Below are 144,179 nucleotides of genomic sequence, written 5' to 3'. Positions count from 1 at the left end.
GGTGTTGAAAGCTGATGGTGGTACAATCCCCACCAAAGGATATAAGCAGTATCCGAAGTGCACCAGGAACAAAATAGTGGACCAGGAGACCTGTATTACTGAAGCATGTATTTCTACCCGATGAAATAGTAGAATGTAGGCAAATAAGAACAAGAACTATACGTTGGGTAAGAGAGAGCCCAATGCAGGATCTGGAGGGAGAGACAGGAGATACAAAAGGTCATTAACAAACTTTTATTACATAGAATGCAAGTAAGTAGCCCCCCGTGACAGGTACGCTTGGGATGAGACAAGGTTTGGACGTGGTGTCGACGTATGCTTGTGGACAAGCAGTGTACCACCGTACGTGATGTCGTAACATGCGGGTAACACCTGGTCTAGGTTGTGTGATTGATAAGTGAGGGGAAGGTCGTGAGTCCCGTGTGAGAGCTTTTGGGAAGGACCCGACACCAGATAGTGCTCTGCCGCCCAGTTGGTGGGGAGTGCGGGTAGAACCAACTATTTGTTAGGTGTCAGTTGGGTTGGGCACATTGTCTTGGTGTGGGCTCTGAAGCAGATGAAGCAGATGTGCAACAATCTGCATGCGCTGTTGCTGCATGCACCTGTGTTAATGTTATTGCACACCTGTGCCTTACCCAAGAATATGATGGGTCTGTCCAGCTTGTCTCTCTGGCCGCCTTCCTGTCTTGTGAGTTGGGTGAAGGAGTGGTGGGGTGTGGAGGTGGAAGTGGAAGGGTCTGCGTCTCCAGGGCATAGGTCGGTGGAGTGTGAAGTGGAACCACATAAGGCACAAGATAGGGGCCTCAAACCAGCGAAATGATGGCAAAACAACTCGGTATCTATCTGGCACCAATCAATTCTAATATTGAACTGTGCCAGATGAGTCGCTGCCTTGGCCGAAACCGATCTGTGATAATCATAAAATGAGGACCCTCCGTACTTGATGCCCAAATCAACAACCTTGTGCATGTTTAAATCAAGCTCCTCTCTCCTATGTGGGTACACCGTGCAAATAAAATCTCGATAAGTGCCAAAAGCCATAACAAACTGTGGAATGGTGAGTTTTTTGTTCAAACGTGGATCTCTGGCTTTTAAGACCACTGAAATGTCCCCATAGTTGTAAGCTCTATTCTCCAGGATGTCTTGTGAGGCTTTGAGGAGGGACATTAAATTTACATCCTTTCCATCAAGAATATGTTTCTTGATGAAAGCCGGCACAGAGTGGGCTGGTGAGGCGTGGGCAGTGGGAGTGGTAGTGGCTGGTGGGGAGGTGGAGGGGAGATGAGGGGTATGGCAGTCTGAGCGGTCGAGGTTACCGGAGTCGGGATTGCTGGGGCTGGAAAGTCACCTGGAGTGGCTATGGCTGATTCCACCTTCAGCAACCTGCTGTTTATGGCTTGTGGATTGGCCAGTATAGCAGCCACAGTGTCCTGGGTGGAATCAGAGTAGCCAACTGGAGGCCCCTGGAAACTCGTGCTGGGCCTTGGGTGGTTGGCCTGAGCCGTCAGAAGTTTATAAAGTTCAGCCTTTCTAGCGGTGGCTGGACAGGGGATCCGACTGAGCCTGAGCTCAGCCGATATTTTGGGAATGGTCCAATATCTTAGGGATCTGGAAGTAGAAGGAGTAAGGGATTCCACTGGAGATCCAGGCCTGGCTGGCGTGCTGGGTACATCGTCTGATGAGGGATCGATGGTCGGTTCGTGAGACATTCTGAAAGGAATAATGATATGGATAAGTAGGGTACAGTAGAGGTTGGATGAGACCTCCGGAGAACTGGCCTGCTAGCTAGTGCCGAGGGAAGAATTTACATAGAACCAAGTGACAGGTGAGGCCCTGCTATTGCCAAGTGGCGGTGAGAGGCTCTACCTATGATTTGGCCCAAGGGGGTTTTGTGGCCACCAGAACGAGGTGGCAGGGTGTTAGCCTCTTGGTGACAGTAAGAGATTCAAAAACGTGTGGCTGTGACATGGGAAGCCTTAACTGTAGCCCAAAGAAGAGCGAGCGAGGTGGCTAGCTATGATTTGGCCGTAGGGCAGAACCTCCGTGTATGAGGTGGGGGTGTAGACCTCGCAGACCGCAGAATTATATGGGAAAGCTAGGGCCAGCGCCTGCCCTAAAAGCCAGTTCTCTAACCTGATGGGGGCTTGTCTCTTGAAAAAAGTATGTAACGTATGTAGATACTGACCTTGAGTGTTTGTCCTGTGTATTAAGACAATGCTCAGGGTGACTTCAATATATATGTATAAATATATAAACTGCGAAGAACAGGACCAGTCCAGGAACCTAGAGGTAAAAAAGATGCTAGTAGGCCTGAGATGTGCCACTGGCATGCCAAGTGTAAAAATTTAGAATGTATGGAAAGGAGTGCAACAGCAAAACTGTAGCGTAAGAACCAGTGTAAGCTGAGGGACTTGCACGTTGGTCCAAATATTTAGAGACAAGCCCCTGGGTTCCCACAAAATGTGCTTTACTTGTGAAAGATACTGTCAGGGTACCTGTGGTCTCTACCTCCGAAAGAGGTAGAGACTTAGCTGTTCCTCCATCCAGACGGTCTGATGGCTCCCTTCCCCGCGGTCTATCCGGTCATGCTAGGCCGGCCGCGAGGGAGTGACTGCCTTTTACAGCATCTAGGCAGGAAGTAGTCATCAGGACACTCCCCCGGAACAACCTGTCAGTCAATGGCTGCAGGACCAATCAGGACGCCTTGGAGGCGTGGTTACTGCTCTGAACAGGGTATTTAACAGAGCTTCTTTCATTAGCTCATTGCCCTGTCGTGGTTCTAGCTTGTTCTAGTCACTCAGTGCTTGTGTATTCTATTATCCCTTTTGGTTTTGACCCGGCTTGTTTACCTTACTCTGCTTATCTCTGTTACCCTTGTTTTGGCTTGTCTCTCGCTTACCTGTCTTCTGTTACCCTCGACCTCGGCTTGTCTTTGACCATTCTATACTGTACTACTTACGTTAGTCCGGCCATTCTAAGGTCCGGTATACGTATCTGGCTACTGTTTGTACTCTGCGTGTTGGATCCCTGTCCCGATCCTGACATTACGACAGGGCCAATGGATCCTGCAAGTACAAACAGTCAGCTGGCTGCTCCTGATCCTAGGTTTGAAGCCATGGATCACAGAATGGATCAGATGGCGCTTGCGCTACAGGCTCTATTAGCTTGTGCCAATAACCCACCAGAGGAGATACGTAATACCCCTGTTTCTCCTGTCGGTTCAGGTCTAGAGGTAGCCACAGTGGGTGCTTCTTCTCACATTACCCCCCCAGTACGCTATGGTGGGGCTCCTGAGAAGTGTCGTGGTTTTTTAAACCAAATTAGTATCCACTTTGAATTGCAACCTCGCTCTTATCCTACAGATAGGGCAAAAGTAGGATTTATTATCACCCTACTCATTGAGAAGGCTCTGAGATGGGCCAACCCACTATGGGAGAACGATAATCCATTAGTTTATAACTATAACGCATTTGTAGCTGCTTTTAGAAGAACATTTGACCCTCCAGGTAGAAAGGTTAATGCAGCCAGATTACTGTTGCGCCTGAGACAGGAGAACCAAACACTGGTGGATTATGCACTAGAGTTCAGGTCTCTGGCGGCAGAAATCAAGTGGAATGAGCAGGCGTATATGGATGTATTTTTGAATGGCCTATCTGATGTAATCCTTGATGAGGTTGCTACCAGAGAACTCCCTGAGAATTTAGAGGATTTAATTTCGTTCATCTCTCGTATAGATGAACGTCTAAGAGAGAGACAGAACACTCGAGAGAGGAACCAGAGACCTTCTTTTAGGTTAGCTCCCGCTGTTCCAAGTCCTGACTCCACGATATCTTTGCTTACTGAACCTATGCAGATAGGGTATACCCGCCTCTCTGAGGAGGAAAGACAGCACAGGAGAAGAGAGGGTTTGTGTATGTATTGTGGAGCCAAGGGTCATTTACTCTCGAACTGTTCTAACCGCCCGGGAAACGCTCGCACCTAAGTCTCTCTAGAGGACAGGCCTTGGGTGTTTCTATTTTGTCCTCTACTCCTGATTATAAAGATCACAGGCTTCTGCTACCAGTTTCCTTAACTTGGGGGAAGGAAGTAGTAAGGGCTATGGCATTGATAGATTCCGGTGCTGCTGAGAATTTTATCGACCAAGCCTTTGCTAGTAAGAACAATTTCCCGTCCCAGCTAAGGGAGACACCTTTGGCCGTTGAGGCCATAGATGGTAGACCACTACTAGACCCTGTTATCTTTCGTGAGACCATACCCATTAATTTAAATGTGGGTATCCTACACGTGGAGAATTTATCTCTTCTGCTCATTTCGTCTCCTTCCGTTCCCATAGTTCTGGGGTACCCATGGTTGAAAAAACATAACCCTATTATCGATTGGGAGTTAGGAGAGATACTCTCGTGGGGCCAGGGCTGCCAGGATCGGTGTTTGTGCAAGGTTTCTCCATTAGCTAATATTAACATACCGGAGAATCCTACTCAGTCCACAGAAAGACAAATACCAGACCTTTACCTAGACTTAAGGGCAGTGTTTGACAAGAAGAATGCCGATTCTTTGCCTCCACACAGGTCATTTGACTGTAAGATTAAGCTTCTACCCGGCACTATGCCTCCGAGGGGCCATGTATATCCTTTGTCTGTTCAGGAAAACTCTGTTCTAGAGGAGTATATTCGGGAGAATTTAGAAAAGGGATTCATCAGGAGGTCTTCTTCTCCGGCCGGGGCTGGGTTCTTTTTCATTAAGAAGAAGGATGGCACGCTGAGACCATGTATCGATTACCGAGGCTTGAATAAAATAACTGTCAGAAATGCCTATCCTATCCCACTGATTGCCGAGTTATTTGATCGTCTTAAGGGCTCCAAAATCTTCACCAAGTTAGATCTCAGAGGGGCTTACAATTTGGTGAGAATCCAGCAAGGTCACGAGTGGATGACGGCATTCAATACCCGGTATGGCCATTACGAATACACTGTTATGCCATTTGGACTATGCAATGCTCCTGCAGTATTTCAAGATTTGATTAATGAGGTACTTAGGGAGTTTCAGCATGATTGTGTTATTGTTTACCTGGACGACATACTAATACACTCTAAGGAGATTGAGACTCACCATAGACAGGTCAGAAAGGTATTACACAAGCTGCTGCAACATGGTCTATATTGCAAATTGGAGAAGTGCAGTTTTGATCAGTCTCAGGTAGACTTTCTTGGATACGTGATTTCTGGGGAGGGTTTTAAAATGGATCCTGTAAAACTCCAATCTATTTTAGACTGGCCCTTGCCCAAAGGACTCAAGGCTATCCAAAGGTTTATTGGTTTTTCCAACTACTATAGGCGCTTCATTAAAGGATACTCCTCTATCATTGCGCCTATTACCAATATGACCAAACAAGGGGCTGATACTAAGTTCTGGTCTAAGGAAGCTCTGGGTGCTTTCAAGACTCTCAAGGAACTTTTTGCCTCGGCTCCCATTCTAGTCCATCCTGATACGACTCTGCCTTTCTTGCTCGAGGTCGATGCTTCTGAGACAGCAGTTGGGGCTGTTCTGTCTCAAAGGTTAGGGGTGGATAAACCGTTACACCCTTGTGGTTTCTTCTCTAAGAAATTTTCTGGGCCTGAGAGCAGATATGACATCGGGGAGAGGGAACTGTTAGCAGTCATTAAAGCCTTAAAGGAGTGGAGACATTTGTTGGAGGGGACCCTACACCCTATTACGATTTTGACGGACCACAAAAACTTGTCCTATATTGGGGAGGCTAAGCGCTTATCCTCTAGACAAGCTCGTTGGTCCTTATTCCTGACTCACTTCAATTATGTACTGACTTACAGACCTGGTTCTAAAAACTCTAAAGCCGATGCATTATCTCGCCAATATGAACCTTCTACTGTACCTGAACCAGTTCTTTCTTCTATAGTTCCGAAATGCAATATCATTGCTAATACGAATCTCAGGATTCATTCTCCATTACTGGCCGAGATCATTAAGTTGCAACATTTAGCACCTAAACAGACTCCTGCGGGCCGTCATTTCGTTCCTCCTGCTCTTCAACTGGAACTTTTACAGTGTTTACATAATAGCAAGATGGCGGGACATCCTGGTATTCGCAAAACTTACGCGTTGATCTCTAAGGACTTCTGGTGGCCTGCTTTACGGAGGGATATTGAGGAGTTCATCGCTGCATGTGAAGTTTGTACTAAAACCAAACAACCCCATACGCTTCCATGTGGATTCCTGCAACCCTTGGAGGTTCCAGAAAAACCATGGTCCTGTTTGGCCATGGACTTTATTGTCGATCTACCTATCTCTAAAAGACAGACTGTTATCCTCACCGTGGTTGACAGGTTTACTAAGATGGCACACTTCATTCCCCTGCCTAAACTCCCGTCTTCTCCCGAATTGGCAGAGATATTCGCTAAGGAGATTTTTCGCCTACATGGGATACCCTCCCAAATTGTATCGGACAGAGGCTCCCAATTTGTTTCCCGCTTTTGGAGGTCCTTCTGCTCTCAACTTGGTATTAAATTAAACTTTTCTTCTGCCTATCATCCTCAGTCTAACGGAGCTGCTGAACGTACCAACCAGAAAATTGAACAATATTTACGATGCTTTGTTTCTGAACACCAGGATGATTGGGTCGGTTTGATTCCTTGGGCGGAGTTTGCACACAACAATCTCGTTTGCGATTCTACTCATTCAAGCCCCTTCTTCATGAATTATGGTTTTCATCCGTCTATTCTTCCTTCGGATTCCCCTTCCCAGGGGGTGCCGTCGGTTGATGTTCATGTTGCCAATTTGAGGAATTTGTGGGATCAAACTCGACAAATCCTTGTGCACAACTCTATGTTGGTCAAGAAACACGCTGATAAACGTAGAAGGGCGGCTCCGGTCTTTGTTCCAGGTGATAGGGTATGGCTGAGCATGAGGAACATCCGTTTAAAAGTGCCCTCCATGAAGTTCGCTCCTCGTTATATTGGACCCTACAGGGTGCTGACCCGTATCAATCCAGTTGCGTATCGTTTAGCTCTTCCTAATACCTTACGCATCCCGAACTCGTTTCACGTTTCATTACTGAAACCACTCATATGTAACAAATTTTCCTCCACAATAGCCCCTCCTCGCCCCGTTCAGGTGGAGGGTCAGGAGGAGTATGAGGTTAACTCTATTATTGATTCTCGAATCTCCCGGGGGAGAGTACAATATCTGGTTGATTGGAAGGGATATGGTCCTGAGGAGGATGTTCATGCTCCCCGTCTCCGCAGGGCGTATCACTCTCGCTTCCCATCTCGTCCCGGTTCATTCCGCCCGGTGGGCGTATCTGAGAGGGGGGGTACTGTCAGGGTACCTGTGGTCTCTACCTCCGAAAGAGGTAGAGACTTAGCTGTTCCTCCATCCAGACGGTCTGATGGCTCCCTTCCCCGCGGTCTATCCGGTCATGCTAGGCCGGCCGCGAGGGAGTGACTGCCTTTTACAGCATCTAGGCAGGAAGTAGTCATCAGGACACTCCCCCGGAACAACCTGTCAGTCAATGGCTGCAGGACCAATCAGGACGCCTTGGAGGCGTGGTTACTGCTCTGAACAGGGTATTTAACAGAGCTTCTTTCATTAGCTCATTGCCCTGTCGTGGTTCTAGCTTGTTCTAGTCACTCAGTGCTTGTGTATTCTATTATCCCTTTTGGTTTTGACCCGGCTTGTTTACCTTACTCTGCTTATCTCTGTTACCCTTGTTTTGGCTTGTCTCTCGCTTACCTGTCTTCTGTTACCCTCGACCTCGGCTTGTCTTTGACCATTCTATACTGTACTACTTACGTTAGTCCGGCCATTCTAAGGTCCGGTATACGTATCTGGCTACTGTTTGTACTCTGCGTGTTGGATCCCTGTCCCGATCCTGACAGATACAAAGGCAAAGTGAGGCCTTAGAAGGAACGTAATCGCAGTGAGTGAGATTAATGATACCTGATACTGAAACGTCTGGGACCAGGTAGCCTGCTGGTTTGTTGACGTAGTGAATCTGTGAAATGGTGCAGGTCTAAGCAATGATATGTAGAAATGCTAAACACATTTTTAACATGTTAATTCAATTGATACATGGATGGTGAGGCATCTTTAGACCTGGTGTGTTTGAAATTTGAACCCATTTTGGGAGGTGGGAGGGGAATAGTAAAAAAGGCCTTGGAGGATGAATGAGGCCTCAGGAGAAACATAAAAATGTTAACCTTTTTTACCTGATACCGTGAGACGGGATACTGGAACCACCTCCTGGAGTTTTCTTGAAGAAGAGTAGTAGAACCTAAAACACGTTCATTATTTAAAATAAGGAAACGGAGCATAGTGTTTTTAATATAAACAGAGATTTTTAGAAATAAGAGCTAATGACCAATTTGAGCGTGGAGCTGCATAAATTAAACAGGTTTGATGGCTCGGCCTATTGACATAAAAAGCGTAAAGGGGACTACTGTGCCTTTAAGATAATGCCCCTGGGAATTAATGTATAATAAATGTGACTCTGGGTGGTGAATAGTGCCAGTCTGATTTAAGGAAAACGTACGGAGAACCGTGTACATATGTGTTTTAAAAGGAACAAATTGAGGGACATACTTAAACTATACAAATAACTGCATAAACCTCCTACATTCGGTTAACGAATGTGCAAGAGGGATATAACAGAACCATATGTGATAGCTTAGGAGAACACGAGAACCTAGTAAACCAGCCGTTCGTATGTGTTTCGGCAAACGAACGTGTGTAAGAAACAGGCGAACGTAGGTGAGTATAAGCGGTCGTTATTTTATATTAACGAAAGAAAAACGAACGAGTGTGTACTCTGCTGTTGGCTAATAGCGGCACGAACGCAGAAGTATACGAACAGCGGAATTACACGAACGGGTAAGTAATATAGGGAGCCTACCCCCGCGTTTTTAGGACTGAACGTGGGAAATAGCCAAACGCTATGTCCCACGTTGATGCTTACGTGTGCGTGCCGGTCCCGTGACCGGAAGCCAGAAAAGCCGGCAAAGGTAAGTAGGGGGGTAGGGTTTATATTGGGTCATAACTCCTCCCACAAATTTAGGTCAAATGGCCTTCCAACATATATATATAAACATGGTCTTTGAAAAAGACCCGCTAGGGTCGAAACGTTGATTCCATTTGCTGCATGTTTGATGATTGAATAAACCACATTGCACTTATTAAAAGACCTGCGTGTGCATCCTGACTTTCTCCTGTTTATATATTGGACGCATTTGGATTGCACCCAGGCTATCGTACCTCAAATTCTGGTAAGGCGAGTGCCAAGCTATCTTCTATTTTATATATATATACATTTATATTATTGGTATGTTTATTTTTCTGCTTACTGGTACACACACACAATCTTAGTACAAACCCTGGCACAAGGTTACTGCAGACAAACTCATTGGTATACAAACTTATTACAGACAAGCTTACTGTCACACACACACACACACTCACTGTCACACACATGCTCCCTACAGACAAGCTCACTGACACACACACATGCTCACTACAGAAAAGCTCACTGACACACACATGATCACTACAGACAAGCTCATTGACACACATACATGTGCTTACTATAGACAAGCTCACTGACACACATGCTCACTACAGAAACGCTCACTGACACACACATGGTCACTACAAACTGACTGAAACACACATGCTCACTACAGACAAACTCACTGACACACACACACACAGGCTCACTATAGAAAAGCTCACCAACACACACAAGCTCACTACAGACACACTCACTGACACACACATGCTTACTACAGAAAAGCTAGCTGACACACACAAGCTTGCTTACACATAAGCTTACTGACACACATATGCTCACTACAGAAAAGCTCACTCACACACACACACTTTGTAGCCATCCCCCTGGTAACCTGCCGCTAATCATTTAATGTATGCAGAGACCCATTCTCCCCCCTCCCCCCCCCCCCTCAGTAACTGGACGACACACAATCCTGGAGGTACAACACAATTTTATTGTGCCACACTCAGCTTTTATGCGTAATCCCGTGCAAAGGGTTGACCACACACATACAAGGACACACCCCAAGATCGTCTCCCTCCCTGGGGTCCAAGCATGGGAAGGGACTCCGCTCCCTTTTGTCCCCAAAGCCCACTGTGATGAACTGGACCTCATCACGGGTTCTTGGTGGGGCATACTTACCAGCATCTTACCCTGTGACTATGGCCTCTGTGTTAAATCTTGATGAGAATACTGTGTGTGCCTTTTTTGGACTTATGTGGCCACACTTCGAACTCTTGAAGCGGCGCTTCGAATTACCGAACAACCTCATGAACCAGAAACCACCCTGTAGCTTGTTAACACCCATTAACAACTTGCAACGTTTCTCACCGCAGTGTTCTAATTGTTCATCTGGGTGGCCGCAATTCCTATGGACAACCATGATGTGGCGGCCATCTTGTTCGCATGAATGCAGGCTGCAGTGTTTGGGGATGAATCTCATTGAACTAAAATCGGATACAGAAACTCCCGAACACCGCTAGACTTCCATCATCGCCTTCGTTCGATTCTATTCAACTTAGAAAGGCACTGTTCGGTGAGATCATTTTTATTTTTTGCAAACTACTGAACTAGAATGACCACAAGCCCTGATTCTCTGGAACTGTTTTGTGCATGGGACCATGCCTACGGTCGGTTAAATAAATAACTTCCATAGAATTTCTGAACCCCTGAACTGATCTGGGTGGTTTTTGGATATGTTGGTCACCCAGATATGGGCTATATGGGGATATTGTGTGTTTTGGGGTACTTTTTGGATTTTTTAGAAATATGTGTTTTTTCTGCCTGGAGATAATTGAGTTGAAACAATATCTAACTCAATTATCTCCCAGGCAGAGGGGAGGGAATTTTATGTTTGTTATAGGAGTGTCATGCATTTAATCACTGTTCTTATTGGTCTGTGTCTTTGTTTTGGAGTCCCCAACAAGGTCCATGTGGGCGTACCCCTTGCATGGAGACTGTCATAAAAGGCCACTGTGGCTCCATTAAAATTGAGTCCTGCTTTACCCTCAATATAGAGCCTCGCCTCATGTTTGTAGGGACCTGCTATACAAGCTATATCACTAGCTCTTATAAGAGCTTTACAGCTATACTCTCTGGAGTAGGAGAGGTTCACCCACTGGAAGCTGGATCCTGGTCTTGGGTCCAGGGTGGTTGGAGGAAGGCAAGACCCCAGCCAAGCTACATCGGGTAAGGGGCTACAGTGCTGATGGCATCTGGTGGAGTGCTTGGAGTCTTCGGTGAACACTAGAAGCAACGTTTGGTGGAGGCATCCGGTTCGGGGGGCCAGACGGTCCGTCACACCCACCACTAAATCCTTAGGATTCCCCACACCAACCGCCAGGGGGTCTTCTTCCCAAGAGCCTCTGTGCCTGAGAGTCTAGGCGTGGGAAGAAGGGACTGTGACAAAGCTGCCATTTGCCACTGGGCATTGGAGAGGACTGATTGCTAGCCTCCTGCCCTGCGACTATGGCCCTGGGATGTATTGCCCTTTTAAGAACTGTATTTGGGCATAATGGATTTTTATAATGCTGTTCCTGGCCCTTTAAGTACTTTGGAACAGTGTTGCAACTTTTAAACTGGCACTTCGGATGCAGTCGAAGTGCCGAAGTCGTTGAAGTGCCGAAGTCGTCGAAGTGGCCGCCATTCAACAAACGAACACGTGGCGGCTGCCATTTTAACTTATTCGAAGGCGGTCAGCGGTGTGTGCAGCCAAATCTATGGAACTGTTTTCGGCTACCCAATTGCACGAACACCGCTGACCCGTACCTTCTTCGACACCGCGGCTGGAGACTAAGTCCCGTTCGAAGAATCGAACGCTCGTTCGAATGGGACTTAGTCATTTTCTCGGTGTAAAATAGACCGACCGCACTGTCCCTGTCAACTGTTTGGGGTATGAAAATGTGCTTATGGTCGGTCAAAAGTGACTTATACATATCTCCCGAACGGCTGAACGGATTCGAATGATTTTTGGGTATGTTTGTATTTGGAATGTGCTGATTAATAATATGTAATTATTAATATTGGATGTATGGTTTTAGAGTTATGAAAGTTGGGTAAAAAGTATGTTTAAACTCCGGGGGCGGGGCCCAACCATCATGGCGACCAGACGTGCATTCCGAGAGCTCCCGCTCAAATCAGGCAAAATAAGCGACATAAGGCTGCATCCAAAAAGACAAACAGCGGTACTGTTTAATCGCCATCACCTCGCAACAGAGGGCATGCAGTGGGACGATGTGAGACCCGCTCGAAACCCGCAGACACCGGGACAGACAGTGCGGCCTAGCACACAACGGGCGGGGGGGGCGGCCGCTCTCCCAACCCGGAGGCACTCTGCAACGCACAACGCGAGCAAGCCCCGTCACCCCCCCCTTTGGACCGGTGGGGGAGATCCCGGTCCACCAAGCGGAGGCTACCCCAGGCGGGTTGAAGCAACACAGACCGCCTCGGGGGTAACGAGGGAGTGCAAAGCTACAACCAAGATGGCCGACGCTGCGGAGGCAGAACGCCCCACTGAGGCTGCATATGACATCCAAGCCAGGCTGAACCAGCACTTTGAGAGGTTCTGGAGAGAGCTGGAGCGCAGGCTACATCGACAAGCCCCACTACACAAAGCTAACCCTCCAGGGCAGAAACAGCGACTACACAGCCGACCAAAGGCTCCACGCCCAGCGGGCCGACTGGCTCCACGAAGACGGAAGAGGCAAAAAACGCGGTCTATGCACCGACCAAACCAGCCACCGGGTTACCCACACACGTGGCCCAAACAAGCCATTACAAGCGAGCTACATGGAAAGACCTGCCAGCAACCTCCCGGTTCTCCACACACACGGAGACGCATCCTTGGGCACAGCCTGCAACCCACGATACCCACTACACAACAACGACGCCACCAACACGCAGCAGGGTCCCGATACTCCGTACAGACATCAGGAGGCAAAATGACCAGTGAGGCAAAAGTGCGGGACTATGCGGGAGACTGGGTCTGGTGGGGTTGCTTTGTGGAGACCCAGTTCCTTGCTAAACCTCTGGACAGGCTACGCAGACCAGTAGGCATTGGGTAATCACCCCCCTTAATGTAGGCCTTACTCTTATTAGACCGCCTGGCGGCCTAGCCCGCACAGAGTAACTTCCCCAGTACCCCTTTTCAATCATTAATGCTCCAGAGCGACATTTCATTACTGTCTCCTAAAATGTTAAGCTATATGTCAGTTCTGACAGACCAGCTCAGACTGTATATTTCTATTTCTCTTCCTGTTTATTTACGTCTCATCCATGTGTTACAGTTAGACCTAGCCAGGATGAAACAGTTCAGATGTTATTTCATGGTATTCACTATAACTTTAGCGAGGATATACTCCGTTATCACTGTTGTCGTCAGCTACCTTTTCATAAGCAGAATATGTCTGAGCATGTTTCTACTAATGTGCCTTATCTACTCACTATATCTATTATGTTACTTTAAATACTTGATGCAGTTAAGCTTGTTACCTCACTATTTTATCATATGTCAGTAAGCCAATCAACCTATACTCAAATAACCTTATTGTTTTTTCTGTTCTTTCTTTTCTTTGTGAAGCGTTTTTTCTTTCTACTACGCCTAGATTTTAGGTTTACCAAGCATGCACTCTCTAAGCAAGCTTAATCACAATGATTAGATTTGTTCTCATCTTATATGACATAAGCTAACACTATCTAAATACCGAACGCACAGTCACTTCTTGGACCCAGCTTAAACTAACCAAGCTATAGACACAAACTAATGTTCTAACTTGTTATTATATAATAAAAATGTGCCTGTTTTTTCTGTGCCCCGCATGTTGCGCGTGGGAATAGTAGGAGGACTGCTTTTGGGGCACCTCTTACCTGCATGTGTACTATTTCAGCACAACAAAAATAAAGAATTTAAAAAAAAAAAAAAAGTATGTTTAAACTGTACGGATAATTGGGTTACCTCTCAGGCTAAGGGGAGGAGATGTGTGGGATGTAACCATTGTGTGATTGGTTAATGTATAATTGTCTGTGGGCGTCTCCCTTGCAGGGGAGAATTGCATAAAAGCAGAGTGTGTGCCATTAAACCTGAGTTCTTCTTGACCCTCAACACGTAGTCTTGTCTCGTGATTGGAGGGGACAGCTATATTCACACTGGGGATTGCTATGCGCTGCATACTCCCTTGAGCTTTAATCACTTAGCTCGCTCCTGTTATGCTCTCCTTGGAGGAGAGGTCTTCCCCACGCGGTCCTGGATGCTGATGGTTCATACAGGGTGGAAGGAAGACGGCGAGCCTCCAGTTAAGCTACGGCGGTTGTGGAGTCTGCGGTGGTTGTGGTGTCTGCTGCAGTGCTTGGAGTCCTCAGGAAGCACTAGGAGCATCCGTCAATGGAAGGTGTCCGTTACAGGGACTGTCCCTTTGTCTCCCAGGCACAGAAAAGCCCGCCCGCAGGAAAAGAGCTAGTCTTTTTGTCCCTCAGGCTCGCAAACTCGCCAGTGCTCCAAAAGTGGCCACACTAACCTCAAGGACCCTCGCCTCGGTCCCTCAATCAACCAGTCTACATTCGCGAGGTCCTGGTGTGAAACCCAGACAAGGGAAGCGTCTCCTTCTATGTATGAATGCTCCCCCTGGCCGGCGTTCGTCTATACGAACGGGGCCACCGAGGGGAGGACTCATTAATTACTTCCCTTGTGGTTTCACACTTATGTTGCGAGTGTGAATGCTCTGATTAATTGGTGTGAACGTTCTAATGGGGCAACAGGAAGGCCCTCGTTTGGAAGTTAAATGAATTCCCTTCGCGGAAATACTACCGAACAGGGAGCGGGCACAACTGGCTACTGCCTCAACCTTGGCCAGCTCGGGCTTCAGTGACCCGCACACTACCTGGTGTCCTAGATACTGCACTTCTGCCATACCTAGGTGGCATTTACAGGGTTTTAGGGTTAATCCCGCCTCCTTAATCCTATCAAGGATAGCTCCTACATGTGTCAGATGCTCCTCTCAAGTGTCGCTGTATATGGCGATGTCATCCAGGTATGCGCCTGGAGGCCATCCAATAGCCAGTTCACCATTCTCTAGAAAGTGGCTGGGGCATTCTTCATCCCAAATGGCATTACCTTAAATTGATACAGACCAAATGGGGTGACGAAGACCGACTTGGGGACAGCATCTGCCACTACGGGAATCTGCCAGCACCCCTTGCACAGGTCTATTGTAGTGAGTTACTGGCCCCCGAGCCATCGTGTCCAGCAGCTCATCTATACGGGGCATGGGGTACGCATCCGATACCATCTTGTCGTTGAGCCTCCTGTTGTCTACACAGAACCTTGTGGTTTCGTCTTGCTTTGGTACCAGGACTACTGGGGAGGCCCAAGGACTCTTGGACGGCTTGATGACCCCTAGCTGGAGAGTCTCTTTGATCTCCTGATGCATACTCTCCTGCACCGCCTCGGGCATCCAGTAGGGTGTCTTCCTCAGAGGTGGCTGGTTGCGGGTCTCTACCCGGTGGGTGGTTAGGGAGGTATACCTGGGCAAGTTAGAACGTTTCCCTCCTTGCAGACAGCATCAGCTGTGTCTGTCTGTGTGATCTTCCTCGGTTAATTGGTCCCCCAAGTGGACCTCATCTATGGACTCTGCCTGAGCTCCATCCCCCAGGAGATCTGGCAGGGGAAGATTATCAAAATTTTCTGAGACTGGCGCACAGATGGTGGCTACATCCTCTGTCCATTCGTGGTAGGGCTTCAGCATTTTAACATGTAACAGGCGTCGAAACCCGGAACCCGAGCAAAGGTCGATCACATAGGTAGTGTCACACTTTTGTTCCACTACCTGGTATGGGCAATCCCAGGCAGCCTGTAGCCTGTCGTGTCGGACAGGTTTCAAGACTAAAGCCTTTTAAATTACTTGAAAGATACGGCTTCTGGCTCCCCAATCATACCAGGTGCGCTGGCGCCTCTGTGCCGCCATGGGGTCCCCACTCACCAGGTGAGTGAGTTACTTCAGCCGGTCCCGAAACTCGAGCACATGATGCGGGCTGGCTGTCGGGTCATCACCGGGTCCATTTCTTCCAGAGCCCAGGGGGGTCACGTAGGTGGAAATGAGGTGGCCCAGGTCTTTGCCGAGTAGCACTTCCACTGTTAGCTGGTTCATGAGCCAAACTTCCACTCATTGGGCTCCAGTGCCCCAGTCGAGGTGGATGTGGTCACTGGGTAGATGGTGGATGGACCCCTCTGCTACCCAGACGGTGATTGAACCCTCGGTTTTCTCCTCTTTGGTAACCAGCTGGGGTTGAACCAGGGTTAATGTGGCTCCGGTGTCTCACAGCCCTTGGACAGTGTGCCCGTTTAACCGGACCGGCTGCCTGTGGTGGTCCCGGTTGTCGGTGGCAGCCTGGATGGGGTTTACTTCATGCACGAAGGTCCTGGTATCCTCGTGTGGATTCTGACGTTTAGTGGGAGCAGCCTTGTAGCAGAGGGCTGCTGCTCGTGGGGCCGGAGGGGCGATGGAGCTCACCCACTGTGAACTGGGGACAACTTTGTTTCACGTGACTGGGTTGGTGGCAATGAAAGTATCGCTGATACACCCGGGCAGTGCCCGCTGAGGGGGGGTTTGAACCAGGGAGCCTTGGACCGGGATGGTTGTGGCGGAGGAAGGTGGTGGAAAGAGTCTTGGGGGGGTCGGTAGCTGGGAGAGGCCGTGGGACGTTGGGGCCTCTGGGTATCGGCATATTTGTCGGCCCACCAGGCTGCTTCGGTTAAGGTCTTGGGTTGCCTGTCTCTCACCCATTCCTTCACTTCGGTTGGGAGCCCATTGTAGAAGTGCTCCAGCATGAAAAGCTGGAGGATCTTTTGCGGAGACTTTGCCTGCTGCAAGTTCATCCATTTGTTGGTGGCTCGGGTGATGCAACAGGCCCACTCTGCATGGGAGTCCTTCTTGCCTTTCTTCGTCTCCCTGAACTTCCTGCGGTATGCCTCTGTGGTTATGGCATATCGAGCTAGCAGGACTTGTTTTACAAAGTCGTACTCCTGGACCCGGTCTGCAGGTAAGTCCCGGTAAGCCTCCACTGCCTTTCCTGCTAGCTTCCGGGCTAGGATGGTGGTCCAGTCTGCGGGGCCGACCTCTTGTAGTATGCACTGGCACTCGATGTCCTTTAGAAAGTCGTCAATGCCCTCCTCTGCTTCTTTGAATTCGTTGAATGGTATTTTATGTCTTGTTGCGCGGTTCGCTGTATTCCCTTGGGCCCCCATTCTTCTGAGCCAAGACATAGGCTTGGACCTCGGAGAAGATCTTGGTCATGGTTTCCTTGGAGGAGGTATCCTTGCAGTACGTCAGGCGTCGGGTCACTTCCTTGTGAATGGAATTTATTTCATCCTCTGATTGGGGTACAGCTGCCCCACTGCATTGCCGGTCGTCCTCCATGAGGGTGGCAATCAGCTCAACCTTGATAAAAGTGCCGGCTGATTGCCCTCTGGCTTCCAACAAATCTTGTAATGTTGGCCTTTTTAAATTCGTTTAGTCCATGGGTCTGTTCGGCTCACGAACACTGGTTCCGTAAGGCTGGGAAGTGTGATCCTGCCACTTGTCACCAGTTGTAGAGGACCCCCTGGTATCCCGACTAGTTACTTCCTCTAACTCCCTTCCTTTAGCCAGTCAGGAATCATTTACAGTATGCAGAGACCCATTTCCCCCCCCCAGGAACTGGACGAAACACAGTACTGGAGATACAACATGATTTTATTGTGCCACACTCGGCTTTTTTGCATAACTCCGTGCAAGGGGTTGACCACACACACAAACAGCGCGGGAAGAGACTCCTTTCCCTTTGTTACCAAAGCCCGCCACTAAATTCCCAGGGTTCCCCACACTGACTGCTAGGGGTCTTCTTCCCAAGAGCCTCTGTGCCTGGGAGTGTAGGCGTGGGAAAAAGGGACTGTCCCTTTGTCTCCCAGGCACAGAAAAGCCCCCTCCCCCATGGAAAAAGAGCTAGTCCCTTTGTTCCTCAGGCTCATGAGAGCCCGCCAAATTAGCCAGTGCCCCAAAAATGCCCACACCAACACCAGGGACCCTCTCCTTGGTCCCTCGATCATCCAGTCTCCGTTCGTGTGATCCTAGTGTGAAACCCAGACAAGGGAAGTGTCTCCTTTCAGGGTATGAATGCTTACCCTGGCCGCCGTTCGTTTATACAAATGGCAGCCACCCATGGAAGCACTCATTAATTACTTCCCTAGCGAGTTGCGGTTTGACACACGAGGTGGGAAAATTATAACCTAACATTCTAAATGAGGTATTGGGGTGGTTCCCATTCGGGAGATGAATGAATTCCCTTTGTGGAAATACTCCCGAACAGGGAGCGGGCACAATAAACGAACACATAGGGGAAATACATGTACATGAGGGGGAAAACCCACGAACAGGCAGCGGTTCTGCCACACACATGCTCACCGCAGAAAAGCTCACTGACACACATGCTCACAACAGACAAACTCATCGACACACACAAGCTCACTACAGACAAGCTCATTGATTGTCAGGGTACCTGAAGCCTCTACCTCTAAGAGAGGTAGAGACTTAGAAGTTTATCCGTCCGGACGGCATGTCTCCTCGGTTCCTCGCGGTTCACCCGGTCTTGCAAACGCCGGCCGCGAGGGATCCACTTCCTTTTATAGCAGGAAGCCCAGAGGCCGACGTCATGACGCCAACCCGGAACGCCCTGTCACTCAAATCTGTGGAGACGAATCAGGACTCGCCGGAGGCGTGTCTTCTCTCCCTAACCAGCATACTTAACAGTGGCTCTCTCATTTACTCATTGCCCTGTCGTGGTTCTAGTCTGCCTAGTCATACAGTGCTCTGATATTCTCTTGCCTTTTGGTTCTGACCCGGTTTTGGTATTTACTCTCCTGTCCTTCTGTTATCCTTGATCCGGCTTGTCTCTCGCTTACCTGTCTTCTCGTTCCCTCGACCTCGGCTTGTCTCTGACCATTCTATTGTAGTTTTACGTTAAGTCCGGCCATTCTAAGGACCGGTATACGTATCTGCTACTCTTTGTACTCTGCGTGTTGGATCCCTGACCCGATCCTGACATTACGACAGGGCCATGGATCCTGCAGGTACAAATTGTCAGCTTGGTTCTCCTGATCCTAGGTTTGACGCCATGGATCATAGGATGGATCAGATGGCTCTAGCACTACAGGCGCTGCTATCACGTCCTATTAATCCACTGTAACGAGTATATACCCCTACACGCAGGATCCAGCCTAACAGAAGACAGTACAGAGGAGAGATACGTCTACCGGACCTTAGAGTGGCCGGACTCGACGTAATAGGATAAGACAGAGTCAGGAACGATCCGAGGTCAAGGGCACAAAGAGACAGCGTAAACGAAAACTAGCCGGGGACTGGTACACAGGAATCAGCAAGCCGGCAAACAGTACAGAATAGGATAAAGCGAAAACGAAGTCAGAATACAAAGCCAAGGTCAAATACGGAGAAACACAACTGAACACAACAAGCACTAAAGGGAACTGTAGCAGAAACCACGATAGGGCAACGAACTAAGGGAAAAGGGTAAGTATAAGTAGCCTTCAAACTAATGTGATTGGCTCCTGTCACTTCCACTCCCCCAACAGGTAAGTGTATGGGGTGATTGGCATGACAGGAGCCAATGGGAGCCTTTTTGCAATTTAGGCTCCCACTGTCTCTTTAAGAGCGCGCCCGAGATTCGCGGCGCGCTCTTAGCTGCAGGCGGGACACGTGACCGCTTCTCGCGGTCACTGCCCGCCTTCCTGTCTGAACAGTCGGACGAGCCGCGCGCGGCTCGTGCAGCCGCAGGACCGCGCGCGGCTTGAAGAGAGGACCGCGTCCGGCCCCTGGATAAGGTAAGTACCGCTACAGTACCCCCCCCTGAGGACACGCCCTCCGGGCGGGCAGGACCAGGCCTGGCAGGAAAACGCGAATGGAAAGAACGTACAAGGCGGGGAGCATGAACAGCATCCGCAGAAATCCAACTGCGCTCCTCAGGCCCATAACCCTTCCAATGTACCAAGTACTGAAGCCGACCCCTAAGAAAACGAGAGTCAATAACAGCAGATACTTCGAACTCCTCATGACCCTCCACAGAGACAGGAGGGGGAGGGGGAGTATGCCGGGTATAGCGGTTGCGTACGTAAGGCTTCAACAAAGAGGTGTGAAATACATTGGGTATACGCAGATTCTTAGGCAGACCCAAGGCATAAGAAACGGGATTAACCTTATGTATAATGCGATAAGGACCAATGAAGCGGGGAGCCAATTTCATAGAAGGCACCCGGAGGCGAATATTCCGTGTGGAAAGCAAAACCCTGTCCCCCACAACATAGGAAGGAGCCGCTCTGCGATGCTTGTCAGCCTGAGCCTTCTGGCGGGCAGCAGAGTCCACCAAAGAACGCTGAACCTGCTCCCAAGTATTACGCAAACCAGCCAAATGCTCATCCAGAACTGGCATGCCCTGAGAGGAGAATGCAGCCGGAAGAACAACGGGATGCTGGCCATAGACAACGTAAAAAGGGCTTTTGCCGGAAGAATCATGAGTGGCATTATTCCGAGCAAATTCAGCCCAAGGAAGCAGGTCAGACCAATTGTCCTGATGGTGAGACACAAAACAACGGAGGTACTGCTCAAGAGACTGGTTGGCACGTTCAGCAGCTCCATTAGACTGGGGATGGTAAGCGGAAGAAAATGAGAGGGAAATACCCATCTCCGAACAAAAGGCTTTCCAGAACCTGGAAATAAATTGGCTACCCCTATCGGATACAATAGATAAGGGAATACCATGTAATCGAAACACTTATCTAGCGAAGATAAGAGCCAATTCCTTGGAAGTGGGCAACTTGCGAAGAGACACAAAGTGAGCCATTTTGGAAAACCGATCTACTATCATTAGGATGACTGTGTTACCATTCGAAGGGGGTAATTCAACAATAAAATCCATTGATAGATTAGACCAAGGTCTCTCGGGAACGGGCAACGGATGCAACAGCCCACAAGGAACTCTACGAGAGGTTTTCATACATGCACAAGTAGTACAAGCACTTATATAGTCAGTAACATCCTTACGTAAGGTATCCCACCAGAAATACCGAGAAACGGCTGACACTGTTTTGGAAATACCAGGATGTCCAGCAGTCTTAGTATCGTGATAAAGTGACAGAATATCCCGTCTCTCGGGAATGTCAACGAACAATTTATCATTAGGCCTCTCGCTGGGTGCCATGCCTTGTTTCGCTTGTATGGCCTGCAAGAGGGACGAGGAAATAGACAATATAGTAGTTGCTATTATCCTGTCTGGGGGAATGACAGGAGTGACATCAATCTCCTGTTTGTCAATAGTCTCGAATTGTCTGGACAGAGCGTCCGCTTTGGTGTTCCGGTCACCTGGCCTATAGGTGATTATATAATTAAAATGAGACAAGAACAGTGACCACCTAGCCTGCCTTGAAGACAATCTTTTAGCTTCGCTAAGGTAGGATAGGTTCTTATGATCTGTAAATATGAGAATAGGATCCTTAGTTCCTTCTAGCAAATGTCTCCATTCTTTGAGTGCTAAAATGATAGCAAGGAGTTCGCGATTACCCACATCATAATTCCTCTCTGCCTTGGCCATTTGTTTAGAAAAGAAGCCACAAGGATGCAATGGCTTGTCAGGAGACTCTCTTTGGGATAAGACAGCACCTACCCCTATATCGGAAGCATCAACCTCAAGTATATATGGCAATGAGGGGACAGGATGCTGTAAAATAGGGGCAGAGGCGAACGTAGTTTTAAGAAAGTCAAAAGCCTGAAGTGCCTCAGTAGACCAGACACGTGTATTGCCATCCTTTTTAGTCATACGAGTTATAGGCGCTACTATAGACGAAAAACCTTTGATAAAACGTCTATAATAATTAGAGAAACCCAGAAAACGTTGGATGGCTTTCAGACCTTGCGGCAGAGGCCATTCTATGACTGCAGCGAGCTTCTGGGGATCCATCCGAAAACCCTCGGCGGAAATCAAATACCCTAAAAACTGGACCTCGGACTGGTCGAATAGACATTTTTCTAATTTGCAATAAAGACCATTAGCAAGAAGGGTCTTCAGAACTGTTGTAACATGTCTGTGATGAGCGTGAATGTCAGTAGAATATATTAAAATGTCATCCAAGTACACAATAACAAATGAGTGAATAAAGTCCCTTAAGACATCATTAATAAATTCTTGGAACACTGCTGGGGCATTGCAAAGCCCAAATGGCATGACGGTATACTCATAATGACCTGACCGAGTGTTAAAGGCTGTCTTCCATTCGTGGTCCTTTTTAATACGTATCAAATTGTATGCTCCTCTAAGATCTAATTTGGTGAATACCGTAGCATGTTTGAGCCTGTCAAACAATTCTGTTATTAGAGGTATAGGGTAAGCATTTTTGATGGTGATCTTGTTAAGACCTCTATAATCAATGCAAGGTCTTAAATCACCTTCTTTCTTTGATACAAAGAAGAACCCCGCTCCAGCCGGAGAAGAGGATCTTCTAATAAATCCCTTGTCTAATGACTCTTTAATGTACTCCTCCATGACACGGTTTTCTTGAACCGATAGGGGGTACACCCTGCCCTTAGGAGGTATAGTACCAGGCAACAAATCAATAGCACAATCGTAGGGTCTGTGAGGCGGTAATTTGTCAGCCTCTCTTTTATCAAAGACAGTCTTTAAAGTTAAATACTGAGAGGGTATTGTCGTAGATAAAGGAGGAACAGTAGGAACGTTAATAGAATTCACAGGCGTGACTTCAATAGTACATGACTCATGGCAGGCTTCACTCCATGATTTTATCTGCCCTGTCTCCCAGTCAAAAATGGGATTGTGGGCACGTAACCATGGATACCCTAACACCAACTGTGAAGAGGGAGAGGTGATGACCTGGAACCGAATGGTTTCATAGTGTAGAACCCCTGTGTACATGTGTAGCGGTGCAGTCTCGTGAGTAACAACAGGAGATATCAATGGTCTACCATCTATGGCCTCAACGGCCAAGGGTATCTCCTTCTCTCTGATGGGAATATTGTTTCTCTTTACAAAACCAGAGTCTATAAAGTTCTCGGCTGCCCCAGAATCAACCAGGGCGTCTATGTTTTCAACCATACAACTCTCTCCCATATGTAAAGAAACAGGGAGAAGCAGTCGGTTAGGAGGCAATGTAGGAGACTTAGAAATCACACCCAAGACCAGTCCCCTATAAGGTCTTAGGTGCGAGAGTTTTCCGGGAGCAGAGGACACTCCTTTACCATATGGTCTCTCTTACCACAATATAGGCAGAGTCCCTCCCTTCTCCTATGTAATTTCTCAGTATCTGAGAGTTTGGCAACCCCTAATTGCATAGGTTCCTCTTCAGATACTTTAACACTCTCCGGTATATTAACTCTGGGTTGAATAGGTGTAACAAAACGTCTATTCCTGTTCTTAGTATAGAGCCTGTCACGAATCCTATTATCTATATCGATGAGGTAGTCAATAAGGTCCTCTAAGGCAATAGGAAGCTCCTTAGCTGCTACCTCATCCAATATAGAGTCTGATAAACCTTCCATGAAGGCCGTAGTTAACCCATTATTGGTCCAATCGACCTGTGAGGCAAGGGTACGAAACTGTATAGCGTAATCAGCCACAGACCTAGAACCCTGTTTAACCCTCATTAATGCTCTAGCGGCATTCTTAGACCTTTTCATAGTATCAAAAGTTCTGCGAAAAGCTGTTAGGAAACTGTGAAAGTTATGCACCATAGGTCCATTAGCCTCCCAAATAGGGTTTGCCCATTCAAGTGCTTTGTCGGTAAGTTGGTGCATAAAGAACCCAACTTTAGACCTCTCTGTGGGAAATGAACGTGGATACATTTCAAAATGAAACTCTATTTGGTTAATGAACCCTCTGCATGTCTTAGAATCCCCTCCATACCTAGGAGGAGGCGTTAAATGTGCTGTAGCGTTAGGCATAGTCGATACTTCAGGAAGCAGGGGTGCAGAAGGGTTAGGTGCGGTTGCTGGAATGGTTCTAGCTAAGAGCGTCTGGAGAGCCTGAGCTATTTGATCCATACGGTGATCCTGCTCTACAAATCTAGCCTCATGGGTCGCCATCTGTTGAGCTAAATCTGCGGGGTCCATGGCCCTATCGTAATGTAACGAGTATATACCCCTACACGCAGGATCCAGCCTAACAGAAGACAGTACAGAGGAGAGATACGTCTACCGGACCTTAGAGTGGCCGGACTCGACGTAATAGGATAAGACAGAGTCAGGAACGATCCGAGGTCAAGGGCACAAAGAGACAGCGTAAACGAAAACTAGCCGGGGACTGGTACACAGGAATCAGCAAGCCGGCAAACAGTACAGAATAGGATAAAGCGAAAACGAAGTCAGAATACAAAGCCAAGGTCAAATACGGAGAAACACAACTGAACACAACAAGCACTAAAGGGAACTGTAGCAGAAACCACGATAGGGCAACGAACTAAGGGAAAAGGGTAAGTATAAGTAGCCTTCAAACTAATGTGATTGGCTCCTGTCACTTCCACTCCCCCAACAGGTAAGTGTATGGGGTGATTGGCATGACAGGAGCCAATGGGAGCCTTTTTGCAATTTAGGCTCCCACTGTCTCTTTAAGAGCGCGCCCGAGATTCGCGGCGCGCTCTTAGCTGCAGGCGGGACACGTGACCGCTTCTCGCGGTCACTGCCCGCCTTCCTGTCTGAACAGTCGGACGAGCCGCGCGCGGCTCGTGCAGCCGCAGGACCGCGCGCGGCTTGAAGAGAGGACCGCGTCCGGCCCCTGGATAAGGTAAGTACCGCTACATCCACCTGAGGAGATGCGTAATACGTCTGCTTCTTCTGTGGGTTCAGGACTAGAGGTAGCTAATGTAGGTGCTTCTTCCCGAGTTACCCCACCTGTACGTTATGCTGGTTCTCCTGAGAGGTGTCGGGGGTTTTTGAACCAGATCAGTATCCATTTCGAGCTACAGCCCCGCTCCTACCCTACTGATAGGGCAAAAGTGGGATTTATTATTACCTTACTCATTGAGAAAGCTCTGAGATGGGCTAATCCGTTGTGGGAGAATGATAATCCATTAGTCTATAACTATAATGCCTTTGTAGCTGCTTTTAAAAGAACTTTTGATCCCCCTGGCAGGAGGGTCAATGCAGCCAGATTACTGTTGCGCCTTAGACAAGACAACCAAACACTTGTGGATTACGCACTAGAGTTCAGGTCTTTGGCGGCAGAGGTAAAATGGAATGAACAGGCTTATATAGACGTATTTTTAAATGGATTATCCGATGTAATACTTGATGAGGTAGCGACAAGAGAGCTTCCCGAGAACCTGGAGGACTTAATTTCCTTTATCTCTCGTATTGACGAACGTCTAAGGGAGAGGCAGAATACTCGAGATAGAACCGGTAAATCTTCCTTTAGACTAGCACCATCATTTCAAATTTTTGAAACCCAGACTCCTCAGGTTTCAGAACCTATGCAGTTAGGCCTTACTCGTCTGTCAGAGGAGGAGAGACAGTACAGGAGAAGGGAGGGACTATGTATGTATTGTGGAGTCAGAGGTCATGTACGTTTGAGCTGTCCCAGTCGTCCGGGAAACGCTCGCACCTAAGTTTCTCTAGAGGACAGACCTTGGGTGTTTCGATTTTGTCCTCTACTCATAACTACAAAGAACATAGACTCCTATTACCGGTCTCTTTAACTTGGGAAAAGGGAACCTTAGAGACTATGGCATTGATAGATTCCGGCGCTGCTGAGAATTTTATCGACCAAAAGTTTCTCACCAAACACGCTATCCCATCCCAGTTAAGGAAGACACCCTTGGCTGTTGAGGCCATTGATGGTAGACCTTTAGTTGAGCCTGTGATCTTCCGGGAGACCACACCTCTTAACTTAACTACTGGTATTCTACACAAGGAGGAAATATCCCTACTACTCATTTCATCTCCTTCTGTTCCCATAGTCCTGGGATACTCCTGGCTTAAGAGACATAACCCCGTTATAGATTGGAGATCAGGGGAAATAGTTTCGTGGGGTCAGGATTGTCAAGAGAATTGTTTAAAGAAAGTGTCACCTCTCTGTAGTGTCAACGCACTTAATAATGCTACCGACTCTACCAAAGTACAGATACCGTCCTTGTATCAAGATTTAAAGGCAGTATTTGACAAAGGAAAGGCTGATACCTTACCGCCACATAGGCCTTTTGATTGCAAAATTAATTTACTTTCTGGTACTATGCCCCCCAGGGGTCATGTATACCCTTTGTCTACGAATGAGAACTTAGTTCTAGAGGAGTATATTCGTGAAAACCTAGACAAGGGCTTCATTAGAAGATCCTCCTCTCCTGCTGGGGCTGGATTTTTTTTTGTTAAAAAGAAGGATGGTTCTTTAAGACCCTGCATTGACTACCGAGGGCTTAACAAGATAACCATTAGAAACGTATATCCCATTCCCTTGATCACCGAGCTTTTTGATCGATTAAAAAATTCTAAGATTTTCACTAAGTTAGACCTTAGAGGTGCTTATAATTTGGTGAGAATTCACGACGGAGACGAGTGGAAAACTGCATTCAATACTCGATATGGGCACTATGAGTATACTGTAATGCCTTTTGGTCTCTGCAATGCCCCGGCGGTATTTCAGGACCTTATTAATGAGGTTCTTAGGGAGTTTCAAGATGACTGTGTGATTGTATACCTTGATGATATACTTATACATTCCAGGGATATTGAAACTCACCACGGACAAGTCAGAAGGGTTTTACACAAACTTCTTCAGCATGGCTTGTACTGCAAATTAGAGAAATGCAGCTTTGACCAATCCCAAACTACCTTTCTTGGTTACGTGATTTCTGGAGAGGGGTTTGAAATGGATCCGGAGAAGCTCCAATCCATATTAGATTGGCCTTTACCCAAGGGTCTCAAGGCTATCCAGAGATTTATTGGTTTCTCCAATTACTACAGACGTTTCATTAAGGGATACTCCTCTATCATTGCTCCCATCACCAATATGACCAAACAAGGGGCTGATACTAAGAATTGGTCTACTGAAGCACTTCTGGCTTTTAAAACGCTCAAGGAGCTGTTTGCTTCCGCACCAATTTTAGTTCACCCTGATACTACTCTACCTTTCCTACTCGAAGTTGACGCTTCTGAGACAGGTATAGGTGCCGTCCTGTCCCAAAGGTTGGGTGTAGATAAACCATTACATCCTTGTGGATACTTTTCCAAAAAATTGTCGGGTACTGAAAGCAGATATGACATTGGTGACAGGGAACTACTAGCGGTTATAATGGCCTTAAAGGAGTGGAGACATTTATTGGAGGGTACTTTGCATCCTGTTACTATTTTGACAGATCATAAAAACTTATCCTATATTGGAGAGGCTAAACGACTATCATCTAGACAGGCGCGTTGGTCCATATTCCTCACTCACTTCAACTACGTACTCACATATAGGCCAGGTTCTAAGAATTCTAAAGCCGATGCCTTGTCTCGCCAATATGAACCTGCTGCCGTGTCTGAGCCGGTTTTGTCCTCTATAGTACCCAAGTGTAACATTATCGCTAACACTACTCTCAAAGTCCATTCTCCGCTACTTGATCAGATAAGGAGCTTGCAGCATCGGGCACCTAGACTGACTCCGGCTTCCAAACATTTCGTCCCTCCTGAACTCCAATTGGAGCTCTTACAGTGTCTTCACGAGAGTAAGGTGGCTGGTCATCCGGGGGTTCGCAAGACGTATTCTTTGATCTCCAAGGATTTCTGGTGGCCTTCGTTACGGAAGGATATTAAGGATTTTATCGGAGTTTGTGAGGTCTGTACTAGAACTAAGCTACCGCATTCGCTTCCTTGTGGTCTTCTACAACCTCTGGAAATTCCTGACAAGCCTTGGTCCTGTGTGGCAATGGACTTTATTGTGGATTTGCCTGTTTCTAAAAGGCACACTGTTATCCTCACCGTAGTCGATAGGTTTACCAAGATGGCACATTTCGTACCTTTGCCTAAACTCCCGACTTCTCCTGAATTGGCGGAGATCTTTGCTAAGGAGATTTTTCGTTTGCATGGGATCCCTTCGGAGATCACTTCTGATAGAGGCTCCCAATTTGTTTCACGTTTTTGGAGATCATTCTGTTCTCAATTAGGCATCAAATTGAATTTTTCGTCCGCCTATCATCCTCAGTCTAACGGAGCTGCCGAGCGTACCAACCAGAAGATTGAGCAATACCTACGTTGTTTTGTTTCCGAACACCAGGAAGATTGGGTTGGTTTGATTCCTTGGGCGGAGTTTGCGCACAACAATCTCGTTTGTGACTCTACGCATTCAAGCCCCTTCTTCATGAACTATGGCTTTCATCCATCTATTCTTCCCTCAGTTTCTCCTTCCCAAGGAGTGCCGTCGGTTGATGTCCATGTGGCCAATTTGAGGAAGTTGTGGGATCAGACTCGACAGATTCTTCTACACAATTCTACGCTGGTTAAGAAACATGCTGACAAACGTAGAAGGGCGGCTCCGAATTTTGTTCCAGGCGATAGAGTTTGGTTGAGTACTAGGAATATTCGCCTTAAAGTTCCTTCCATGAAATTCGCTCCTCGTTATATTGGTCCCTACAGGATCTTGACTCGAATTAATCCAGTGGCGTATCGTCTAGCTCTCCCAGCCGCTTTACGCATCCCGAACTCCTTTCACGTGTCATTGCTGAAACCTCTAATCTGTAACAGATTCTCCTCCACAATCGCCCCTCCGCGCCCTGTTCAGGTGGAGGGTCAGGAGGAGTATGAGGTTAACTCCATTATTGATTCTCGTGTCTCCCGGGGGAGAGTACAATATTTGGTTAACTGGAAGGGTTATGGTCCTGAGAAGAGGAGTTGGGTACCACAAGAGGATGTTCATGCTCCTCGCCTTCGCAGGGCATTTCACTCCCGCTTTCCATCTCGCCCCGGCTCCTTCCGCCCGGTGGGCGTATCTGAGAGGGGGGGTACTGTCAGGGTACCTGAAGCCTCTACCTCTAAGAGAGGTAGAGACTTAGAAGTTTATCCGTCCGGACGGCATGTCTCCTCGGTTCCTCGCGGTTCACCCGGTCTTGCAAACGCCGGCCGCGAGGGATCCACTTCCTTTTATAGCAGGAAGCCCAGAGGCCGACGTCATGACGCCAACCCGGAACGCCCTGTCACTCAAATCTGTGGAGACGAATCAGGACTCGCCGGAGGCGTGTCTTCTCTCCCTAACCAGCATACTTAACAGTGGCTCTCTCATTTACTCATTGCCCTGTCGTGGTTCTAGTCTGCCTAGTCATACAGTGCTCTGATATTCTCTTGCCTTTTGGTTCTGACCCGGTTTTGGTATTTACTCTCCTGTCCTTCTGTTATCCTTGATCCGGCTTGTCTCTCGCTTACCTGTCTTCTCGTTCCCTCGACCTCGGCTTGTCTCTGACCATTCTATTGTAGTTTTACGTTAAGTCCGGCCATTCTAAGGACCGGTATACGTATCTGCTACTCTTTGTACTCTGCGTGTTGGATCCCTGACCCGATCCTGACATTGATACATACACAAGCTCATTGACACACATGCACATGCTCACTACAGACAAACACACTGACATACACACATGCTGAATACACAAACACACACACAAGCTCATTGACACACATACACATGCTCACTACAGACAAGCTTACTGACACATGCTCACTGCAGACAAGCCTACTGACACACACATATGCTCACTACAGACAAACTCACTGACACACACACAAGTTCACTACAGACAAGCTCATTGTCACACACATGCTCACTGACAGACACACATGCTCACTACAGAAAAGCTTACCAACACCATAGGCGTGCGCACGTGGTGTGCCGGGTGTGCCTGGGTACACCCTAATCCCCGCGGCACGCCTATGTATTGAGACCGGCAGGGGAGATCTCAGGATCTCCCCTGCCGGCTCATGCAGAGCCGGCGCTATCCGAGCACCGGCTCTGCTCTCAGCCTCCCCTCACCGGCTCACAGGCATGGAGGGAGGCAGGAGAGGACCCGGGGAGCTATTGCCAGCAGCTCCGCCGGGTTCCTCTCGCGAGATCTGAGCGTTGCCGCGGCAACACTCAGATCTCGCGTGAGTGAACTCTAGCCCTGCGGGGACCACCAGGGAAGGATGGCGGCAGCAGCAGCAGGATCCCCCCTCCCAGGCATAAGGTAAGAAGGGAGGGGGGATAACTGATCTGCCCCCACCTCCACTGGACCACCAGGGAAAGCAGCAAGTAAGAAGGGAGGGGGGATATTAAGTAATGTACCTCCACCCCCCACAATCACCCACACACACACACATACACAGCACCAACACACATACAGCACCCACACACAGCACCCATAGACACACACAGCACCCACAGACATACACAGCACCCACAGACATACACAGCACCCACACACATACAGCACCCACACACATACAGCACCCACACACATACACAGCACCCACAGACATACAGCACCCACACACATACAGCACCCACACACATACAGCACCCACACACATACAGCACCCACACACATACACAGCACCCACAGACATACAGCACCCACAGACATACAGCACCCACACACATACAGCACCCACACACATACAGCACCCACACACATACAGCACCCACACACATACACAGCACCCACACACATACACAGCACCAACACACATTCAGCACCCACAGACATACACAGCACCTACACACATACATACACAGCACCTACACACATACAGCACCCACACACATACACAGCACCAACACACATTCAGCACCCACACACATACACAGCACCAACACACATACACAGCACCAACACACATACACAGCACCAACACACATACAGCACCCACACACACATACAGCACCCACACAAACATACAGCACCCACACACACAGCACCCTCACAAACACACAGCACTCTCACACACATTATGTGGCGAAACCAACCTCGCCACTGGGCCCTGGAGAAGCCTGTTTGCTAGCCTCCTACCTACTGACTATGGCCCCTGGGTTATTTGGGGCATATTGTACTGTATATTGCTGCTACTGGCCCTTTTAACAGCATCTATGGACATATTGGGACTTTTGGGACTACTGTCCCTTTAAGATTGTGAAGCATATTCAAGTGTAATGCCTGTAATATTATATATGTATTTATAGATGTGTTAAGTTTATCCTGGGTGATTTGTATGCAGCATTCTGATTGTTCGGTAGAATCACTCCATTCAGTATATTGAGTGAAACTACCGAACAACCAGACCACCCAGGAATGAGTGTGCCTCCAATTACCGTTTGCAACAATGTTGCAAACAGGTAATTGGCAATCAGTGCAGTGTGGTCTTTGTCCTCTGGGTGGCCGCCATTCGGGAAACAAACACGTGGCGGCGGCCATCTTAAACTACCGAACAGCGGTGTTTTGCCGTCGAGTGTCTGGAACTAAAATCGGACACTTGACTAGGCAAACACCGCTGAGACCTCCATACTTCCAGAAATTCGTATAGAAACTACCGAATGACCCGCCGTTCGGTAGAAAGAACCCCACAAACAAGGGAATTCATTCAAACCCTCTCCAGGCTCTATAACACAGGCAATTCGCCTGTTTTCATTCCCTTGTTTGTGACCGACCGCAGGGCCAAAATGCATGGAACTGTTTTCGGATACTTTACCCATGCGGTCGGTCAAATCTTTGGAACCCCATATCTCACGAACCATTCATCCGAATTACTTGAATTTTGAATATGTTGTCCCCCTGAATAAGGGCTATCCAGCGATGCTGGATTTAAAGGTGTACCCCCGGGTTTTGGGGTACATCCAGAACTTGGCTGAAAAAGTGTACCGGATAATTGAGTTTAATGTTATCTGAGGGGAGGGGATGTGTGGGCTGAACCATGTATGTGATTGGTTATTTTATGCCTCCCCCTGGGTGTGGCCTGTATGTGGATTAGTGTAATAAAAGCCAGGCTGGATGAGCCAGTCCAGAGTTCCTGTTTTACCCTCAAAGTGATGTGTCGTCTCATTATTGGGGGGAAGGATTTATTGAGTGCTGTTCCAGTTGACTGCTAGGAGTACAAGCCTATTCGTATGGTTCCTATTCAATGGTCTACAGCATTCATATGCTTGGGAGAATTTAAAAGGTTTCTCGGATTCGGTGATTGTGGTGTCTGGTGGAGTGCTTGGAGTCCTCAGGAAGCACTAGGAGCATCCATTAACGGAGGTACTCAGTCGGGGTGCCAGGTGATCCGTTACATTGGTGGCAAGCGGTGGGATGGCGTCCTAGTGCGAGGTAAAGCAGCTCGGAGACACAGTGCGTTTGGATTTACAATTGAGGGCAACGCTAGCAGTCGTGCAGCGCCCCTGGGAGCAGACAAGTATGGAAGGTTCTGGCTCTGGAGATGATTGGCTGGCCGAGGTGAGGCAGCGAGTGGCTGAGTATGGGGATGATATACCCATGGAGACACGCCGGGTGATCTGGAACCAGGTCATGGCCGAGCGAAACACAAGGCTGGACCGAGAATTCCGGTTGGCAAAAGAGAGGAAGTATGCTCAGCAGCAGGAGCGTTACAGCAGCCGGGTAGAGGCTGCATCCGAGGAGGTTAGCCGTCTTTCCCTGAGGCGGCGGGAGGAACCCGAAGTGGGGGTCCTCATAGACTGGTCCTGTGAGGAACCACAACAGGCAGGTAGAGATGGGACCAAGGTCACTCCACCGGGATGCTGGGCAGCCGGCCCAGATCCCCAGCAGCAACCAGAGTTGCCAGGTGGGGAAGCAGGTGGCCCTTACTCACAAATGTTGAGGGGCCTCACGGATTGGTCCTGGGAAGACCCACCAATGGCAGGTGGAGATGGGACTGCGGCCTCTCTACCGGCCCTACAGGGATGCTGGGCAGTCGGCCCAGATCCCCAGCGGCAGTGTGCGTTACAGGGAGCTGAAGGTGCCGTTCTGGCTCCCCAGCGGCAGTCTACGGTGCAGGGAGAGGAGCCTGTTATCCCCTCTCCCCAGCGGTTGAAGGTGTGTAAGGGAGAGGAGTTTGTTATTCCCCCTCCCCAGCGGCAGCACAGCTCACCAAGGGGAGACAGTAAGCCCCTCACCAGCGCAGATGGGACCGTGGTCTCTGCGCCCTGCCTACAGGGAGTACAGAGGGTCAGCCCTGCTCCCCAGCGGCTGAAAGTGTGTAAGGGAGAGGAGTTTGTTACCCCCTCTCCCCAGCAGCAGCTTAGCACACCAAGGGGAGACAGTAAGCCCCACACCAGCGCAGATGGGACCGTGGTCTCTGCGCCCAAGCTACAGGGAGCTGAAGGGGCTGTCCTCCCTCCCCAGCGGCAGTGTGATTTGTTGGGAATTGGGAGCCAAGTCTCCATTCCCCAGCGGCAGGCTGAGTTACAGGGGGCAGAGGTAGTTGGTCCTACCCCCCAGCAGCAGAGTGATATGCCGGGAAGGCAGTGTGAAGTGCAGGGAGAGGAGAGCAGCGTCCTCCCTCCCCAGCGGAAGGCTGAGTTACAGGGGGCAGAGGTAGTTGGTCCTACCCCCCAGCAGCAGCGTGATTTTTTGGGAATAGAGAGCCCAGTCTCTATTCCCCAGCAGCAGGACACTGAATTGGGAGGAGAGACAGTCGGTCTCCCTCCACAAAGACTGAAAGTAGGCATGGGAGAGGAGATTGTTACCTCCTCTCCCCAGCGGCAGATCATCAATGGGCAGAGTGTTCTAATGGGAGAGGAGATTGTTACCACCTCTCCCCAGCAGCAGATCATCAATGGGCAGAGTGTTCTAATGGGAGAGGAGCTGGTTACCACCTCTCCCCAGCGGCAGCTTAATGTACCAGGGGGAGACTGTAAGCCCCACACCTGTGCAGATGGGACCGTGGTCTCTGCACTTCCAGCACAGGGGGTAGGGACGGTCGGTCCTGCCCCCCCACAACAGGGCTGTTTAGCCAAAGGGGAGACAGTCGGTCTCCAGCAACCAGGCTCCAACCAGACTACTCCTGTAGTAGTGCTGGCACCAGGGCAGAGTACCGCTGGTCTCTGCCCACTCAGCAACCCACCAAAACAGCCTACCAGTCCCCCACACAGCCGGGGTGAGGCACCTGGACCTGGACAAGTTTTTCCATTACTCAGGTGTAGTAACCATTTATTGTGGGTGGGCTGTACTGCTGTTTCTGTTTTGTGGGTGGGCTGCTGGACTAACAAGGGCACTGACCGGCAAGAGGTCAGGTACCCTGTTAGTCTGTTTGGAAAAGGGGAGAAATGTGGCGAAACCAACCTCGCCACTGGGCCCTGGAGAAGCCTGTTTGCTAGCCTCCTACCTACTGACTATGGCCCCTGGGTTATTTGGGGCATATTGTACTGTATATTGCTGCTACTGGCCCTTTTAACAGCATCTATGGACATATTGGGACTTTTGGGACTACTGTCCCTTTAAGATTGTGAAGCATATTCAAGTGTAATGCCTGTAATATTATATATGTATTTATAGATGTGTTAAGTTTATCCTGGGTGATTTGTATGCAGCATTCTGATTGTTCGGTAGAATCACTCCATTCAGTATATTGAGTGAAACTACCGAACAACCAGACCACCCAGGAATGAGTGTGCCTCCAATTACCGTTTGCAACAATGTTGCAAACAGGTAATTGGCAATCAGTGCAGTGTGGTCTTTGTCCTCTGGGTGGCCGCCATTCGGGAAACAAACACGTGGCGGCGGCCATCTTAAACTACCGAACAGCGGTGTTTTGCCGTCGAGTGTCTGGAACTAAAATCGGACACTTGACTAGGCAAACACCGCTGAGACCTCCATACTTCCAGAAATTCGTATGGAAACTACCGAATGACCCGCCGTTCGGTAGAAAGAGCCCCATAAACAAGGGAATTCATTCAAACCCTCTCCAGGCTCTATAACACAGGCAATTCGCCTGTTTTCATTCCCTTGTTTGTGACCGACCGCAGGGCCAAAACGCATGGAACTGTTTTCGGATACTTTACCCATGCGGTCGGTCAAATCTTTGGAACCCCATATCTCACGAACCATTCATCCGAATTACTTGAATTTTGAATATGTTGTCCCCCTGAATAAGGGCTATCCAGCGATGCTGGATTTAAAGGTGTACCCCCGGGTTTTGGGGTACATCCAGAACTTGGCTGAAAAAGTGTACCGGATAATTGAGTTTAATGTTATCTGAGGGGAGGGGATGTGTGGGCTGAACCATGTATGTGATTGGTTATTTTATGCCTCCCCCTGGGTGTGGCCTGTATGTGGATTAGTGTAATAAAAGCCAGGCTGGATGAGCCAGTCCAGAGTTCCTGTTTTACCCTCAAAGTGATGTGTCGTCTCATTATTGGGGGGAAGGATTTATTGAGTGCTGTTCCAGTTGACTGCTAGGAGTACAAGCCTATTCGTATGGTTCCTATTCAATGGTCTACAGCATTCATATGCTTGGGAGAATTTAAAAGGTTTCTCGGATTCGGTGATTGTGGTGTCTGGTGGAGTGCTTGGAGTCCTCAGGAAGCACTAGGAGCATCCATTAACGGAGGTACTCAGTCGGGGTGCCAGGTGATCCGTTACACATTACACAAACAGCACTCTGACACACAGTACATTTACAGCACCCTCACAAGTGCACACACACACACACACACACACACACAAACAGCACCCTGACACACAGTACATTTACAGCACCCTCACAAGTGCACACACACACACAAACAGCACCCTGACACACAGTACATTCACAGCACCCTCACAAGCACGCACACACAAACACCCTCACCCACATAGTACACTACCAGCACCCTCACACACACATCACACTAACAGCACCCTCACACAGCACACACACAGCTTTGTGTCTGTGTGTGTATATATATACATATATACATACATACATATACATATATATATATATATATATATATATATATATATATATATACGCCGCGTGTGCTTGTGCTTTAGGGTGCACACCCTAATGCAATAGGCTGCGCACGCCTATGACCAACACACACAAGCTCACTTACAGACAAGCTCACTGACACATATACACATGCTCACTACAAACATGCTCACTGACAGACACATACTCACTACAAACATGCTCGCTGACAGACACATGCTCACTATAAACTCACTGACACACACACAAGTTCACTACAGACAAGCTCACTGACACACACTGTGGCGAAACCAACCTCGCCACTGGGCATTTGAGAAGCCTGTTTGCCCGCCTCCTGCCTGCTGACTATGGCCCCTGGGAGATTTGGCCCTTTAAATACAGTATTTGGGCATATTGTATTTTATTATGCTGCTGCTGGCCCTTTAAGAACATCTGGGGACATACTGTGACTTTTGGGAACAATGCCCCTTTAAGACGGTGTACCCAGACTTACTTGGGACAATGCTCCTTTAAGACTTTGTCCCCAGTGTCCCCAGACTGTTAATATACTGTGTTCCTGGCTTTCTCCCACTTGGTTCAGTAAATGGGCTTACTGAACCAAGTACCACACAGGCGGACCACCCAGAAGTGGAAGTGTGCAGGCAATTTACCTCCCAGGCTGGGAGCCTGTTGTAGGTAAATTGCCGAATGCTGGGGGCCACCATTCGACAAACGAACACGTGGCGGCGGCCATCTTTAATTCAGCTGAAGTTTTACCTTCTCCAGACTTCAATGCATTTGACAGTTCGAATGCCGTTCGACAGTTCATTTGACAGTTCATTCGACAGTTCATTCGACATTTCAACAATTTGAATGGTTGTCGTTCGTCTGTTTGAACTGACTTTAACATGGGAAATAGACCGACCGCACAGCCTGATTCTCTGGAACTGTTTTGGGCATGAAAATGTGCTTGCAGTCGGTCAAAAAGGGACCTCCATCTAACATTTTAACCCCTGGATGGAATTGGCTGAATTTTGACTATGTTTATAATTAAAGTGTGCTGAGTTCAAATATGTGATTTTTATGTTTGTGGCATGTATATTTTGGAAGTAAATAATATTTTGTAAAAAACAGTTTTCTCTGCCTGTGATAATTATATTACCCATTGTGTTCAGTAATCATATCACAGGCAGAGGGGAGGATTTTGTGTGGGAGTGTCTGTGTGTATTGTACGGATTGATTGGTTGTATTTCAAAACCCTGTGGGCCGTACTATGTTTGTGGATTGTGAATAAAAGAGGCTGTATGTGTCAGTTATGCTTGACCCTCAAAACGAAGTGTCGTCTCGTCATTGGGGAAATTGGATTGTATGCTGATTGCCAGGAGTGTAAGCTGATTGTATGCTTTTAGTGTTCAGCGGTTTACAGCATTCATATGTTTGAGAGCATTCGTATGCTTCTCCGGTTCAGTGGTTGTGGTGTATGCTGCAGTGCTTTGAGTCCTCAGGAAGTGCTAGGAGCATCCTTCAACGGAGGTACCCAGTCATGGTGCCCGTCGATCCGTTACACACACATACTCACTACAGAAAAGCTAGCTGACACACACAAGCTCACTTACACATAAGCTCACTGACACAAACACACACACACACACACAAGCTCACTTACACACATACACATGCTCACAACAGACTAGCTCACTGACAGACACATCCTCACTACAAACTCACTGACACACACACATACTCACTACAGACAAGCTCACTGATACACACACATACTCACTTACAGAAAAGCTTGCCAACACACACAAGCTCACTTACACATAAGTTCACTGACACACAAACGCATGCTCACTACAGACAAGCTCACTGCAGACACATGCTCACTACAAACTCACTGACACACACACACATTCACTACAGACAAGCTCACTGACACACACTCACTGAGACACACATGCGCACTACAAACTCAATGACACACACACATGCTCACTTACAGACAAGATCAATATCACACAAACATGCTCACTTACAGACAAGCTCACTGACAAACACACATACTCACTGACACAAACATGCGCACTACAAACTTAATGACACACACACGCTCACTTACAGACAATATCACACACATGCTCACTTCCAGACAAGCTCATTGACACACACACTTGCTCACTTCCAGAAAAGCTCACTGACACACTTGCTCACTACAGACACACTCACTGACACACACACTCACTATAGACAAGCTCACTGACACACACATGTGCACTACAAACTCACTGACACACACACATGCGCACTTCCAGACAAGCTCACTGACACACACACATGCTCAATTCCAGAAAAGCTCACTGACACACACATTCTCACAACAGACAAGCTAACTGATACACACACACATATGCTCACTTACAGACAAGCTAACTGACACACACACACACATACTCACATACAGACAAGCTCACTGACACACACACACAATCACTGTCATATGCTGAAGCCTACTGTAGCGGAGAGCTGGTATTTCACAGGTTAACTCCACTAAAGATCCCAGTGAGGCTCAGGAACAAGTAATAAAATACCATAGAATAATAATCACAGCAAGCAAGGTAATCCACGAATATCCCAATACAGATCCCAATGACTGGACGACACACAGCATCAGGAGCAGAACTAAACTTTTAATCACTCAACCTTCTTTTAAATCATTCTCCCATGCAAGGGAGGGATTCACAGTAATTATTACAGTAGCCAATAATGTACCATTTACCTCCCACACATCTCCTCCCCTCAGTGTGACACATAATCCCATTAAACATACTGTAGTTTTCCCCGAATTCTGGATGTACCCCAAAACAAGCAGCTAGAATAATACTTCGGGAACCCCCTGGTAGCCCTGGTCTGGGTGACTAACATATTCAAAATTCACCCAGATCGGACCAGGGGTTTGGGAGTTAGGTGGAAGGTGCAATTTGACCAACCGCACACGAGGTGGTATCTGAAAAAGGCTCCATGTGTTTTGGCCCTGCGGTCGGTCTCCGTTCGGTAGTTAAAACATACAGTAATCCTTGCCATCCACAGCTAAATCTTATATTCGCGTATATTCCCTTGTTCGGTACATTTACTTTACCGAACGAGGGGCTGGCTGGTCCCTCCATTCGGTAGTTATGGAGCTCTGGAGGTCTCAGCGGTGTTCGGGTGTTTGAGTGTCCGATTTGAGTTCCAGACACTCGACGACCAAACACCGCGGAGATTTTCTTGCGTAAGATGGCCGCCGCACGTGGTTCGTATGCCGAACGGCGACCACACAGGCACATACAATATATCAATTAAGCTGCGGTTTACAGAGTGTGAACGCTTAACGAGGTGCACACTTCTCACTGGGGTGGTCTGATGGTTCGGTAGTTTCATTCGTATGAAAACGACCGAACAATCATATGAAAGCTACTTACAGTTATAAAGGGAAACAATTACACGAATACATTTTTAATACGAATTCTTGAGGACAGCCTTAATGCAATCTGCTACACCTACCTGTCACAGAAGACTGTGGGAGACTGGGAGCACTGAGGTGAGGATTCCATTTCCTGTCCTTGTCCTTCTGGTGAGGTAAGCAACATGAGTGTGGGGGGGCTGGGTGGGGGGGGCCGAGCTTACATTTGGGAGGTAGGGCTTCAATGCGGGGGCGGACATAGAGGCACCAAATTGATGGGGATTCCGAAGGGAGCCACACAGTGCTCCCTCGGCCCCCTGGCAGCCTAATTGCCGCCCCAGCACTTCCCTCCAGCACCCAGCACCTCCGTCCTTCTGTTAATTATTTAAAAGGCACATTAAGTATCCTGGTGCCTGTGGGGAGGGAGGAAGTTGAAAAATCCAGGGGGGGCAAGGGGGACACTCCTGCAGCATGAGAGCAGGACCTGCCAAGAATGGGGTACATTGACCTTGTGGCAGGCTTATGCAATGTATGATCGTATAATGTAACCAAACCCCCATTATTGTTTGCCTAGGTGAGGTGTTTTTAAAGAAAACTATTACAATCTCTAAGATTTGAAATCATTGTTTAGTGAATGAGCGAGTGCGCTGGATTATGTATTTTGTATGTAGTATTAAAACTATATACAGTGCTTCTATTAATAATACTATACACAGTGCTACTGTCACGGTAATCCCGGTGCCATCCAGACGGCCAGGCGTGGCCACCCCGCAGTGAATTTGATCCTGGGCCTTTTGGGGTCCTGGGCCTGCTATCCTGCCTCTGATACAAAGCAGATCCTATTCTATTAGAGTGGTTCTTGCCCTGTTAAACCTTGCCTTGTCTCCAGGATTATGGGGCTGGACTTCACCTGTGGCTGCTCCTGTAACTCTAAGTCCACCTGAGGCAGATTGCGGATTATCCAGGTATATATACTCTGCCTCTCGCGGAGGGAAGGGTCAGTTCATTGATTCTGGTTGATGTATTTGGTTCCTGCTATTTTGTCTCTGGATTGCGTATTCTCCAGACTGACCTCGGCTTCCGATCTTGGCTCATTTCCTCGTTTATTCTGTCCTTGGCTACACCTCGACTGTCCCTCTGCTTGTACCCTTTCCTGCACTGCGTATTGGAGCTTTTTTTTCCTGTCCAGCCCCCGTGCACAGATTCACAGCCCAGGTGGCTTCTTACCTGGTTACCGTGGGTTCTGTTTATCTGCAAGGGTGAGCAAACATCTCAGCACTCTGGACTCCACCCCAGGTCCGATCCTAACTGCTACTACTAATAATAAATACAGTGCTAATTGTATGTATTTTATGTACACCACTAATATTAATTAGGATATACAGTACAACTACTAAAAATAAATACAATATGCAGTAATATTGCAATATACATTACTGGAAGTAATCCAAACTCCATATAAAGTACTATTGATAATTATAATGCTTTATACAAAGTACTAACAGTTACAATAACTGCATATAAAGTGGTGGTAGTTATTATCCCTCTGTGTATAAAGTACTGGTGGTTTATTATAGCTCTGTGTATAAAGTACTGGTAGTTATTATAGCTCTGTGTATAGGGTACTGGTAGTTATTATCGCTCTGTGTATAGGGTACTGGTAGTTATTATAGCTCTGTGTATAGGGTACTGGTAGTTATTATCGCTCTGTGTATAGGGTACTGGTAGTTATTATCACTCTGTGTATAGGGTACTGGTAGTTATTATCGCTCTGTGTATAGGGTACTGGTAGTTATCGCTCTGTGTATAGGGTACTGGTAGTTATTATCACTCTGTGTATAGGGTACTGGTAGTTATTATCGCTCTGTGTATAGGGTACTGGTAGTTATTATCGCTCTGTGTATAGGGTACTGGTAGTTATTATCGCTCTGTGTATAGGGTACTGGTAGTTATTATAGCTCTGTGTATAGGATACTGGTAGTTATTATAGCTCTGTGTATAGGGTACTGGTAGTTATTATCGCTCTGTGTATAGGGTACTGGTAGTTATTATCGCTCTGTGTATAGGGTACTGGTAGTTATTATAGCTCTGTGTATAGGGTACTGGTAGTTATTATCGCTCTGTGTATAGGGTACTGGTAGTTATTATCGCTCTGTGTATAGGGTACTGGTAGTTATTATCGCTCTGTGTATAGGATACTGGTAGTTATTATAGCTCTGTGTATAGGGTACTGGTAGTTATTATCGCTCTGTGTATAGGGTACTGGTAGTTATTATCGCTCTGTGTATAGGGTACTGGTAGTTATTATCGCTCTGTGTATAGGGTACTGGTAGTTATTATCGCTCTGTGTATAGGGTACTGGTAGTTATTATCGCTCTGTGTATAGGGTACTGGTAGTTATTATAGCTCTGTGTATAGGGTACTGGTAGTTATTATAGCTCTGTGTATAGGATACTGGTAGTTATTATAGCTCTGTGTATAGGATACTGGTAGTTATTATAGCTCTGTGTATAGGGTACTGGTAGTTATTATAGCTCTGTGTATAGGGTACTGGTAGTTATTATAGCTCTGTGTATAGGGTACTGGTAGTTATTATAGCTCTGTGTATAGGGTACTGGTAGTTATTATCGCTCTGTGTATAGGGTACTGGTAGTTATTATCGCTCTGTGTATAGGGTACTGGTAGTTATTATCGCTCTGTGTATAGGGTACTGGTAGTTATTATAGCTCTGTGTATAGGGTACTGGTAGTTATTATAGCTCTGTGTATAGGGTACTGGTAGTTATTATCGCTCTGTGTATAGGGTACTGGTAGTTATTATCGCTCTGTGTATAGGGTACTGGTAGTTATTATAGCTCTGTGTATAGGGTACTGGTAGTTATTATCGCTCTGTGTATAGGGTACTGGTAGTTATTATCGCTCTGTGTATAGGGTACTGGTAGTTATTATAGCTCTGTGTATAGGGTACTGGTAGTTATTATCGCTCTGTGTATAGGGTACTGGTAGTTATTATAGCTCTGTGTATAGGGTACTGGTAGTTATTATCGCTCTGTGTATAGGGTACTGGTAGTTATTATCGCTCTGTGTATAGGGTACTGGTAGTTATTATCGCTCTGTGTATAGGGTACTGGTAGTTATTACTGCTCTGTGTATAGGGTACTGGTAGTTATTATAGCTCTGTGTATAGGGTACTGGTAGTTATTATCGCTCTGTGTATAGGGTACTGGTAGTTATTATCGCTCTGTGTATAGGGTACTGGTAGTTATTATCGCTCTGTGTATAGGGTACTGGTAGTTATTATCGCTCTGTGTATAGGGTACTGGTAGTTATTATAGCTCTGTGTATAGGGTACTGGTAGTTATTATAGCTCTGTGTATAGGGTACCGGTAGTTATTATAGCTCTGTGTATAGGGTACTGGTAGTTATTATCGCTCTGTGTATAGGGTACTGGTAGTTATTATAGCTCAGTGTATAGGGTATTATTAGTTTATTATAATTTATGTTCACTCTGTTATTCTTTCACATTGGATTTAGATCTCTCTATCTCCCATTATAAGGACAGGACAGCCATAGAAAACCATGGGCGCAGTGCATTGTGGTAGTTGTAGTCCGTGTTCGGTCCCAGACACTCCCTCATGCAGAGGTAACACTGTGAGAAAAACCCCTTCACTACAAGTCCCGGCGGGCACCGCGAGACCATCAGACGTAACTACAACACTGTCATAAAATGGCTGTCAGAGGGAGCCGCTGGAACGCAAGCCACAGTGACCGTGACACGCAAACCGCACTTCCTGTATATGACTTCCGGTCTGGTGCCTGAAACTCCCTAGACCTGTTCGCTTCCGGTCAGTATAACCCCAGGAATGGCTGGATATTGTTATTATATAACCCCAGGAATGGCTGGATATTGTTATTATATAACCCCAGGAATGGCTGGATATTGTTATTATATAACCCCAGGAATGGCTGGATATTGTTATTATAGAACCCCAGGAATGGCTGGATATTGTTATTATAGAACCCCAGGAATGGCTGGATATTGTTATAATATAACCCCAGGAATGGCTGGATATTGTTAGAATAGAACCCCAGGGATGGCTGGATATTGTTATTATATAACCCCAGGAATGGCTGGATATTGTTATTATATAACCCCAGGAATGGCTGGATATTGTTATTATAGAACCCCAGGAATGGCTGGATATTGTTATAATATAACCCCAGGAATGGCTGGATATTGTTAGAATAGAACCCCAGGGATGGCTGGATATTGTTATTATATAACCCCAGGGATGGCTGGATATTGTTATTATATAACCCCAGGAATGGCTGGATATTGTTATTATATAACCCCAGGAATGGCTGGATATTGTTATTATATAACCCCAGGAATGGCTGGATATTGTTATTATATAACCCCAGGAATGGCTGGATATTATTATATAACCCCAGGAATGGCTGGATATTGTTATTATATAACCCCAGGAATGGCTGGATATTATTATATAGCCCCAGGAATGGCTGGATATTGTTATAATATAACCCCAGGAATGGCTGGATATTATTATATAGCCCCGGGAATGGCTGGATATTGTTATAATATAACCCCAGGAATGGCTGGATATTGTTAGAATATAACCCCAGGAATGGCTGGATATTATTATATAGCCCCAGGAATGGCTGGATATTGTTATAATATAACCCCAGGAATGGCTGCATATTGTTATAATATAACCCCAGGGATGGCTGGATATTGTTAGAATAGAACCCCAGGGATGGCTGGATATTGTTAGAATAGAACCCCAGGGATGGCTGGATATTATTATATAACCCCAGGAATGGCTGGATATTGTTATTATATAACCCCAGGGATGGCTGGATATTGTTATTATATAACCCCAGGGATGGCTGGATATTGTTATAATATAACCCCAGGAATGGCTGGATATTGTTATTATAGAACCCCAGGAATGGCTGGATATTATTATATAACCCCAGGGATGGCTGGATATTGTTATTATATAACCCCAGGAATGGCTGGATATTGTTATTATATAACCCCAGGAATGGCTGGATATTGTTATTATATAACCCCAGGAATGGCTGGATATTGTTATTATATAACCCCAGGAATGGCTGGATATTGTTATTATATAACCCCAGGAATGGCTGGATATTATTATATAACCCCAGGAATGGCTGGATATTGTTATTATATAACCCCAGGAATGGCTGGATATTATTATATAGCCCCAGGAATGGCTGGATATTGTTATAATATAACCCCAGGAATGGCTGGATATTGTTATAATATAACCCCAGGAATGGCTGGATATTATTATATAGCCCCAGGAATGGCTGGATATTGTTATAATATAACCCCAGGAATGGCTGGATATTGTTAGAATATAACCACAGGAATGGCTGGATATTATTATATAGCCCCAGGAATGGCTGGATATTGTTATAATATAACCCCAGGAATGGCTGCATATTGTTATAATATAACCCCAGGGATGGCTGGATATTGTTAGAATAGAACCCCAGGGATGGCTGGATATTGTTATTATATAACCCCAGGAATGGCTGGATATTGTTATTATATAACCCCAGGAATGGCTGGATATTGTTATTATATAACCCCAGGAATGGCTGGATATTATTATATAACCCCAGGAATGGCTGGATATTGTTATTATATAACCCCAGGAATGGCTGGATATTATTATATAGCCCCAGGAATGGCTGGATATTGTTATTATATAACCCCAGGAATGGCTGGATATTGTTATTATATAACCCCAGGAATGGCTGGATATTATTATATAGCCCCAGGAATGGCTGGATATTGTTATAATATAACCCCAGGAATGGCTGGATATTGTTAGAATATAACCCCAGGAATGGCTGGATATTATTATATAGCCCCAGGAATGGCTGGATATTGTTATAATATAACCCCAGGAATGGCTGCATATTGTTATAATATAACCCCAGGGATGGCTGGATATTGTTAGAATAGAACCCCAGGGATGGCTGGATATTGTTAGAATAGAACCCCAGGGATGGCTGGATATTATTATATAACCCCAGGAATGGCTGGATATTGTTATTATATAACCCCAGGGATGGCTGGATATTGTTATAATATAACCCCAGGAATGGCTGGATATTGTTATTATAGAACCCCAGGAATGGCTGGATATTATTATATAACCCCAGGGATGGCTGGATATTGTTATTATATAACCCCAGGAATGGCTGGATATTGTTATTATATAACCCCAGGAATGGCTGGATATTGTTATTATATAACCCCAGGAATGGCTGGATATTGTTATTATATAACCCCAGGAATGGCTGGATATTATTATATAACCCCAGGAATGGCTGGATATTGTTATTATATAACCCCAGGAATGGCTGGATATTGTTATTATATAACCCCAGGAATGGCTGGATATTATTATATAGCCCCAGGAATGGCTGGATATTGTTATAATATAACCCCAGGAATGGCTGGATATTGTTATAATATAACCCCAGGAATGGCTGGATATTATTATATAGCCCCAGGAATGGCTGGATATTGTTATAATATAACCCCAGGAATGGCTGGATATTGTTAGAATATAACCACAGGAATGGCTGGATATTATTATATAGCCCCAGGAATGGCTGGATATTGTTATAATATAACCCCAGGAATGGCTGCATATTGTTATAATATAACCCCAGGGATGGCTGGATATTGTTAGAATAGAACCCCAGGGATGGCTGGATATTGTTAGAATAGAACCCCAGGGATGGCTGGATATTATTATATAACCCCAGGGATGGCTGGATATTATTATATAACCCCAGGGATGGCTGGATATTGTTAGAATAGAACCCCAGGAATGGCTGGATATTGTTAGAATAGAACCCCAGGAATGGCTGGATATTGTTATTATATAACCCTAGGGATGGCTGGATATTGTTATTATATAACCCCAGGGATGGCTGGATATTGTTATTATATAACCCCAGGGATGGCTGGATATTGTTAGAATAGAACCCCAGGAATGGCTGGATATTATTATATAACCCCAGGAATGGCTGGATATTATTATATAACCCCAGGAATGGCTGGATATTATTATATAACCCCAGGAATGGCTGGATATTATTATATAACCCCAGGAATGGCTGGATATTGTTAGAATATAGCCCCAGGAATGGCTGGATATTGTTAGAATATAACCCCAGGAATGGCTGGATATTGTTAGAATATAACCCCAGGAATGGCTGGATATTGTTATTATATAACCCCAGGAATGGCTGGATATTGTTATTATATAACCCCAGGGATGGCTGGATATTGTTATTATATAACCCCAGGGATGGCTGGATATTGTTAGAATAGAACCCCAGGGATGGCTGGATATTGTTAGAATAGAACCCCAGGGATGGCTGGATATTGTTAGAATAGAACCCCAGGGATGGCTGGATATTGTTATTATAGAACCCCAGGGATGGCTGGATATTGTTATTATAGAACCCCAGGGATGGCTGGATATTGTTATTATAGAACCCCAGGAATGGCTGGATATTGTTAGAATAGAACCCCAGGAATGGCTGGATATTATTATATAACCCCAGGAATGGCTGGATATTATTATATAACCCCAGGAATGGCTGGATATTGTTAGAATATAACCCCAGGAATGGCTGGATATTGTTAGAATATAACCCCAGGAATGGCTGGATATTGTTAGAATATAACCCCAGGAATGGCTGGATATTGTTATTATATAACCCCAGGAATGGCTGGATATTGTTATTATATAACCCCAGGAATGGCTGGATATTGTTATTATATAACCCCAGGAATGGCTGGATATTGTTATTATATAACCCCAGGAATGGCTGGATATTGTTATTATATAACCCCAGGGATGGCTGGATATTGTTAGAATAGAACCCCAGGGATGGCTGGATATTGTTAGAATAGAACCCCAGGGATGGCTGGATATTGTTAGAATAGAACCCCAGGGATGGCTGGATATTGTTAGAATAGAACCCCAGGGATGGCTGGATATTGTTATTATATAACCCCAGGAATGGCTGGATATTGTTAGAATAGAACCCCAGGAATGGCTGGATATTATTATATAACCCCAGGAATGGCTGGATATTATTATATAACCCCAGGAATGGCTGGATATTATTATATAACCCCAGGAATGGCTGGATATTGTTAGAATATAACCCCAGGAATGGCTGGATATTGTTAGAATATAACCCCAGGAATGGCTGGATATTGTTAGAATATAACCCCAGGAATGGCTGGATATTGTTAGAATATAGCCCCAGGAATGGCTGGATATTGTTAGAATATAACCCCAGGAATGGCTGGATATTGTTATTATATAACCCCAGGAATGGCTGGATATTGTTATTATATAACCCCAGGGATGGCTGGATATTGTTATTATAGAACCCCAGGGATGGCTGGATATTGTTAGAATAGAACCCCAGGGATGGCTGGATATTGTTAGAATATAACCCCAGGGATGGCTGGATATTGTTAGAATAGAACCCCAGGGATGGCTGGATATTGTTAGAATAGAACCCCAGGGATGGCTGGATATTGTTAGAATAGAACCCCAGGGATGGCTGGATATTGTTAGAATAGAACCCCAGGGATGGCTGGATATTGTTAGAATAGAACCCCAGGGATGGCTGGATATTGTTAGAATATAACCCCAGGGATGGCTGGATATTGTTATTATAGAACCCCAGGGATGGCTGGATATTGTTAGAATAGAACCCCAGGGATGGCTGGATATTGTTAGAATATAACCCCAGGGATGGCTGGATATTGTTAGAATAGAACCCCAGGGATGGCTGGATATTGTTAGAATAGAACCCCAGGGATGGCTGGATATTGTTAGAATAGAACCCCAGGGATGGCTGGATATTGTTAGAATAGAACCCCAGGGATGGCTGGATATTGTTAGAATAGAACCCCAGGGATGGCTGGATATTGTTAGAATAGAACCCCAGGGATGGCTGGATATTGTTAGAATAGAACCCCAGGGATGGCTGGATATTGTTAGAATAGAACCCCAGGGATGGCTGGATATTGTTAGAATAGAACCCCAGGGATGGCTGGATATTGTTAGAATAGAACCCCAGGGATGGCTGGATATTGTTAGAATAGAACCCCAGGGATGGCTGGATATTGTTATTATAGAACCCCAGGAATGGCTGGATATTATTATATAACCCCAGGGATGGCTGGATATTGTTATTATATAACCCCAGGAATGGCTGGATATTGTTATTATATAACCCCAGGAATGGCTGGATATTGTTATTATATAACCCCAGGAATGGCTGGATATTGTTATTATATAACCCCAGGAATGGCTGGATATTATTATATAACCCCAGGAATGGCTGGATATTGTTATTATATAACCCCAGGAATGGCTGGATATTGTTATTATATAACCCCAGGAATGGCTGGATATTATTATATAGCCCCAGGAATGGCTGGATATTGTTATAATATAACCCCAGGAATGGCTGGATATTGTTATAATATAACCCCAGGAATGGCTGGATATTATTATATAGCCCCAGGAATGGCTGGATATTGTTATAATATAACCCCAGGAATGGCTGGATATTGTTAGAATATAACCACAGGAATGGCTGGATATTATTATATAGCCCCAGGAATGGCTGGATATTGTTATAATATAACCCCAGGAATGGCTGCATATTGTTATAATATAACCCCAGGGATGGCTGGATATTGTTAGAATAGAACCCCAGGGATGGCTGGATATTGTTAGAATAGAACCCCAGGGATGGCTGGATATTATTATATAACCCCAGGGATGGCTGGATATTATTATATAACCCCAGGGATGGCTGGATATTGTTAGAATAGAACCCCAGGAATGGCTGGATATTGTAAGAATAGAACCCCAGGAATGGCTGGATATTGTTATTATATAACCCTAGGGATGGCTGGATATTGTTATTATATAACCCCAGGGATGGCTGGATATTGTTATTATATAACCCCAGGGATGGCTGGATATTGTTAGAATAGAACCCCAGGAATGGCTGGATATTATTATATAACCCCAGGAATGGCTGGATATTATTATATAACCCCAGGAATGGCTGGATATTATTATATAACCCCAGGAATGGCTGGATATTATTATATAACCCCAGGAATGGCTGGATATTGTTAGAATATAGCCCCAGGAATGGCTGGATATTGTTAGAATATAACCCCAGGAATGGCTGGATATTGTTAGAATATAACCCCAGGAATGGCTGGATATTGTTATTATATAACCCCAGGAATGGCTGGATATTGTTATTATATAACCCCAGGGATGGCTGGATATTGTTATTATATAACCCCAGGGATGGCTGGATATTGTTAGAATAGAACCCCAGGGATGGCTGGATATTGTTAGAATAGAACCCCAGGGATGGCTGGATATTGTTAGAATAGAACCCCAGGGATGGCTGGATATTGTTATTATAGAACCCCAGGGATGGCTGGATATTGTTATTATAGAACCCCAGGGATGGCTGGATATTGTTATTATAGAACCCCAGGAATGGCTGGATATTGTTAGAATAGAACCCCAGGAATGGCTGGATATTATTATATAACCCCAGGAATGGCTGGATATTATTATATAACCCCAGGAATGGCTGGATATTATTATATAACCCCAGGAATGGCTGGATATTGTTAGAATATAACCCCAGGAATGGCTGGATATTGTTAGAATATAACCCCAGGAATGGCTGGATATTGTTAGAATATAACCCCAGGAATGGCTGGATATTGTTAGAATATAGCCCCAGGAATGGCTGGATATTGTTAGAATATAACCCCAGGAATGGCTGGATATTGTTATTATATAACCCCAGGAATGGCTGGATATTGTTATTATATAACCCCAGGGATGGCTGGATATTGTTATTATATAACCCCAGGGATGGCTGGATATTGTTAGAATAGAACCCCAGGGATGGCTGGATATTGTTAGAATATAACCCCAGGGATGGCTGGATATTGTTATTATAGAACCCCAGGGATGGCTGGATATTGTTAGAATAGAACCCCAGGGATGGCTGGATATTGTTAGAATAGAACCCCAGGGATGGCTGGATATTGTTAGAATAGAACCCCAGGGATGGCTGGATATTGTTAGAATAGAACCCCAGGGATGGCTGGATATTGTTAGAATATAACCCCAGGGATGGCTGGATATTGTTATTATAGAACCCCAGGGATGGCTGGATATTGTTAGAATAGAACCCCAGGGATGGCTGGATATTGTTAGAATATAACCCCAGGGATGGCTGGATATTGTTAGAATAGAACCCCAGGGATGGCTGGATATTGTTAGAATAGAACCCCAGGGATGGCTGGATATTGTTAGAATAGAACCCCAGGGATGGCTGGATATTGTTAGAATAGAACCCCAGGGATGGCTGGATATTGTTATTATATAACCCCAGGAATGGCTGGATATTGTTAGAATAGAACCCCAGGAATGGCTGGATATTATTATATAACCCCAGGAATGGCTGGATATTATTATATAACCCCAGGAATGGCTGGATATTATTATATAACCCCAGGAATGGCTGGATATTGTTAGAATATAACCCCAGGAATGGCTGGATATTGTTAGAATATAACCCCAGGAATGGCTGGATATTGTTAGAATATAACCCCAGGAATGGCTGGATATTGTTAGAATATAGCCCCAGGAATGGCTGGATATTGTTAGAATATAACCCCAGGAATGGCTGGATATTGTTATTATATAACCCCAGGAATGGCTGGATATTGTTATTATATAACCCCAGGGATGGCTGGATATTGTTATTATATAACCCCAGGGATGGCTGGATATTGTTAGAATAGAACCCCAGGGATGGCTGGATATTGTTAGAATATAACCCCAGGGATGGCTGGATATTGTTATTATAGAACCCCAGGGATGGCTGGATATTGTTAGAATAGAACCCCAGGGATGGCTGGATATTGTTAGAATAGAACCCCAGGGATGGCTGGATATTGTTAGAATAGAACCCCAGGGATGGCTGGATATTGTTAGAATAGAACCCCAGGGATGGCTGGATATTGTTAGAATATAACCCCAGGGATGGCTGGATATTGTTATTATAGAACCCCAGGGATGGCTGGATATTGTTAGAATAGAACCCCAGGGATGGCTGGATATTGTTAGAATATAACCCCAGGGATGGCTGGATATTGTTAGAATAGAACCCCAGGGATGGCTGGATATTGTTAGAATAGAACCCCAGGGATGGCTGGATATTGTTAGAATAGAACCCCAGGGATGGCTGGATATTGTTAGAATAGAACCCCAGGGATGGCTGGATATTGTTAGAATAGAACCCCAGGGATGGCTGGATATTGTTAGAATAGAACCCCAGGGATGGCTGGATATTGTTAGAATAGAACCCCAGGGATGGCTGGATATTGTTAGAATAGAACCCCAGGGATGGCTGGATATTGTTAGAATAGAACCCCAGGGATGGCTGGATATTGTTAGAATAGAACCCCAGGGATGGCTGGATATTGTTAGAATAGAACCCCAGGGATGGCTGGATATTGTTAGAATAGAACCCCAGGGATGGCTGGATATTGTTATTATAGAACCCCAGGAATGGCTGGATATTATTATATAACCCCAGGGATGGCTGGATATTGTTATTATATAACCCCAGGAATGGCTGGATATTGTTATTATATAACCCCAGGAATGGCTGGATATTGTTATTATATAACCCCAGGAATGGCTGGATATTGTTATTATATAACCCCAGGAATGGCTGGATATTATTATATAACCCCAGGAATGGCTGGATATTGTTATTATATAACCCCAGGAATGGCTGGATATTGTTATTATATAACCCCAGGAATGGCTGGATATTATTATATAGCCCCAGGAATGGCTGGATATTGTTATAATATAACCCCAGGAATGGCTGGATATTGTTATAATATAACCCCAGGAATGGCTGGATATTATTATATAGCCCCAGGAATGGCTGGATATTGTTATAATATAACCCCAGGAATGGCTGGATATTGTTAGAATATAACCACAGGAATGGCTGGATATTATTATATAGCCCCAGGAATGGCTGGATATTGTTATAATATAACCCCAGGAATGGCTGCATATTGTTATAATATAACCCCAGGGATGGCTGGATATTGTTAGAATAGAACCCCAGGGATGGCTGGATATTGTTAGAATAGAACCCCAGGGATGGCTGGATATTATTATATAACCCCAGGGATGGCTGGATATTATTATATAACCCCAGGGATGGCTGGATATTGTTAGAATAGAACCCCAGGAATGGCTGGATATTGTTAGAATAGAACCCCAGGAATGGCTGGATATTGTTATTATATAACCCTAGGGATGGCTGGATATTGTTATTATATAACCCCAGGGATGGCTGGATATTGTTATTATATAACCCCAGGGATGGCTGGATATTGTTAGAATAGAACCCCAGGAATGGCTGGATATTATTATATAACCCCAGGAATGGCTGGATATTATTATATAACCCCAGGAATGGCTGGATATTATTATATAACCCCAGGAATGGCTGGATATTATTATATAACCCCAGGAATGGCTGGATATTGTTAGAATATAGCCCCAGGAATGGCTGGATATTGTTAGAATATAACCCCAGGAATGGCTGGATATTGTTAGAATATAACCCCAGGAATGGCTGGATATTGTTATTATATAACCCCAGGAATGGCTGGATATTGTTATTATATAACCCCAGGGATGGCTGGATATTGTTATTATATAACCCCAGGGATGGCTGGATATTGTTAGAATAGAACCCCAGGGATGGCTGGATATTGTTAGAATAGAACCCCAGGGATGGCTGGATATTGTTAGAATAGAACCCCAGGGATGGCTGGATATTGTTATTATAGAACCCCAGGGATGGCTGGATATTGTTATTATAGAACCCCAGGGATGGCTGGATATTGTTATTATAGAACCCCAGGAATGGCTGGATATTGTTAGAATAGAACCCCAGGAATGGCTGGATATTATTATATAACCCCAGGAATGGCTGGATATTATTATATAACCCCAGGAATGGCTGGATATTATTATATAACCCCAGGAATGGCTGGATATTGTTAGAATATAACCCCAGGAATGGCTGGATATTGTTAGAATATAACCCCAGGAATGGCTGGATATTGTTAGAATATAGCCCCAGGAATGGCTGGATATTGTTAGAATATAGCCCCAGGAATGGCTGGATATTGTTAGAATATAACCCCAGGAATGGCTGGATATTGTTATTATATAACCCCAGGAATGGCTGGATATTGTTATTATATAACCCCAGGGATGGCTGGATATTGTTATTATATAACCCCAGGGATGGCTGGATATTGTTAGAATAGAACCCCAGGGATGGCTGGATATTGTTAGAATATAACCCCAGGGATGGCTGGATATTGTTATTATAGAACCCCAGGGATGGCTGGATATTGTTAGAATAGAACCCCAGGGATGGCTGGATATTGTTAGAATAGAACCCCAGGGATGGCTGGATATTGTTAGAATAGAACCCCAGGGATGGCTGGATATTGTTAGAATAGAACCCCAGGGATGGCTGGATATTGTTAGAATATAACCCCAGGGATGGCTGGATATTGTTATTATAGAACCCCAGGGATGGCTGGATATTGTTAGAATAGAACCCCAGGGATGGCTGGATATTGTTAGAATATAACCCCAGGGATGGCTGGATATTGTTAGAATAGAACCCCAGGGATGGCTGGATATTGTTAGAATAGAACCCCAGGGATGGCTGGATATTGTTAGAATAGAACCCCAGGGATGGCTGGATATTGTTAGAATAGAACCCCAGGGATGGCTGGATATTGTTAGAATAGAACCCCAGGGATGGCTGGATATTGTTAGAATAGAACCCCAGGGATGGCTGGATATTGTTAGAATAGAACCCCAGGGATGGCTGGATATTGTTAGAATAGAACCCCAGGGATGGCTGGATATTGTTAGAAACATAGAAACATAGAATGTGACGGCAGATAAGAACCATTCGGCCCATCTAGTCTGCCCAGTTTTCTAAATACTTTCATTAGTCCCTGGCCTTATCTTATAGTTAGGATAGCCTGATGCCTATCCCACGCATGCTTAAACTCCTTTACTGTGTTAACCTCTACCACTTCAGCTGGAAGGCTATTCCATGCATCCACTACCCTCTCAGTAAAGTAATACTTCCTGATATTATTTTTAAACCTTTGTCCCTCTAATTTAAGACTATGTCCTCTTGTTGTGGTAGTTTTTCTTCTTTTAAATATAGTCTCCTCCTTTACTGTGTTGATTCCCTTTATGTATTTAAATGTTTCTATCATATCCCCCATGTCTCGTCTTTCCTCCAAGCTATACATGTTAAGATCCTTTAACCTTTCCTGGTAAGTTTTATCCTGCAATCCATGAACCAGTTTAGTAGCCCTTCTTTGAACTCTCTCTAAGGTATCAATATCCTTCTGAAGATAGGGTCTCCAGTACTGTGTACAGTACTCCAAGTGAGGTCTCACCAGTGTTCTGTACAATGGCATGAGCACTTCCCTCTTTCTACTGCTAATACCTCTCCCTATACAACCAAGCATTCTGCTAGCATTTCCTGCTGCTCTATTACATTGTCTGCCTACCTTTAAGTCATCAGAAATAATCACCCCTAAATCCCTTTCCTCAGATGTTGAGGTTAGGACTCTATCAAATATTCTGTACTCTGCCCTTGGGTTTTTACGTCCAAGATGCATTATCTTGCACTTATCCACATTAAATGTCAGTTGCCACAACTCTGACCATTTTTCTAGTCTACCTAAATCATTTGCCATTTGGCTTATCCCTCCTGGAACATCAACCCTGTTACATATCTTAGTATCATCCGCAAAAAGACACACCTTACCATCAAGACCTTCTGCAATATCACTAATAAAAATATTAAAGAGAATGGGTCCAAGTACAGATCCCTGAGGTACCCCACTGGTGACAAGCCCAAGCTTCGAATATACTCCATTGACTACAACCCTCTGTTGCCTGTCACTCAGCCACTGCCTCACCCATTCAACAATATTGGAATCCAAACTCAAAGATTGTAGTTTATTGATAAGCCTTCTATGTGCAACAGTGTCAAAAGCCTTACTGAAATCTAGGTAAGCAATGTCTACTGCACCACCCTGATCTATAATTTTAGTTACCCAATCAAAAGAATCAATAAGATTAGTTTGGCATGATCTCCCTGAAGTAAACCCATGTTGTCTCTGATCTTGAAATCCGTGTGTTTTTAGATGTTCAACAATCCTATCCTTTAACATGGTTTCCATCACTTTCCCCACTACTGAAGTTAGGCTTACTGGCCTATAGTTGCCCGACTCCTCCCTATTACCTTTCTTGTGAATGGGCACAACATTCGCTAACTTCTAATCTTCTGGGACTACTCCTGTTATCAATGATTGGTTAAATAAATCTGTTAATGGTTTTGCTAGTACACCACTAAGCTATTTTAATAGCTTTGGGTGTATTCCATCAGGTCCCATTGACTTATTTGTCTTTACTTTTGACAGTTGTTATTATAGAACCCCAGGAATGGCTGGATATTGTTATTATAGAACCCCAGGAATGGCTGGATATTGTTAGAATAGAACCCCAGGAATGGCTGGATATTATTATATAATCCCAGGAATGGCTGGATATTATTATATAACCCCAGGAATGGCTGGATATTGTTAGAATATAACCCCAGGAATGGCTGGATATTGTTAGAATATAACCCCAGGAATGGCTGGATATTGTTAGAATATAACCCCAGGAATGGCTGGATATTGTTAGAATATAACCCCAGGAATGGCTGGATATTGTTAGAATATAACCCCAGGAATGGCTGGATATTGTTAGAATATAACCCCAGGAATGGCTGGATATTGTTATTATATAACCCCAGGAATGGCTGGATATTGTTATTATATAACCCCAGGGATGGCTGGATATTGTTATTATATAACCCCAGGGATGGCTGGATATTGTTAGAATAGAACCCCAGGGATGGCTGGATATTGTTAGAATAGAACCCCAGGGATGGCTGGATATTGTTAGAATAGAACCCCAGGGATGGCTGGATATTGTTAGAATAGAACCCCAGGGATGGCTGGATATTGTTAGAATAGAACCCCAGGGATGGCTGGATATTGTTAGAATAGAACCCCAGGAATGGCTGGATATTATTATATAACCCCAGGAATGGCTGGATATTGTTAGAATAGAACCCCAGGAATGGCTGGATATTGTTAGAATAGAACCCCAGGGATGGCTGGATATTGTTAGAATAGAACCCCAGGGATGGCTGGATATTGTTAGAATAGAACCCCAGGGATGGCTGGATATTGTTAGAATAGAACCCCAGGGATGGCTGGATATTGCTAGAATAGAACCCCAGGGATGGCTGGATATTGCTAGAATAGAACCCCAGGGATGGCTGGATATTGTTAGAATAGAACCCCAGGGATGGCTGGATATTGTTAGAATAGAACCCCAGGGATGGCTGGATATTGTTAGAATAGAACCCCAGGGATGGCTGGATATTGTTAGAATAGAACCCCAGGGATGGCTGGATATTGTTAGAATAGAACCCCAGGGATGGCTGGATATTGTTAGAATAGAACCCCAGGGATGGCTGGATATTGTTAGAATAGAACCCCAGGGATGGCTGGATATTGCTAGAATAGAACCCCAGGGATGGCTGGATATTGTTAGAATAGAACCCCAGGGATGGCTGGATATTGTTAGAATAGAACCCCAGGGATGGCTGGATATTGTTAGAATAGAACCCCAGGGATGGCTGGATATTGTTAGAATAGAACCCCAGGGATGGCTGGATATTGTTAGAATAGAACCCCAGGGATGGCTGGATATTGTTAGAATAGAACCCCAGGGATGGCTGGATATTGTTAGAATAGAACCCCAGGGATGGCTGGATATTGTTAGAATAGAACCCCAGGGATGGCTGGATATTGTTAGAATAGAACCCCAGGGATGGCTGGATATTGTTAGAATAGAACCCCAGGGATGGCTGGATATTGTTAGAATAGAACCCCAGGGATGGCTGGATATTGTTAGAATAGAACCCCAGGGATGGCTGGATATTGTTATTATAGAACCCCAGGGATGGCTGGATATTGTTATTATAGAACCCCAGGGATGGCTGGATATTGTTATTATAGAACCCCAGGAATGGCTGGATATTGTTATTATATAACCCCAGGAATGGCTGGATATTGTTATTATAGAACCCCAGGAATGGCTGGATATTGTTATTATAGAACCCCAGGGATGGCTGGATATTGTTATTATATAACCCCAGGGATGGCTGGATATTGTTAGAATAGAACCCCAGGGATGGCTGGATATTGAAACTCTGAAAACAAAAGGTGAAAAATTCCACCTTCATAAATCTAAAAAACACATCATGTGATAGTCCGCAATGGCATCCACTTTTCAAATGGTTTACGTTGATGGAGTGATTTAAATATGTGAGCTAAATGCTCAAAATGTGCAATAAATCAATCTTCAATTTACCATAAAAACCACACGGATTTGAAAAATGCACAGTTAATATGTAACCAAGTATTTTATATTAAAATAAAAATTGCCACAATCTTTGACATAAGCTAGTGGGGGTGGGGAAAGGCACAATATACACCATATGAGACACTTTGGGGTAGCTTTAACACCCCAAAATAAGACAGACCCATCAAATCCTTCTCTCAAATTTTAACTGTAAAAACGGAAATGGCCAGTGTCACGAACGCACCCTACTTCAAGAATGTGCGTGACGTAGTTGTGGTGGTGAAAGGGTAAAAATTCACTATGTCTGCGCTAGACCGGAAATAATGACAAAATCCCACTCAACACCACCCACACTTAAACATAATATAACTATTACTATTTTAACACTGCCACCACCAAGGCAATTTATTAATAGGGGGGGGGGGGGGGGGCTTGGTCCCCCAGGTAACTTGATAAGAAAACCCACCAAATATAACTTGGCAATATATGTAAGCAATTGTAAAACACTAATTTAATCTCTTCATGTAACATGATTCTTTACCAGACAAAGGCAGAATAAATAAAGGAATATTTATTATGAGCAAAAAATAGTCAGTGCATACAAAATATAGATAACAGCAATCAAAATTATTTACACGAACAGCAGATAAAAACAAAAGGCATGCATTAACAGAAGGCCTAATTACTTACTCAGTTTTTTGTTTTCTTTTTCTTTTTTTTCAACGTTAAACTTCTGCCCCAGGGTCTCTGGTAAGAAAGATGGTGACTCACTTAGAATTCTGTCCCCAAGCAAGTACAAAGATCTTTCAGTATCATTGGATATATATCCTGTGGATTACTATGCCAGGTCTAGAGGTGGAGTTAAGGCGTATCTATAGAGACCATAAGTAACCACCCCCTTGTGTTTAAGACCAACATCAATCCAAACGTAAACATTTGGTTCTATCTTCTCTTATGTACTTGACACAGAAAGAATAATTGCATCTACGAATCTGTTATTTTTTTTTTCCATTCCATAGATATGTAACACGCCTCGCTTGCGACCCAATATAGCGGACATCACAATCCCTTCCCCTATGGTTAAGTTATGCAAATCATGTTTGGGATTGTTTAGGAGTTGGTGCTTGTCACATTCCAAATATAACAAAATAAGCTTAATTATTAATCTGTGGATAAACTTTATTTCCTCTCTCTCTTGAGATTGACTCCTCAGTTAAAAGGTACAGGCCATATGGCTGAAGCCAGGCTTTTCCAGTGTAGAATCTCACACCTTGCAGAGCCTTTGATTAATCAGTTTCCATCCAAATGGTAACCCATCAGACCCTTTTCACATTCCTATGCCATTTTACATGACCCCTTCTGTCATATGACCCTTCCTCCCCCTCCCAAAACATGTATTACTATATTTAGCAGAGTTTGGCAGTTAACCCCTTAAGGACTGAACCAAATGTACACGTTGTGAACAGAACAAAACGTAAACAAAACCTGGCATTTGCGCTATATCTGTCCAACAGTAATTCACTTCTTTCATATTAAATGCGCCCCCTTATTATTATTTTTTTTTTTTTTTTTTTTTAAATTCTTTATTTTTGTAGTGCAGGGATACAATACAAGCTGGCAAGAGGTGCCCCAAAAGCAGTCCTCTGGCTTCTCCACGCGTAACATGCTATGTTCTGTTGTGTCAGGCAGAGTTTCAAGTGCAGGTGTGTACATATAGTGGTTTACTGACATATGGTAAACTGTTGAAATAACAAGCTCAGCTGAATCAAGCATTTGAAGCAAAGCACTATTAGTGTCCACCCCATGTTGGGCCAATGCAGTTAGTCCTGCTTCCTTGCCGGGATGCCGGACGATCCGCCTGTTGGTAGTGCGGTCTGCCATAGTGGGAAGATCGGATTGACGTCTTGGTGGCAAGTGCAGTCCCCTTAGGTGTCCGTGCAGGGAAACTATCTTCTACCCAGGGGTACGTGTTGTCCAGCCTGATGCCCGCCGTGTACAGGGGGAGAGAGTTGTCGGGCAGTATGTTCCAGCCCCTCTGCGGTGAGTGAAGCAGTTCAGTAGGGTAAATTAGGGTCTTAAACCGTTGTCCCGTGGTGTGGTCAGTACCCGCTGATGCTGTGGGTGGTAGTGCTGCTCCCCCCTGGCTTGTGGTACCTTAGAGTTCCTTCTTTGGCTCCTGTTCATTCAGGTCCTGTAGTCCGCCTGTGCAGTAAGAAGGGGATGCGTCCGGCAGAGTCGCCTGCCACGCGGTCTCCGCCATCTTGGAAGCGGACCCTCAGCAAGTTAGTGGCACTCCGGTGGGACACAGGGTGGAGGCCGGGATCACCCCCGCCGGCCCATAGGGGGGGGGAACAGGGCCGGACCCGCCTACCTTCTCGGTTCCGCCGTACCTCTGGCGGGCAGGATAGCTGGGCAGCGGCCGTCCACCCCGCTCACCGCCCGGGCGGTCTCCATCTTAGCTGACAGGGATCGCCCACCGAGGGACTAAAACCTCACGGCAAGCCTCTCCCCGGTACCAGGGTCGCCTCTAGTGATGTGGCACAGCTGCCAGTGGCTTGGGGAGAATTTTGCCGGTTTTCAAGGGCTAAAAACTAAATAGCTTGTCGGGAGCCATTCTGCTGTGCGTCCGCTCGGCATGGCGGTCCGGCCCCGCCCCCTGCACCCCCTTATTATATATCATTTTATTCAGGGGAAACAGGGCTTTCATTTAATATCAAATATTTAGCTATGAAACATAATTTAATATGAAACAAATGGGAGAAAATAAGAAATGTTGTTATTTCTTTAGTTCTACATGACATTTTAACTGTCAATGTCATAATACTGTTTGCTTTTACTGCAATAAAATACACATATTTGTATTCAGCAAAGTCTTACGTGTAAAACAGTACCCCCTATGTACAGGTTTTATGGTGTTTTGGGAAGTTACAGGGTCAAATATAGCACGTTACATTTGAAATTGAAATTCGCCAGATTGGTTACATTGCCTTTGAGGCTGTATAGTAGCCCAGGAAATAAATGTACACCCATAATGGCATACCATTTGCAATAGTAGACAACCCAAGGTATTGCAAATGGGGTATGTCCAGTCTTTTTTAGTAGCCATTTGGTCACAAACACTGGCCAAAGTTAGCGTTAGTATTTGTTTGTGTGAAAAATTTAAAAAACGCCAATTTTGGCCAGTGTTTGTGACTAAGTGGCTACTAAAAAAGTCTGGACATACCCCATTTGCAATACCTTGGGTTGTCTACTATTGCAAATGGTATGCCATCATAAGGGTAATTTTCATTCTTGGGCTACCATAGGGTCACAAAGGCAACGTAAGCAATCTGGCGAATTTTAATGTGAAAAAAATGAAACACAAGCCTTATATTTGACGCTGTAACTTTTGAAAACACCATAAAACCTGTACATGAGGGGTACTGTTGTACTCGGGAGACTTCGCTGAACACAAATATGTGTTTCAAAAAAGTAAAAAGTATCACAGCAATAATATCGTCCGTGTAAGTGCTGTTTGTGCGTGAAAAATGCCAAAAACTTCACTTTTTACTGGCGATATCATCGTTTTAATATATTTTACTGTTTTGAAACATTTATATTTGTGTTCAGCGAAGTCTCCCGAGTAAAACAGTACCCCCCATGTACAGGTTTTATGGTGTCTTGGAAAGTTATAGGGTTAAATATAGTGCTAGCAAATTAAATTCCCTATACTTTCGGCATGGGTTGTCAGGCAGGTCCCGCTAATTGTAATTAATTAGGATACCTACCGTATATACTCGAGTATAAGCCGACCCGAATATAAGCCGAGGCCCCTAATTTTATCCCAAAAAACTGGGAAAACTTATTGACTCGAGTATAAGACTAGGGTGGGAAATGCAGCAGCTACTGGTAAATTTCTAAATAAAATTAGATCCTAAAAAAAATATATTAATTGAATATTTATTTACAGTGTGTGTATAATGAATGCAGTGTGTGCGTATGTGTGTGTGTATGAGTGCAGCGTGTGTGTATGAGTGCAGTGTGTGTGTGTATGAGTGCAGTGTGTGTGTGTATGAGTGCAGTGTGTGTGTGTATGAGTGCAGTGTGTGTGTGCATGAATGCAGTGTGTGTGTGTGCATGAATGCAGTGTGTGAATGCAGTGTGTGCAGGGCCGGTGCAAGGATATTTGCCGCCGTAGGCAAAAAAAAATTGCCGCCCCTCCCCCCCCCATATGTCCTGACTTCCCCTCCTCCTCCCTCAGTGGTCCTTACCTCCCCACCCCCGTGTTCCTTCACCCCCCCCCCCCCAGTGGTCCTTACCCTCCCCTAGTGGTCCTTACTTCCCCCTCCCCTCCCATAGTGGTCCTTATCCCACCCCCTCCCTCTCATAGTGGTCCTTATCCCCCTTCTCCCTCCCATAGTGTTCCTTATCCCCCCCCATCCCTCCCATAGTGGTCCATATACCCCCCCTCCCTCCCATAGTGGTCCATATACCCCCCCCTCCCTCCCATAGTGGTCCTTATCCCACCCCCTCCCTCCCATAGTGGTCCTTATCCCACCCCCTCCCTCCCATAGTGGTCCTTATCCCACCCCCTCCCTCCCATAGTGGTCCTTATCCCACCCCCTCCCTCCCATAGTGGTCCTTATCCCACCCCCTCCCTCCCATAGTGGTCCTTATCCCACCCCCTCCCTCCCATAGTGGTCCTTATACCCCCCCTCCCTCCAATAGTGGTCCTTATCCCCCCCTCCCTCCCATAGTGGTCCTTATCCCCCCCCATCCCTCCCATAGTGGTCCTTATCCCCCCCCATCCCTCCCATAGTGGTCCTTATCCCCCCCTCCCTCCCATAGTGGTCCTTATCCCCCCCTCCCTCCCATAATAGTGGTCCTTATCCCCCCCTCCCTCCCATAATAGTGGTCCTTATCCCCCCCTCCCTCCCATAGTGGTCCTTATCCCCCCCTCCCTCCCATAGTGGTCCTTATCCCCCCTCCCTCCCATAGTGGTCCTTATCCCCCCTCCCTCCCATAGTGGTCCTTATCCCCCCTCCCTCCCATAGTGGTCCTTATCCCCCCTCCCTCCCATAGTGGTCCTTGACCCCCCCTCCCTCCCATAGTGGTCCTTGACCCCCCCTCCCTCCCATAGTGGTCCTTATACCCCCCCTCCCTCCCATAGTGGTCCTTATCCCCCCCCCTCCCTCCCATAGTGGTCCTTAACCCACCCCCTCCCTCCCATAGTGGTCCTTAACCCACCCCCACCCTCCCATAGTGGTCCTTATACCCCTTTTTTTGTTATTATTAATTTTTTTTTATTCTTATTATTTTTTTATTATTTCTTCTTATTTTATTTATATATTTATTTTTTTCGTCCCCCCTCCCTGCTTGATACATGGCAGGGAGGGGGGCTCCTTCCCTGGTGGTCCAGTGAAAGTTCAGTGGGGGGGGGAGAGGGGGGCTGGCAGAGCTGTAACTTACCTGTTCTGCAGCTCCTGTCAGCTCTCTCCTCCTCTGCGCCGTCCGTTCTGCTCTTCTGTCAGCTCCCAGTGTAAATCTCGCGAGAGCCGCGGCTCTCGCGAGATTTACAGTGGGAGCTGACCGAGGTGCTGACCGGACGGCGCAGAGGAGGAGAGAGCTGACAGGAGCTGCAGAACAGGTAAGTTACAGCTCTGCCAGCCCCCCTCTCCCCCCAGTCTGTATTATGGCAATGCAAATTGCCATAATACAGACCTTGACTCGAGTATAAGCCGAGTTGGGGTTTTTCAGCCCAAAAAATGGGCTGAAAAACTCGGCTTATACTCGAGTATATACGGTAATTATGTAAAAATATTACATAAATATATGTGTAGAATTAGTGTGTGTGTGTATATATATATATATATATATATATATGTGTGTATATATATATGTGTATATATAATTTCGTTCTACGTGTATTTTGAGATAGAGATATATATTCACAATACAGTTAGAACGAAATAACACACATCTATATATTTTTTTAATTATTTATTTTTAATTTTTTTACGTATTTACATATTTTTTATATTATATATATATATATAACAAAAATTATATATATAATCAGTATCAGTCTACGTGTAATTTGATATTAATATATATAATTATATATTAAAAGTAAAATACACCTAGACAGTGTATATATGTGTGTGTGTGTGTGTATATATATATATATATATATATATATATTAATTTTATTTTATTTTTTTACACTGATTAATTAATTGTATTTTATTTCCAGCCAGCAGGGGAACTAACTGTCATTACAGTTAGTCCCCCTGCTGGCAATGCCTGAGCCAGCTATCCCGGCCATGTGATTGTGAGGTCCTCGCAAGGACCTCACTCTCACATGGCCGGGGGGGGTCGGAAGAGGACGGAGTGAGATCGCCGGCGACCGGGTAAGTAAGAAAAGACCGGAGGGCGTACAATTACGCCCGGCGGAGTTTAGAGTAGGGATCGACCGATATTGATTTTTTAGAGCCGATACCGATACCGATATTCTGTAAACTTTCAGGCCGATAGCCGATATAATTTGCCGATATTCTGTACATTTACCATTTTGGAAAATAAAAACAATTTCTAAAGGTAAATGCACAAAATATAAATGCCACGTGTAGTGGATGCAGTGTGTTTAGACAGGAGAGCTGTGTGTGTTTGTGTAGTGTGTGTGTAGTGGATGCAGTGTGTGTTTGTGTAGTGTGTGTGTGTGTTGTGGATGCAGTGTGTGTTTTTGTAGTGTGTGTGTTGTGGATGCAGTGTGTGTTTGTGTAGTGGATGCAATGTGTATTTGTCTAGTGTGTGTAGTGGATGCAGTGTGTATTTGTCTAGTATGTATATAATGAAAGCAGAGTGTTTGTGTAGTGTGCGTAAAGTGAATGCTGTATTTACTAAATGCAAAGTGTGTGTGTGTTTGTGTAGTGTGTGCATATAACAAATGCAGAGTGTGTGTATTTGTGTAGTGTGTCTATAGTGAATGTAGTGTGTTTATATAATGCAGAGTGTGTGTGTGTTTGTATAGTGTGTGTATATAAAGCAGTGTGTTTGTGTAGTGTGTATTATATAAACACACTACACAAACACACACTGAATTATATAAACACACTACACAAACACACTGTATATAATGCAGTGTGTTTGTGTAGTGTTTATATAATGCAGTGTGTTTGTATAGTGTGTGTGTGTGTGTGTGTGTGTATATAATACAGTGTCTGTTTGTATAGTGTGTGTATATAATGCAGTGTGTGTTTGTATAGTGTGTGTATGTAATGCAGTGTGTTTGTGTAGTGTGCATTATATACACACTATACAAACACACACTGCATTATATACACACACTATACAAACACACACTGCATTATATACACACACTATACAAACACACACTGCATTATATACACACTATACAAACACACACTGCATTATATACACACTATACAAACACACACTGCATTATATACACACTATACAAACACACACTGCATTATATACACACTATACAAACACACACTGCATTATATACACACTATACAAACACACACTGCATTATATACACACACTATACAAACACACACTGCATTATATACACACACTATACAAACACACACTGCATTATATACACACACTATACAAACACACACTGCATTATATACACACACACACACACTATACAAACACACTGCATTATATAAACACTGCATTATATACACAGTGTATTTGTGTAGTGTATAATAATGGAGTGTTTGTGTAAGGGGGCATTTTTGATTAAATATTAAATTATATATTTTTTTATATATTTAATTATTATTATTATTATTATAGATTTTTTTTGTTGTCCCCCCTCCCTGCTTGTTACTTGGCCAGGGAGGGGGGATAGAGCAGTCCCTGGTGGTCCAGTGGCATGGGCTGAGCTGGGGGGGCGGGTAGCAAGCGTTTACTCACCTCCCAGCAGTTCCTGCAGCTCCCCAGTGTAACTCTTGCGGCCAGCGTGCCGCGCGGAGCGTTGCCATGGTAACCCATGGCAACGCTCTGACGGCCGCGGGTCTCGCGAGAGTTACACTGGGGAGCTGGAGGAGCTGCTGGGAGGTGAGTAAACGCTTGCTACCCGCCCCCCCAGGACCGCCGGGCTTGTAATGAGCCTCGCGGTCCTGGGAGGTATTATCGGCAATATCGGTATCTCTATTGGCCGATACCGATTATTGCCGAAAATACCGAATATCGGACGATTATATCGGTAAAACCGATAATCGGTCGATCCCTAGTTTAGAGACGCTTAAAATAGGGCGTAATTGTACGCCGTCCGGTCTTAAGGGGTTAAATGTCTTCATAATGTGTAAATAACCTGAGCTGTCTAATTTATGTAAATATATACTTTTGTGTCTACAAGAAAAACCTACTAAATTTTACAATCCCTCCACTTTGAAATTGTATTTTTTACCTTGTATTTTGTGACCTGTAACTTTCAAAAATAAACAGAAATCCTAGACTTATTATATACTCTCTAAATCAGGACAATTAAGTTACATTATTTTGAGATATATTTTAAACCTTATTGCCAAAACTCTGGGCAGAACAAACACCTAATTCCACGTTCAGTCTGGTAAAATGGTACCAAGGCTCAGTCAGTAAATTCACCCGCTTATACACGAAACTCTAAACTTGAATTCAAACCCAAATGGCAGAAATTAAAGGAACACTATATGCACCCAGACTGCTTCCACTTAATGAAGTGGTCTGGGTGCCAGGTCCATCTAGGATTAACCCTTTCTGCTGTAAACCCAGCAGTTTCAGAGAAACTGCTATGTTTACATATGGGTTCCGCCTCTAGCGGCTGTCAATGAGACAGCCACTAGAGGCTGGATTAACCCATATTGAGAATGCTTTCCTATGGACTGACTGAAATGTGCGCGCGGCACTATAGTGGCAGGCAAACAAGTTTGTTTTCCTGGCACTATAGTGGTCCTTTAAGCTAATATTGCTGAGTTAGAAAAATTCTCCACCTCACCCATAACCACTGATTAAAGCTTAAATTTACAATTTAATTTTTAATTCACTGTATCTTGGAGTTTAATCAATAAACCCATCAATTTTCATTTTACAATGTTGGCTGTGTATTTGATCAAATACTAGAAACCCTTGTAGGTGTGTGTTTCTTAATTCTCTTGACGTAGATTTTGATGTATCCTGAACATTGCATTTATATTTTACACTCCACGCACCATTATCATTTCTGGATTTCCTGTAGCTGTAGTAGACATGCGAAACGACAGTCAAGTCCTCTATCAGTGAACGATTGGGGTCATATTGTAATAAGCAGATTATTGTTCCATAGATCCGAGGAGTATTATATAGTGTGGCGAAAGTAACCTCACCACCACTTGTAATTGGAGAGGCCTGCTTGCCAGCTATGGGGACTATGGCCCCTGAGATGTATTGCCCTTTAAAAGCATTATTTGGGCATATTGGATTTTAAAACCCTGTTTCTGCCCCTTTAAATTCTATTGGAAAGGATTTGCACTTTCGAAGTGGCACTTCGGAAAACGTGGCGGCAGCTATTTTAATTCAGTCGAATGCGTTCAGCGGTGTTTGGTCGTCGAGTTCATGTAACTCAAATCGGACATGCGACTGCCTGAACACAGCTGAAACTTTAGCTTCTCTGAACTTCAACTCTTCGACTGGAGACCAAAGCTTCCCGTTCGTCTATTTGAACTGAAATTAACATTAGAAATAGAAGGGGCGCACAGCTAAACTCTCTTGAACTATTTTGGGCATGAAAGCCATGCTTGCAGTCGGTCAAAAGAGACTTCCATGGAACTTTTGAACCCCTGCTCTGATGTGGGTGAATTTTGGATATGTTGCTCACCCAGATCAGGGCCATCCAGGGATGCATAATATTTTGGGGTGTTTTCTAGACTTTGGTGAAAATGTTTTTCTGTCTGTGGATAATTAGGGTATTGTATTAGCTGCTTTAATTATATCCCAGGCAGAAGGGAGGTCCCCAAACCCCTACTAACCCAGCTCCCCCCCAAAAATTAACCCCTACCTACCCCCCTTAACCCTAAAAAATGAGGGGAGACTATTAACTAAGTACCTGTATAAAAATAAATAAATAAAACTTCCCATTTGATGTCTTCTTCTTGTTTTGTAAAATCTTCTTTTTTTTTTTTTTTTTCTCCAAAAAAGGCCAAATAAAAATCCATAATGACGGTCGCAATGGGAGAAAAAAAAATCTGAGCGGGGGAAAAAAAAAATCCATCTTAACCCATTGTTGGCTCCGCGCAGACTGCGCTCTGCAGGGCTTTCCCCCGCCCTGCAATTAGGCTCAGAGCACTGTGGTTGGTTTAAGCCATCCAATCAGTGCTATGACAGGTAAATCTCTACATTTACCTGTCACAGCACTCTGGTTAGCTTCAAATCCAGCCAATCAGAGTACTGTCATTTTACACGTGAGAAAGTTCTTTGGAATTTTCCCACGCTGTGTAATTTGACTCCTGACACTCTGGTTACTTTCAATCCACCAATCAGAGTGTTATGAGTCAAATTACTCAGCGTGGGAAAATTCCAAAGAACTTTCCCACGCTGTGTAAAATGACACAGAGCACTCTGGCTGGATTTCAAGTTAACCAATCAGAGTGCTGTGACAGGTAAATGTAGAGACTTACCTGTCAGTTCATTTACCTGTCAGAGCACTCTGATTGGATGGCTTAAACCATTATATTTATATTATGGCAAAGATTTATATTTGGCTTTTTGGGGGGCTGAAAAGATTTGTGGAAAAAATAAATCAAATGGATTTTTTTTATTTTTTTTCAGGTACTTGGTTAATGGACCCCCCTAATTATTTTTAGGGTGAGGGGGTAGGTAGGGGTTAATTTTTTTTGGGGGGGGTGGGGGTTGACTAGGGGTTTGGAAATCCCTAGTCACCTTGGGGGGGAGGGGGGGTTTACATTTTTTATTTCTAACTTAGGGCCCTACCCGCCGCTTAGGGGTGGGGGCCTGGTGGGCGCGCAATAGGTCCCCCTTCAGGTTAGTAGCCCCCACTCGCGTGGCACTGCTGGTGGCTCGGGAGGGAGTAGCTTTATATTTTTGTTTCACTGTTTACTAGACATGCCCCTACTCGCGGTATAGCGAGTAGGGGCATAATTTACTAATACTAAGTAATCTTTACTTAGTATTGGTAAATGTGTCTGTCTGAAAGACCAATTTAGGTCTTTCGCCCTTTTAGTAGATAACTCCCTATTTCCCACGGTATTAGGGAGTTATCTACTTATACATTCCTTTCCTTCCATTGACTGGCTAAGTAACTTACAACAATCAAGTAACACACATTCATATAAAATGTAAGTGTTGCAAATGGTAACAGCTGAAACCTGGCTATGTTTGTATACGTTTTATCTAAACTTGTATACAGTGTAACATTCTTCATTCTTTCACTGGGTAGGTAGGTATATTAGTAGTTAGGCAATACTTAGGAAGTATCCGAATGTCCGAATTGCCTGAAATTCGTCTGAATGCATATTCGGACCGAAACGAATTGCACATGTCTAGGGCTTGGAGTCCTCCGCAAGCATTAGGAGCATCGATTGGCGGAGGTACTCGGTCGGAGTGCCAGCGGTCCGTCACATATAGCAATAGGAACAGTTATAGGATTTGTGATTATACTTAATCAGCACCAATCCTGTCATGTATTTGGTATTACTCACTCTGTCTTCTATAAAATGTTTTCCAAATATTCTAAATTGCATGATGGAGCTAACTGGAGTTAGACATAGCTTTAATTACATCATTTCAGACCATCCTGATGAATTTATAACTACATGTTTTCCATTCTTTTCACATTAAATAATTTTAATTAAAACAAACTATATACAGTAATTGCAGAATCGATCCCTTCTCACGGCATCAGAGTAAAGTGCGATAATGAACAAGGACAGCAATCAAGTGACTAAAAAGATTTTGGATCTAACTCTAGAGATCATCTACCTGCTGACTGGAGAGGTGAGTGATTTTGGGTAATGTCACATTGACTTTCACACTAAGAACACATTAGAAAAGGGACATGGTTTGAGTTGCAGATTCAGCTTTTGAATACTCAAGAGGACAAGGACAATAGAGGTCTGAGAACCATAGAAAATGATGTGGGCACCCTCCTCCATCTAGATGATCTCCAGTCCAATCTAGTGCTGCTCATATGGAAGCATAGGGAACCTACTGGACATGACTGGCAAGTGCCATGCTCAGTCATTCCGATTTCTTCTCTACGAGAACAGTCCCAGAGCTTAGCAGCATCATGCATTTAGGAATCAGTAAATGTAAAAATATTGGCACTTTTCTAAATGTCCTAAATTGCACCCTCCGAGATGTCAGACAGCCTGGTGGGTGCTCTTACTTACTTGGATTTAGTGCTTCTCAATGGAAAAACTATCGATTTGAGATCAGTGAATGTGTGAAATTTACCATGCTGCTCTAAGAGCGGAGTAGAGATGGAGCAAGAAAAACTTCCTGTTCCTGGGTTAGAGGTAAGTAGCCCTTTTAAAAAAGTAAAAACAAAAAATATATATTTTATAGGAATAGGTGGGACCCAAAATCCGCATTGAAAATAAATGCCCTTGGTCATAAATCTGGCAGTTGTGCATGGAAAACAATAAGTCGATGAATACATGTTAGGAGAGAGAAATCCATATGCAGAGTTTCAGTATGTTAAACCATTTCCACCAGAGGCCGAAATTAAGCTTGGGATGAGTGGCAGCAGTCTGGGCTGCAAGGAAGGATGAAAACTTTCCCAAGTATTTACTGCTTATAATATAAACCGTGGTTACTCCTTCCAGTAAATGGCCATTTTCTTTATTTGCCCCACAATACTTAGGACCATGTGGTTGAGAAGAAACATGGTTCAAGTATACTGGACTGCTGCAGTCCAAGTAGATCAGAAACATTCTGCAGGACCCAGAGCCCCATCAATGTGCCTCCAGCCCCCTTCATGAGCCACGAGCAGAAGATCCTGGAACTGACCAATCAGATCATCCACCTGCTGACTGGAGAGGTGAAACTGCTGGGCATGGGTCATCATACAGTAAAACCAAGTAATGTGTCTTGATGCTGACTGTATTATTGTGTGTACCAGGTTCCTATAAGATGTGAGGATGTCACTATCTATTTCTCCATGGAGGAGTGGGACTATATAGAAGGACACAAGGATCTCAAGGATGTGATAATGGATAACCACCAGCCTCACAGCTTACTGGGTAATGAGATTTCTGATCTTCAAAACTGATCTGGTAAACCTTTTTGTCCAGTACCAAGAAGTGGCAATACATAGAATTCATAATTGGGTAAATTACAATGTCATGTTTAATATTTATCAACAAATTAATGACTGCTGGACTATTGTAATGATGGTGACACAATCACAATCCTGCTTCCTTCGGATTATCATGTTATTTATATAAGCGCCAACAAATTCCGCAACGCTTTACAGTGGGTAAACAAACATAGTTGTAACCAGACAAATTGGACACACAGTAACAGAGGGGTTGAGGGCCCTGCTCAATGAGCTTACATGCTAGAGGGAGTGGGGTAAAGTGACACAAAAGGTAAGGATAGTATTAGACTAATGACAGTTGCAAGAGTGGAATCAGTCGGGAGCTATTGACAGTTTAATTGATATGCTTTTTATGAAGTGTTTTTAAAAAAACATTTAACAAGTGGAGACTGGGTGAGTTCCACAGGAACGGAGCAACCCTCAAAGTCGTTAAGGTGAGCATCACAGGTAGGAGTACGGACAGAAGATAGACGTAAGTTTTCAGCAGAGAGTAAGGGCCTAGACGGGACATACTTGTGTATTAGAGAGGCTAGATAGGTGGGATCAGCATTTGGTAGAGATTTGAAAGCAATGACCATTTTAAATTAAGCCCTATATCTTCTAGGAAGCCAATGTAGGGACTGACAGAAGTGGGAGGCGTGGGAGGTGCGGGCGGAGAGGAAGATGAGCCTCACCTCCGTATTAATTATGGACTGTAACAGCGCAAGTTGGGAGCATGTAAGACCACTGAGATTACAGTAGTCAAGGCGAGAAAGGACTGTGGAAAGGACCAGCACCTTAGTCGCATCTGGCGTCAAGTAGGGTCTGATGCATGCAATGTTTTTGAGATGGAAACAACAGGATTTGGCGATAGACCGAACATGAGGCTTGAAGGAGAGGTCTGAGTCAAAGAGAACACCTAGGCAGCGAGCCTGTGTGGTGGAGCTGATGGTAGCACCGTTGACTTGGAGGGAGACAGACACAGGAGTAACACTTGAGGGAGGAAAGACCAGAATTTCAGTTTTGGTCAAGTTTAGTTTAAGGAAGTGGGCAGTTAGAAATAGCAGAGAGGCAGTCAGAGAAACTTATCGAGAGGACAGATTGATTTGCTTGTCATCTGCAGAGGAAATGATATTGAAAGCCAAAGGAGCTAATGAGTTTACCAAGGGAGGCAGTATAGATGGAGAACAGTAGGGGACCAAGGACTGAACCTTAGGGGACACCAATAGAGAGGAGGTGGGGAGAAGAAGCAGAGCCAGAGAAAGAAACACTGAAAGAGCGCTCGGAGAGGTAAGAAGAGCACCAGGAGAGAGCAATGTCTTGTAGATCGATATTGCGGAGGATGAGAAAAAGCTGTTGATGATCAACCGTGTCAAAAGCCGTAGAAAGGTCAAGGAGAATTTGGATAGAGTTGTGACCACAAGATTTTACAGCGAGTAGATCATTGGATACTTTGGTCAGTGCGGAAACCAGACTGAAGCGGGTCTAGCAGAGAGTTGGACTTGAGGAAGTCTGTCAGTCTCGCATACACAACTCTTTCAAGGATCTTGGATACAAAAGGCAGTAGCAAGATAGGACGGGAGTTAAGGTCAGGAAGGGTTACAGTTGCATGTTTGGAGGGTGAGAATTCTGATAATTTTTAATGCCATTTTTACCAGTCTAAGAAATTCACAAATGAGCCTTGTATATACCTTAACATTTGTTTCCCCTCATTAACTTTGCCATATCGACCTATTAAATTTAACGGGTTACTCCAACCAATTAGACTGATTTTCCTCTCCCAGTCGCTCCTCTCACACCGCTGTCAGTAATTACACTGGCTTCCTGTATCCTATAGGAGAAAATTCAAAGTACTAATCCATACCTATAAAGCACTGACCAATTCTAGCCCCTCTTATATCTCTTCACTGATCCATAGGTATGCCCCTTCTGAGTCTCTCCGCTCTGTCCGCTGCTCGCACCAGTACGGCCAACTCACGCTTGCAGGACTTCTCACGGGTGGCTCCCTTCCTTTAGAATAGCTTGCCTACCACCACCAGACTCCAACTTTGTTCGATTGCTATCTCCTGTCCTATTGCGTTTTATACCCCACCTCCTCTAGACTGTAAGCTTGTTTGAGCTTGTTTCAACCTTCTTTTCCTGTAAGTTTGTCTCATTTATTGTTAAATCTCCCTCAGAATATTGTGAAGCACTACGGAATTAGTTTGCGCTATATAAATGACAATAATGATAATGGAGCACAGTATTTTGTTAGATACTTTTCTCATACAGGTTTCCCCCCTGCAGAAAGTAGGTAAACATACCTCCCTTCCAGCGCATGTTCTGCCTGTAGCCATATTTTCATCACGCAACATTTTTGCACGGGATGTACAGTCAGCTCCATAAATATTGGGACATCGACTTTGAAATGATTTGAAATGCAGACTTTCAGCTTTAATTTGAGGGTATTTGCATCCAAATCAGGTGATTGGTGTAGAAATTGCAACAGTTTGTATATAAGCCTCCCACTTTTTAAGGGACCAAATGTAATGGGACAATTGGCTGCTCAGCTGTTCCATGGCCAGGTGTATGTTATTCCCTCATTATCCCATTTACAAGGTCCAGAGTTCATTTCAAGTGTGCTATTTCCATTTGGAATCTGTTGCTGTCAACTCTCAATATGAGATCCAAAGAGCTGTCACTATCAGTGAAGCAAGCCATCATTAGGCTGAAAAAACAAAAACAAAACCCATCAGAGAGATGGCAAAAACATAAGGTGTGGCCAAATCAACTGTTTGGAACATCCTTAAAAAGAGAGAACGCACCGGTGAGCTCAGCAACACCAAAAGACCCGGAATACCACGGAAAACAACTGTGGTGGATGACCAAAGAATTCTTTCCCTCGTGAAGAAAACACCCTTCACAACAGTTGGCCAGCTCAAGAACACTCTCCAGGAGGTAGGCGTATGTGTCTCAAAGTTAACAATCAAGAGAAGACTTCACCAGAGTGAATACAGAGGGTTCACCACAAGATGTAAACCATTGGTGAGCCTCAAAAAGAGGAAGGCCAGATTAGAGTTTGCCAAACAACATCTAAAAAAGCCTTCAAAGTTCTGGAACAACATCCTATGGACAGATGAGACCAAGAACAACTTGTACCAGAGTGATGGGAAGAGAAGAGTATGGAGAAGGAAAGGAACTACTCATGATCCGAGGCATACCACCTCATCAGTGAAGCATGGTGGTGGTAGTGTCATGGCGTGGGCATGTATGGAACTGGTTCTCCTATATTTATTGATGATGTGACTGCTGACAAAAGCAGCAGGATGAATTCTGAAGTGTTTCGGGCAATATTATCTGCTCATATTCAGCCAAATGCTTCAGAACTCATTGGACGGTGCTTCACAGTGCAGATGGACAATGACCCGAAGCATACTGCAAAAGCAATCAAAGAGTTTTTTTTTTTTTAAGGGAAAGAAGTGGAATCTTATGCAGTGGCCAAGTCAATCACCTGACCTGAATCCGATTGAGCATGCATTTCACTTGACAAAGACAAAACCGTAGGGAAAATGCCCCAAGAACAAGCAGGAACTAAAGACAGTTGCAGTAAATGCCTGGCAGAGCATCACCAGGGATGAAACCCAGCGTCTGGTGATGTCTATGCATTCCAGACTTCAGGCTGTAATTGACTGAAAAGGATTTGAAACCATGTATTAAGTGAAAGTTTGATTTTATAACTGTTAATCTGTCCCATTACTTTTGGTCCCTTAAAAAGTGTGAGGCTTATACACAAACTGTTGCAATTCCTATACCGTTCACCTTATTTGGATGTAAATACCCTCAAATTAAAGCTGAAAGTCTGCAGTTAAAGCACATCTTGTTCATTTCAAATCCATTGTGTTGGTGTATAGAGCCAAAAATATTAGAATTGTGTCAATGTCCCAATATTTATGTACCTGACTGCATGTTAGGGGAGGATATGGAGGGAAGGTGTACTGCCATTGACTCTCTCTCCAGTATCCTGGCATTATATGCCAAATTTGCTAATTGCAATGGGTAGCCAGAGTGAGAATGCAACAGTGCTTTAGGTGGGAGGGATATAGGTGGCTCCCAGGATAGGCATCTAGTGCGACAACGTTGGGGTTATACCACTGAATACAGTGCACCCCTCTAAAGCAGGGGTAGGCAACCTTCAGCACTCCAGATGTTGTGGACTACATTTACCTTGACGCTTTGCTAGCATTATGGATGTAAGATCATTATGTGAGATGTAGTTCACAACATCTGGAGTGCTAAAAATTACCTACCCCTGCCCTAAGGTAAGAGGTCATCCAAGGACTCCAGTCCCATAATTCTTTCAATGAAGTGAAGTTGTTATGAGGGTAGAGTCACCCTTCAGCAGATTTACATTGAAATCTAATATTTATTTATTTTGGGTTTGTTTGTTTTTGCTCCAGAATGGTAAATTTTTTATTGTGGTTGCTATCATAACAATCTTGTCATTATTTTCCAGCAGATAATTGTATACATGATGACTTCCGAACCCTTAAATGTATATTGCCTGATTTAGAAAACAAAATCATTGATGGAGGGACGTTTCCAAAGTTCAACAAATCTAGCAAAAGACATTTGTGTGAAGAAGTAAGTCTCCACAACATTTTTCCACCCAAAGAATATACAGAGACAGACTATCCATCTACTCATATTAAGGATGAGCGAGCCTTGTGGGAACTCATAGACCATCCACAGACAGGACATCCATCTGCTTTTATTAAGGATGAGCCAACTTCATGTAAAGGAGAACATCTCACAGACATTTCTACACCCAAAACACAGTCAGAATATCCATCTACTCATATTAAGAAAGAACCAGTCTCATTGGAAGAAGGTTATCACAAAAATGGTGACCTTTACATTTGCCCTGAAACTATAAAGGGAGAAGACACATTTACATATATTGCAGATTGTATAAATTCAAAAAATAGAACGTATAACAAGTTCCTAACTGAATCAAGAAACCTCGATACAAATCTTAATTATACATCTGGTAACGTTTCCCAGGTCACATACAAAACAGAGGAAATATTTATCTCTACTGAGAGCTTCAAAAATATTTTAAAAAACACACAGGGTATCACGGAGCCGTCAACTGACACAGAAAATAAAAACTGTTCTGAAACAGGAATGGACATTTTTTCTAAGCCGGAGTTTGTTATTCATGAGGCAAATTGTAGAAGAGAGAAGCCAATTGTGTGTTGTGAATGTGGGAAGAATGTAAGCCAGCTGTCAAGTCTTAAACAGAGGATTCGAGCAGGAGAAAAACCATTTAAATGTACTGAATGTGGAAAATGTTTTAACCGAAAGCAGGATCTTAACAGGCATCTGAAGTTCCACTCAGGGGAGAAACCATTTTCATGTACTTATTGTGGGAAATACTTTACCCTAAAACATGATCTTATTTCTCATCAGAGAATTCACACCGGTGAGAAACCATTTAAGTGCAAGGAATGTGGGAAATGTTTTAGCCGGACTGCAAATCTCGCTGCACACAGGAGAATTCACACAGGAGAAAAGCCCTTCAGTTGCACTGAATGTGGGAAATGTTTTACCTTGGCCTCACAGCTTGCTTCACATAAACTCATTCACACAGGAGAAAACCCATTTAAGTGCGCTGACTGTGGGAAATATTTCAACTTAAAGTATGATCTTTTGAGACATCAAAGGATTCACACAGGAGAGAAACCATTCTCGTGTTCTGAGTGTGGGAAATGTTTTACCCAAGCTGCACACCTTTCTAGGCATCGAAAGATCCATACAGCAGAAAAAGCTATTAAATGAAATGTTTGTGGGCATGCTTGGTTAATTTGTGTTAATCTAGGTACAGTGAGGTTTTAATTATTTTATTAGGAAACGAAAACCTAGCAGCAGGGTGTATATAAATAAATAAAGACAAACAAAAATATGTATATACTAGTAAAGGGGGGAGGGGTGGAATTGTGACACAAAGTAAATATAAATACAAACGTATGTTCTGAATAAGAGTATAACAGGATACTTAAAAACAGAAAATGCACAACAACATAGTGTGAACTGTTTAAAAACATATGGTGGAGGGATAGGGTAGGAATTCCACTCACATGGCACAGAGCCATCCCAGGCTCTGTATTATACGTTCTACGGTGCCACAAAGGGCTAAACGATCCAAATCCCCAAGTTGTCCAAAGAACTGTATGATGGGTCTTCAGTATTTTTCAAAATACGGTTTATTAAGTATTAAAAACCAGCAACAAATATATCTAAAATAATCAGATATTTTAAGTCACATTTCTTTAATAAAATGCTCTTGAAAAATCCATCTAGATATAGTTTTTGGTTTAACCCCTTAAGGACCAAACTTCTAGAATATAAGGGAATCGTGACATGTCATGTGTCCTTAAGGGGTTAAGGGGTTAAGATAGTCTGCAGGTTTTTCAGCATAAAACAGGGATTGGTTATGTGGCATGAGGCTGATTATTCATACAATATTTACATTTTCGTTAAATTGATTCCATTAATCCAAGGTAATTGGTAAAAATCTTATGAACCACTCAACGTTTGGAGAAAGGCCTCAATCCCAGTGCTATTCTGCTTATCTGTGTATACAAATACAGTTATTTTTACCTTAAAGGATTACTCCAAGCGTCGTAACTAGTGGAACAAGAGTTCCGAGCTGGTTATTGTCAGTTCTGTGCATATATGTTGCACAGTGTGTCACTCGTTGTTTGGGAGTTCTCAGCTGATGCTCTCTGCCAATGACTGGCCAGGGGTGTCGGCATACGGCATCACCCAGCAGAGACCCAGGTAAGCAGTTAAACCATTGCAAATGTAAGTGGTGTTTTTTTTTTTTTTTTTTTTTATACGCAATACAGAAAAATTGTTAGGTAGTTGATAAGATTCTCCTTAATGAGGGCTAACCCCTCAGGTATAAGTGTACAGAAAGTAAGCCAAGAGAATCAGGAGTATGTGGTAGGCACTATCTAGTATTAATCATCCTAAAGATTAAAGCCATGATAATCAGAGTGATTAATACTAGATGGTACCCTCCACACACGCCTGATTCTTTGCTTCCTTTCTGTTTTTTAAAGGTAAGTTATGTATGTTAACAACTTCTACTTAACATACATTGATTATTTAGCAAATACATCAATATGTGTGCTTTATAACCATTCAAGCTATTATTATGTTCTCAAAAATGGACCTATAAAATATTAACATATTAAACTGGAGATAGTTCACCTTGCAATAATTGCATTATCTATGGATTTGGTCTAGAGGCTGCTAATATTAAAGGTTATTATAACCAGTAGGAAGGAGTCATTATGCTTAAAAATCATGATTTAAAAGAGTCTTACTGACTAGTTGTAACAAAACCCCTCATTGTTTTGTAGTAGTTATGGTGGTTTTGTTTCTTCCTACGGGGGTTATGGTGTGGGTCTCTGTGCTAACGTTTTATTCCAACCAAGTACACGCTCCTAGACTCTGTTTGCCTTGGGACTATGGCCCCTGGGAAGTATTGCTATTTAAAAACCTCTATTTATAGCTATTGTAATTTGGAGACGGTTTCTGGCCCTTTAAATCCTATGGGAAAGGATCTGCACTTTTGAACTGGCACTTCGGATACAGCCGAAGTAGTCGAAGTGGCCACCATTCGGTATACGAACAAGTGGCGGCGGCCATTTTAATTCAGTCGAACGCATTCAGCGGTGTTTGGTCGTCGAGTTCATGGAACTCAAATCAGATACGCGACAGCATGAACACCGTTGAATTTTACCTTCTCTGGGACTTCTACACTTCGACCAGAGTTGAACGGCGTTCAACAATAGCAACGCCACATTAACATTGCCTATTTGCACGAACAGCCCACGTTAGTGCATTCGAACAGTATTTGAACTATGGAGAATGGACTGGTCGCACTGCCCAAATCTCTGGAACTGTTTTGGGCATGAAAATGTGCGTGCGGTCGGTCAAAATGGGACTTCCAGCTATCTCCCGAACCACTGAACCAATTCGTCTGATTTTTGGATATGTTTTTTATTAGAATTGCATGTATAGTTTTGAAGTTATAAAATTTTTTAAAAAGTATATTTTTTGCTTGGAGATAATTGAGTTGATACAGCTATTTATTATTATTTTATTATTTATATAGCGCCAACAAATTCCGTAGCGCTGTACAATGGGTGGACTAACAGACACATAATTGAGATCAGACCACTGGATGTACAGGAACAGAGGTGGGTTGAGGGCCCTGCTTGATGAGCAATTAACTCAATTATCTCCAAAGCAGAGGGGAGGAATTTTACAGTAATGAATGGGAGCATTTAACTGTGTGTCTGTAAATGATTGGTTGTTGAATCTGCGTTTTCGGTGCCCCACAAGGTCCACGTGGGTGGTAACCTTGTGGGGAAAACTGTATAAAAGAATTGCCCCTTGCACTCAATAAACCAGATCTCAACTCGTAGCCTTGTCTCCTGGTGTAGGGAACAACTATATCACTGCTAGCTCTTGTAAGAGCTCTCTTCAGCTATACTCTCTTGGAGGAGAGCCCCCGCTATACCCTCCTGGAGTAGGGAGCCCGCTCTCCCAGTTCCTCATGATATAGAGTTAGAGCTCTGCAGTGTTCTCCAGTACTGGGAAGAACGTCCAGACGGTCCCCACTCTATAGGGGTAACCGTCACACTAGTGATTTTAAATCAGATCTACCTTCCCTTGACCAAGATATTAAGCAGTATGATAGCTGACATCAGACATGATATGAATTATGAAGACGATAAAATTGTGATTTAATGTTTAGAACCCTGTGTGTATTTCAGTTATGTTTTCTACCTAATGTTAAGGTAAAAGATTGTCCCTTTAACAGGATCAAGGTGCTTGGTTGCTGACTTTTGATCTAGACCTCAACATATTTCTGTGTCTGCACAATCTCTGTGCCACCAGGAACCTACCCGGGGGAGCAACCGCATGAACCTTGTATCTAGCGGCTACTCACCTCATAGCCTGAGATTCTTTAATGAAATACAGTCAGCAGCCAAATAGTGAGGGATGATAAACAGCTCTCCCAACCTTATAACTGTGACAAACACCCTTGGGTCTGGTCGTTTGCCACGAGCTCCTGGAGGAACCTGCTTGCCAGCCTTATGGGCCATGCCAAATACATTGATAAAGGCTCTGTTCGTGTGATTTGGGATTATGTTGTTCAGGAACCGAACAACCACACGAACCAGAGACCAACCTGGAGCTTCTTAAGCCCAATTGACACTGTGTGTTTGTTCGTTTTTAAACTACCGAACTTGACCGATCGTTAGCACTGATTTCATGGAACTGTTTTGGGCATAGGACCATGTGCACGGTCAGTCAAAATAATGACTTCCATGGAAATTCTGAACCCCTGAACCGATCTGGGTGATTGTTGGATATGTTGGTCATCAGGAGATGTGACTTTTGTGGGGTTTTCATGTGTTGTGGGGTTTTGTTATATTGTATGTTTTGTACCTGAGAGATAATTACCCGAGCACACAAACATGTAATTAAATTATCTCTCAAGAGGGGAGGACTATGTTAGATGTTTGCTTGTAACTAGTCTCCTCTCAGGTCCAGAGGGAGAGATTATTCTGTTTTGTGTGGGGGTGTTATGGGCCTGTTTGTCTGTGTCTTAATCTGGCCAGGTGGCCTGCTTTTATACAATTTAATCATTCCAGCTTGTACTCCCAGAACTATGTGTCGTCTGGTTACTGGGAGGAGAAAGGGCTAATCACTACTCCAGCTTGTTCCATTGTGGAGGATTCAGCGGGGAAAGTCCTTGTAAGGACTAGAGTTCCGAGGACTGAGTGTCATCCAGTGCCTAGGGGGTGGATAGAGCGAGTTCCCCATTCGGCTCCATGAGCGAGCAGTTCCAGGACCCCAGTCAAGGCACTGCGACTGTGGGCAGAAGTGCTGAGGTTTGTCCCCTGTTCCAGCTAGGAAGCGGTCCTTGGTGGAGGTACCCAGCCGGGGTACAGGGAGCTCTGTTACAATAACCAAACAAGGCAAGTCTTAGAGAAGGGAAAAGACAACTAGTACATTGAACAACAGGCCAGGTATACAGTACAAGGAATAAAAAAGGTGAGATAACAAACTAAAACTGTACAGGGACCTGATGGGAGATAAAGCCAAAGTACTGGCTTCATCACTGATTCATCCCTGTTTCTAGGATGTCTGGGGCATATTGAAAACCAAAATGGCCAAGAGGCAGCGGAGGCTACTCACATGTGTATCCTTTGTGGTGTGTTAAGACATACATGAACAATTGCTGCGGACCCTGTTTTATTTAGAGCCATCATACAAGCTTTATTAGTATTTTTTGAAGCAGGCACATGGAATTGCATTACAGAGGAAACCAAAACACACCACACATCCTTACTCACAGGGCTGCCATCAGGGGAACTGCTGCCGGTGCAGTTGCACCTGGGCCCGCACAATGATTGGGCCTATCGGGTTGCCCATGCACATAGGGCCACCTGATGGGCCCCATATCTTCAGGGGCCCAGTCAGCGCTGTGGCCATGTAATAACGCAACCAGGCCCCTTTAACCCCTTAAGGACCAAACTTCTGGAATAAAAGGGAATCATGACATGTCACACGTCATGTGTCCTTAAGGGGTTAAAAAAAACGCAGCTGCAACTCAAGTGCTGCTGGGAGGAAGTGGCCATTTCCTCCCAGCTCGCTCCACGCGGGAAGAGAGCCAGCGTGGACTTGAAGAGGGAGAACCGGGCCGACTCCCATCAGCCCCAGCCACCCTCCTGCAAAGAAAAGGTAAGAAACAGGAGGGTGGCTGAAAAATGAGCTCTGTGTGTGTGTATGCGCGCGTGTGTGTGTGTGTGTGTGTGTATATATATATATATATATTTATATTATATATGTCTGAATGCCAGTATCAATGTCTGTCAGTATGAATGTATGTCTGCGTGTCAGTGTGTATGTCGGCGTCTGTATGTATGTATGTATGTATGTATGTATGTGTGTCGGTATGTATGTTAGTATGTGTCTGTCACTATGTATGTCTCAGTCTGTGTGCCTATATGCGTGAATGTCTGTTTCAGTATGTGTTTTGTATCTGTGTGTGTATTCCTGTGGGCGGGATTTGGAGGCGGACCCTGTCGGCGGGGCCCAGACCCTGAGCTGAGTTGGGGACCCTGCTTACTCATACATGTCCTCTGAGTATTATTTCCTGTGAGTAAAGATGTGTAGTAGGTTTTGGATTCCCCTGTGATGCAATTCCATGTGTACTGATCTGTGTGAGAGCCTGTGGTGTGCAACATTTCATATTTCATAAATACCCTACGATATGCCATGCTAACCGAAATAATAAACACTGTATGCAGTACTGCTAGTATTCATAACTAAGTACTGGCAGTAACAGAAAGCATTGATTAATAAGCAACATATGATTATTTTCAAATTATTTTTATTCAGCATTTATTTTTATAAAGATACAACAAACAGAATTCTGAAACAAAATTATAAATAATTAAAATATGTTGTAAAATAAGGGTGAGGGCAATATTAAAGGAAAGGGTAAAAGTGGGAATTCCATGAAACAAGATTTACTGAGTATACAATAATAAAGGTATTACAGTTACCACAATATTATAAACATGGAGTGTGTGAAATTATATACAGTATAGGGGCAGACTGCTGCAATGCGAGTTCAAACCTCTTCTGGTCAAGTACTAAAATGTATCGCCAACGTTGCCACTAAAAATGTGGCATATCACGACAATGACATCATTTTTAAGCATCCCTAAATCTGGAGTGAATGAGACAATAGATGGATCAACATTTTGTATTCATTAATGTAAACCCTTCCAATAATCTTGAAGATTTCTGCAGTGACACTGTATGTGAGACAACGTTCCAAATTCACTGCTTTTAGAAGTAATATTAAGCACTTTTATGCTTTATTTACAGTATTCGCTGTAACAACCATTACTATATACAGTGCTACCCAGGGGCAGACTAAGATCTCTGGGAAATTGGCCATGAACTCAAGCTCTGTGAGGCCTACCTGTACCAATGTGAATGGGAGTTCAGAGAGCTCCCCAAACAGCCTGTTCACAGTAAAGGGGCCGGTATGTCCATCCATGGAGTCCTATTGGTAAGCCGCTTTTATCCATTTACTGTATTATGGCTTAGCATTTAATTCATAATTAGATACCCTTTCCCTTCTGAGACTTCCAGCTCCTGTCACATATACACCCTCTCATAAAAACACACAGCCACAATACACAAATACACCCCCTCATACAAACAGCCACAATACACAAATACACCCCCTCATACAAACACAGCCACAATACACAAATACACCCCCTCATACAAACACACAGCCACAATACACAAATACACCCCCTCATACAAACAGCCACAATACACAAATACACCCCCTCATACAAACACAGCCACAATACACAAATACACCCCCTCATACAAACACACAGCCACAATACACAAATACACCCCCTCATACAAACACAGCCACAATACACAAATACACCCCCTCATACAAACACACAGCCACAATACACAAATACACCCCCTCATACAAACACACAGCCACAATACACAAATACACCCCCTCATACAAACACTGCCACATTACACAAATACACCCCCTCATACAAACACACAGCCACAATACACAAATACACCCCCTCATACAAACACACAGCCACAATACAAAAAATACACCCCTCATACAAAACAGCCACAATACACAAATACACCGCCATACAAACACAGCCACAATACACAAATACACCCCCTCATACAAACACATAGCCACAATACACAAATACACCCCCTCATACAAACACACAGCCACAATACAAAAAATACACCCCTCATACAAAACAGCCACAATACACAAATACACCGCCATACAAACACAGCCACAATACACAAATACACCCCCTCATACAAACACACTGCCACAATACACAAATACACCCCCTCATACAAACACAGCCACAATACACAAATACACCCCCTCATACAAACACTGCCACATTACACAAATACACCCCCTCATACAAACACTGCCACAATACACAAATACACCCCCTCATACAAACACATAGCCACAATACACAAATACACCCCCTCATACAAACACACAGCCACAATACACAAATACACCCCCTCATACAAACACATAGCCACAATACACAAATACACCCCCTCATACAAACACACTGCCACAATACACAAATACACCCCCTCATACAAACACAGCCACAATACACAAATACACCCCCTCATACAAACACACAGCCACAATACACAAATACACCCCCTCATACAAACACAGCCACAATACACAAATACACCCCCTCATACAAACACAGCCACAATACACAAATACACCCCCTCATACAAACACACAGCCACAATACACAAATACACCCCCTCATACAAACACACAGCCACAATACACAAATACACCCCCTCATACAAACACACAGCCACAATACAAAAAATACACCCCTCATACAAAACAGCCACAATACACAAATACACCCCCTCTGTCAGGGACCAGGAACCAGACAGAGACAGAAGTAGATGCAAACACACCTTTATTAATAAATAATAAATAAATAACAAAAGCAAAGTCCAGGAATCAAGCAGGGGTCAGTCACCAGAGCGGGTAGTCAGACAAGCCAGGATCAGGAGCACGGAGAGCAGCGGAGTCAGGAACAAGGCCGGAGTCAGGAACCAGGATCAAACAGGAAACACAGGAACAAGGAGACTTCTGGGAAACAGGAAACCACGCAAGGGCAAGGAGGTTCTGGGCTTAGCTGCTTAAATAGGCAGAACTGATTAGCAGCAGGGTTGATTACTACTCACAGGTGAGTAACCGTGGCAACAAGCAGAAGCAGCTCGTAGTAATTGCAGCTGCAAACTCAATCACTGAAACAGAAAGGGTTGCTGTTTAGAACAGCAAACAAACCCTGACAGTACCTCCCCCTCAACGACTCCCCCCATCTCTGCTGGTGGGTCCGGGCTTCATGGGGAAGCGGGCGTGATAGGAACGAAGGAGGGATGGTGCATGGACATCAGAGGCTGGAACCCAGGAGCGTTCCTCTGGACCGTATCCTTTTTCAGTGCACCAAGTATTGGATCTGTCCTCTGAAGACCCGTGAGTCAATGATGCTGCGTATTTCATATTCCTCATGATTGTCAATCAGAACAGGACGTGGACGTGGCACTGAGTTGGTGTAGCGATTACAAACCAACGGTTTCAAGAGGGAAACATGGAAAACATTTGAGATGCGCATGTTAGCAGGAAGGTCAAGTGCGTAAGCTACAGGGTTAACCCTTCGAAGTATACGAAATGGCCCAACGTATCGGGGTGCCAGTTTTTGTGAGGGAACACGGAGGCGTAGGTTGCGGGAAGACAGCCAGACCCTCTCTCCGACCTGATAGGTAGGTGCAGGAAGGCGTCTGCGGTCGGCCTGGAGTTTGTAGTTCTGCATTGCGCGTTGCAAAGAACTCTGAACCTGCACCCAAGTGGAACGGAGTTCCCTGAGATGTTCCTCCAATGCCGGTATCTCCTGTGGCAAGAACGTATCAGGCAACATGGACGGTTGAAACCCATAGTTTGCCAGGAACGGGGATAGCCGGGAGGAGGCATTAATCGCACTATTGTGGGCAAACTCCGCCCAGGGTAGCAGATCAGAACAGTTGTTCTGGTGGTCAGAAATGTAGCAACGCAGAAACTGTTCCAGTGTTTGGTTAGCTCGTTCCGCTGCACCATTGGATTGCGGGTGGTAGGCCGAGGAGAAGGAAAGCTGAATTCCCATTTGCGTACAAAAAGCTCTCCAAAATCTGGACACGAACTGGCTACCCCTATCTGAGACTATCACTTTGGGTAACCCATGCAAACGAAAGATCTCCCGACCAAAAATTGTTGCAAGTTCCTGGGAAGTTGGTAGTTTTTTCAAGGGAATGCAATGCGACATCTTCGAGAATCGGTCAACAACCATGAGAACGACTGTATTGCCACGGGAGACCGGAAGATCTACGATAAAATCCATGGACAAGTGGGTCCAGGGTCGTTCACCATTAGGTATGGTTTGCAGGAGACCCACTGGAGGGCGTCGTGGGGTTTTGTTTTGAGCGCACACAGGACAGGCAGCTACAAAAGCGGTGACATCCGAACGGAGACTAGGCCACCAAAATTGCCGAGATACGGACCAGATTAACTGGTTTTTGCCTGGATGTCCAGCTGCTTTGGGGTTGTGGTATGTACTCAATAGTTTCGTACGGAGGTTAATAGGTACAAAACAACGGCCATTAGGTTTCTCTGGAGGAGCATTACTTTGTGCAGCCAGAATCTCCTCGCCTAGGGGTGAGGTGAGATTAGTACGGATGGTTGCCAGTATATGGTCCGGAGGAATCACAGGAGTAGGGGTTATCTCCTCTCTAGATGGAGGGGAGAACTGTCGAGACAAGGCATCAGCCCGAATGTTTTTTGTACCGGGCAAGTAAGAAACCACATAATTGAATCTTGATAGGAAGAGAGCCCATCTAGCTTGCCGGGGGGAAAGTCGCTTAGCTTCAGAAAGATATGTTAGATTCTTGTGGTCTGTGAGTATGAGGATTGGTACTGAAGTACCCTCAAGAAGGTGCCTCCATTCTTTAAGAGCTAAAATTATGGCTAGAAGTTCTCTATCACCAATCTGGTAGTTGCATTCCGCCGGGTTCAATTTCCTCGAGAAATACCCGCACGGATGCCTGGAGCTCTCTGGGTTAGGACGTTGAGACAGGAGGGCGCCCACTCCTGTCTCAGACGCATCGACTTCAAGAATGAATGGTAAGGCAGGGTTAGGGTGTGCCAGTATAGGAGCAGCAGCAAAGGCGACTTTGAGAGACTCAAAGGCAGTAATGGCTTCCTGTGACCAATGCTGTGGATCAGCATCTCTCCTGGTCATGTCCGTGAGAGGTTTAACCAAGGAAGAAAAGTTACGTATGAACTTCCGATAATAATTGGCGAAGCCCAGAAAGCGTTGTATAGAGCGAAGACCCGTAGGTCGAGGCCATTTTAGTACAGCCGAAAGTTTCTCCGGATCCATAGAGAATCCAGTATCTGAGATAACAACATATCCCAAGAATGTAACCTGTTTGCAGTGAAACTCACATTTCTCCAATTTGCAGAACAGACTATTTTCTCTAAGTCTCTGTAGAACACGAGAAACGTCTGCGTGATGGTTCTCGAGAGATGTGGAATGGATCAGAATATCATCAAGATAAACCACCACACATTGCTGCAGCATATCTCGCAGGACGTCATTTATAAATTCTTGGAAAACCGCCGGAGCATTGCAAAGACCGAAGGGCATTACTAGGTATTCGTAATGGCCGCTCCTGGTGTTAAATGCGGTTTTCCATTCGTGGTCCTCTTTTATCCGGACGAGATTATATGCCCCTCTCAGATCAAGTTTGGTGAAGACCGTTGCTCCCTTGAGGCGGTCAAATAATTCCGTGATTAATGGAATGGGGTAGGCATTCTTAATAGTAATGCGATTGAGACCCCTATAGTCGATACAGGGTCTCAACTCGCCATCTTTTTTCTTTACAAAGAAAAAGCCGGCCCCGGCAGGAGAAGATGACTTCCGAATAAAACCCTTAGACAGTGCATCGGTAATATACTCCTCCATGGCTCGATTCTCTGCTACAGACAGTGGGTAAATCCGGCCCCGGGGAGGATTGGTACCCGGTTGGAGTTCGATACCACAGTCATACGGACGGTGTGGTGGCAAAACGCTGGCTTGACCCTTGTCAAATACATCTTGGAATTCTTGGTACTCAGCGGGTAAGGAAGAGGCAGAACATGCGCCTAAAACTTTGACCGGTTTCTGGAGACAGGACAATGTGCATTGCTGGGACCATGATAATATCTCAGCTTTGCGCCAATCAATTGTGGGGTTATGCTTCTGTAACCAAGGGTATCCCAAAACAACCTGGTAATATGGAGAGGAAATGACCTGGAATTGGGTCGTCTCATGATGTAGAGCCCCTACAGCCAGAGATATGGGCACGGTTTCTTGGGTCACGTGGGTTGGCTGTATTGGTCTGCCATCGATGGCTTCGAAGGCTAGTGGGGAGTTGCGAGACTGTAAGGGTATAGAGTGCTTTGCTGCAAATGCACAATCTATAAACAAGCCTGCGGCCCCAGAATCAAGTAACGCCCGGGTTTCAATGGATGAATCAGGCCAGGAGAGGATAACAGGCACCAAGGGTTTGTGCACACATATCTCTGGGTCTGCAGAAAGACCACCCAAGATCTGCCCCTGACAGTATCTTGGGTGCGGACCCTTTGCCGGACGGATCGGGCAAAACTTTAACATGTGACCGTGGTGTCCGCAGTATAGGCACAGGCCCTCCCTCCTCCTAAAGGCTCTCTCCTCGACCGAGAGGCGTGAGAAGCCTAACCGCCTTGGCTCCACACAAACAGAGGACTCAGGACCAGGAGGCATGGGAGGTGAGGGAGGTTCGGGTGGGCAAGAAAAGCTTGGTGCCAAATTTACAAGAGGCCTCCGCAGGCGCTCCTTGGATGAGGATCTCTCTCGGAGTCTGATGTCAATGAGGGTGACAAATGATATCAGTTCCTCGAGATCTTTAGGTAATTCTCTGGCTGCAATCTCATTTTTAAACACATCGGAGAGACCTTGTGCAAAGGCAGCCACGAGAGTCTCGTTGTTCCAGCCACCCTCTGCTGCCATGGTACGGAATTCACTGGCATACTCGACAATAGTTTTTGTGCCCTGAGAATTAGACATGAGTAGTTCGGCAGTAAGGGTGGAGCGAGCTGGAATATCAAAAACCCTATTGAAGGATGCAACAAATTCAGGGTAATTGTAAATAATAGGCTTCTCTGCCTCCCAGAGAGGTTTTGCCCAAGCTAGGGCCTTTTCAGACAGCAAAGAAATCATGAAGTGAACTTTGTCACTGTCTGTAGGAAATGCCTGGGGCAGGGTTTCAAGGTATCCTTTAACCTGATTTATAAATTCTCTGCACTGTGCTGGGTCGCCCCCAAAATGCTGAGGGAGCGGGACAGACCCAGTCATTTCTCTAGCCGCTACAGGTTTGGAGGCTACAACCGGTGCTAGAACAGGAAGTGAGGCAGAGGCGGCCGCAATCGCAGGCTGGCCGGGTACTGGATCCAGATGGGCATACTGGTCCAAATGGTGGTTCTGCTGGTCCCACTGGGTAAGCAGGTTAGGTATAGGTGTCTTGCCTGTACCATCTGTATTCATGGCCCTTGCGTAATGTCAGGGACCAGGAACCAGACAGAGACAGAAATAGATGCAAACACACCTTTATTAATAAATAACAAATAATAAACAAAAGCAAAGTCCAGGAATCAAGCAGGGGTCAGTCACCAGAGCGGGTAGTCAGACAAGCCAGGATCAGGAGCACGGAGAGCAGCGGAGTCAGGAACAAGGCCGGAGTCAGGAACCAGGAACAAACAGGAAACACAGGAACAAGGAGACTTCTGGGAAACAGGAAACCACGCAAGGGCAAGGAGGTTCTGGGCTTAGCTGCTTAAATAGGCAGAACTGATTAGCAGCAGGGTTGATTACTACTCACAGGTGAGTAACCGTGGCAACAAGCAGAAGCAGCTCGTAGTAATTGCAGCTGCAAACTCAATCACTGAAACAGAAAGGGTTGCTGTTTAGAACAGCAAAGAAACCCTGACAGTACCTCCCCCTCAACGACTCCCCCCATCTCTGTTGGTGGGTCCGGGCTTCATGGGGAAGCGGGCGTGATAGGAACGAAGGAGGGATGGTGCATGGACATCAGAGGCTGGAACCCAGGAGCGTTCCTCTGGACCGTATCCTTTTTCAGTGCACCAAGTATTGGATCTGTCCTCTGAAGACCCGTGAGTCAATGATGCTGCGTATTTCATATTCCTCATGATTGTCAATCAGAACAGGACGTGGACGTGGCACTGAGTTGGTGTAGCGATTACAAACCAACGGTTTCAAGAGGGAAACATGGAAAACATTTGAGATGCGCATGTTAGCAGGAAGGTCAAGTGCGTAAGCTACAGGGTTAACCCTTCGAAGTATACGAAATGGCCCAACGTATCGGGGTGCCAGTTTTTGTGAGGGAACACGGAGGCGTAGGTTGCGGGAAGACAGCCAGACCCTCTCTCCGACCTGATAGGTAGGTGCAGGAAGGCGTCTGCGGTCGGCCTGGAGTTTGTAGTTCTGCATTGCGCGTTGCAAAGAACTCTGAACCTGCACCCAAGTGGAACGGAGTTCCCTGAGATGTTCCTCCAATGCCGGTATCTCCTGTGGCAAGAACGTATCAGGCAACATGGACGGTTGAAACCCATAGTTTGCCAGGAACGGGGATAGCCGGGAGGAGGCATTAATCGCACTATTGTGGGCAAACTCCGCCCAGGGTAGCAGATCAGAACAGTTGTTCTGGTGGTCAGAAATGTAGCAACGCAGAAACTGTTCCAGTGTTTGGTTAGCTCGTTCCGCTGCACCATTGGATTGCGGGTGGTAGGCCGAGGAGAAGGAAAGCTGAATTCCCATTTGCGTACAAAAAGCTCTCCAAAATCTGGACACGAACTGGCTACCCCTATCTGAGACTATCACTTTGGGTAACCCATGCAAACGAAAGATCTCCCGACCAAAAATTGTTGCAAGTTCCTGGGAAGTTGGTAGTTTTTTCAAGGGAATGCAATGCGACATCTTCGAGAATCGGTCAACAACCATGAGAACGACTGTATTGCCACGGGAGACCGGAAGATCTACGATAAAATCCATGGACAAGTGGGTCCAGGGTCGTTCACCATTAGGTATGGTTTGCAGGAGACCCACTGGAGGGCGTCGTGGGGTTTTGTTTTGAGCGCACACAGGACAGGCAGCTACAAAAGCGGTGACATCCGAACGGAGACTAGGCCACCAAAATTGCCGAGATACGGACCAGATTAACTGGTTTTTGCCTGGATGTCCAGCTGCTTTGGGGTTGTGGTATGTACTCAATAGTTTCGTACGGAGGTTAATAGGTACAAAACAACGGCCATTAGGTTTCTCTGGAGGAGCATTACTTTGTGCAGCCAGAATCTCCTCGCCTAGGGGTGAGGTGAGATTAGTACGGATGGTTGCCAGTATATGGTCCGGAGGAATCACAGGAGTAGGGGTTATCTCCTCTCTAGATGGAGGGGAGAACTGTCGAGACAAGGCATCAGCCCGAATGTTTTTTGTACCGGGCAAGTAAGAAACCACATAATTGAATCTTGATAGGAAGAGAGCCCATCTAGCTTGCCGGGGGGAAAGTCGCTTAGCTTCAGAAAGATATGTTAGATTCTTGTGGTCTGTGAGTATGAGGATTGGTACTGAAGTACCCTCAAGAAGGTGCCTCCATTCTTTAAGAGCTAAAATTATGGCTAGAAGTTCTCTATCACCAATCTGGTAGTTGCATTCCGCCGGGTTCAATTTCCTCGAGAAATACCCGCACGGATGCCTGGAGCTCTCTGGGTTAGGACGTTGAGACAGGAGGGCGCCCACTCCTGTCTCAGACGCATCGACTTCAAGAATGAATGGTAAGGCAGGGTTAGGGTGTGCCAGTATAGGAGCAGCAGCAAAGGCGACTTTGAGAGACTCAAAGGCAGTAATGGCTTCCTGTGACCAATGCTGTGGATCAGCATCTCTCCTGGTCATGTCCGTGAGAGGTTTAACCAAGGAAGAAAAGTTACGTATGAACTTCCGATAATAATTGGCGAAGCCCAGAAAGCGTTGTATAGAGCGAAGACCCGTAGGTCGAGGCCATTTTAGTACAGCCGAAAGTTTCTCCGGATCCATAGAGAATCCAGTATCTGAGATAACAACATATCCCAAGAATGTAACCTGTTTGCAGTGAAACTCACATTTCTCCAATTTGCAGAACAGACTATTTTCTCTAAGTCTCTGTAGAACACGAGAAACGTCTGCGTGATGGTTCTCGAGAGATGTGGAATGGATCAGAATATCATCAAGATAAACCACCACACATTGCTGCAGCATATCTCGCAGGACGTCATTTATAAATTCTTGGAAAACCGCCGGAGCATTGCAAAGACCGAAGGGCATTACTAGGTATTCGTAATGGCCGCTCCTGGTGTTAAATGCGGTTTTCCATTCGTGGTCCTCTTTTATCCGGACGAGATTATATGCCCCTCTCAGATCAAGTTTGGTGAAGACCGTTGCTCCCTTGAGGCGGTCAAATAATTCCGTGATTAATGGAATGGGGTAGGCATTCTTAATAGTAATGCGATTGAGACCCCTATAGTCGATACAGGGTCTCAACTCGCCATCTTTTTTCTTTACAAAGAAAAAGCCGGCCCCGGCAGGAGAAGATGACTTCCGAATAAAACCCTTAGACAGTGCATCGGTAATATACTCCTCCATGGCTCGATTCTCTGCTACAGACAGTGGGTAAATCCGGCCCCGGGGAGGATTGGTACCCGGTTGGAGTTCGATACCACAGTCATACGGACGGTGTGGTGGCAGAACGCTGGCTTGACCCTTGTCAAATACATCTTGGAATTCTTGGTACTCAGCGGGTAAGGAAGAGGCAGAACATGCGCCTAAAACTTTGACCGGTTTCTGGAGACAGGACAATGTGCATTGCTGGGACCATGATAATATCTCAGCTTTGCGCCAATCAATTGTGGGGTTATGCTTCTGTAACCAAGGGTATCCCAAAACAACCTGGTAATATGGAGAGGAAATGACCTGGAATTGGGTCGTCTCATGATGTAGAGCCCCTACAGCCAGAGATATGGGCACGGTTTCTTGGGTCACGTGGGTTGGCTGTATTGGTCTGCCATCGATGGCTTCGAAGGCTAGTGGGGAGTTGCGAGACTGTAAGGGTATAGAGTGCTTTGCTGCAAATGCACAATCTATAAACAAGCCTGCGGCCCCAGAATCAAGTAACGCCCGGGTTTCAATGGATGAATCAGGCCAGGAGAGGATAACAGGCACCAAGGGTTTGTGCACACATATCTCTGGGTCTGCAGAAAGACCACCCAAGATCTGCCCCTGACAGTATCTTGGGTGCGGACCCTTTGCCGGACGGATCGGGCAAAACTTTAACATGTGACCGTGGTGTCCGCAGTATAGGCACAGGCCCTCCCTCCTCCTAAAGGCTCTCTCCTCGACCGAGAGGCGTGAGAAGCCTAACCGCCTTGGCTCCACACAAACAGAGGACTCAGGACCAGGAGGCATGGGAGGTGAGGGAGGTTCGGGTGGGCAAGAAAAGCTTGGTGCCAAATTTACAAGAGGCCTCCGCAGGCGCTCCTTGGATGAGGATCTCTCTCGGAGTCTGATGTCAATGAGGGTGACAAATGATATCAGTTCCTCGAGATCTTTAGGTAATTCTCTGGCTGCAATCTCATTTTTAAACACATCGGAGAGACCTTGTGCAAAGGCAGCCACGAGAGTCTCGTTGTTCCAGCCACCCTCTGCTGCCATGGTACGGAATTCACTGGCATACTCGACAATAGTTTTTGTGCCCTGAGAATTAGACATGAGTAGTTCGGCAGTAAGGGTGGAGCGAGCTGGAATATCAAAAACCCTATTGAAGGATGCAACAAATTCAGGGTAATTGTAAATAATAGGCTTCTCTGCCTCCCAGAGAGGTTTTGCCCAAGCTAGGGCCTTTTCAGACAGCAAAGAAATCATGAAGTGAACTTTGTCACTGTCTGTAGGAAATGCCTGGGGCAGGGTTTCAAGGTATCCTTTAACCTGATTTATAAATTCTCTGCACTGTGCTGGGTCGCCCCCAAAATGCTGAGGGAGCGGGACAGACCCAGTCATTTCTCTAGCCGCTACAGGTTTGGAGGCTACAACCGGTGCTAGAACAGGAAGTGAGGCAGAGGCGGCCGCAATCGCAGGCTGGCCGGGTACTGGATCCAGATGGGCATACTGGTCCAAATGGTGGTTCTGCTGGTCCCACTGGGTAAGCAGGTTAGGTATAGGTGTCTTGCCTGTACCATCTGTATTCATGGCCCTTGCGTAATGTCAGGGACCAGGAACCAGACAGAGACAGAAATAGATGCAAACACACCTTTATTAATAAATAACAAATAATAAACAAAAGCAAAGTCCAGGAATCAAGCAGGGGTCAGTCACCAGAGCGGGTAGTCAGACAAGCCAGGATCAGGAGCACGGAGAGCAGCGGAGTCAGGAACAAGGCCGGAGTCAGGAACCAGGAACAAACAGGAAACACAGGAACAAGGAGACTTCTGGGAAACAGGAAACCACGCAAGGGCAAGGAGGTTCTGGGCTTAGCTGCTTAAATAGGCAGAACTGATTAGCAGCAGGGTTGATTACTACTCACAGGTGAGTAACCGTGGCAACAAGCAGAAGCAGCTCGTAGTAATTGCAGCTGCAAACTCAATCACTGAAACAGAAAGGGTTGCTGTTTAGAACAGCAAAGAAACCCTGACAGTACCTCCCCCTCAACGACTCCCCCCATCTCTGTTGGTGGGTCCGGGCTTCATGGGGAAGCGGGCGTGATAGGAACGAAGGAGGGATGGTGCATGGACATCAGAGGCTGGAACCCAGGAGCGTTCCTCTGGACCGTATCCTTTTTCAGTGCACCAAGTATTGGATCTGTCCTCTGAAGACCCGTGAGTCAATGATGCTGCGTATTTCATATTCCTCATGATTGTCAATCAGAACAGGACGTGGACGTGGCACTGAGTTGGTGTAGCGATTACAAACCAACGGTTTCAAGAGGGAAACATGGAAAACATTTGAGATGCGCATGTTAGCAGGAAGGTCAAGTGCGTAAGCTACAGGGTTAACCCTTCGAAGTATACGAAATGGCCCAACGTATCGGGGTGCCAGTTTTTGTGAGGGAACACGGAGGCGTAGGTTGCGGGAAGACAGCCAGACCCTCTCTCCGACCTGATAGGTAGGTGCAGGAAGGCGTCTGCGGTCGGCCTGGAGTTTGTAGTTCTGCATTGCGCGTTGCAAAGAACTCTGAACCTGCACCCAAGTGGAACGGAGTTCCCTGAGATGTTCCTCCAATGCCGGTATCTCCTGTGGCAAGAACGTATCAGGCAACATGGACGGTTGAAACCCATAGTTTGCCAGGAACGGGGATAGCCGGGAGGAGGCATTAATCGCACTATTGTGGGCAAACTCCGCCCAGGGTAGCAGATCAGAACAGTTGTTCTGGTGGTCAGAAATGTAGCAACGCAGAAACTGTTCCAGTGTTTGGTTAGCTCGTTCCGCTGCACCATTGGATTGCGGGTGGTAGGCCGAGGAGAAGGAAAGCTGAATTCCCATTTGCGTACAAAAAGCTCTCCAAAATCTGGACACGAACTGGCTACCCCTATCTGAGACTATCACTTTGGGTAACCCATGCAAACGAAAGATCTCCCGACCAAAAATTGTTGCAAGTTCCTGGGAAGTTGGTAGTTTTTTCAAGGGAATGCAATGCGACATCTTCGAGAATCGGTCAACAACCATGAGAACGACTGTATTGCCACGGGAGACCGGAAGATCTACGATAAAATCCATGGACAAGTGGGTCCAGGGTCGTTCACCATTAGGTATGGTTTGCAGGAGACCCACTGGAGGGCGTCGTGGGGTTTTGTTTTGAGCGCACACAGGACAGGCAGCTACAAAAGCGGTGACATCCGAACGGAGACTAGGCCACCAAAATTGCCGAGATACGGACCAGATTAACTGGTTTTTGCCTGGATGTCCAGCTGCTTTGGGGTTGTGGTATGTACTCAATAGTTTCGTACGGAGGTTAATAGGTACAAAACAACGGCCATTAGGTTTCTCTGGAGGAGCATTACTTTGTGCAGCCAGAATCTCCTCGCCTAGGGGTGAGGTGAGATTAGTACGGATGGTTGCCAGTATATGGTCCGGAGGAATCACAGGAGTAGGGGTTATCTCCTCTCTAGATGGAGGGGAGAACTGTCGAGACAAGGCATCAGCCCGAATGTTTTTTGTACCGGGCAAGTAAGAAACCACATAATTGAATCTTGATAGGAAGAGAGCCCATCTAGCTTGCCGGGGGGAAAGTCGCTTAGCTTCAGAAAGATATGTTAGATTCTTGTGGTCTGTGAGTATGAGGATTGGTACTGAAGTACCCTCAAGAAGGTGCCTCCATTCTTTAAGAGCTAAAATTATGGCTAGAAGTTCTCTATCACCAATCTGGTAGTTGCATTCCGCCGGGTTCAATTTCCTCGAGAAATACCCGCACGGATGCCTGGAGCTCTCTGGGTTAGGACGTTGAGACAGGAGGGCGCCCACTCCTGTCTCAGACGCATCGACTTCAAGAATGAATGGTAAGGCAGGGTTAGGGTGTGCCAGTATAGGAGCAGCAGCAAAGGCGACTTTGAGAGACTCAAAGGCAGTAATGGCTTCCTGTGACCAATGCTGTGGATCAGCATCTCTCCTGGTCATGTCCGTGAGAGGTTTAACCAAGGAAGAAAAGTTACGTATGAACTTCCGATAATAATTGGCGAAGCCCAGAAAGCGTTGTATAGAGCGAAGACCCGTAGGTCGAGGCCATTTTAGTACAGCCGAAAGTTTCTCCGGATCCATAGAGAATCCAGTATCTGAGATAACAACATATCCCAAGAATGTAACCTGTTTGCAGTGAAACTCACATTTCTCCAATTTGCAGAACAGACTATTTTCTCTAAGTCTCTGTAGAACACGAGAAACGTCTGCGTGATGGTTCTCGAGAGATGTGGAATGGATCAGAATATCATCAAGATAAACCACCACACATTGCTGCAGCATATCTCGCAGGACGTCATTTATAAATTCTTGGAAAACCGCCGGAGCATTGCAAAGACCGAAGGGCATTACTAGGTATTCGTAATGGCCGCTCCTGGTGTTAAATGCGGTTTTCCATTCGTGGTCCTCTTTTATCCGGACGAGATTATATGCCCCTCTCAGATCAAGTTTGGTGAAGACCGTTGCTCCCTTGAGGCGGTCAAATAATTCCGTGATTAATGGAATGGGGTAGGCATTCTTAATAGTAATGCGATTGAGACCCCTATAGTCGATACAGGGTCTCAACTCGCCATCTTTTTTCTTTACAAAGAAAAAGCCGGCCCCGGCAGGAGAAGATGACTTCCGAATAAAACCCTTAGACAGTGCATCGGTAATATACTCCTCCATGGCTCGATTCTCTGCTACAGACAGTGGGTAAATCCGGCCCCGGGGAGGATTGGTACCCGGTTGGAGTTCGATACCACAGTCATACGGACGGTGTGGTGGCAGAACGCTGGCTTGACCCTTGTCAAATACATCTTGGAATTCTTGGTACTCAGCGGGTAAGGAAGAGGCAGAACATGCGCCTAAAACTTTGACCGGTTTCTGGAGACAGGACAATGTGCATTGCTGGGACCATGATAATATCTCAGCTTTGCGCCAATCAATTGTGGGGTTATGCTTCTGTAACCAAGGGTATCCCAAAACAACCTGGTAATATGGAGAGGAAATGACCTGGAATTGGGTCGTCTCATGATGTAGAGCCCCTACAGCCAGAGATATGGGCACGGTTTCTTGGGTCACGTGGGTTGGCTGTATTGGTCTGCCATCGATGGCTTCGAAGGCTAGTGGGGAGTTGCGAGACTGTAAGGGTATAGAGTGCTTTGCTGCAAATGCACAATCTATAAACAAGCCTGCGGCCCCAGAATCAAGTAACGCCCGGGTTTCAATGGATGAATCAGGCCAGGAGAGGATAACAGGCACCAAGGGTTTGTGCACACATATCTCTGGGTCTGCAGAAAGACCACCCAAGATCTGCCCCTGACAGTATCTTGGGTGCGGACCCTTTGCCGGACGGATCGGGCAAAACTTTAACATGTGACCGTGGTGTCCGCAGTATAGGCACAGGCCCTCCCTCCTCCTAAAGGCTCTCTCCTCGACCGAGAGGCGTGAGAAGCCTAACCGCCTTGGCTCCACACAAACAGAGGACTCAGGACCAGGAGGCATGGGAGGTGAGGGAGGTTCGGGTGGGCAAGAAAAGCTTGGTGCCAAATTTACAAGAGGCCTCCGCAGGCGCTCCTTGGATGAGGATCTCTCTCGGAGTCTGATGTCAATGAGGGTGACAAATGATATCAGTTCCTCGAGATCTTTAGGTAATTCTCTGGCTGCAATCTCATTTTTAAACACATCGGAGAGACCTTGTGCAAAGGCAGCCACGAGAGTCTCGTTGTTCCAGCCACCCTCTGCTGCCATGGTACGGAATTCACTGGCATACTCGACAATAGTTTTTGTGCCCTGAGAATTAGACATGAGTAGTTCGGCAGTAAGGGTGGAGCGAGCTGGAATATCAAAAACCCTATTGAAGGATGCAACAAATTCAGGGTAATTGTAAATAATAGGCTTCTCTGCCTCCCAGAGAGGTTTTGCCCAAGCTAGGGCCTTTTCAGACAGCAAAGAAATCATGAAGTGAACTTTGTCACTGTCTGTAGGAAATGCCTGGGGCAGGGTTTCAAGGTATCCTTTAACCTGATTTATAAATTCTCTGCACTGTGCTGGGTCGCCCCCAAAATGCTGAGGGAGCGGGACAGACCCAGTCATTTCTCTAGCCGCTACAGGTTTGGAGGCTACAACCGGTGCTAGAACAGGAAGTGAGGCAGAGGCGGCCGCAATCGCAGGCTGGCCGGGTACTGGATCCAGATGGGCATACTGGTCCAAATGGTGGTTCTGCTGGTCCCAATGGGTAAGCAGGTTAGGTATAGGTGTCTTGCCTGTACCATCTGTATTCATGGCCCTTGCGTAATGTCAGGGACCAGGAACCAGACAGAGACAGAAATAGATGCAAACACACCTTTATTAATAAATAACAAATAATAAACAAAAGCAAAGTCCAGGAATCAAGCAGGGGTCAGTCACCAGAGCGGGTAGTCAGACAAGCCAGGATCAGGAGCACGGAGAGCAGCGGAGTCAGGAACAAGGCCGGAGTCAGGAACCAGGAGCAAACAGGAAACACAGGAACAAGGAGACTTCTGGGGAACAGGAAACCACGCAAGGGCAAGGAGGTTCTGGGCTTAGCTGCTTAAATAGGCAGAACTGATTAGCAGCAGGGTTGGTTACTACTCACAGGTGAGTAACCGTGGCAACAAGCAGAAGCAGCTCATAGTAATTGCAGCTGAAAACTCAATCACTGAAACAGAAAAGGTTTAGAACAGCAAAGAAACCCTGACACCCTCATACAAACACAGCCACAATACACAAATACACCCCCTCATACAAACACAGCCACAATACACAAATACACCCCCTCATACAAACACAGCCACAATACACAAATACACCCCCTCATACAAACACATCCACAATACACAAATACACCCCCTCATACAAACACACAGCCACAATACACAAATACACCCCCTCATACAAACACAGCCACAATACACAAATACACCCCCTCATACAAACACACAGCCACAATACACAAATACACCCCCTCATACAAACACAGCCACAATACACAAATACACCCCCTCATACAAACACAGCCACAATACACAAATACACCCCCTCATACAAACACACAGCCACAATACACAAATACACCCCCTCATACAAACACACAGCCACAATACACAAATACACCCCCTCATACAAACACAGCCACAATACACAAATACACCCCCTCATACAAACACAGCCACAATACACAAATACACCCCCTCATACAAACACAGCCACAATACACAAATACACCCCTCATACAAACACACAGCCACAATACACAAATACACCCCCTCATACAAACACACAGCCACAATACACAAATACACCCCCTCATACAAACACACAGCCACAATACACAAATACACCCCCTCATACAAACACAGCCACAATACACAAATACACCCCCTCATACAAACACACAGCCACAATACACAAATACACCCCCTCATACAAACACTGCCACAATACACAAATACACCCCCTCATACAAACACAGCCACAATACACAAATACACCCCCTCATACAAACACACAGCCACAATACACAAATACACCCCCTCATACAAACACAGCCACAATACACAAATACACCCCCTCATAAAAACACACTGCCACAATACACAAATACACCCCCTCATACAAACACATAGCCACAATACACAAATACACCCCCTCATACAAACACATAGCCACAATACACAAATACACCCCCTCATACAAACACACTGCCACAATACACAAATACACCCCCTCATACAAACACACTGCCACAATACACAAATACACCCCCTCATACAAACACACTGCCACAATACACAAATACACCCTCTCATACAAACACAGCCACAATACACAAATACACCCCCTCATACAAACACACTGCCACAATACACAAATACACCCCCTCATACAAACACAGCCACAATACACAAATACACCCCCTCATACAAACACACTGCCACAATACACAAATACACCCCCTCATACAAACACACAGCCACGATACACAAATACACCCCCATACAAACACACAGCCACAATACACAAATACACCCCCTCATACAAACACAGCCACAATACACAAATACACCCCCTCATACAAACACAGCCACAATACACAAATACACCCCCTCATACAAACACTGCCACAATACACAAATACACCCCCTCATACAAACACACTGCCACAATACACAAATACACCCCCTCATACAAACACTGCCACATTACACAAATACACCCCCTCATACAAACACTGCCACAATACACAAATACACCCCCTCATACAAACACATAGCCACAATACACAAATACACCCCCTCATACAAACACACAGCCACAATACACAAATACACCCCCTCATACAAACACATAGCCACAATACACAAATACACCCCCTCATACAAACACACTGCCACAATACACAAATACACCCCCTCATACAAACACACTGCCACAATACACAAATACACCCCCTCATACAAACACAGCCACAATACACAAATACACCCCCTCATACAAACACAGCCACAATACACAAATACACCCCCTCATACAAACACACTGCCACAATACACAAATACACCCCCTCATACAAACACTGCCACAATACACAAATACACCCCCTCATACAAACACACAGCCACAATACACAAATACACCCCCTCATACAAACACACTGCCACAATACACAAATACACCCCCTCATACAAACACTGCCACATTACACAAATACACCCCCTCATACAAACACTGCCACAATACACAAATACACCCCCTCATACAAACACATAGCCACAATACACAAATACACCCCCTCATACAAACACACAGCCACAATACACAAATACACCCCCTCATACAAACACACTGCCACAATACACAAATACACCCCCTCATACAAACACAGCCACAATACACAAATACACCCCCTCATACAAACACACTGCCACAATACACAAATACACCCCCTCATACAAACACTGCCACAATACACAAATACACCCCCTCATACAAACACACAGCCACAATACACAAATACACCCCCTCATACAAACACACTGCCACAATACACAAATACACGCCCTCATACAAACACTGCCACATTACACAAATACACCCCCTCATACAAACACTGCCACAATACACAAATACACCCCCTCATACAAACACATAGCCACAATACACAAATACACCCCCTCATACAAACACACAGCCACAATACACAAATACACCCCCTCATACAAACACATAGCCACAATACACAAATACACCCCCTCATACAAACACACAGCCACAATACACAAATACACCCCCTCATACAAACACACTGCCACAATACACAAATACACCCCCTCATACAAACACTGCCACATTACACAAATACACCCCCTCATACAAACACTGCCACAATACACAAATACACCCCCTCATACAAACACATAGCCACAATACACAAATACACCCCCTCATACAAACACACAGCCACAATACACAAATACACCCCCTCATACAAACACATAGCCACAATACACAAATACACCCCCTCATACAAACACACTGCCACAATACACAAATACACCCCCTCATACAAACACAGCCACAATACACAAATACACCCCCTCATACAAACACACAGCCACAATACACAAATACACCCCCTCATACAAACACAGCCACAATACACAAATACACCCCCTCATACAAACACAGCCACAATACACAAATACACCCCCTCATACAAACACACAGCCACGATACACAAATACACCCCCATACAAACACACAGCCACAATACACAAATACACCCCCTCATACAAACACAGCCACAATACACAAATACACCCCCTCATACAAACACAGCCACAATACACAAATACACCCCCTCATACAAACACACAGCCACGATACACAAATACACCCCCTCGTACAAACACAGCCACAATACACAAATACACCCCCTCGTACAAACACACTGCCACAATACACAAATACACCCACTCATACAAACACACTGCCACAATACACAAATACACCACCTCATACAAACACACAGCCACAATACACAAATACACCCCCTCATACAAACACACTGCCACAATACACAAATACACCCCCATACAAACACACTGCCACAATACACAAATACACCCCCTCATACAAACACAGCCACAATACACAAATACACCCCCTCATACAAACACACTGCCACAATACACAAATACACCCCCTCATACAAACACAGCCACATTACACAGGTATATGTGACGAAAGCACCTTTGCCACTGGTACTTAGAGGGGCCTTCTTGGCAGCCTCTTGCCCCAGGATTATGAGCCCGGCAAAAATACATGTTAAAAAGTGACTTCCATGGAAAAATACCTAACCACTGGACCGATCTGGGTGATTTTTGGATATGTTGGTCACCCAGATCAGGGCTATCCGAGGATGTGATACTTGTGGGGTTTCCATGGATTTTGGGGGTAGTTTTGGGGTGTTTGTAAATTGTGTGTTTTTCTGTACCTGGAGATAGAGTGTGTACAGTTTCTGACTCTATTATCTCTGAGTGTATTGCTTGTCTGTGCCTTTCCCCCTCCCCCTTTTTTCCTGTCCTATTGTTTCCCCTGCAGGGCGTTGTCCCAGGGACACTAACAGACCAGTTTAAACTGGCTGCCCTGTCCCTCCTCAATCTCCCATCAGCCCTTGCTATTGTCTGACCCCACCCTTCCTTGTACTATAGTGCTCTATGTAACCTATTGTATGTAAATGAGGCTGTTGGGGGTATAAATGTATGTATAAATTGTAACTGCTGGTTTGGATTAAACAGACTTGTTCTACCCTTCATGAAGTCTTGGCTCATGTTTGGGGGATTGGAGACCTACACTCTGGGGAGTATAGTGATAATAGCAATCCCCAGAGGATAATCACTAGCTTTTGTAAGAGCTGTTCCTGCTCTCTGGATTACAAGAGAGGTCTACTTACTGGAAGCTGAACCCTGGTCTTGGGTCCAGAGTGGGTGTAAGACGGTGAGACCCCAACCAAGCTGCGGCGGTTCGCGGGGTCTGCGGTGGTTATGGTGTCTAGTGGAGTGCTTGGAGCCCTTGGAAAGTACCCAGTCGGGGTGCCAGGTGTTCCGTTACAGTACGTATCTCCTAAAAATACACCATTTGTGTCTCTTTTTCCAACATTCTCTTTTACCATACTGTTAATTATAATCACTCCATACAAAGTACTGGTAGTTATTATAACTCCATATAATATTTTATTATCGCTCTGTATAATGTACTGGTAGTTATAATATCTCAATGTAATATAATATTTTATTATCACTGTATAATGTACTGGTAGTTATAATAACTCCATATAATACTTTATTATTTCTCTGTATAATGTACTGGTATTTGTGACAAACTGCCATTTGCCACTGGCTTTCTATGTGCCAAACTGCTCTGCTCCCCTGGCTTATGGAGAAGCCTGCTTGCCAGCCTCTTGCCACATGACTATGGCCCTTTAAAACCATTACTTGTTCTTATGGACTTTTATTTGGACGAGTGCTGGCCTTTTAAAAACAGTGTATAGACATATTGAAACTTTTGGGACACTTTTTCTGCCCCTTTGAATCCATGCGAAGGTGTGCCTCTTCCCCTCCCCCTGTCCTATTGTTCTCCAGCAGGGCGTTGTCCCAGGGACACTGCCAAACTAGTTGGAACTGGCTGTTTTGTCCCTCCTCGGTCAAAATATGACTTCCACCTATCTCCTGAACCACTTAACCGATTCAAGTGAATTTTGGATGTGTTTGTCCCCAAATTATGCTGGTTATAAAAATATAAAGTTTTATTGATATTGCATGTAAACTCACAAAGTAAAAAAAAAATGGCATAAAAGTATGTTTTTTAGCTTGGAGATAATTGAGTTGATACAGTAATTAACTCAATTATCTCCCAAGCAGAGGGGAGGATTCTCATTGTAAAAAGTGAGTGTGCTTATCCATGTGCCTTTATTTTATTGGTTGCTACATTTACAGTTCCAGTGCCCCACAAGGTCCACGTGGGTGGTAACCTTGCTGGGAAAGTTGTATATAAGCAGGAATAAACGCTCATTGGAGTCTGTTCTTCTTCACCCTCAATCTAGAGTCCTGTCTCTTATCGGGGGTAACCAGCTATATCACTACAAAGGATTGCTATGCTCTGCATGCTCCCTTGAATAATCACTTCTAAGCTCTTTTAAGAGCTTGTTCCTGTTTCCCTCTCTTGGAGGAGAGGTTCACCCACTGGAGCCTGGAGCCTTGTCGTAGGTCCAAGGTGGGTAGGAGACGGGGAGACCCCAACCAAGCTACGGCGGTTCGTGGGGTCTGCGGTGGTTGTGGTGTCTGGTGGAGCGCTTGGAGCCCTCTGGAAGCGCTAGGAGCATCCAGTAACTGAGGTACCCAGTTGGGGTGCCAGGCGGTCCGTTACAGTAGTTATAATAATTCCATATAATATTTTATCACTGTATATAAAGTACTGGTAGTTATAACTTCATATAATATATTTTATTATCACTCTGTATATATTATAATATATACAGAGTGATAATACAATATTATAATATTGTATTATCACTCTGTATTGGTGTAGTCCCAGGTTCAGTCTCTCTCTAATTAATAATTAAACATAGAATTGGGAATGTGACTATAAGGTAGTTATTATAAAGCTATATAATATTACATTTTATTATCACTCTGTATATAATATATTTATTATCACTCTGTATATATTATATTTTATTATCACTCTGTATATAATATATTTATTATCACTCTGTATATATTATATTTTTTTATTTAATATTTTTGCAGTGCATAGTTAAACAAACACGCTTGTATTGCCACAACAGCAGATGCAAGGAAAAAGAAGTACCCATTTTAAACATTTTGTGGCATGCAGTATCAGCACACTTTTTGGTTTGAAAGTCTCGAGTATATACTGTTGATACATTAGCTTGCTAGTTGGCTATTAGTTATTGCATTTAAGAGATAGGTGGCATAGGTGGCAACAAGCCTAAAATAAAATAAAACAAAACAAATTAAAACATATACGCTGTTATACGTTTTGATACTGCTGGGTCAGCAGTCTTGAGTCAGAGTCCCTGTCCGGTGACTGATCTCGGCCTGCAGCCATCTCCCAGAGTCATGAGGCTAGCCGATTCCCTGGTTGGGCACCTGTCTTACATACGTGCAATGTCCCCTGCAGCAAGCCACGCTGTTGGTTGAGGGCGAGGTACTCCCCAGGCCCCAGGCCTGTTCCAGAGCCTGCACCTTGTTGCCACTAACTTGGGTCTTCTTTGAGTCCAAGTTGTTCCCAGCCGGGAAGTTACAGGGAGCTGTACCACGTTGGCTTCGGCTCGTTCCCTCCTGCATGTGTGGTCTGTGCTTTGGGGGTATTCCCCGGGTGACTCTAGGCCCAGGAAGGCATAATGTAGTGTGTTGTGTCTTTAGTGCGGTCGGGGTGCCTTTGGGGGGTCTCTCTTGCCTCTTCTCATTTAGTGTCTGCTTTCTCACCCGTGGCGGCGCTGCAGGAGGTGCTCGGTTCATCAGCTCAGTTAGGTTGGCCCAGAATTTTCCAAAGGCTGCATCCAGTCGTGCTTCAAATTGACCTAGTGCTTCAGTAAGGTCGGCTGGGTTTTGCACCCACGTTTGAGCCATAGGCGCATCCGCCATCTTGGGTGTCTCTGCACAGTATTTTGCTTCTCGTGTAGGCAGCTCACAGTGACCCGGGAGGACCTTAGCATGTGGCCCAGCGGGGACCGGGATGACCCCCACCGGCCCAGAGGGGGGGAAAGCGAGACCCAAGCTGCCTGCGAGTCGAGTAGTGGACAGGAGGCCGGCCGCGTCTCCCGCCCGGTGTCTAGTAGTAGGCCGCAAGGCGCCCTCTTCACCGCGGGTGTGTTTCGCCATCGGGTTTTCACACCAATGCTGCCTGTTTGCTTCTGAATCAAGGTAGATCCTCGCTGGGTGAAATTGTGGGGCAGATTGCCGTTTCTTTAGCATATATATGCTTTAGGGTTGAGGATCTCTCTCACCCTGCGTCCTGTTCAGGCAGCAGCCAGGCCCTGCCCCATATATTATATTTTATTATCACTCTGTATATAATATATTTTATTATCACTCTGTATATAATATTATATTATACAGAGTGATAATAAAATATAATATATTATACAGAGTGATAGTAAAATATAATATATTATACAGAGTGATAGTAAAATATATTATATTTTACCAGGGCCGGACTGGCCCACCGGGATACCGGGAAATTTCCCGGTGGGCCGTCGGCACCTGGGGCCGGGGTGACCTACGGCCGCAGGGAGAAGTTGAATGGCGTCCGCAGGGGAAGCTCTTCTGGCGGCTGCTGGGGGAGCAGGCTGTTCTGTCTCTGCTCCCCCTTCCTCGCGCGCAGCTTAATGAGACCGGGGCCGGAATATGACGTCATATTCCGGCCCGTTCTCTTTCTAGCGCACGAGGAAGGGGGGGCAGAGACAGAACAGCCTGCTCCCCCAGCAGCCGCCAGAAGAGCTTCCCCTGCGGACGCCATTCAACTTCTCCCTGCGGACGCCAGCACACATATCTGTATGCCCACCCACAGGTACCAAAAAGTATGTATGTCAGTGGGAGTGTTTGAGTGTGTGTGTGTGTCTGTGTCATGGTGTGTGTGTGTGTGTCTGTCTGTCTGTCATGCTGTATGTCTGTCTGTGTCATGGTGTGTGTGTCTGTCTGTCTGTCATGGTGTGTGTCTGTGTCATGGTGTGTGTGTGTGTGTCTGTCTGTGTCATGCTGTGTGTGTGTGTGTGTGTCTGTGTCATGGTGTGTGTGTCTGTCTGTCTGTGTCATGGTGTGTGTCTGTGTCATGGTGTGTGTGTCTGTGTCGTGTGTCTGTGTCACGGTGTGTCTGTATCATGGCGTGTGTGTCTGTCTGTCTGTCATGCTGTGTGTCTGTCTTTGTCATGGTGTGTGTTTATGTCTGTGTCATGGTGTGTGTGTGTGTTTCTGTCTGTGTCATGGTGTGTGTGTTTGTCTGTGTCATGGTGTGTGTGTCTGTCTGTGTCATGTGTGTCTGTGTCACGGTGTGTCTGTATCATGGTGTGTGTGTGTGTGTGTGTCTGTCTGTGTCATGGTCTGTGTCATGGTGTGTGTATGTCTGTCATGGTGTGTGTGTGTGTGTGTGTGTCAGTCGTGGTGTCTGTGTGTGTTTTTAAAAATAGAGTTTTACTCACTTTTTCTTTTTTCTCAACTTCGTGCTGGTCTCTGCCTCTATGACTGAGATCATCAAGCTTGATGATCTCAGCCAATCCGCACTGACACAGGAAGCGCCACTAGTGACCGTCTGAGTGTCTGTCACTAGAGGTGTCACTATTAAGCAATGTAAACACTGCCTTTTCTCTGAAAAGTCAGTGTTTACATTCAAAAGCCTGCAGGGACTATAAATACCAGAACCACTACATTAAGCTGTGTGTGTGTGCGCGCCTGCTAGTGAGTGAGCTTGTGTTTTTATGTCAATGAGCTGATGTATATCAGTGAAATTGTTTGTCTATGAGGCTGTGTATCAATGAGCTTGTGTGTGTCAGTGAGATTGTCTGTGTCTGCATGTGAGTATGCTTACTGTATAATTAAACGTTTTACTCTGAAAGGACCAATATTTTACATTAGAAAAAGCAATATATATGAAATAGTCCTGTGAGTGCACCTTATTACAATATTGGAATATTCATACCTACGCTGAGGTCTGCACCCAGGCAAGAATATTGCTAAGATTTTTTTGAAAAGGGTGAGTGCCAAGTTTATCTCTTTATATATATATATATATATATATATATATATATATATATATATATAATCGTCTGGGGTGGCAAGACATAGCCTTACATATTACATGCGACAATATATGGCGCATTGACTTATGGGGCTGGCATAGATTTTTTTTTTCCAGGGCTGCTTTGTATCCCCAGTCCGGCCCTGTATTTTACTATCACTCTGTATAATATATTATATTTTATTATCACTCTGTATATAAAATATTTTATTATCACTCTGTATATAATATAATATATATTTTTTTTATAATTTGTATTTTATTGAGTGTTTTGCATCATAGAATACAACTGATACAGAGTATGTCATGGAGGCATGTATTATTCTTTTGCCTCTTCTATAGGTCAGAGTTCTGTTGCTCTTTCATACATGTCACACAGGTTGCCTTCAGTTGGGTTTTGTCATGGTCTGGTGTGTGTTCTCGCCTACTGTGGGTTGTTATGTTTCGGCTATGTTGTGTAGTCTCGTGTAGCTATGTGTATCTATGGTGTTGGGCTTCAGGGCTATGTGGTGCTGCGTCTCTTAGTGTGTCTTGTAAAGTGTCTGAGGGACAGAGTGTCATGGATTATCTTCTAGTCTGTCCTTGTGTGGGGCTGTCTCTCTCATTGGCTATGTGAGTCTTGTGTGGTCTGTAAGTCATGTAGCCTGGTATGGGGTTAGGCAGCTGGTAGGACAGTCCTTGTTATAGGGCCGCTCTGCCCGTAGGCTCTCCATCGTCTTTACTGGAACACTCCGAGTCAGGCCTCAGTATTTCTTGGTTCTTTGCCCGGTAAGTTCATGGTCTCCCAAATGCCGTGGGGTCTTCCCCAGCCGATAGGGTAAGTGTTTTGTGTCTCCTTTGGATGTTCAGCGTTCCGTCATCTCCCCAGCGGTACCGGACCTCTGCCTCTCTCAATTTCTTGGCTACTGGTGCCAGTTGTCTTCTCGCTACCAGTGCTTCGAAGGGAAGGTCCCCATAAACCGTCACACCGCAACCCTCGAGCCGGAACAACTTGATCTCTCTGGATTTGTTGAGGATAGCGGTTCTCACCCCAATGTCTCTGGTAATGACTATTGTGTCTCTTGGTGCCCCCTGAGGTGCTGCTGCCGCTTTCCGTACTCTAAACACTGAGACCACCATCCCTTTGGTGTCTTTGCTCTTTAGGCCCATCGAGTCCACCAATCTCTGGGCGAAGGGTAGCAGGGCTTCGTCACCCACTGTTTCTGGGATTTCCCGCAAGCGGACATTTTTGCGTCTGTGGCGGGATTCCAGTGCGGTCACCGACCGGGTAAGTTTCTGCACCTTTGTGGCGAGGTCCTCGATTTGGTCGTGGGCGTCCTGCATCTGGTGTTCCCTAGTCTGCTCTTTATTTTCTATGTCGGAGATCCTCTTGCGGAGGTCTCCTATGTCTGCTTGTGCCTCCTTTAAGTCCGCTTTCCAGACTTGCCTTATGTTTTGCAGGAGGTTTTTAATGTCTCCTTTAGTCACTGGGGAGGAGTCCTCGTCGGAATCCGTTTCTGGGTAGTCTTCTCCCGGTTCAGGTGAGGTGGATATGTCTCCCTCCTCCTGGGACGCTTCTGAGGCCTCCTCTTCAGCTCGGGCCGCGTCGCCATTTTGGCGGGAGCCGCGGTCACCGGTTCAGGTGAGGTGGATATGTCTCCCTCCTCCTGGGACGCTTCTGAGGCCTCCTCTTCAGCTCGGGCCGCGTCGCCATTTTGGCGGGAGCCGCGGTCACCGGTTCAGGTGAGGTGGATATGTCTCCCTCCTCCTGGGACGCTTCTGAGGCCTCCTCTTCAGCTCGGGCTGCGTCGCCATTTTGGCGGGAGCCGCGGTCGCAGCTGCAGGTCTATCAAAGGAGAGCCTTATGTCCGGCATTCTCGGGGTCGCTGGCGGCTGTTTTTTTCTGTTTTTGCGCCCCATGGTAGTCTCTGTCGGAGGGTGAGTAGGGATGTCGCCTGTGGTGCTCCTATATTTCTCTTTTTCTACTATATTTCGCTCTCTGTCTCGGAGCTCCAGAGTTTTGCGTCCGCTCAGGTGCTCGGCCAGCCACGCCCCCATAATATATTTTATTATCACTCTGTATATAATATAATATATTGTATTATCACTCTGTATATATTATAATATTGTATTATCACTGTGTATATATTATAATATTCTATTATCACTCTGTATATATTATAATATTGTATTATCACTCTGTATATAATATAATATATTTTATTATCACTCTGTATATATTATAATATTCTATTATCACTCTGTATATAATATAATATATTTTATTATCACTCTGTATATATTATAATATTGTATTATCACTCTGTATTGGTGTAGTCCCAGGTTCAGTCTCTCTCTGATTAATAATTAAACATAAATTTGGGAATGTGACTAGAAGGACTGCTGCCCATACAGAGCAATGGGCGCAGTGCATCATGGGATGTGTACTGTATGAAAACAAACTCCCTGGAGACCACACAGTTCACTGTAAAAGCGTGTGGTTGGCACAGCTACTACAATTCCCGGCGGACATTGCGAGTCACTGTGACGTAATAGGGAGGTAGCCAATCACTGGCAAACGTTAGAAAACGTTTGGAACGCAGAGGAGAAACGACGTGACACGCAAGTTCTGTTTCCGGTTTCTCATTTCCGGTCTGGGTCCCTTATTTTGCTGGGAGTACATCGGCTGCTGTATGTTTATTAGACATTATTAATAAAATACAATTTCTATAAATATATATTTAATCAATACCTTATCAATGACAGCTGGTAATATATCAATATCTATACATCCTTCTACTGATATCATGTGATAGCCAGTTATATATTATATTATTATTATATACTGTGTGTTATTATATACTGTGTTATTATATATTATATTATTATTATATACTGTGTTATTATATATTATATTATTATTATATACTGTGTATTATTATATTATATATATACTGTGTGTTATTATATACTGTGTGTTATTATATACTGTGTTATTATATATTATATTATTATTATTATATACTGTGTATTATTATATTATATATATACTGTGTGTTATTATATACTGTGTATTATTATTATATTATATATACTGTGTATTATTATATACTGTGTTATTATATATTATATTATTATTATATACTGTGTATTATTATATTATATATATACACTGTGTTATTATATACTGTGTGTTATTATATACTGTGTGTTATTATATATTATATTATTATATTATATACTGTGTATTATAAATACTGTGTGTTAGTATATATTATATTATATACTGTGTTATATTATATATATATACTGTGTGTTATATACTGTGTGTTATTATATTATATATACTGTGTATTATTATAACACACAGTATATATTATATATATACACTGTGTATTATTATTATATACTGTGTGTTATTATATTATATATATACTGTGTGTTATATTATATACTGTGTATTATTATTATATTATATATACTGTGTATTATTATATTATATATATACTGTGTGTTATTATATACTGTGTGTTATTATATTATATATATACTGTGTGTTATATTATATACTGTGTGATTCAGACTCGTCAGTTCAAAGTAAACGGTCACTATCTAAATCTCAGGGGTAAGCCATTTCCTATATCATTTTTTCTTCTATGGTCTAGTTTTGTCAAATTTTTCTTCTAAACAAAAGAGTGCTGGCTAATATTTTTCCCTTATTATGGTAGTACTAAAGGGAAAAAGACAGCTGGAACATCCAAAGGGAAGTCTCCCACAAGGTCCCTATGCGAAGCATGTGACAAGAGGGCCCTGGAGGGGAAGCTCCTATGCTCAGATTACCCACAGGCCGCAGGATGTCCCGCATCATCCACCCCGGATTTTATGCAAATTATTCAGAATGCTGTATCCCAAGGCATTAGAGAGGCTGGCAGAGCCCACAAAAGGCCTAGCAATCCAGATCCTCCCGACTACTTCCAATACGACTCTTCGGATGTATCTATGGAGGAGACATACAGGGAGAGGTCATCTTCCTCGGATGAGGAAAGACAGCACGCTCCTGACACTTTGGACCCAACCGAAGTGGATCACTTAATTTCCAGGGTCCGCAAGTCTCTGAGCATGAAGGAACCTTCAAGAGAAGAGCCTTCTACGTCCAGTCACTACTTTTCTGACCTCAGAAGAAAGAGGGTTACCTTCCCGGTGAGGCGATTAAGGGCATCATTACGGAAGAATGGTCCAAGACGGAGAGGAAACTTCCCAATCAGGGGAGAATTTCTCGCCTCTACCTTTTTGACAAAAAGGACGCAGGCCACTGGGAGTCAGCCCCTAAAGTGGATGCAGCGGTGGTAAGACTGGCCAAGTGCACCACATTGCCAGTGGATAATGCAGGATCTCCAAGAGACTCCATGGATAAGAAGATGGACTCCAACCTGTCCAGGGCCTATATGGCAGCAGGCACAGGCCTCCACCCCGCGGTAGCCCTTACCTCAGTCTCCAGAGCTTTGAAGATCTGGCTGGAGGGCTTGGAGGAGGATATCCAAGAGGGTAGAAGCAGATCCAACCTCATGGGCAGTCTGCAAGACATTAAGCTGGCCGTAGATTTCACTACTGAAGCCTCAGTGGATATGGTCAAAGCAGTGGCCAGGAACATGGCGTTTTCCATCTCAGCTAGAAGGTCTTTGTAGCTTAGATCATGGTCAGCAGATGCTTTATCTAAGAACAGCCTCTGCTCTTTACCGTTCTTTGGAGACATGCTCTTTAGTAAGAAAAGTGGGTGAAGGTGAGAACGGACAATGTTACAGTAGTAGCACATATCAATCATCAAGGAGGTACCCGAAGTCGCAGTATGGTAAGGTTGATGATTCCCCTGATGTCTTGGGCACAGAAGTACCTTGCGGGGCTAGTGGTGATTCATCTGCTAGGAGTGCAGACTTTCTCAGCAGGGTAAGGATAGACCCAGGAGAGTGGAGCCTTTCAGACAAAGTCTTCGAGGATATCGTGAAGAAATGGGGTCTTCCTCAGCTAGACATCATGGCCACCAACAACAACAAGAAGCTCCAGGGATTCTTCTCGAGGGGGCATGAACCGCATGCCCTATCATGCAGATGGGAGTTCACAAAGGGGTATGCATTTCTTCCCACTCCCCTCATATTTCCTCTACTAAGAAGGATTCGGCAGGAACCAGTATTTATAATCCTGATTACCCCATACTGGCCTCGTCAGCCTTGGTTCCGTCTTCTTATGAGCCTCTGTCAGGAACCTCCGTGGGACCTTCCAGCAGTTCCTTCTCTTCTGCACCAGGGTCCTATCCTACACCCAGACCCAGCATCTCTCAACCTGAAGGCCTGGAGGTTGAAAGGGAAAGGCTTCTAGAGAAGGGTTTCTCGGTTGCAGTCACAGATACCCTGTTACAGACTCGGAAGCGTTCCACTTCCTCTACCTACTATAGAATTTGGGACGCATTTTCTTCCTGGGCCTCTCCTAAGCAGGTTAACATACAGCATACGGCTATTAAAGACATCTTGGAGTTTCTATAAACAGGTCTGGATAAGGGTTTGATCTACAACACCTTAACCCCTTAAGGACCAAACTTCTGGAATAAAAGGGAATCATGACATGTCATGTGTCCTTGAGGGGTTAAAGGTACATGTCTCCGCTCTTTCAGCTCTCACTGACCACAAATGGGCCTTTAATCCGGATGTATCCAGGTTTCTTTCTGTAGTACTCAAGATTAAACCTCCTATCAAGCCATTTGCTCCCCCATGGGATCTACCCCTGGTATTGCAAGCCATGAAGTCAGCTCCCTTCGAACCCTTGGAGTCCATCTCTCCTCATCTTCTTACCATCAAGACAGTTTTGCTGGTGGCGTTAGCATCAGGGAGAAGGGTTTCGGAGATCAGTGCCTTATCAGTCAAAGAGCCTTTCACAGTGTTTCACAGAGACAGGGTGATTCTAAGAACCATCCCCGAATTTGGCACTAAGGTAACCATGGCGTTTCATGTGAATGAAGACATAGTGCTTCCAGCCCTGACGCAAGAAGAACATTCCCCAGAAGGAGGTTCTTCTCCGCTGGATTTGGTAAGATGTTTAAGAATCTATATTGACAGATCTCTTGGCTGGCGTTCTTCGGATCAGCTATTCATCATCCCGCATGGGGCTAGGAGATGTCGCCAAGCTTCTAAAGATCATTCAGGCTTACCGTGCCAGTGGGGTTCCAGTACCTAGCGGTCTAAAGGCTCACTCGACCAGGTCCCTTTCCTCCTCTTGGGCAGCCGCAGCGAGAGTCTCTCCAGAACTTATCTGCAAAGCAGCTACATGGTCTTCAGCGAACACCTTTATTCGACATTATCAACTAGATGTCAGAGCGGGTCAATGGGAAAAGTTTGGTAAATGTGTCCTTTCAGCATCCAACTATTGTCTCTCTTTTTGTATGATTTCACTTCTAGATGTGCTAATACACATGCATTACGAAATAATTTTGAGTCTGTGTAATTTTTTTTTCTTCCCTCCCTTGGTTTTGCTTGGGTATTACCCATTGTTTTGCTGCCATGGATATGGCCAGGAAAGAGGAAGTTTTCTTTTCCTGGTCCTAGGCCATGGCAGCACAAAGCTCCCGCCCATGGATTTTGCTGCAATACAAGACTGAGGGTAGGAGGGGGTACTTATACCCTTATTTTAATAAGTTCCTGTCTATTTAGGGATGGGGAGGAGCTACCCATTGTTGTGCTGCCATGGCCTATGACCAGGAAAAGAAAATTACGGTAAGTATGAATAAATGTTCATATATATATATATATATACACTGTGTATTGTATTACATTACATATACACTGTGTATTGTAATATAACACCTGTTTATTATATATACTGTATGTACGTCTGTTACATGTTCTCAATGTGAACCTGCTTTCATCTGTGAAGAGCACAGGGCGCCAGTGACGAATTTGCCAATCTTGGTGTTCTCTGGCAAATGCCAAACGTCCTGCACGGTGTTGGGCTGTAAGCACAACCCCCGCCTGTGGACGTCGGGTCCTCATACCACCCTCATGGAGTCTGTTTCTGACCGTTTGAGAAGATACATGCACATTTGTGGCCTGCTGGAGGTCATTTTGCAGGGCTCTGGCAGTGCTCCTCCTGTTCCTCCTTGCACAAAGGCGGAGGTAGCGGTCCTGCTGCTGGGTTGTTGCCCTCCTACGGCCTCCTCCACGTCTCCTGTTGTACTGGCCTGTCTCCTGGTAGCACCTCCATGCTCTGGACACTATGCTGACAGACACAGCAAACCTTCTTGCCACAGCTCGCATTGATGTGCCATCCTGGATGAGCTGCACTACCTGAGCCACTTGTGTGGGTTGTAGACTTTGTCTCATGCTACCACTAGAGTGAAAGCACCGCCAGCATTCAAGAGTGACCAAAACATCAGATAGGAAGCATAAGAACTGAAAAGTGGTCTATGGTCACCACCTGCAGAACCCCGCCTTTATTGGGGGTGTCTTGCTAATTGTCTATAATTTCCACCTGTTGTCTATCCCATTTGCACAACAGCATGTGAAATTGATTGTCACTCAGTGTTGCTTCCTAAGTGGACAGTTTGATTTCACAGAAGTGTGATTGACTTGGAGTTACATTGTGTTGTTTAAGTGTTCCCTTTATTTTTTTTAGCAGTGTATATACTGTGTATAACACCTGGTTATTATATAATCCCTCACACTGCAGAATGATGGTGTCAAAAATTACCCACAATCTTAGTGAGTTTGCTGAGCAGAAGTAGCTGTAAACAAATTATTTTGTGTATGAAGCACAAATTGATTAAATTAGTATATTTTGGGTAAATGCAAAATTAAATTTTCCATTCATTTATATAATTACAAAATTGATGTCTTCTCTTTAATCCCTTCCCCCAGAGCCTATTTTCAAAGCATTGCAGTAAACAGTGATAATGAACAAGGACAGGAATCGGGAGGCTGAGAAGATCTTGGATCTAACACTGGAGATCATCTACCTGCTGACTGGAGAGGTGAGGGATTCTGGGTAATGTCAGTATGGAGATCATCTACCTGCTGACTGGAGAGGTGAGGGATTCTGGGTAATGTCACCATGGAGATCATCTACCTGCTGACTAGAGAGGTGAGGGATTCTGGGTAATGTCACCATGGAGATCATCTACCTGCTGACTAGAGAGGTGAGGGATTCTGGGTAATGTCACCATGGAGATCATCTACCTGCTGGCTGGAGAGGTGAGGGATTCTGGGTAATGTCAGTATGGAGATCATCTACCTGCTGACTGGAGAGGTGAGGGATTCTGGGTAATGTCACCATGGAGATCATCTACCTGCTGACTGGAGAGGTGAGGGATTCTGGGTAATGTCACCATGGAGATCATCTACCTGCTGGCTGGAGAGGTGAGGGATTCTGGGTAATGTCAGTATGGAGATCATCTACCTGCTGACTGGAGAGGTGAGGGATTCTGGGTAATGTCAGTCTGTCTGGGGTGTACTGTCACGTCGCACACTGGTCATACTTACCTGGGCCACATACCCGCGCAGTGGTCGAAGACACTGCATGGCATAATATTTAAAGGGACAGTGGGTGCCTATCAGGAAAATGATGCAGACATGTGTGCGTAACGTAAACGTGATGACGCATGCATGTTCCGATGTCATGACATGATTCTACCTATCACAGCCTCCCAATAGGTATTTAATCTCCTATTCTTCAATGCTCTGCCGTGGTTTCCACTTGTCTGGTTATTAGAGAGCGTGTTCTTAAATATTATTCTGGTGTTTTGATTTTTGCTTGGTTCTGACTATTTCTTATTCTGGTTTCCTTGACCTCTTGACTTTGTTTATTAGTTTTTTGGTCTATCTGTGTTTCTGACCTCGCCTTGTCTCTGACCATACTTTTACGTTCACGATCACTATAGGGTCAGGAACACAAATGTGTATTCCTGACCCTATAGTGTTAAACCACTATCTAGCTCCCCTGGCCCCCTCATGCCTCCATAAATATATCAAAATCTTACTGTATTCAAGCCTGAAGCTGTAGATCTGCATGCTGTTTGCCTCAGAAAAACAAGCTGTCTGCTGACATCATCAGAAGTGGTGGCCTGATCCAATCACAGTGCTTCCCCATAGGATTGGCTGAGACTGACAAGGAGGCGGATCAGGGGCAGAGCCAGCAGGATTCAAACACAGCCCTGGCCAATCAGCATCTCCTCATAGAGATGAATTGAATCAATGAATCTCTATGAGGAAAGTTCAGTGTCTGCATGCAAACTGAATGTTTGAATGCGTTTTAGGCAGCCATGACCCAGGAAGGATCTCTAACAGCCAACTGAGGAGTGGTCAGTGAAGTTATCACTAGGCTGTAATGTAAACACTGCTTTTTCTCTGAAAATACAGTGTTTACAGCAAAAAGCCTGAAGGTAATGATTCTACTCACCTGAACAAATTCAATAAGATGTAGTTGTTCTGGTGACTATAGTGTCCCTTTAAGTCTGTCCATTCTTACATCCTGTCTGTCCATTCTTACATCCGATAATACGTTTATCTGTTTTAGATTTTTTTTTCTCTGTGTGTTACTTAATTCTGCATGTTTGGCCACTATACATTTTGACATTCCCTAAACTGGACGCACTACAAGCTTGGTGTTCAATTACAAACCAAAAATCTTTGTGCTCTCTGAGCAATGGCTAACAACAAAAATCCCTGACTGCCATTGCTATTTAACATTATTCATGCTTACGAAATGACAGAGCAATGAGAGGAGGAGGCATTGTTTTTAATGTTGACAAGTCCATAAAGTTAACCCTTTAAAAAAAAAAAACTACCACTCCTCTGCCACCTTTGACTTTATTTCTGGTACAGTCAAGACCCCCGTTCAGTAAACTGATCCTATTTGCTGGAATCTACCACCAACCTAGCTCTCCGGTGCATTCCCTTTGTGACATAGTCCAGCTACTTGGTGAAAACATAGCTAAAAAAAAACAGAAAAGTGAAGCGTTGGTTTTTGGAGATTTAATAAGGATTGGCTGAATCCTAAAAATAGCAAATCATTTTTGCTGTGTAAGACTTTGCACGCAATTTCCACACACAAAAAAAGCACTAACCATACTTTACTAGATTGAATTCTCACCACTAGTCCTGATAGAATTTAGGAGGCGGGTGTTCTCCCTAACAGTTTCAGTGACCACTGTCTAGTGTACTGCATACACAAAATAAAGGCCATTAAATCCCCTCCCAATGTTATAATCACCAGGTCTTTCAAGAAATCCTTTCTAAACAATCTCAAGAACTTACCATGAGTATGTCTAATTCCAGTTCTAGACTCTGCAATTGAATTCCGAGGTCTTGCCGTTTGGAATTTGCATGCCCCGTTGCGTAAACTGCAAATAAAAAGAGCACATCCTGGGTTACAGCTGACCTCATTCAAATGTACCAGTTTAGAGATTCATTGTGGTCAATGTTCAGGCGTTCTGCCTTCAAACAATGGCGACATGCATGTACAAAGCAAACAAAAATGGCAAAGGCCACTATTTCAGTGAAAATCTGAACAATGACATTTTAAACCCAAGAAACCTTTGGAAAATCATAAGCAACATACAAACCCCCACACTCTACTCCAACCCTACACTGTCAGAATGGACCATGCAACACCCCCTAGATAAATAATTATTTTGTTGGATGTGCCACCACATTCTCATATGGCATTCTCACATGGCAAATGCAGATATGGTCCTGATAACCTCATATAGAGAAATTTTATTTTAGACCTGTTAGTGTCATTAATAAACATCTTAATAATCTAAATATGAAAAACCAGTGTAGACCAGATCAAATCCCAGCAATGTTGCCGAAGCTCAGTGCGCCAGCAATTGCTAACTCTGTCGCTACACTAATCAATGAATCCCTGGTGTCTGAATACTTTGGTACCTACCTACCGTTATTGCTGTCTGTAAACATATTGGAGCATGGATAGGCAACCTTTTGTACCCCAGATGTTGTGGGCTATATCTCTCATAATGACTATACAGCAAGCATCAGGGAAGGTGTGATCCACAACATCTGAAGTGCCAAAGGTTGCCTATCCCTGTCTTAGAGTATAGCAATGTCTCCAATATCACTAATTTAAGTATATCTAATACTCATCAATGAGTAATCTTTATGTGCAGGGTAGTGGACAGAACCAAGAGACTTAATTTCTAAATATGAGAGTACAGAATGAGAGAATGAGTTGAAATGTGTCAGTAAGGGGGCGTGGTTTGGCCGCAAGCGAGAATGGCTGCTTAGGGGAAGAGCTCCGTCCCACACAGCCTTAACAGCAAAGCTAACACCGCAGCACGGCACGATAATGGGGCGCACAAAACGCCCAGACGGCTCACAAACCCCCAGGACTCATCCGAGCAACTCCCAAGCTGGTCCCATGGATGGGTACCTGGCACCGTCGACGACCGGACGCCACGTGGCAGCGGGCGCAAACATGGCCGACTCCCCGGTCAGTACACATGCCTCTGAGCCGGCTGAACTCTCGCTGCCTGACATCAGCGCCGATATCAGAGCCCTGACAGCAACCATGGCAACCATGGTTACCAAGGAGGACATGAAAGCTCTATCTGACACCCTGCATGCGGCGATCCGCACAGAGGTAACCACGCTCAGGGCTGAACTTACAGCACAGGCCACCAGGGTGCAGGCTACTGAACACTCTGTGCAAGCTATAGGGGAGAGAGTGGAAGCTTCAAACCTTGCAATCCACAGGCAAGGTAATATGCTTTTACATTTAAGACGCCAAACGGAAGATCTTGACAACAGGGGTCGCCGATCAAACATAAGGGTCCGCGGCCTACCTGAACCAGAAGGGACAGAGGACGTGGAGGCCAAATTACAGACGCTATTCCGAAACATATTGGGACCGGAAGCGCCGGAATCCATGGTGTTCGACAGGGCACATAGGGCTAATAGAGCCCGCGCAACCGATAATTCGCCAAGAGACATTATATGCTGTATGCATTCCTACAAACTAAAGGAGAAGATAATGCACAGAGCCCGTTCGAGACCCACCTGGCAATTCAGTGGCGCTGAGGTTGCCCTCTACCAGGACCTGTCTCCCCTTACGCTAGAGGCACGTAGGGCCCTGAGACCTATCACTACGCTGCTCAGGGATAGAGGGATCCCATATAAATGGGGTTTCCCCTTTATGCTTTTAGCCAGACACCACGAAGAATGGTTCCCGTTAAGATGGCCAGAGGAAGTACCACGATTCCTGCAGCGCCTTAACCTTCCACCCACAGAGGTCACCGACTGGATCCTGGGGCCAACAGACCAGAGGCAAGGGATCCGAACCCCAGGCCAGCAGTGCAGAAGAAGAGACAACACACCACGGCGCCCGCAAGCCCGCAGGCAACTAATCCCCACGGACCCTGAGGAGTGAGGTTAGGCACCCCTCCCACTCCCACCAGGCACGAATGGCCGACCACGATACGTGCACCCTACAAGAGCAGGCAGATACCTTCGGACGCCAGCGTCGTCCCGTGCACCACAGAAGACAGATAAGTACTGTTTGCACGCATACACAAGCAAGGGGTATTCACATGGTCCCCTAGTCCAGGCATGGCAGCACAATAATAGCACACCCCTTGGACCGGGAGGCTACCCTGAGTTGACTGGGGTGGGGGGCCTGTTGGGGGAGGGGCACATGGCACACCAAACTCATAGGCTGCGGCCCATGGTGGGACAGACCCTAATGTGCACATGTACTGCAAGCTGCGGCACTCCACGGGACTGTTGACAGATTCAGGGACACTTGGGCTCAAGCTACAGGGTAATACTTCTGGTACTACGAAAGCGTTCCTGTCGTACCAAGATGGCACTCTAGAGACTACCTGAAGATTTGCCAGTGGGATGGTCGTGGGGGTGGGAGGTGCCTAGAGAAACCTAAACATGGGTCATTGTATTGTATTGTATTGTATTGTATTGTATTATATTATTTTGTTGAAAATGTTTTATCGGGCTTTATTAGATGAGGTGGTCCTGCGGGTGGGAACAAGGTAGTGATTAGTGTATCTATAACTTAGAGGGTAGTGGGATAAGGGGGGGGGGGGGCAAATTGGGACCGAAACTATGTCACGCTGGATTATACACAGTTTTAGTAGTGGGAATATTGAAGACAAGCCTGGCAGAGTGAGGGCATAAATGGGTTCCCGGACAGTACAGATGAGTAACACAGTATACTTGATGTAATGTATCTCGTGAGAGCATGTGATCCCACAACACAGCACGATCACCGCGCGCGTAGACGCACACATATGCCGCAACCAGATATACGCACACACGCAGGAACTTTTACACCGTGGACAGGTAACTAGACCCCAGACTCTTGACGCAGGGGACACTACCCTAGGACCTTTATGAAGGGACACGGGACCACATAATGCACCCTCCCCCATCCTCAACCCTGCACACCACGACCCAAAGCGCGCGATAGCTCCACGATACACCGCGCTGACCACACAAGCATAAGATAAGGCCAATAGCCGCTCATACCGCACCAGCCTACTGGACACTAACCCATGCCCCGTTATGACGTGACCGTACAGATCGCTTCCCTAAGAGACTTAGCTACAGACATATGACTGGAAACATGTGGGAAACGGACATCTCACTGAGTGAGCCACACACACCTTTAAGTCCCTAACCTTTGAGCTCCTGCAATATTGCAGACAGAGACGTTGGACTCAGCAGGTCTTGCCACTACCCCAGACTAGACCTGCGTAGACCGACCTACTGGGGGACCCAATTCCGCGGCTGCCCTAGCCTGCTAGGAGACGGTGCGGTCTTGTAATCCACCCAGCTACACAGGACCCCCCCATATTGGGGGAATGTTTAACTTCTGAGGGAAAACTACTGTGACCCCTCACCAGGGACCTCTCGGGCCGGGGCGAACCGGGCGCGGATCGGGCCGCAACTTATTTTTAGGTGTCCTAACACCCGGGGGCTACGACCCTCCTCTTCCTTACCTGTAACTGCACACTCTATAATCTTGCCTTCCCCTCCTCCCTCCCCCTACCTCAACTACCTTTCTTCTACCCCTCCATCTCCCATCCCTTGGCAGTTGGGGTGCGCACGGGCATCTAGACCTAGGACCCCAGAACTTGACCACAGTGAAAGCTGCGCTCGTACCCACACTATCACCATGGCGTACACGGCTGCACCCCTTCGCGTCCTAACGCAGAACTGCCGAGGCCTCAACACGCCCGAGAAGCGATCACACCTCCTGCGAGAACTTCACCACAAACGGGTTTCAGTAGCGATGCTGCAGGAAACGCACCTTAAAGCATCAGACACCCACAGGCTGAAAAACAGCAGATATCCAATCAACTACCACAGCACCCACACAGATACCCGAAAAGTAGGCGTAGCTATAATGGTAGCTGCTGATATCAAATTCACCCTGACGGACCAACTAGCTGACCCTAACGGCAGATTCCTTTTTATCAAAGGCACGATTTCGGGAAGAGGATACACTTTCGCCTCAGTCTATGCGCCAAACACAAAACAAGCAACGTTTCTGAGCAAAACGATTCGCCAACTGGCAATATTTACAGAAGGAACGCTTGTCATAGGGGGGGACTTCAACGCACCGCTTGACCCACTAGTTGATTTATCGACAGGACACAGTAGCATAACACAAACCGCGATAAGGGCAATAAAGAAGACTCTGCGAGACCTGAGATTGGTGGATGCATGGCGAACCCTACACCCGACGGTCCGAGATTATACACACTACTCGGCCATCCACAGGAGATATTCGCGTATTGACTGTGTTCTCATACAACAGGAAGGACTACAACGTTTGCAGTCGGCTGAAATCACACCGACGCTGTGGTCGGACCACAGTGCAGTATCCATAAATATGGATTCCCCGCTATTCAGACCAACTAAGACGGCATGGAGACTGAATGAATCGCTCCTGTCGGACCCGGAAGTAAAAGCGCTTCTGACAGACCATTAAAAACAACTACTTCGCGGAGAACGATACGGCGGATGTGTCGAAGGTAACGCAATGGGAAGCGCACAAGAGCGTGCTCCGGGGACATCTCATACGGATTGCCTCGCGAAAAAAGAGAGAATCGCAGCAACATACGCTGGAACTCACCGAACGGATATCCAAACTGGAAGCACAACACAAGCGATCGCAGCTTGAGGAGCAGTACCGCTCACTACTGGATGCCCGCCGACAGTTAGAGGAACTCGTGGCCCGCAAGCACCACAGAGCGACACAGCGGTCCAAGGCGTTCTTCTACATTCACGCCAACAAGAGTGGGAGACTCCTAGCCCGCACGATCCGACCCCAACAAGCTAGGGCGCAAGTACACGAGATACGGAAGACTGATGGCACCCTCACACAATTCCCGGAGGCAATAGCCACTGAATTCCGTAACTATTACCAACAACTGTATAATATATCACCGACGTCCTCTGCTGCCCATCGAGTAGAGCTGCAGGACGCAACAACGCGATACCTACAAAGATTCCGCCCAGACGCCCTAACACCTGAGGAAGCGGACCACCTGGAAGCCCCAATCACCACGGAAGAAGTACTAGCAGCAATTAAGGCAACGAAAAAAGGGAAAGCACCGGGACCAGATGGACTCTCAGCAGGATACTACAAGTTGTTTAAAAACATCCTGTCTCCCCACCTCATGGCTGCCCTCAACCGACTCCAACAGGGCGACAAATTCCACCAAGAAACTTTAGCAGCCACAATCACAGTGCTGCCTAAGCCGGGCAAGAACCCCGAAAGCTGCAGCAGTTACAGGCCTATTTCGCTCCTTAACATTGATGTGAAACTCTTCACTAAAATCATCGCCACTAGACTCCAAACATTTGTGCCACGCTTCATTCACCCAGACCAAACGGGCTTTATACCAGGTAGGGAAGCCAGAGACTGCACACTTCAAGCATTTTCCATACAAGCCTTGGCGCTAAAAGAAAAAATGGGATTGCTCCTGCTCTCGACGCATGCCGAAAAGGCATTTGATAGGGTTACTTGGAGCTTCATGCTGGCAACACTGCGTAAAGTCGGCATGGGGAGGGGTATGATGACCTGGATAGAGGCACTCTATACCGACCCCAGCGCTCGAGTGAGGGTGAACGGCGCACTCACGGACACCTTCACTATCCATAACGGCACTCGGCAGGGCTGTCCACTGTCGCCACTCCTGTTCGCCCTCACCCTAGAACCATTTCTGGACAGGGTTAGGCGGAACCCGGAGATTCGGGGGTATAAACACGGAAACCAGGAACATAAGGTGGCCGCATATGCGGACGATATGCTCTTCTTTGTGAGCAACCCCGCTGACTCTATGCCAACCCTGATGAGGGAATTCGACGCATATGGCCAGTTATCAGGGCTGAAGCTTAATTTGACTAAATGCAAACGAACGTTTCGACCCCCACAGATGTACGAGAGCGGATCAAACGCGAGTATCCCTTCCATTGGTGCCAGAATCAGATGCGATACCTGGGAATTTGGATACCCAGCAACCCAAAAGAACTGTACACTAGGAACTATGCTCCCCTATTACGCACAATACTACTTGACCTTAAAAACTGGAACTACGACCACATCTCCTGGCAGGGACGCATAGCAGTGATTAAGATGAACATCCTCCCAAGACTGCTGTACCACTTTCACACCATCCCCTGGCACATCCCACCAGAATTCTTTGCAACCCTTAAGTCAGCAGTAATAAAATATGTCTGGAAGGGAGAAAGAGCACGACTTAGCTATGACAAGCTGTGCCTGCCTAGGAATTGGGGTGGCCTAGCATTACCGGATATACGCAAATACTTCCAAGCCGCGGTGTTACAGCGGATCAGGGACTGGCATGCGGCGTCCAACAACAAATTGTGGGTCGCACTAGATAGGGTAAGCACAAACAATGCCCTTCACAGATTCACATGGCAAGGCTCGGCAGACGCGACATCGAAATTGGGCAATGAATCACCCATTACTCAAACACTAAAGACATGGTCTCACTTAAGGCGAAACCAACTCATCTCTCCTCAACCAAGCCCCTTGATCCCGATAACACACAATACTGGAATAGGTGGGGGGCTACGCAGATCGGCCTGGCCAATCGAGGGAGATGGGGACTGTTATGTCCCGATATCCGAGGCCCTTAGCAATACTGGAATGAAAACCATACGGGAATGGAGTGAGGTACCACAACTGACGCTGATGCACAGATTTCATTATGCGCAACTACGTCATTTCTATTACAACCTCCCAAACCGAGTAGCAATCCACAGAGAACAGACGTGGTTCGAACACCTCTGCATAGCCGACTCTGGGGTAGAGGGTAGAGTTTCAATTATCTACCAACAACTGATCACAGGTGATCACACGCGGAACACTGCGTTTAAGAGGCAATGGGAGGAGTTGACGGCTAGAACGTACACCGAAGCACAATGGGAACAGATACTGATCTTACAACAGAAAAGTTCCATAAGCACCAAGTATCAGGAGGTCAACTTTAAGCTACTCTCCCATTGGTACAGGACCCCGTCGCTACTGCACAGAATATTTAGGGATACCACAGATGTCTGCTGGAGGTGTGAGTCACATACTGGTACCCTCAGGCACATCTGGTGGGACTGTGCAAGGATTAGGCCATACTGGGAGGACGTACGAAGGGAAATAACGGCTATCCTGGGAGACCTACCGGACTTTAGCATAGAATTGGCCCTCCTTCACTGCACGGAAAGCTCGATAGCCCAATACAAACGATCAATATTGAGGCACCTGCTGAACGCGGCGAAAGCGTCTATACCGGTTAGATGGAAACAAACCCAACCACCGACAACTGCAGAATGGCTACAGAGAGTGGAAGAAATACACACAGCCAAGGCGCGGTACGCGGATCTGCTAGGGAGGAGCACCAAACACGTCGAAATGTGGACCCCTTGGTATGTCTACCTATCACGACCAAGACATGGAGGGTCTTAGCGCACACCACAACTCCTGGGGATTGGGGATGCCTGGGTGCACTCTGACACATGTCGCTCTCCACACTCTTTCCCCCGACCCTACCCCCCCCCACCCTCCCCCCCTTCCTCTTCCCCACTTACCCCATCTCTTCTACCTACCTACATCCATTATGTTTATTCGAGCCCATATGACTTCTCTGAAGGGCATCGCTGGGGCGGCCTGACCTGCGCCTGAGGGGGTCGGGGCGGGGAGGACCCGATCACGCTGAAGTACGATATACCGCTATGACACGAAGTGATGCTTACTGGTTTGAATCATTGACCTAATAAACTGTCGACCGACTGAGGTAATAAGGAACTGAACGTATGGAGAAAATAGTCTCCAAAATATGACACCTTCGACCGACGGGAGGAAGGGGATGTAGCACCAGATACGTGACATTATGGGGCGACACAACACACACCTGACCAGCGGGTTACACTATTAGGCAGACACAAACAAGCTTCTATCTGTCACACACGTGACCCGTGGAACTACTCCGTACCCGAATTCTTGACCATATAACGATCCAACCTACCAAGCGACCAATTCCCTTTCATACACTCAGCCTCATAACCCGTAGGACAGGGGTCTCTAATGATGGTCGAGAACACTCTCCTGCTCCACCTGTCACATAATTTTGATACTGAAGCTACAACCTTCATTTAAACTGTCCGATTTATAAGCTCAACTCTCCAGAAGACCCTTAGAATAGGGTTCGGAAACGGCTCTTTTTTTTTTTTTTTGCATTTAACCAGTTATTGTTACTGTTATTGAAACTGCTCTAGCTATGAGACATGCACCCATCTAAACTTGTTACACTTGTTTATAGTCTATTGATTGACAGCTTTTACGATGCTTGACACATGTGAGATTGCTCAAAAACGATAATGCCTAATGTTAACACTATTGATGCCATTGTTCAACTTGTTTTACAACGCATATATGATGTAGTGGTAAATGCATGTGTTACGGTACTCACTTGAACATCACAATAAAGAATTTACAAAAAAAAAAAGAAATGTGTCAGTAAATTATCTTGTTCTTATTTGTGTCCCTCTCAAAATCTAGGATCATATGGTTGTGAGAAAGACCGGTGTGAGCAGTCATCAGATACCAAAAGCATTCAGCAGAATCCAGAGGCTGAGAACAGTGACTCCGCCCAACTGTCCAGTAAATGGCAGAATCAATGACCAAAAGATCCTGTATCTCACCAACAAAATCATTGAGCTGCTGACTGGAGAGGTGAGGCTGCTGGGAATGGGACAATAAACAGTAAAAGCAAGGGATGTGTCTGGATGGTGACTGTATCATTGTGTGTATCAGGTTCCTATAAGATGTGAGGATGTCACGGTTTATTTCTCCATGGAGGAATGGGAGTATATAGAAGCACACAAACACCTCTACAATGACGTGATAATGGAGAACCACCAGTCACTCTGTTCACTGGGTAAGATAAGGTTTGATTATGTGACTCTCTTTGTAAACGTCTGTACTTAAGAAAATGTGGTCAATGCAATAAACACAGGTTGGGATTAGCTTCTTTATTTTGAAGTAAGTTAACAAATATTAATGTGCCTTTTCTTTCAATAGAAAAATGCGTACCTGTTGGATTTCTCACCTCTGATTCGTTGCCTGGTTTTGAACCCAACTTTCAGGTTGGTTATAAAACGTGTGGTGAAGGAAAATCACTAAAAGTCAACAAACCTAGCAAAAGTCAGTTTTGCAAAGACTTGAATCTCAGAAGCACAGACATTTTTACTCACAGAGAATATAGAGAGGCAGAATATGCATCTACTCATAGTAAAGAGGAATCAGCCTCATGTGAAGTAGGAAATCTCACAGACATTTCTATACTCCTAGAACATCCACCGACAGATTATTTACAGCTACATATTAAAGAAGAACCAGGTGTATGCCAAGGGAAACCACTCCCAGATCCTGACCGTTCTATTCACACTGAACAGATGGAAAATACTCTTACTTATATTGAAGATTGTCTAAATTCAAAAACAATAACTCCTAACAAGTTCTTAATCGAATCTAGGAACATTGGTAAAAAAATTAATTTTAGATCAGGTAAATGTCCGATTACATACAACACAGAGGAAATACTGAACTCTACTGATCGTCTGAAACATTTTAACAAGAACTCTGAGCTCATCAAGCGTCATTCAGCTGATAATGAGTTTGTTGTAAATGAGACAAATGAGAAACAACAGAAGACTCACACAGGAGAGAAACCATTCAAATGTCCTGAATGTGGAAGATCCTATACATGGGCTTCACAACTTGCGTCACATAGAAGGAATCACACAGGAGAAAAACCATTTAAATGCACTGAGTGTGGTAAATGTTATATTTGGGCCTCACAACTTGCTTCACATAAAAGGGTTCACACAGGAGAAAAACCATTTAAATGTGTGGATTGTGGGAAATGTTTTAACTTAAAGTGTGATCTTATAAGGCACCAAAGGATTCACACAGGAGAAAAACCTTTTGCATGTTCTGAATGTGGGAAATGTTTTAATCAACACTCTAACCTTAGCCACCATCAGAAGTTTCATAAAGGTGAAAAACCATTTAAATGTGTGGATTGTGGGAAATGTTTTAACTTAAAGTATGATCTTATGAGGCACCAAAGGATTCACACAGGAGAAAAACCTTTTGCATGTTCTGAATGTGGGAAATGTTTTAATCAACACTCTAACCTTAGCAACCATCAGAAGTTTCATAAAGGCGAAAAACCATTTAAATGCACAGAATGTGGGAAATGTTTTAAAGTAAAACAATATCTTATCAGACATCTGAAGTTTCACACAGGGGAGAAACCATTCTCATGTCCTGAATGTGGTAAATGTTTTACATTGGCTTCTCAGCTTGCATCTCATAAAAAGAATTCACACAGGAGAAAAGCCATTTAAATGTACTGAATGTGGGAAATATTTTAATTTAAAGCATGATCTTGTGCGGCATCAGAAGATTCATACAGGAGAAAAGCCATTTTCATGTTGTGAATGTGGGAAATGTTTTACCCAGGCCGCACATCTTTCTAGACATCGGAAGATTCATGTAGCAGAAAAACCTGTTTAGATGCATGGAATGTGATAAATGTTTTATCCTCAATTTCAAAGGAATCCTACAAGAAAAGGCAATGTAAAGCGATACTTCTAGCACCACACCACCATCTTTTGCTTAGCGTATGTACATTGGGCAGATGGATGTTGTAGAAGTCATCACCTCCTCAGTGGTATTCTATGAAATAATGCCTTTTATTTTATATATAAAATCACACCTATGTGGTGTTACACGTGTTCTAGGTATTAATCCTAATTATAATTTTTTTTTATTTTAATATACAATTTTAACAAATGCTGACAGAAAAACGTTAACTACAAATTAAGTCAAAAAAAATAAACAGGTACAGTTATTTTAGTCATAGTCAAAGTATTTTTAATATTATTTTCTCCCTTTTTATTTCATTCTCCCTCCCTTTTTTAATTTTTTTAATTTTCCTCTATTTTAGCTTCCAGAAAATTTGGTTAATTCCTGCCACTATGACAATCTCGGCCATGTTGACTATCAAATTAATATTTAAAATGTATTTTAGAGGGTTACTCAAAATAATCTGATCATTACAGCTCACTGTAGTGGTTATGATGTGTGGAGTACCGTGGCGCCATTAGCTGGCAATAGGGCAAACCATTTGCAACAATTTGTCCTCTTACCTGGTCCTGCTTGGCACCTGGTCACCTCAGAAGCAGAGTTTGACACCTGGCTTCTGCAGACCTACAGAAGTCGAATGTTGATGTTGATCAGTAAAACAGGGAGACCAAAATCCATTGGGAAACGTTTGACAATTTGCAAATACTGTCAAAATAAATATGATTTTTCAAATGCTACCAGGATCACCAAAGACATCCTTGTATGCCAAATGGGTTCTAATCCTAAAATCATTAAAAATACTTAAATAGACACTCTGGGCATTAATACAATTGGAATGCATGTGATTAATTCATACGCAGTATTTTTTTGATGCTCAAATCTGTATTGTTTTTACACAAAATAAATGTTTAGCAGATTTCTGCACCATAAGCCTGACTCCTTAGCCATGCCCCCTCATGCCTGACTCCTTAGCCACGCCCCCTCATGCCTGACTCCTTAGCCACGCCCCCTCATGCCAGATTTACTTTTTTATCGAATGCATGCACACAGTCTCGGCCCCAAGAGCACTGAATGAGCATCTATTAATTCACAACCTGACTGCAGATAGTCAGAGAAACTGCAAACAGGTTATAATGTCCTTACTATAGATCTTCTAGGTTGTTGTGCTCGTCTAATGCAGGTTGTTATATAGTTAATAGAATTCGGTGCTGGGAGAGGTTGATCTATGTGCATACATTAATAAGGAAGGATTTTTTGGAGTTAGGGGTGTGGCTGAAGATGCAGGCCTGTGGTTCATCACTCTGCAAAACATTTACCTATGAGTAGTTGAGAATGCAAACATATACAACATAACAATGAGGTCAAAACCTATCAAATGCATTCAAGTAGTATACTTTACCAAAACATTAAGGGGGGCCTCCTGAACACCCCTAACCCACTCACACAAGCAAATGCTAAAGGGGGCTCAATCTTTTATAGAGCAGTACCCCTGAAGATCTAAAATAAATTCCTAAGTACCCGCGCCTTAAGAAAGTAATTTCTATCCATTTAAATACCAAATAAAACATGTAGACACTGATATTTAAGTTAATCCCACATAGGCGAACAAGTCTGATAAAGGTAGTAAGGAATATTTTTAAAATAAATCTGACATAATGTGAATATTGTGTAGGTAAGGAGAAGTGTATGAACTAGATAATATTTACACAAAGAGGACCCTGACACTCACACACTTACACACCGAGGGCACTGTCACACACACACAGAGGACACTGACAGACACACTCGCACTGATTTGACGCATACTGACACACACTTACTGACAGACACATAAACACACTCACTGATTTGACACAGACACTAGCTGCCAGAAGCATACACATTATTGAGTTTTTAGTGGGAGAGCTAAAGGGGATTCTTTCTCAGGGGTCAATTGGGACGTGTAAGTTTCAAGCTTTTCAAGCACTGCTCCCTCGCATGCTGTTAGTAATGCCGGGGGCCGGAGTATTGTCATAACCCAGTTCTGGAAAATCAAGAAGGCACGGGGGCCACTTCATTCCCTGATGGCTCAGTGGTTTCCTAGAAGCCCCTGCTGGCAACTCTTTTGGGTGAATGTCCTTAAAAGCTGTGCTCACGATCCCCCTTTGGAGGTGACCTTAAGGAAGTATAAATTTGAGAAAGTATGCGATAGTGCAGCGGAGCTCCCTGTACCCCGCCTGGGTACCTCCGCCAAAGGGGTTGCTTCCTAGCTAGGACCAGGGGAAACGGGTAGGGGAACTAGCTCTTTTAGTCCTTACAAGGACTATCCCCGTTGCATCCCCTGCAAACTGGAACAGCAGACACAGGGGTTAAATCTTCCTTCCCTCCAGTAACCAGACGAGACACAGTTTTGGAGGTTAAAACACTGACAATCTTTATTGGAATCAGGCTTATTTTATGCACAGACCCCCGCAGTGGGTCTCCATTCGACACAACGCAATCCCAGGCAGGAGGGGGCTGGGTAACAGATAGCCATGTCCCGCTCTGGGAGGTACTAACAGTACACATGGTCAAACATTAAAACATTCCATACAGGGGGGGTAACCTTTGGGGCTCAGTGCCCCGGAAAGGAAAGGGGTTACAGGGTTCAAACATACATCCCCGAAATTAGTTCCATGAAGTTGATTGGTTTAGTCTGGCGAATTCAAACTTCACGCCTAAACCAAGCAACAACCAATCAGCTGAAGGGCGTGAAACCAAACTGCAGCAATCAGCTTGCAGGGAGGAGAGGCGTTTCGCTGCCCAATCAGGAGAAAGGGTGTGTAACCCCATTTGAAAGAGCGCTCCCTCTCTGATTGGTCGCCTGCGTCCCGCAGCGACCAAACAGTGTCCAGTATTCATGCCGACCAATTAAAAGAATGGTGTACCCTCTCCCATTGGTCCACACGGACTTCCATGCCACCAGCGGGACTCTGCGGCCGTGAGGCCGACTTACAGCTCCAGAGATTCACTGCTGGTGCGCGTCCCTGTATCCGCCTAGCCTTGTAGCTACCAGGCAGGGGGAAACAGTGACTATGGCTCAGTTAGAGCAAGTAGGACGAAACCCGACACGTGGGTCTGAGACAGTGTCCGTATGCTGGATCGGGATACAAATGCGGCCCCTGGTTGGCGTTCGGTTATGCGAACCAGCAGCCACCCAGGGGACGCACGCGCCACTGGTTTCACTTGCAGATTGTGGTTTTCACACCTCGTTACGTGAACGTTCTATATTAACATTCTAACTGATGTCAATCCCAAGAGCAGGGATTATAGCAATCCAAAGAACAATCCCAAGAGCAGGGATTATAGCAATCCAAAGAACAATCCCAAGAGCAGGGATTATAGCAATCCAAAGAACAATCCCAGGAGCAGGGATTATAGCAATCCAATGAACAATCCCAAGAGCAGGGATTATAGCAATCCAAAGAAAAATCCCAGGAGCAGGGATTATAGCAATCCAAAGAACAATCCCAGGAGCAGGGATTATAGTAATCCAAAGAACAATCCCAAGAGCAGGGATTATAGCAATCCAAAGAACAATCCCAGGAGCAGGGATTATAGTAATCCAAAGAACAATACCAAATACCAATTTCTAAAATGGGTTAATTGATTGCATGGAATGCCCTACCTTACAACCCCAGTTCCTCTTTGACGCTTGGACTCCAGCAGAGTTAGAAAGTCACACAGACATGTCCCTGGAAGTCTGAGCTCACATCTACCATATGTCTTGCTTGCCTCTCAGATAGGAAGTATTTTGGTATGGTAATGATCAAGCCTTCTAGAAACAGGAAACCATTGATTTAATACCATATGCAAAAGAGACATTGTCCTAACCCCATTTATCCTCCGGGCACTAGAATTACAGATCACAAAACATAAACTATGAAATATACATCCCACACATATAGGAACCCCAAAAATAAACCAGGGAAATCACACGAACCAAGTTTTTTCACATGCTTTTCAGCAGGGCCATAGTCCTGAGGCAAGAGGCTAGGAAGCAGGCTCCTGTTACGCTACAAGGGGTGATTTGGGTTGGAACTCAACTGCAGCTTGTAAACTCCCTAATTGCAATAGTGAAGAAATGGAGAATCCTTAAGTATCAATACTGTAGCTTTAAGAAAAGAGAGAATCTCTGGTAACTTGATTCAACCAAAGTTTTAATAAGTGTTAAATAGTGATGTACCGAACTGTTCGCTGGCGAATAGTTCCTGGCGAACATAGCGTGTTCACGTTCGGCGCCGTGGGCGAACACATGCGCGGTTCGATCCGCCCCCTATTCGTCATCATTGAGCAAACTTTGACCGTGTGCCTCATGGTCAGCAGACACATTCCAGCAAATTAGCAGCAGACCCTTCCTTCCAGACCCTCCCACCTCCCTCCCAGCAAACATTTTAGATTCATTCTGAAGCTGCATGCTTAGTGAGAGGAGGGAAAGTGTAGCTGCTGCTCATTAGATAGGGAAATTGATAGCTAGGCTAGGGTATTCAGTGTCCACTACAGTCCTGAAGGACTCATCTGATCTCTGCTGTAAGGACAGCACCCCAAAAAGCCCTTTTTAGGGCTAGAACATCAGTCTGTGTTTTTTTTTTTATTTCTGTGTAATGTAATTGCAGTTGCCTGCCTGCCTGCCTGCCTGCCTGCCAGCTTCTGTCAGGCTCAGTGGATACTGTGCCCATTTGCCCAGTGCCACAACTCATATCTGGTGTCACAATAGCATAAGCTTGACATTTAAAAAGAAAAAAAATGTTTTTCACTGTAATAGATTGAATAGCAGTTACTTGTCTGCAAGCGTCTCGGTGTCAAGCCTTCAGCATGTGCTCTGCAGACCTCTGGCAGTGTACTTTGCCACTCATATCTGGTGTCTCTATAGCGTGCTTTTACAAAGAAAAAAAGTTTTTCAGTGTAAGCTAATAGCAGTCAGTGTCCTTAAAGCGGGTGTCAGGCCTTCAGCGTGTGCTCTGCAGACCTCTGCCAGTGTACTTTGCCAGTTGCCACTCATATCTGGTGTCTCTATAGCGTGCTTTTACAAAGAAAAAAAGTTTTTCAGTGTAAGCTAATAGCAGTCAGTGTCCTTAAAACCTTAAGGACCAAACTTCTGGAATAAAAGGGAATCATGACATGTCACACATGTCATGTGTCCTTAAGGGGTTAAAGCGGGTGTGTCAGGCCTACAGCGTGTACTCTGCCAACCTCTGCCACTGCACAGTGCCACTCATATCTGGTCTCACAGTAGCTTGCACGCATAGTACCACTAATCCAAAAAAAAATGACAGGCAGAGGCAGGCCACCCCGCAGGGGCCATCGTGGTCGTGGTGTTGTGATTCCCTTTGGCCCTAGAATAATGCCCAGTTTTCAGAGGCCACGTACCCTGAACTTGAAAAGTTCTGAGGACATAGTTGACTGGCTAACACAGGACACCCAATCTTCTACAGCTTCCGCTCGGAACCTTGACGCACCATCCTCCTCCAGCTTAGCTTCAGGCACCTCTCAAGATACCACTCACCCGCCTGCCGCCACCACCAAAACTAGCACCACAGCTGCTTTACTTGGTATGTCAGAGGAGTTATTCACACATCCGTTTGAAGAAATGAGTGATGCGCAACCATTATTGCCAGAGGATGTAGATAACAGGGATATGTCTCAGGCAGGCAGCATTACACACATGGACGTACGGTGTGATGATGATGATGTTGTACCCGCTGCTGCTTACTTTGCTGAGTTGTCAGATACAAGTGAAGCGGTTGATGAGGACGATGCGTCCATGGATGTCACGTGGGTGCCCGCTCGGCAAGAAGAAGAACAGGGCGAAAGTTCAGATGGAGAGACAGAGAGGAGGAGACAAGTTGGAAGCAGGGGGAGGTCGTCACAAGGAGCTAGTGGCACAGTCAGAAAGCATGCATCGGCACCCGGGGTCAGCCCGACAGCACGCCAATCAACGCATGCTGTGTCCACCACCAGAATGCCGTCATTGCAGAGCTCAGCAGTGTGGAATTTTTTTTGTGTGTCTGCCTCTGACAACAGCGATGCAATTTGCAACCTGTGCCAAAAGAAACAGAGTCGTGGGAAGTCCAACACCCACCTCGGTACAACTGCTTTGCGTAGGCACATGATCGCACATCACAAACGCCTATGGGATCAACACATGAGTACAAGCAGCACGCCTACTCTAAGCCATCCTCCTCCTGGTCCAGCATCTTCAGCCACGTCAACCACTGCTGTCCTCCTTGCCCCCTCTCAACCATCCGCCACTCCGTCTCCCGCCTTGAGCAGTTCCCGCTCATCTGCCCACAGTCATGTGTCTGTCAAGGACAGGTTTGAGCGTAAGAAGCCAATGTCAGAAAGTCACCCCCTTGCCCCACGTCTGACAGCTGGCTTGTCCGAACTATTAGCCCGCCAGCTTTTACCATACAAGCTGGTGGAGTCTGAGGCGTTCAAAAGATTTGTAGCTATTGGGACACCGCAGAGGAAGGTACCCGGCCGAAATTTCTTTTCACTAAAGGCAATCCCCAACCTGTACTTGATTGTGCAAAAGGAAGTAATGGCATGTCTGGCACACAGTGTTGGGGCAAGGGTCCATCTGACCACTGATACCTGGTCTGCAAAGCATGGTCAGGGCAGGTATATTACCTACACTGTGCATTGGGTAAACCTGCTGACTGCTGCCAAGCATGGAATGCATGGCTCTGCAGAGGAGTTGGTGACACCGCCACGACTTGCAGGCAGGCCTGCTGCCACCTCCTCTACTCCTCCTACTCCATCCTCTTCTATAACCTCCTCGGCTGAGTCCTCTTCTGCTGCTGCGTCTTGCTCCACATCAGCGGCACCCACCCAGCTCCCCAGGTACTATTCCACATCCCGGATACGGCAGTGTCACGCCGTCTTGGGTTTGACTTGCTTGAAAGCAGAGAGTCACACCGGACAAGCACTCCTGTCCGCCCTGAACGTACAGGTGGAAAAGTGTCTGACTCCGCAGCAACTGGATATCGGCCAAGTGGTTTGTGACAACGGAAAAAATTTGTTAGCAGCATTGAAGTTGGGCAAGTTGACACATGTGCCGTGCATGGCACATGTGTGTAATCTGATCGTACAACGCTTTGTGCATAAGTACACAGGCTTACAGGACGTCCTGAAGCAGGCCAGGAAGGTGTGTGGCCATTTCAGGCGTTCCTACATGGCCATGGCGCACTTTGCCGATATCCAGCGGCAAAACAACATGCCAGTGAGGCGCTTAATTTGCGACAGCCCGACACGTTGGAATTCAACACTCCTAATGTTCGACTGCCTGCTCCAACAAGAAAAAGCCGTTAATGAATATTTGTATGACCGGGGTGCTAGGACAGCCTCTGGGGAGCTGGGAATTTTTTTGCCACGTTACTGGACGCTCATGCGCAATGCCTGTAGGCTCATGCATCCTTTTGAGGAGGTGACAAACCTAGTCAGTCGCACCGAAGGCACCATCAGCGACATCATACCATTTGTTTTCTTCCTGGAGCGTGCCCTGCGAAGAGTGCTGGATCAGGCCGTAGATGAGCGTGAAGAGGAAAAGGAAGAGTTGTGGTCACCATCACCACCAGAAACAGCCTTATCAGCATCGCTTGCTGGACCTGCGGCAACGATGGAAGAGGATTGTGAGGAAGAGGAGTCAGAGGAGGAATGTGGCTTTGAGGAGGAGGAGGAAGACCGACCACAACAGGCATCCCAGGATGCTCGTTGTCACCTATCTGGTACCCGTGGTGTTGTACGTGGCTGGGGGGAAGAACATACCTTCATTGACATCACTGAGGAGGAGGAACGGGAAATAAGTAGCTAGGCATCCAACCTTGTGCAAATGGGGTCTTTCATGCTGTCGTGCCTGTTGAGGGACCCTCGTATAAAAAGGCTGAAGGAGAACGACCTGTACTGGGTGTCCACACTGCTAGACCCCCGGTATAAGCTGAAAGTGGCGGAAAAGTTACCGAATTACAACAAGTCAGAAAGGATGCAGCATTTGCAAAATAAATTAAAAAGTATGCTTTACACAGCGTATAAGGGTGATGTCACAGCACAACTGGAATCTAACAGGGGAAGAGGTGGAAGTCATCCTCCTCCTCCTCCTCCCACGACCACGCCGGCAAGGACAGGACGCTTTAAAGACGTGTTGTTGATGGAGGACATGCAGAGCTTTTTAAGTCCTACGCATCGCCACAGCCCTTCGGGATCCACCATCAGAGAACGACTCGACCGACAGGTAGCAGACTACCTCGCCTTAACTGCAGATATCGACACTCTGAGGAGCAATGAACCCCTTGACTACTGGGTGTGCAGGCTTGACCTGTGGCCTGAGCTATCCCAATTTGCGATAGAACTTCTGGCCTGCCCCGCTTCAAGTGTCCTGTCAGAAAGAACCTTCAGTGCAGCAGGAGGTATTGTCACTGAGAAGAGAAGTCGCCTAGGTCAAAAAGTCTAGATTACCTCACCTTTATTAAGATGAATGAGGGATGGATCCCGAAGGGACTGACACTGGGCGATACATTCGACTAAAAAAGGCCTGATGAGATGAGCTGCCTTGGGCTAAAAATGGTCCACACGCTGCTGTATTTTAGCTCTGAATGCCGGTTGACTTGCGTGACTTATCCGCCACCAACTAGGGTTCAAGCCGCAATGTTTTAGGGCACTTTCTGCCTGTGTACATGCCTAATTTTTCGGCCCTCTGGTGCTGCACTGTGGCTTCAAAAACCAAAAAAAAAGGCACATAGTGACCCTATATAGGGGGAACAGTCTCTATTCTGCTCTGTGTCAGTGTGTATCATTGTCTCTGAGGACAGGTGTCAATCCATATCTGCCAAGTGACCCTATGTAGGGGTAACAGTCTCTATTCTGCTCTGTGTCAGTGTGTATCATTGTCTCTGAGGACAGGTGTCAATCCATATCTGCCAAGTGACCCTATGTAGGGGTAACAGTCTCTATTCTGCTCTGTGTCAGTGTGTATCATGGTCTCTGAGGACAGGTGTCAATCCATATCTGCCAAGTGACCCTATGTAGGGGTAACAGTCTCTATTCTGCTCTGTGTCAGTGTGTATCATGGTCTCTGAGGACAGGTGTCAATCCATATCTGCCAAGTGACCCTATGTAGGGGTAACAGTCTCTATTCTGCTCTGTGTCAGTGTGTATCATGGTCTCTGAGGACAGGTGTCAATCTATATCTGCCAAGTGACCCTATGTAGGGGAAACAGTCTCTATTCTGCTCTTTGTCAGTGTGTATCAGGGATCCTTAGGATAGGTGTCAATCCATATCTGCCAAGTGACCCTATGTAGGGGGAACAGTTCCTATTCTGCTCTGTGTCAGTGTGTATCAGGGATCCTTAGGACAGGTGTCAATCCATATCTGCCAAATCAAGTAGCTAAGGATATTTGCAAAGCAGGAACAGTTCATAGTGAATAAGCATGATGGGAGTTGTCCTTCATGAGATTAGTAACTTGAAGCACTGAATGCAATTGCAAAGTAAGAAAAAAATCATAGTGAATAAGCATGATGGGAGTTGTCCTTCATGAGATTAGTAACTTGAAGCACTGAATGTAATTGCAAAGCAAGAAACAGTTCATAGTGAATAAGCATGATGGGAGTTGTCCTTCATGAGATTAGTAACTTGAAGCACTGAATGCAATTGCAAAGGAAGAAACAGTTCATAGTGAATAAGCATGATGGGAGTTGTCCTTCATGAGATTAGTAACTTGAAGCACTGAATGTAATTGCAAAGCAAGAAACAGTTCATAGTGAATAAGCATGATGGGAGTTGTCCTTCATAGCAAAGAAGATTTGAGTAAGCAAGCAATAGTTCATAGAATAAATGATATTGTAGACCAGTGGTAGTCAACCTTTTTCTACCTACCGCCCACTAATGCATCTTTTTGGTTGAAAAAATTTCCTTACCGCCCACCAGTTTTCGCGCAAATGCAGAATATTTTTTAGAAAGGAGGGTGTTTTACAAAAAATAAATGTACATACATTTATCTTTTTATTTCTACTTAATGCAGGTTTATAAGGTTTTTAACTTTATAAAGTTTAATGAGAAAACAAAGTAAATTGAAATTACCTTTACTAGTGATTAATGAGATCCTTGAGGTTGATGCTGCGAGACTAAATATTTGATATCTGGTTCGATTTTCGTAAGGAACAAACGAAGGTCTCTTTCAGTGATATTCAGACGACTTCTCTGTTTGCGCATAATATGATTTCTCATTTGTGCGTCAGCTCATCTCCTCTCCCTCCTCAATTCCCCTCCCCACCTTTTTTTCCCCTTTTTTCTATTTTTTAACCGTCCTTATAGCAATGCCCAGTAGTCCACTATAACAGACAGGCACACATACAGACACACATACAAAGACACACAAGACACACATACAAGACACACACACACACACAAGACACACACACACGACACACACACAAGACACACATACGACACACACACACACAAGACACACACACACACAAGACACACATACAGACACACAGACAGGCACACATACACACAGGACACACATACATACACACACACACAAAGACACAGACAGGCACACATACACACACACACAAGACACATACATACAAACAGACAGGCACACATACAAACAGACACAAACAGACATGCACACACACATGCAGACACACACATAAGACATACATAGACACACACACATGCAGACACAAGACACACATACAATGACACATACATACAAAGACAAGACATACATACAAAGACACATACAGACAGACACACACACACACACATTATATTTAATTCACCCTCCTGTTTCCTACCTTTAAGGTGCAGGAGGGTGACTTTCCCTGGGGTCCAGTGGTGGCTCAGGTGGATGGGAGTCAGAGTTCCCACTCTGACTCCTTGGTCTTCCTCCCGCGCGGCTCTCAGTTTTAGCTGGGAGGAGTGACCGGGGAATCACTTCCTCCCAGTTCTGATGTCATCACAGGGGGCCCGGTCGCGCTGTTAAAGCGCCCAGCGCTGACCGGGCCCCTTCACAATCCACATCCATCGGGTGGCCCTGACAGCATGGGCCACCCGATGGACACTTTGGAAGGCGGCCCCGGCGGTTTACCGCGCGGGCCGGAGCCGCAAATGGTCACGGCGGTACCCAGTCGCACGGGTACCGCCGGCTCGCACCCGCCCGCCTGATCAACCTGGAAATCCCTACCGCCCACCTGGAATCCTGAAACGCCCACTAGTGGGCGGTAGGGACCAGGTTGACGAACCATGTTGTAGACAATAGCTGAAATATATACTTAAGGTTAATATGGGTAGTCCTCCAATAGTCCAGACATATGGTCCACTTGTAAAGTAGCAAAGTTTCCTTTCTCCAGTAATCCTTTATGGCATGCAGCAATCCTTGCATTTGCTTAAAGGCTGGAAGGGCTTGTCTGATGGAAGTAGTTCCCAGTAGCTGAGCCTGTCACAGAGGCAGCTCACACGTTAGCTCACACAATCAATCACCAAGCCCCCTCCCTCTGGCCCAGTCTCCCTAAATACTGTCAGAGCTGTGTCAGAAGGGGGCGGAGTCAGGCTCCTTACTGCTGAGTGCTTAACCCCGAAGTGTTACTCCATGACAGCTCCTCCAGGAGCTTGTGGTGAGGGCACGTTCACCACAAACCATCTAAATGAAGTTGTTATTATGCCAGGAGGTAAACGTTCGGGAGCAGGGAAGTTATTGAACCAGGCAAATACTGAGCAGCTATTTTGGGATAAATGTACAATACAAGGACAGGGTCAGCCACACGAGGGTTCCTGTCACTTCTCTCCCTGTCCCTCCTGAACACCAAAGTAAGCCAGCCACCTGTTAAAGCTGTGTCTGCCTTACTGTAGTGTTAACAAACTTTAAAGAGGTCCCTCAAGCACTGTGTGCCCTGAGCCCAGCACTCCAGACAGATAGTGACAGGCACCACAACAATAGCAGTTGCCTACTAAAGCAGACTGGCTACTTGGCAAGCTGATTGCTCATTTATTTATTTTAGACACTTTTTTTTTTAGAGATTATCCTCAGGAGAATATTTTATAACTAAAAACCTAAATGCAGAATCTGCTTCAATTTTGTTTTCCTGTTGAATCAATTTGTATAGTATTTTATAGATTCTTGTAATGGTTATTCCAGATTTAATTCTCATAATGGTTGTTCCAGGTTTGATTTTAATAATGGCTGTTCCAAGTTTGAAGTCAATAATGGCTATTGCAGGTTGAGGTTAATGGCAGATGCGTTTCTCCTAGATCACTGGGCTTTCTCAATCGGTATGTGATTACTGATACCATACCGATTGAGAAAGCCCAGTGATCTGGGAGAAACGCGTCTCGGCAAGAGGAGCCTCTTTGGGGCATGTGGCAAATCTAGCCACTTACTAAGTGTAACTGTATATTTTATGCTATTGCCCGTATTGTTTATTTCCCCGTATAAAAGATCAATGTATGAAGCATTCGTGTGTTACAGCACACGAATACCGCTAGTATTCAGCGTGGTTATCCACGAACAGTGAATCACCGCACTGTTCGTGGAATAAGCAAAGTACCGAATGGGAGACCACCCCTAGCAGGTCGTGTGTCTTCAATTAGGTACTTTGCAACAGTGTATCCGTGCTAATTGATGTATGTTGCGGGTGGCCACCGTTTGTGTACCGAACACGTGGCGGCGGCCATCTTTGTTCTCGGAGAGCCAGCGGGGTTTTGTCGTCGAGTGCCTGGAACTAAATTCGGCTACTCGGCAACACAAGCCCCGCTGAACTTCTAAGCCGTTCGGGAGTTTTCTTCTTGCGGGAATCTCGTTCCCTCAGTTAATGCAACCGTTTTAAACCAAGTGGTCCTGATACGGTAAAATGAATGGCGTTCGGTTATTTGTGCTCAGGTCCCAGCTATGTAATAAGGGGTTTAGTAGCTGCCTAACATGAATATTAGGGCAGTTATGGGTTTTAATGTAAAAACTGTATTTCTCTGTACCAAGAGATAATCCCATTAACAATGCATTCTGGGGTAATTATCTCCTTGGTACAGCAGTGTATGATGGGTAGTCTGTCTGTAAACTCAGTCCCCCATGTAGTCCCCTACTGGACAAACCCTGCAATGTGACGTGGGAAACCCCTTACATTTGTAACCACATAAATACTGTGCCTGTGATTAAAACCTCAGTTGACCTCCAAGCTATGTGTCGTCTAGTTCTTGGGAGGAAGGGATTGTAACTACGCTACCTGGATTTTACCTACTTTGTACTTGCTTTATTCTGTCTGCCAGCGGATATACTGTGGATAATACTACTACTCCGCTACACACACTGTCTCTGTACAGGGCACTTTTTAGATTTTATTGTATTTTTTTTTTAACTTTGTTTTTTCTTGCATATTTATTTTTATGCATAATAAATCAATCTAGTCCTACTCCGGCTTCCTCCACTTCTGCTTCCAAAGAAGGGTTGGTGCCCTCTTTACAGGCAGTATTACCCAGAGCCAGGTTCTGTTGGCTCTGGAGAAGGTAAGTGTGATGGACCGCTGGCACTCCGACTGAGTACCTCCGCCAATCGATGCTCCTAGCGCTTGCCAAGTACTCCAAGCACTCCAACAGACACCATAAGTACTGCAGACCCCACTTCCAGCGATGCAGCTGTGCTGGGTTCTTGCCTTCCTCCACCCACCCTGGACCCAAGACCAGGATCCAGCTTCCAGTGGGTAGACCTCTCCTACTCCAGAGAGCGTAGCAGGAACAAGCTCTTACAAGAGCTTATACTCAGGGGAGTACTGCGATTATAGCACTCCCCAAGAGTGTAGTTATCCCATCCCCCAAACATGAGCCAAGACTTCATAAAGGGGTAAAGCAGATCTGTTTATTGAGTGCAATAAACATATTTTCAGGCCAGAGGCACACCCCCTGGACCTGATGGTAAACTGGGACAAAACCACACAAACCAATAGGAACAATAATTATCACTGTAACACTCCCACATACAGTCAGCAAGCCCTCCCCTCTGCCTGTGATATAATTAAGCTAGCTATTGAAATAACCTAATTATCCACAGGCAGAAAATATAAATTTTTCTCCAAAGTCCAGAAACACCCCAAAAACATTACATATCCCCATAATCCCTGGATAGCCCTGTCCTGGGTGAACAACATATCCAAAAATCACCCAGATCAGAGCAGGGGTTCCCAAATTCCATGGAAGTCACATTTGACTGACC

The 144,179-nt window shown here is 45.4% G+C and overlaps 1 protein-coding gene across 1 annotated transcript; it reads left to right on the top strand.

The window, feature by feature from the left end:
* The first annotated feature begins 43,218 nt into the window (after positions 1–43,218).
* LOC134574877 (uncharacterized) lies at positions 43,219–130,155 on the top strand. The gene is given in 15 exon segments (XM_063433925.1): positions 43,219–43,262; positions 69,996–70,121; positions 70,990–71,166; positions 71,248–71,368; positions 75,917–77,281; positions 83,386–83,572; positions 112,490–112,961; positions 113,063–113,306; positions 114,484–114,819; positions 114,869–115,147; positions 116,693–116,775; positions 127,860–128,033; positions 128,115–128,238; positions 128,382–129,685; positions 129,687–130,155. Coding segments are annotated over 14 exon segments (5,139 nt in total). The 5' UTR covers positions 43,219–43,262; positions 69,996–70,043; the 3' UTR covers positions 129,882–130,155.
* Positions 130,156–144,179: the final 14,024 nt, after the last annotated feature.

This window comes from Pelobates fuscus, chromosome 10 (assembly GCF_036172605.1).
Source record: "Pelobates fuscus isolate aPelFus1 chromosome 10, aPelFus1.pri, whole genome shotgun sequence".
NCBI classification, from domain to species: Eukaryota; Metazoa; Chordata; class Amphibia; order Anura; family Pelobatidae; genus Pelobates; species Pelobates fuscus.
The sequence above is the reverse complement of the archived record's forward strand: the minus strand, read 5'-3'. Positions and strand labels throughout refer to the sequence as shown.